The following is a 124115-nucleotide window of genomic DNA, read 5'->3' as shown; positions in this document are numbered from 1 at the left end:
CCAAGGTATTGCATGGTCCTCGGACCCAAACCTATGGTAAAACTACACACACCATTATACCTGAGTACTAGACAGAACCAAGGTATTGCATGGTCCTCGGACCCAAACCTATGGGGAAACTAGATACTTACAGGAAAATAGAAGTGGTAGACAGAGCCAAGGTATTGCATGGTCCTCGGACCCAAACCTATGGTAAAACTACACACACCATTATACCTGGGTACTAGACAGAACCAAGGTATTGCATGGTCCTCGGACCCAAACCTATGGGGAAACTAGATACTTACAGAAAAATAGAAGTGGTAGACAGAACCAAGGTATTGTATGGTCCTCGGACCCAAACCTATGGTAAAACTACACACACCATTATAACTAGATACAGAAAAATTGAAGTGGTAGACAGAACCAAGGTATTGTATGGTCCTCGGACCCAAACCTATGGTAAAACTACACACACCATTATGCCTGGGTACTAGACAGAACCAGGGTATTGCATGGTCCTCGGACCCAAGCCTATGGAAAACTAAATACTTATAGAAAAATAGAAGTACTGGGCATAACCAGGGTGTTGCATGGTCCTCGGACTCAAACCCATAGAGAAAATAATTATCTAGAGAAAAACCAAAGCGTTACTTAGAATCAAGTTATACTACGATCTTTAGATTTATATTCGAAGGATAACAGATATTTTCACGAGGCTAAACTCCAAAATAGAATACGAATATTGAGCAGAATACAATAGTAAAGTAAACAAAAGAAAAGAAAATATCATTAGTTGGAAGCAAAGTATTAAGTATTCGATTCAAAAAGAAAGTATACAATTCCCTTACAACGCCACTGAGGCGAGAAACAAAATGAGATAAAAGAGAAGATAAACAAATTCATCCTACGCCGTATACTAGTCTCCTCAATTCAATGGGCAAATTAAATCAATAGGTAAATCAAAAGGTCTGGGCCAAGGCCTAAGGGCTTGATTTCAAAAGGTCTGCCGGAGGACTTGCCATGTCTTACGGTATTCCTTGACCCTCGGTTACAACTTCCCCCAACACTCTTTGGGGCTCAACCTCCTCGGATGGTTAATCAGTTAACGGCACATCCTCGGCGGTCCTATCCTGACTTTCAACTGATGGTAATGAGGATCCCTCCTCGGGAGCTGCAGGTGCAACCTCGCGAATGGCAATAGGGTAATATACCCTGTCCTCCCTTCTAAGATCAGATGAAGCATCAACCCCTGTTTGGTTGAGGGCTTCATGCCAGGTTTGAGAGCAATAATGCCTGCACACTGCAGGAACTTGAGCCCGAATGGTGGCTTCAGTCTTAGCCACCCCTTCTGCGAAAGCATCTTCCTCTGCCTTTTCCACAGAGCGCTCAGCATCTATTTTCGCAAATTTCGCCTCGTCTTTGGCTCTCACAGCCTCGTCCCTGGCATACTCGGCAACACCTTTTTCATGGATTGCCTTGGTCAACTATGCCTTCATATAGGTAATGTTCTTATTGGCAGTTTGTAATTGACCCTCAACATCTTGCAAGCGATTAGTTTGATCCTCAGCTTGCTTCCTGGCCACGGCTAAGTCAGAGACAGCAGTATCCCTGGCGTTTGTCATCTCTGTCAGATCATCGGTCGCCTTTTTTAGGTCGGCCTCAGATCTCTTAAGAGTATTGGCAGCCTCCAAGAATTTGTCGCGTTCTTGCGCTAAGGCATGGCTATGGTCATCAACCTCCTCGCCCAACCTGAATAGGGCCTGGATAGCCTGCCAGTAAAAACAAGCAACTCTGTAAAGAGAAAGAAAGATACTAAGCGACAAAATTTTTAGTAAAATGGATAGGTGCCAAGGGACCTACCATGCCTAGATATTTCTTAAGGTCGAGGACAACCTCTGACCTACTCATTTTCTCTAACTTGGCCATATCAGTGGGAAGAAGAAGAGATTTCTCTAGGGCTTCGGCCACGAGAGCCCCCTCGTCTCCTTGAGACTCCCGCATCGACGCGTTATCCATCAGGGGCTGATCATGGAGCATGGCAGCAGGCAGCCAGGCTTGAGCCTCGGGCTGCTGGGTGGCCTTCTTGCTCTTCTGTTGATCACCGAGCTTCAATTGCTTTGGAGGCCTGCGAGTCCTACCCTCCTCGGGCGAAGAATGAGATTTGCTCCCATCATTTGGCTCTTTGCCCTTGGAAAGTCTTTTCCTTTTCGGGTCATGAGACTCAGTAGGAGGGGCTGTTACTGTAGGAACGGAGGACGACCTGGTTTGCATGGTTAGAATCTGGGGTTGAGGTGCTGGGGGCTGGGGCTGCGACTCCCCTGGTACATCCTTCTTGGAAACGCCTTCAAACAGGTCAAGAAGATTGGTTTGGGGCTGTCTTTTTAAACCCATCTCAGCCTGAGTACCAACTCTTAGAGACTGGAGAGTGGCTTCGGACAAATGAGGGTCTCCTAGATCGCCAAAGGGGTCCTCAGGTTGATCAACTAGGTCAAACACACTATATTCATCCTCTGAGGAACTCAGTTCAACCACCTCCCTTGCCTTCTTAGATGGTCCTTTCTCGGCCACCGTTACTTGCTGGGATGAAGAAGGGCCTGATAACGGAATGCCTTCAGGTATATAAGATCCCTTAGTAAAAGCAAAACCGTCCTCCACCACGGTAATCTGCGTAAGCCGAGGGTCACGAGCTCTAATTACGTGCTTCGGGACTGGGAATGATTTCTGAGCTGGATCGCATCCGAGGATTTGATGAGCAGCCCTGACCTGGTTATCAGGTTCGTTCAAGAAGAGGTCCGACCTGAGAACGGTTTCTAAATCCGCTTTGTTAACCAAGTGGAAATGATGTGCAAAAGCGTGCGGATCTGCAAAGAGAAAAGCGAAATTCCTATGGTTAATGAACCAAATCGAATATACAGGTACAAAACTTGAAAGTGCTGAAACCTAGATTGTTTTGTACTTCGGATGCCCTACCTGGCTCCCCCTCTACTGTTGGGCAATGAAAGCCGTCGTGCCACTCTCCCGACACTATGAGGAAATCTTGGGTTAACCCCTTGTTAGAGTCAGGAAGACACTGGATGAGACGAACCCTATCGTCCCTTGTCTTCATATAGTATGTCTTACCCCTCAGGTGATGAAGGTTGTAACACCAGTTCACATCATGATGAGTCAGTCTCAGCCCCATTTTCTCATTCAGGGTATCTACACACCCTAGTATCCTAAATACATTCACGGCACACTGAGTAGGAGCCAAGCGAAAATGTCTAAGGTAATTGAGGGTCACCGGCCTCATAGGGATTCTCATCCCTCCTTCTACAAAAGCGACTATTGGGATCACGACCTCACTCTCTCTCCTCTTAAGGTACCACTCCCCTTCCTCACAGTACTTCAAACTCACATTGTTGGGTATTTCATAGTCGACAATGAATTTTTTCATCATTTCGTCGGTCTCGACCAACTTCTTAAACTTACCCATTCCCCAAAGACAACTAAAAGTTCTAAAAGAAGAAAAGGAGGAGTAAAATCAAGGAAATTTGGGGTCGCTAGAAAAAGAAGACTTACAGAAGTATGACGATACTCTTCAGATAGTGTGCAAGACGAACCAGATTCAAATCATACGCATCAATAAGTGTAAGCGAGAAAATGATGAAACCAGGCGGTTCAAACAGGTATTTATACTTCCTCTTAGGTTCCCCAAATGTAACCGCTTGCTCATAAAAGCAAAAGATCATGCCGTTGAAAATGGGAAACGTGGTGCCGCCAAAATTTAATGTGAGCACCCATTAAGTCTTGAAACGCTAAAAACGCGCATCGGGCAGTCAAAAAGCCTCCAGCGTCAACACAAACCGAAGTGGGGCAACTCGTATGGAGGACCCGCAGGTATTAAAACCCTCCTCCCCGTCCGAGGGAACGTGCAGCAGGGTTTTGAGGGGCTATTGTGGGACTCGTGGGCCTGATAGCCTCGGCCCATCGATTAGCAGGCCCAAGGCCCATGCCGAGGAGCACAGACTATTCAGGGCTAAAGTGGGGAAAGCCTCTTTTCCCAATCCACGCCGAGGAACTTCTTATCCTCGGCCTGACAAAGATGATTTTCAGGAGAGACTAACTCCAAAGTAAGCTGTCACTCTCACATTTAATGCACTCAACTAACCCCCCCTGGCCGCATTAATGGGGAGGTAACCCCTTGACAGGATAATGTTGATCAGAGTGAACCACTTGAGTACTGATAAGGCCTCTAATGGGACGAACGGCCAGAAGAAAGGCAAATAGATGATCAACAGATGGAAGAAGGAGATAGGAAGATGAAATCTATATAAGAAAAGCAAGTAAAGTAAAAAGGGGGGGGGGGGAAAAAAGGAGAAAAGAAGAAGGTCTCCTCGGCCACAGGCCGAGGAGCATCCCCCCATTTGTAAAGAAACTCTTAGTATTTTTTATAAGGAAAGTTCATGCATGGTGATCGACGGCCAGCGCCTAAACCTTTAACCCACTCTCTATAAATTTATTGTTTGGGCTTGTTGGGCTGAAAACCCATTCATATTCAGGGTCAATCCAAACTGAGTCCCTACAATTCTAATATAGATAGTTAAAATTGTCCATAGATTAGGAAAATAATGTCTTTATTTTGATTTGCTGGCTTGTTTCTCATGCCAAGGATTCAAGGTGTTGATACTTGATACTGGTTTTGAGCTTTTTTTTTTTAACACAAATTGTGGAAACAATATATAATAAAATTTTAACAATAATTTTAATTTTTAACAAATTGTGAGTGAGATTTTTAATTTTTAATTTTTTATAATTTGAAGTTAGAGGAGATAGATTTAAACCGTAGAGTCGTAGACATCTCAATCCCAATTGAGTTACAAGACTTTTGTGGTAAATAAGTAGAATTTGAATCGTAGGTTCTTCTTAATTAAGGCCAATTACAACTTACAAGACTCTTAGCCTCGTAAAGAAAAACCTAATAATATTTGTTTGGCCATGACTAGATAATTCTTTAAAGCAGAGGATAGTGTGTTGTTAATTAACTATTGATTTTTAGAGACTGGTTTGCGTCATACTACAATTGCCAGAAGAATTTTGTAGTTGCATATATAATTTGCCGTATATCTGGGCAATAATGTCATAGACTCATAGGCACATGTAGTAACAGTTGGATAGACTAACTCAATCTCTGCCGCCCTTTCTGATTTATAGGAGTACTAAATCTAATTTCACACACACTGACACTCACATGCCTTGACAGTTGAGCAACCCAATTCTCTCAGAGTAGGGAAGAAGAAAATAAAAATGTGCACGTTAGTTAGTTACGAGACATATATTGAAGCATAATATATTTTGGGTAGGAAAAAAAAAAGATTGAAATACACTTTCCATTCATAAAATTCAATTCAAGTTTTAGTTTTGTTGACATACTAAAAAATATCATACTTTTTGTTTCTAATTAAAAAAATTGATAGATATATTTCTCCAATTCTATCTGTCATTAGATTATTCCTTAAGCTATCTTCTAAGCATTCTTTAACTATAAATAAACAAAGGGAAAAAATTGATTCATTTTGAACTGTCCAATGAAGGAAATTGTAACCTTTTAAATGTATGGGGGAAAAAAAAATCAAACTTCAACAAAATTTTATTAAAAAAAAAAAAAAAAAACTGCCCTCATAGTTTAATAGGGTCTATACCTATAGCGTTGATATAGAAACACCAGTATAATTTATTTATTTATTTAGTGATTACTAATTACTGATTACATATTAAAAAAAATGTTCACAATTCAAAAAAATTGTAACTTAACCGATATTTTTTGATGTTTTTATCGGGAACGTTTATTATTCAATTCATGGTTCCAAACACGTGAATTATCTAGGGAAAAAAAAATTGCATATTGAATTAGAGAGAAGAGTAACATGGAAGAATTCTTGGAACTAGAGCAACTATCATGAGCCACTAACGTCAAGTACATGTTCCATTAGAGAAGAGAGGCCGTTTTCTATGTGGAAAACTGTGGGCAAAATTAGCTATATTTACTTAGTATCATATCATGGGGGGGACCTTAAGTACCAAGTTGGGTCTGTGATTTTGATAGTATCCCAATCCTAAATTCTATCATGCAAGGACAACGTACATGTTGATAAAACCCTCACATGCATGCAATCAAGGATCTGTAACTACCATATCTCTCTCCTATAAATGCCACAATAACAATTAGTCTTTCAAAAAAAATCTAAGTTGAGTATCATATTCAAGGAAAAGAGAAAAGCTTTGCAATCTTGAATTTGTCTTTGTTATAGTGTGAGAGAAAATGGGTATTCATCTACCACAGATAGTTCTTCATGCCAAGCAAATTATTCATAGGAGGTCTTTTAATGTTCCGAAAGGCCATTTCGCGATATATGTAGGAGAGGAAGAAAAGAACAAGAAACGTTTTGTGGTTCCAATCTCTTATTTGAAGCATCCTTTGTTCCAAGAGTTGTTGAGTAAGGCAGCAGAAGAGTTTGGTTTTGATCATCAAATGGGAGGTCTTACAATTCCATGTGCTGAAGAGGATTTTATTAATCTCACTTCTCGTTTAAATAGCTCGAGGAGCTAATGTGATTTAATTTCTTCAATTGTACTAATTCTTTCATTTTCTTTTAAAGATTTGTTAGATATATAGGTATGTAATTAATGAGTGAAGGATCCACAAGTAGCAAATGCAAAAGTTCTTGTTCCAAAGTTCTGTAAATATGATAATAAGAGCAAGAATGGTCTGTCTTCACAATTATTGGTGGATACAAGCATGAGAACGTTACACGCATATAATAATCATCACGCCCTTATCACCTAAAATATGATTTTTCCCATTTCCCATATGCATACTCTCTGTACTACTACTTAGCACAACATGATTTTGTTTTTCTTATCTTTTGTTTTCAAAGAGGTTAGACACCTTTTGTTGAAGTCTTGGCAGTCGTTGTTTTGGGCTTGTACCACATTTAATTTCTTCGAAAGCAACCGTTTAGTGAGCTTGCAAATGGTCCTGCTTTGTCTGCTCGGGCTAAAAGTCACGCTTCACTGCCAGCATGAAATCTTAGATCACACTAGTTTAATAGTCTCCGTCTGACTCCAAAATCATACACTAACCGTCTTTATAACTAAGTTACAAAACTCTGTCTTTCATGAAAAGCAATATTATGCTTAAATTCAATAATAATGAGAAAAATGATGATGTGTCACCTCGCTTTGGTACAAATATGAGGTCGTGACAATATATGTCGGCATGGTAATGTGGCAATTCAATTGAAGCGTCTACTAGTTTCATTCAATTAAATCAACCCTCTCTCTGTATGAAAGTACATTCACATCTATCTATCTTTGCCAAGATATATGATACTAATCCCAATATTAGTGAATAAATACCGAAATAGGGGAGGCAAATCAAGTGGGATAACCTTTTCTAACATCTAGGAAAGATTTGCTTACGTAAACAGCACAAATAGAGGGAAATAGAGGGGAGCTATCATTAAAGAGGTAGGAGCAATTAACCCTAAAAGCTTATGTATTGACTTAAGTATCACAGGGTCCCTTATTGGCCAATCTTTGATGGATCTCTAATGTTTTTATCCCCATTTTGCATTTTTTATTGGCAAAATTGGACCATTGATTGATTAAAACCGCATCATCAAGTAAAGCTTATCTAACACCATATTATTTCAATTAATATAATATTGTACATTAGGTTTGAACTTTACATCAATAAAACTAAGTGTTTTACAAAAATTGCAATGAATACAATTCTCTCGAGTGTTATCACTTGATTCTCTATTTCTCATTTTGGTAAGAACTTGGTTTCGAATCCTTTCATCCTCATTTGCTGTAAGTAGGGGTGTTCACCAAAACCGCACAAATCGCACCAAAACCGCCCGCAAAATGGCAAAACCGCACCGTACCACAAGTAATAGTGCACCGCACCGCATGATGCAATGCAGTTTGCGGTTTTATAATATAAAAACCGCACAAACCGCACCGCACCGCACCACACCCTATATATATATATATATATTAATATATTTATTTGTCTAATATTAAATATATATATATATATAATAAGGACAAAAGATCAATACATTAATAATTTAATACCCTAGCTGCCACACTTCAACCTAGAGTCCTACTGTCCTAGACTACTCACTGCCGTACCAGTTGCTTCTACTATTGAGGTATTCATGTGTTCAATTCAAGTTTTTCTTTGTTCAATTCACTGCCATTGCACCATACTATTAGCCGTATCTATTAGCCGTATCTCATTGTTCTATTGCTAAAGTTTTTCTTTGTAAATTATATATTTTTTTTTATTTATTGATTGTTGTGTTGCCATTGGTATATGGCACTTGGAACTTCCTATTAGCCGTATCATTTAAACAATTTCTTGTTGGGTTTACAATTAATACTTGTTTTGGATTTGTAATTCATTTCATGCTTTGCTTTAGACTTGTTTACATTATGGTTTTGATAATTGAAACTTGAAATTAGTAGGCATGACTAGAATTGTTTTGAGTATGGGTAAATCCTTTTTGCTTTGTACCTGGTGTTTCACATAAACTCTTTACTTCATATTCTTGATCTAAAGCGAGGACTAAAGAGCATTAGATTTTGATAGTTAAAACATTTAAGTTGCTTGCCACTCTACCTTATTCAAAGTACTTGACTTCATTACATGTTTGTTGTATACCTGAGAATTTGAGATAGTGATATTATTGATGCATTTTGAATTGTATGGTGATATATATGTTGAATTTTTATATAGCGTGTGAATTTTTATACACCGCACCACACTGCACCGCACATGTGACCGCAAAAATGAGGTGCAGTGCGGTTATGGTTTTGGGTAAATTATAAACCGCACCGCATCGCACCACACCGCACATGTGACCGCAAAAATGAGGTGCGGTGCAATTATGATTTTGGCTAAACCGCACCGCAAAGTGCGGTGCTAAAAATGGCCTAAAACCGCACCACGAACACCCCTAGCTGTAAGACAGGAAAAATAAATAAATAAAGTGTTTTGAATTGATTGTAAATTGTTAAAGCTAAGTACACGATTGAAACACAAATTGCCTATTGGACAAGCAAGGGCTTTTGTTCCAAAGGGGGCACATATGGCATCAACTTTCCATGGAATTAACTTCCCCAGCACAACATTCTATGAAATCAACCCCCGAATGTCCAAAAATCCATTTCTCTAAATATATTTATCGACTTTAATTTTTATTAATTTATTGTTGAATCTATGTGTTGGATATATTTACCAAACTTTGATATGCTTCTAAATGTTTTGAAATGTAATTATTTTCAGAAAAAGAATTTTTTTCTCAACCTACATCACTAAATTTCTCTTCTATATATTCATCATCTTATATCTCTCTTTTAATTTATTTACTATTCATTGCTTATGGGACCAACTACTACAAGAGTCTGCCGCGAGGGTACTAATTTAAGATGCTCAAAGTTATATTTATATATATAAATATATATATATATATATAAAATCAAAAATCAAAATTCAAGATGTCATAGATAATAATATAATATACAGTAGTCTGGCGTTATAGGATTGGCTCGCATCCTCCACTGACAAAGTGGCAATACTCTCCAAGGTAGATCATATTTCTCTTAATTACTTGCCTATGTAAGAACACAATGAGTGTGGCCAATGCAGGATCTATTACAGTACACGCCTTTTTTTGAAACAAATTTTATAATTATACTATAATAATAACGGTTGGATAAAAAATAGTAAATTTATAAATGTGAATTATATCTACCACTAATAATCAACAACTTCAATAATAATAAAATTTGTTATATAAAAGAAAATTGTCCTCAACATTCCAGCTGGATCTACTAATATGAATTCTGAACTCAAACTATCCCCAAAATCTCGAGTTGATTGCTATGGTATCAAGTTGGAAAAACTTGGAATATGTGTTCCCATAACAAAAATATGCCAACAATTTTTATTTTTAAGAAAAACTTTTATTTATTCATTTACGGGATAAGATGGCATCGATTTGCTAAAAGAACACAAGGCCGTCATTGTTGATCGTATGACTGGAGCCAACACATTCTGCAGGTATATTCATTATTCAAATCTATCTTTGTCAGCACTGGTGATATAGGTCCTAAAAATCAGAAGGCAGTAAGATTATCTGTAATTAGACCATATCCTTGTTAGTTGCTGAAGGTTGACTAATTTGGAGCTAAAACAAGATATGTGTTGGATGCGTTTACTAATCTATCTTAAGCGATAATAAACACGGGTTATATTAGCTATTCATTTTCTCTCTAATCAAACAACGTACACCTATTTTCTCTTCTATTTTCTTTTTAAAGTTTTTCATCCACTTTATTTTACCTCCAAACAAACAGTCCCTTAGTAATATTAGGAATGCAATATTTTTTTTCATATATATATTTTTACAATAGTTGACATTATGTAATGTTATTTTTATTTGAGTTCACTATTTTATTATGAAGAGCCATAAAAAAGTATTACTAAGTTCTTGGACTTATTGTTGCCCATTTGGCCGTACTATACCTTCTTTCTTCTTCTATGCCGCATGAATAGCATGTGATTATGATGTGATGCTGGACAAAACAGGTAATCACATGGGTGTCTTTGCTTTTCAATGTACGGCCATCGGTTTTGAAGCATTTAAAAGCTAGGAAAAATGGTGACACCAGACTGGGTTTATGATTGGCCCATGAACACCAGCTTCCAAATGGGTCTGCTACACCATAATTTGATGGGTAAGCTGATAAATAATATGATATGAGAGAGAGAGAGAGAGAGAGAGAGAGTTGGAGCTAACTGAGCAGAGCCATGTGAGCCTTATCAAAGGTAGGCCCTCTGGGCATTCCCAACAGCCAATCTCCTGACATCACTCCCACTTGACCATGCTGGAAGGTGAAATCACTTTTATAACTCTATAAATACCAACACCAAGAAAGCCCTCAAAACTCCAAAGTTCTCAGTCACAAACTTACACAAGTGCTACAACTTCTAATACTAGCTAGTTCTCTCTATATCAATCAAATCTCATCTAGATACATACACTCACTATTTCTCTCACACCAATTGTGTATTAGTCATGGGTGTCCGTATGCTATCTATGATTGCCAATGCCAAGCAACTTCTCAAACTGCACTCCATCCACACAAGAAATCAGTCTGATGTTCCGAAAGGCCACATTGCAGTGTATGTGGGAGAAATCCAAAGAAAGCGGTTTGTGGTTCCCATATCATACTTGAACCATCCTTCATTCCAAGACCTGCTTAAACGAGCTGAGGAGGAGTTTGGATTCAATCATCCAATGGGTGGTCTAACAATTCCATGCAAAGAGGACGCCTTCATCAATCTCACTTCTGAATTGTATGCCCCATGAAAAGAACATAGAGCAATCCTCCAAAATTTTGATAATCTATTGTAGTAGACTAGAGTAGTGGTAAACCCAATATATGATACTTTTCAACATGTAAAATGAGTGGGCAAGAGAAAATTGCTCTTCCACAAAATCATTTAGAAATAAAAATTCTCTCATTTCAAATCTTATATACCTACTCTCACCATCAGTTTCTCAAGCTTTATTGGCCTTCATAGTTTTATAGGTCTATACCTAGCTATAGCGTTGATATAGAAACACCAGTATAATTTAATTATTTACTTATTTATTTAGTGATTACTAATTAATGATTACATATTAAAAAAATGTTCACAATTCAAAAATTTTGTAACTTAACCGATATTTTTTGATGTTTTTATCGGTAACGTTTGTTATTCAATTCACGTTTCCAAACACGTGAATTATCGAGGAACAAAAATGTGCATATTGAATTAGAGAGAAGAGTAAGATGGAAGAATTCTTGGATCTAGAGAAACTATCATGAGCCACTAACGACAAGTACATGTTCCATTAGAGAAGTGAGGCCGTTTTCTATGTGGAAAACGGTGGGCAAAATTAGCTATATTTAGTATCATATCATTGGGGGGGGGGGGGGGTGGGGGGGGGGAGGTGGTGGGGGACCTTAAGTACCAAGTTGGGTCTCTGATTTTGATAGCATCCCAATCCTAAATTCTATCATGCAAGGACAACGTACATGTTGATAAAACCCTCAGATGCATGTAATCAAGTATCTGTATCTACCATATCTCTCTCCTATAAATGCCACAATAACAATTAGTCTTTCAACAAAAATCTAAGTAGAGTATCATATTCAAGGAAAAGAAAAAAGCTTTGCAATCTTGAATTTGTCTTTGTTATAGTGTGAGAGAAAATGGGTATTCATCTACCACAGATAGTTCTTCATGCCAAGCAAATTATTCATAGGAGGTCTTTTAATGTTCCGAAAGGCCATTTCGCGATATATGTAGGAGAGGAAGAGAAGAAGAAGAAACGTTTTGTGGTTCCAATCTCTTATTTGAAGCATCCTTCGTTCCAAGAGTTGTTGAGTAAGGCTGCTGAAGAGCTTGGTTTCGATCATCAAATGGGAGGTCTTACAATTCCATGTGCTGAAGAGGATTTTATTAATCTCACTTCTCGTTTCAATAGCTCGAAGAGCTAATGTGATTTAATTTCTTATATTGTACTAATTCTTTCATTTTCTTTTAAAGATTTGTTAGATATATAGGTATGTAATTAATGAGTTAAGGATCCACAAGTAGCAAATGCGAAAGTCCTTGTTCCAAAGTTCTGTAAATATGATAATATGAGCAAGAATGGTCTGTCTTCACAATTATTGGTGGATACAAGCATGAGAACATTACACGCATATAATAATAATCATCCAGCCCTTATCACCTAAAATATGATTTTTTCCATTTCCCATATGCATACTCTCTGTACTACTGCTCAGCACAACATGATTTTGTTTTCCTTATCTTTTGTTTTCAAAGTATTTAAACACCTTTTGTTGAAGTCTTGGCAGTCGTTGTTTTGGGCTTGTACCGCATTTAATTTCTTCAAAAGCAACCGTTTAGTGAGCCATTGCAAATGGTCCTGCTCTGTCTGCTCGGGCTAAAAGTCATGCTTCTCTGCCTGCATGGAAATCTTAGATCACACTAGTTTAATAGTCACCGTTTGACTCCAAAATCATACACTAACCAGTTTTTATAACTAAGTTACAAAACTCCGTCTTACATAAAAAGGAATATTGTGCTTAAATTCAATAATAATGAGAAAAATGATGATGTGTCACCTCGCTTTGGTACAAATATGAGATCGTGACAAGATATATCGGTATGGTAATGTGGCAATTCAATTAAAGTGACTACTGGTTTTAATCAATTAAATCAACCTTCTCTTTATATGGAAGTGCATTCACATCCACCTATTTTTGTCAAGATATATGATACCAATCCCAACAGAGGGAAATCAAGTGGGATAACCTTTTCTAACATCTAATATACCAATTTTTTTTTTTTTTAACTTTTATTTATTCATTTATGGGATAAGAAGATAGCATCGATTTGATAAAAGAACACAAGGCCGTCATTGTTGATCATATGACTGGAGCCCACACATTCTGCAGGTATATTCATCATTCAAATCTATCTCCGTCAGGACTGGTGATATAGGTCCTAAAAATCAGAAGGCAGTAAGATTATCTGTAATTAGACCGTATCCATAATAGTTGCTGAAGGTTGAAAGTCCAATATATGCGCACAAAGCAAAGCATATGCTCATCCAATTTGGTAGTCCACAAATTACACAACGATTAGGCCACACATAATTGGTGGTACTCGGCTCCTAAGTCCTAGTCCTACTAACGAGTATTGCTAACACTTATCTTGTGAATGGTTTGGTTTATAACTAAATGGTTCAAATCCATACTACACCAAACAAACGTACAGAAGCTGTTGCAGGCGGTACCCTTTTTTTGACTTTTTTTTTTTCTTTAGAAAAACAGTGTGCGGTAGTGAACTAATTTGGAGCTAAAACAAGATATGTGTTAGATGCATTTACTAATCTATCTTAAGTTGTAATAAACACTGGTTGCATTAGCTATTCATTTTCTCTTCAACCAAACAACACACACTTATTTTTTTCTCCTATTTTCTTTTCAAAATTTTCCTTCTATCCTATTTTACCTCCAAACAAACACACTCTTAATAATGTTAAGAATGCAATATTTTTTTTCATATATATATTTTTACAGTAGTTGACATAATGTAATATTATTTTTATTTGAGTTCTCTATTTTATTGTGAAGAGCCATAAAAAAGTATTACTAAGTTCTTAGACTTACTGTTGCCCATTTGGCCGTACTATACCTTCTTTCTTCCTCTATGCCGCATGAATAGCATGTGATCATGATGTGATGCTGGACAAAAAAGGTAATCACATGGGTGTGTTTCTCTTTGCTTTCCAATGTACGGCCACGGCCATCGGTTTTGAAGCATTTAAAAGCTAGGAAAAATGGTGACACCAGACTGGGTTTATGATTGGCCCATGAACTCCAGCTTCCAAGTGGGTCTGCTACACCATAATTTGATGGATAAACTGATAAATAATATGATATGAGAGAGAGAGAGAGAGAGAGTTGGAGCTAACTGAGCAAAGCCATGTGAGCCTTATCAAAGGTAGGCCCTCTGGGCATGCCCAACAGCCAATCTCCTGACATCACTCCCACTTGTCCATGCTGGAAGGTGATATCACTTTTGCTCCTGATAACTCTATAAATACCAACACCAAGAAAGCCCTCAAACTCGAAAGTTCTCAGTCACAAACTTACACAAGTGCTACAACTTCTAATACTAGCTAGTTCTCTCTATATCAATCAAATCTCATCTAGATACATACACTCACTGTTTCTCTCGCACCAATTGTGTATTAGTCATGGGTGTCCGTATGCTATCCATGATTGCCAATGCCAAGCAACTTCTCAAACTGAACTCCATCCACACAAGAAATCAGTCTGATGTTCCAAAAGGACACATTGCAGTGTATGTGGGAGAAATCCAAAGAAAGCGGTTTGTGGTTCCCATATCATACTTGAACCATCCTTCATTCCAAGACCTGCTTAAACGAGCTGAGGAAGAGTTTGGATTCAATCATCCAATGGGTGGTCTAACGATTCCATGCAAAGAGGACGCCTTCATCAATCTCACTTCTCAATTGCATGCTTCATGAAAAGAAGAACATAGAGCAATCTTCCAAAATTTTGATAATCTTTTGTAGTAGACTAGAGTAGTGGTAAACCCAATATATGATACTTTTCAACATGTAAATGAGTGGGCAAGAGAAAATTGCTCTTCCACAAAATCATTTAGAAATAAAATTTTTCTCTCATTTCAAATCTTGTATACCTCCTCTCACCATCAGTTTCTCAAGCTTTATTGAGATGGACTTGCATTGAATTGCAGTCCAACTTCAAGGAAATGAGAAGCCAAGAGCAGCGGTTCTTAAACTAACCATGCATATCACTAAAATTTAGGGATAGACAGTTTCAATTATCACCCTTTTTTGTCCCTTTTGGTATGATTTGTGATTTATTTTTTCCCTTTTAGCTCCCTGATTAGTACGGCTCATGACTGGATCATGAAGGTAGGTGGATATTATCTATTTGAGAAATTTTGCAGCCAAGTTCCTCGGAAATGTCAACAGTACCTAATGAAAATTTGCATATTCCAATTTGTATCCCAAAACAAAGTTGAGAGAGAGAGAGAGAGAGAGCAGTGCCAAACAGCCAATAATAGTTGTAGACATATTACATTTGCTTTATAAAACTATTAACATTATAATGTAACAGCTCTTAACATTTATTAACCCTCATAACGCCTATTAAAGAGGCCAGCCATGAAGCTGCAGTCAAGTGTAATAAGGTAGCATGTAACCTTGTAATTATACATCTCAAATGGAAAAACATGCTGACAGTGCTCCATACCTGCCCCTCTTTACATGAATTGGTCTTGAAATTCAAGACCGTGACCTTATTATAACTCTTAACACATTTCAAAAATGGACAAACAAGCTCGTACAATGCTCCATCACCCTTCGCTTTGCATGAATTGACCTTGAAGTCAAAGCCTATATTCACTTTATTTTCCTCAGCTCATATCATTCTTCCTCAAAATATGTAGAAGGTGCTTACGACATCTATTAACAAGTGTCAAGCTTCAAAGAATGGAGTGGCAAGTTATGCGTAGGAAAGTAAGTGGAAAAACTGTTGATAACATCAGCTTCTGCTAGGAAAATTTCCTAAGATACTGTGAAGCTCTCCTGGCAGGAATCAATAAATATTGACACCTTAATCCAAAGATAAATTTCCAGCTCGAATATCGCGCTGCTGATGGATAATTTCTTTCCCCAGTCGTGATTGGGATGAACTCCAATCTCCTGGTTTCCCACTGAAAGGAGAATCCAGCTTTGGCTGAAACCATCTTCTCAAGGTTAGCCCATTGATTCTAATTTTTCCATACGATTCATTCCCTTGGTACTGTATCCCAAGTCTTCTCAGTAATGCTGTGATTGCCTGGCTAACCCTGTAATGGTAATAATACAAACATATTTCAATCTAGGCACATAATGGATCTAATAGCAGGTACCATAAAGACAACATTTTTTTTGGGGGCGGGATGGAGTGGAGGGGGCTGCTCCCATTTCGCTTGCCTTTAGGTGGTGCAGGGGGGTTGTTTAAAGTAATACAGTATTCTCAAAAAGTACCAATTTGAATGCAACCCACACCAAGTATGCAGAAAGTATACAAAAAGACAGCATTAAAAGCATTAGCAAGCACATAGGCCTATAGAGAGAAGAAACTATTATTTTCACCACATGTCCAAGCAAATTAAGGTTTCAATCAAAGAAGAATGGAGGGTTGGGGCTTAGGGACATATGCTAACCTAGCAATGTTGTCTAAAAAGGGATGGAGGTTATCTACCAATACTGATTTACTTGTTGCAAGAATTTTGGAAGGCAAAATACTATCCATTAACAACCTTTATGGAAGTGGCGCAAACGGGTGGACACTCACACATTTGGCAGAGCTTACTTGCTTCCAGAATGGTGCTTGAGAGTGGCTCCATATGGCAGGTAGGTTCAGGAGAAGAAATATGTATATATTCACACTTTTGCTTATATTCACACATTAGAGTTTTGAATGAAGATGCAGGAGTATTTAATAGATTCTTTCTAGAGGTGGCGTATTTAATCCTATCCGTACCATTACCTTGTTCTCATGGAATAGATAAAAGAATGAGGGCTTTTGGAAAAAAATGGCCGCTTCACAGTGCATAGTGCTTATCCTTTAGCTTTTGCATTGCATCATGAAGAAATAATGTGTGAGAGCTCAAGGGGAAGAAACAGGAAAGAAGTTTGGGTGGCAGTGTGGGGTGCAAATATACCGAGAAAAGTCAAGCACTTGCCCAGATTCCTAGCCTACTAGACAGAATTCAAATGAATATTGAGATTGGAAGAGGATAGGTGTGAAACGTGCAATGTAGAAACCATATCAATCATTCATGTCTTGGGGAATTGGCCTGTAGCCCAGAATGTATGGTCTCTTAGTTGTCCAAGATTATGAAAGGCACCAGCCATTCAACCCTGATTTAGAGACTTACTAGCTTACTGGGATGAAAAGTTGGACATTGAAAATAGGAATAAGTTCTTCATTGTTGCATGGAGCCTTACCATAAGCCAGACAGATCATTTTGCGGTCCTGATATCATGCCATTGGTCACCTCCATCTGCCGGTATGTATAAGATTAATTTTGATGGCACCGTTTTTAGCTCCCTCAAAGCAAGGGGTATAGGGGTTTTTATGCACAACTACAATGGTTGTATCATGGCGGCAATAACCAAGAAAGAAACAGGAGGCATTGGTGCAGAAATGAACAAGATATGAGCTGCAAAGAGAGTTCTTGAATTAGCCGCAGAGATGGAGGGATTGAACGAATTATATTGCAAGGTGATGCTTTAGAGGTAATCCGAGCTCTAAAAAGTAAGGAGGAGAACCTGTCACGCATAGGCCATATGATAGAAGAACTATAAGCCCAGCTTCAAGAATTTGAGTATTGGGAAGCTAGGCTTGTTCATAGGGATGGAACTAGGATAGCATACAGGTTAGAAAAAGAGAGCCATAGGTCTGCACAGGAAATGTTTGTATAGACACAGTCCCTCCCATAGTGGAGCAACTGTATTATGATGATTTATGTAATGCTCAAATATTACAATGATTGAAATAATATTTTTTTACCCTGAGGGTTTATAAAAAAGAAATAATAAATAATTCATTCATATTTAGTCTGTAATAAAGGAAGTATGACATGGACAGGCTCCCAAAAGAGCAACTAGCTTCTTTGCAGAAAAAGGACAGCTACAATTTTTGTTCCAAGGTGATGGTAAGTGTCTACTTTATGATTTAGATTCTCTGAAATGAAACTCTCCTAATATAAATGTTGTTGACAACTCACAGTCCACAACAGCAAGTGAAAGACCCTTCGGCAAAAGTGAGTATAAGAAGCAGATGTGCATGACAGTTGGGACCATCATCGTCACACCATGTGTCATGCACAATATTATGTGATTATATCCCCGATGGGGATGGAAATTTTAAGCTAGCTTAAAACTCTGTGATCTTTAATACAAACAAGTTTGACATATATCATAAACTTTTTGTTGGGTAACATGCTCTGTTTTATTTTTAACTAAAAATATTATATAAATGTTGTTTATGCAATATCCCACCAATAATAATTTGCTCCAAAAAATAAGAATAATTATCATGCATACTTCTAGTGCTCTGAGATTTTGTCTTTTCAAACATATGTAATATGTACACTTTCTCTATGAAATTTCTACAAAATGTGGACAATCTTTCATGAGTGAACAAAAAATTAAATGTGGAAATGAAACACATCGGATCTGCATATATTTGTCCACATGTTAATAATTAAACCTAATTATTTAAATATTCAAAACATAGTAGTTAATTGGTGTAGAATGCTATGATAGACATTTGTTTGGTCTTTAAAAAACAATGGCTATATCACTGTATGCAACTTTTTGGTTAAGTTCTCCATAGAGCAAGTTTGTTTATATTGCCTATAAGCTCATACTTTTCTGCAAGTACCAAATTTAAACAATCACACATCTAAATTTCTTAACATACACACAATATACTTGAGTTAAAACAAAATTCTTGTAATTGCACATTGTAATTACTAACAAGTTCTTCTCACCTTCCTGCTAGATTGATTGTCTTCTCCCCTTTGGGAGTCAGAAATTGTGTCTTCTCCACAGGCAGTAAAATATTTATGTTAGGTAACTTAGAACCTGCAAAGATTTTGAGTAGGCAAAAAATTTTATGGCTTAGCATGATAAGATATTATTTCTCTGTCCAAAATTATACTTGTTCATAGGATTAAAAATATTAAATATTTCAGCATTTTCCTCAATCAGAGAAATACCAAATTAACTAAAGAGAAACCGCCAAGATATCATCAGACTAAAGGGTCACTGTGGTGCAATAGTAAAACTCAATGGTTAGCTCATTTTAGCTGATTTGTCAACTTAACACTCAAAGTTCCAACTCAAGTTTCAAGCATATTTGACAGTAATATTGGTGTGATTTAATGGTAGAGAAACAAATTGGAGACACCAAGTTTAACACTGATATTTCAGAATTTGATATAAAATTTAATAAATTTTTATTTATTTTTGGTCAATCTTAGTTATGCTCCAGAGGGTCTGCCTTAAGGAAATGGGGAAAAAGAAAAAGAAAAAGGAAAGGCTAAGGGGAAAAAAATAAGAAAGAGAAGGGTGTAATCCAGATAAATGGAAGTACTTAAATTCTTTTCGTTACCTCTAATGTATATCATGCAAGTTTAATTGTTCTTTACTACCTCAAAGTTCAAAATATTTATATGTAGAAACAAATGTGTTCCAATAGTATTTGAGACAATGAATAAGGTAAACTACTTTTAGGGTAATTCACACTAGAGACATAAAGCAAAGCTGACTTTTTTTTTCCTTGATAACTAAGAGAATAGCTTATTAGAAAGAAGGTTCACTCAAATGTGAGTGCCCTTAAAGAATTATATACGAACACTCATTAGGTCCAAAAAATAAACAATGGAACTAGATACACCCCCGATTGGAAGTACAATATTCAAACAAAGCTCTCAAAAAGCTATTCTTAATTAAGCTCTCAAACAATTATTATTATTATTTCTGAAGATCTTCACAAATTTATTCTATTAAATTACCTTCTGGACTTGAACTAATTCATAGGTCATATGAAAAAGGAAAATAAACAAATGAAGATAATTTTACCAGCAGCAAGCCGATGCTTGAGACCTTTCAAAACAGTTAAGAGATAGACCTGGCAAGTTTTTAATAGAATTTCAGTAATTTCAATTCACAACTGTCAAAGTACATGTTTCTTGCTTAAAATTTATACATGAGAGAGAGAGAGAGAAAGATGCAGCAGCATAAATTGTTAAGACATAGTAGTCACCGATTCAAGCTGATTATCACATGTCATGTAATGCAAAAGGATGCCATATATAAATAAAACAAAGAACAAAACAGACGCACATGCATATTGATGGTAATCATGAATAAAAAGAAAAACCAGAAATCATCTAAAAAGGTGATTGCTCAAAGTGTAAGGTACCACTGCCAAAATATAACAAATCTAAGAGCTTCAATGGTTCAGCATTGAAGTACAAACAAAGTTTCCAAAGTACTCTAGGAAAGCATATTGTTTTAATGGATACATAATTCTCTAGAAAGAATCCAGAAATTGTGTAGAAGAAATTATCACTATATGTATATTTTCTACAATGCTAGAGAGAGAATCTCACCTGAGCAGTATGAGTCTGCAAGTTTCTTGCATCAACAACAATTGGACTTTCTTTGAATGATACACAGGGAACAATTCCAAGTGAAGCAGCTTCCTATAATTTGATAACAATATCAGATGGTCCCCTATGAAGTTTCCATAGTAAGTAAAAGGCTGGTTAATTTTAGCCCCAACTGACCTCAATTAATGAAAAAGCGCGAGGGTCATATTCTCCAAACCCATCTATTAATGAACACAGATTTGAGCATCCCGATATGTTAACACTCACTCCCAGATTCTCTATGAGTCTATTTTTCAAAGATACATCGTAGGGGAGTTGCAAGCATCCCAAAACTTGTGACAAAACTTCAATGGTAGGCATTACACCAGCTACAATTATGTCACGGTAAGCCATTAAGGCCTCTGAGGTCCTGAAGAAGGATTAGGTGAAGGATAATAGAAACTATTTAGAAACTCCATAAGTGTTAGAAAAGCAAAAGTTTCATGAAAAATGCAAGGGTTATAGATGACTACTACAATTACTTCTTTTTTCTTTTTTTGATAATGACTAGTGAGTAACTACTGCAATTATATGTTAGATCGAATAGAATGGAATAAACTGTAAGACATTAAAGAGGATTTTTTATTTGTTCATCCTGAGATATTCACCACAGGTGCAACCACAAATATGTTGCTTTGTGATTGCCCTGCCTTGATTCAAGCACTTTCTAACATAATATTGTAGTTGTCAAAGTAAGTACCATTTATTGTCAAGCGGTGGCCGTCTCGAGTCAAATGACAAAACAGGTTCACCACGTGCACAAGCCTCCTCAAATCTTCGTAAGCACATGCCTTCAAAGAGCTCAAATTTAAAGGACTGTCAAATTCATTATTGACAAGACAGATTACAATTCAAAAATATAATCTTTTAAGTCTTGAAGACATCAATGGGATTGAGCCATCTGTGACCACTTTCCTTAGAGATCAAAGACAGAATCAAAGCCATGGAAAAGATGTTAGAGATTGCTATGACTTGTAGGTCATAAATATTAATAGAACTTTGACATGTTTGATCTCCCACATTCTCACAGAAATAGGGTATTTAAACAGAGCACAAGGAAACTTATGCCTTTATTTTCAGCACACATATATTTCTATAATCATCAAGGAATCATTCTTCTCAATATCTTGGTGATCAATCAGGAAAATTATTTTAAGTTGTAATTTATGCTCCCTTTAGATCTAAACAAATATCCCGTGTAATACATATTACTTGGTGAAGCCAAATGACATTTTACATTATTCTATGTTACCCTAAGAAAAGATTAAATTGCTCTTCTAAAGGGCATCAACAGTTACCAGGAGTGAGCTATTGAGTGGATGTGATTTTATCACCACAGCACAAAATGTCACAACAGAACAAGATATCCAAACTTCACCACACAAAATTATCCTTTCAAGTTACGTTGAACACCATTTTAATTATTTGGGGAGTTTTCCACATCTGATAGGGATAACTATCATTTTTATTTTTGCATTGAACACAAAATATGTAACCACTTTAAGAAATGAATCACTAAGATTTTAAAAGGAGTCAAGACAAACAATTGAAATTGACAGCAAAGCTTTTGTCTTGTTCCTAAAATACATCGCAGCAGGTATCACTTTAAATTTCATTTAAAAAAAAAATTATATATATATATATATAAAAATAAAAAAAAAGAATCTACTATATCAAATGAGATGTAAAACACAATGGGTTTAATTGAGAGGAAATAATATAGGACCAAGAAATTAGAAAACCCTGTGAGCTTACCAATTATGCATCTACACATAACTATGTTAGGGCAAATCCCATCCTTTTTGGCTTGAGAAAGGAGCATGAGGCCTGCTTCTAGATCATCCTTTCTAAAAGAAAACAATTTCAGAGTGTCTTAGATTTATAATGAAAAGGAAAACATAGGATTCATGATTATCATAGACATTTAAAAGAACTCTAGAACATTTACTTGTCACTTGCCACCAGAAGTATGGAATACGTGATGCTGTTGGGAGACAATCCTAGTCCCTTCATATCAGATAGAACTTCCACAGCCTTTTGCAATTGATCCCCATCACCTGCAATGAAGTTTAACTATGTGATTTCTAGAAAATCCTCACCATACTCGCAATTTAAATATCTTGAAAAACAAAACCATAGATAAAGGCTTACACAGGGCAGTGATCAGAGCATTCAATGTTGAAACAGTTTGCTTTATTTTCATAGATTTGAGATCCTCATATAGATCCAATGCTTTTTGCCAGTTTTTGGACTGAAACAAGGATCGGGCAAATTGGTCATTATCGCTTCATAAATTCTATTGCAGAACTTACTATATGAGACATACATTGCTACAGGCTCCCATTAGAGAGCTATATGATACAATTCCAACATGTATTCCTTCGACCCTGGCCTTTTGTAAGATTTCAAATGCGGCCTCCAGCTTTCCAGCGTGGCCCGCAGCATCTATTAATGCACTGAGAAACATCTGCATGAAAGGACATAATTGAATTACCAATCTCCACATTCTGTGTGCAAAGCAGTTCTCAGAACAACAAAGAAATGTAAACTCCAAACTTAAATGACTACAGTCTCAACACAAAACCAAATTGCACAATTTACCATGTTAGATGAAAAAAGTAATGCTAATAAAAGTACCTCATCAGGGACCACGCCCTTGCTAGTCATGTCATCATACACACTGATGGCAAATTCCCAATCACCAGTCTGGCTGCAACAACTAACAGCAATTGTGTAAACCTCTGGAGTGCCCTTAATGTTATATTGATGAATCATCTTATATACTTCTCGTGCCCGATCAACCTATTTTCAAAAGAATTATTAAAGTACAACTAGAAATGGAATGGATGGTGAAAGAAACAAGTTAGAAGACACATACAGTTAATTACTGCAATGAAAATGACATAACAATTTCTGTAATAAAAAGACAAACATACCTGACCAGCATTTGCACATGCCTTCATCAGAGCACCAACAGTGATATGATCAGGGTCTATAGGCTGTGTCTCAGCTCCCATTTCTGCTAATACATCAAAAGCACGATCCACTGCTCCTGATTGACCGCATGCAGTAATAAGCGCATTGAATACAACCCGATCTGGCTTCACGTTCTACTGCATATAACATCCTTTTAGAATGAGGAATTAATTGATCTTGCAAGGCAGAGCTAAACAAGAACATGCCACCACATCCTTGCTTAAAAAATTATTAAGAAGTAAACATTTTAGGAGGCTAACATAAGTAATAAAGAAATACTTTCTACAATCTTACCTTAGACCTCATTATCCCATAAGCACCAAATGCCTTAGCCACTTGCCCAGCTCTGGCACAACCATCAATAAGGGCTCCATATGTATGAACATTTGGTTCCACTCCAGCATTAACCATCTTATGAAACACCTACGTAGAGAACTTCATTGAATTTAGTGAATGTGGCAAGCAAAAATTAAGACTTTATGATAATATTAATGCTGGACATCATATGGTAATTTATTTTTGTCACTTGTTTATATATATATAATTGTTTTATTTTTTAGGATTTCAGGTTTTATTTCCTTGATTTCAAGCGTTTTTAAGGCATTCCTAGTCAAATTAGAGGTTTATGGACCCTTTAAAATGGGTTGCAATCTATAAAATACAACTTGAAATCTATTATCAATAAAGTTTTAGTCAATTGATTTTCTCCCATCTGGTGGATTCCACATTTCTTCCTTGTGAATTCAAGGAGCAGACACCCTCTTGACAATGATCGTAGGGTGCAGGGCCTGCAGGCTCTCATAGTGACGCTAACGATGAGATTGAATATATGCTCATTGATTTTGATTTGAACAACAATTGGAATTGTGTTAACAATAGGGATAACTGTCACGGAGATAAAGCTCACACAAAACCTATTGATAAGCACGTTTTGTCTCATAATATTCTTAATGATGATGTATTTCATGGTAAATAATAATTTACTCCCTTGTGGGTTGGCAATATGAAAATTTAATACACAAACTTTCAAATGCTAAATCTGACTTCTTAAGGTTTAGACCTTAGACTAAAAAATGAATCATTTGGCCTCCTACCAAAATAGGGATTAGGGTTCATTTTAATCCAAACTTTAGTAGTGAATTATTGAAAAGTTTGCATGGCTAAATTGTGATACGGCATAACCAAAAACTGAAAAATCTGTTATTTGAACAGAAAACTAACAACTTCATTTTAGTTCAAACCTTAGGGAATCAAATGTAATACTTGAAATTTTGTGAACTAAATTGTGATGGGATCCAAACCAAAGGTTAGTGAATTAAAATTTCCCTAGATTTTATGAGAGAATTGCAAAATTCAATTGTTGTTTTTACAAAGAAGACTTTCTTGACTGGTTACTTGATCTAGAGAATTTCTTTGAACATATTGATATTTCTGAAGAGAAAAAGGTAAAATTTTCTTTGTGCAATCTTAATTGGTATGCATTAGATTGGTGAGAACAAATAAAATTTCATATAATTTGATTGGATAAAGGCAGATTCATTCATGGTTAAGGATGAAAAAGATGCTCACGTTTAATTTTTTTTCGTTTGATAATAATATAATATTATCTTACACAAAGTAAGATTATTGGCTTACATGTTCATACACAAGGAATTATTTTGATGCATTCGATGTTCAACCATCAAGAAAAGATAAATTTGGGATCAACAATATAGTGCCAAGTTTTGAAGAATATTTTGAAGTGTTGAAGAAGATCAAGTTTTTAAAAATAAAAAATAAAAAATGATGAATTGAAGGTTGACAAGTATACTTTTCAAAAAACGGATGAAGAGGTCAAAGAGGAGAAGATATAAAGCAAACAAGACAGGTAGGATTGTGAGCCTAACAGGTGATTTGCAGGATATCATGTGATAGAGATCAAGAAGGCAGTTTATTGTATCAACAGACACTTTCTAAAAATGACAGCAGGTGAGGTAGGAAATCCCAGTTAAAGACCCTAAGTATTGATGGAAATCTAAAGAAAAAGAAACCAAGGAGGAAGATACCATACTTCAAACATTGCATCAACTTTTCCACTTTTAGCACAAGTTGATACCAGGGTTGTATAAAGTTTGCAATCAACTTTCAGTCCAGCATCCCGGACAAGTTGCAGAACTTGGAAAGCTCCTAAATGAAACAAACATACATCATGAACTTGAAGCATATTGATAAAAACAACAAAAGAAAATGAGAATAAATAAACGGACGATGATACAAGAACTTACCCTCAGAATCTTGAGAACTTGCACACACTGACATAAGCATATTGAAAGTACTCAATGTTGGATTTGGAATCAGCTTGGTGTAACGAAAAGCTTCCTTAATAGCCTTTTTCCTTTTGCACGCTTCAAAAAATCTTACATGATAAACCTGAAACCAGAGAATTGGATGAATCTTAAACCTTACATTAAGTAACAATTAAAGTACTAAAAGGATAGAGTTTACCTTATTCATATCCAACAAACCCCTTCTTTCCATATCTTCAAGCAATTTTACACACTCAGTTAACCTAATACCCCATATCACAAAGGATAAGCTCTTAAAGTAAAGAAAGAAATGCTGGTAGAGATTGAAAGTTTAATAGCAGATGTGGTAAAGATTGAAAGCTACCTCCCAACTTTTAGCAATCGATTGTAAGCACTAAGTTGTTCAGAAGGATGACTATTGTCAGTAACATGCATCCCATTTGGCTGGGGGAACACAGGCGCAATTTTGTAATTTTTTTTAGGCAAATGTTTCATCTCCCTGTCTCTTGGAAACCCTTTGCCTTTTCCAGAGTCCCCTTTACTGTGGGGAAGGCCTTCTTTATAACTTGCAACCGGTACTTTTCCTTCAACATATTCTGAATCAACACACATCCTTTACATAAAGTCAGTATAATGAGGGAAGTAATATGGAAGGAAGTGAGAAGTGAGAAGTGAGACAGACGAAAAACTTAATGCTCAAAGCACAACATGAATAGAAATGAGATCAAACTTTCATATATATTATCTGATGGCATTACCTGCAGAATGAAGAGAAACCTGTGTTGATGATTCTGCTCCTTTTAGTGCAGTGTTCCTCATCAATGAAGAATATTTATTGTTAAGAGAGGCACGAGGAGAAAATGATTTCAAAATACTGGGATTTGCTGTAGACTTTGCCCCAGAATTGTTTGTCTCATAAAACATGTAAAGCTTTTCTCTACCCGATACTCCAAGAAAGGCATTATAGTTAATGGATTTGTGCTCTTCACCAAGCTCATCATTTGGCTTATTAAATTCATTCACTTCTGCAGGTGGATCATATATGTTAACAGAAGCAGCACTGTGCTTAATTTTAGACAATAGTGTAGGCAACTCTGAATCAGAAGCAATTTCCTCTTTAGATCCTTCCACTTGCAACACAGTTGTTTCTTTACCCAAAGTAAGAGGATGTAGCACACCTGATTCAAAGTCGCTGGGTGAAAAAGTTTGACCACTAACTTCAGGTTCATCTGAATGCAAAGACATATTAGCACTAGATGTGAGAACATCAGAACCAGGTGGCCGTATCGGTTTAGTGACAAAACCCTCTTCATGAATCAAAGCAGAGGTCTGAACAATCAATGGGGCCTCTTCATCCCCTGAAGCATGGCCATTCTCTCTGATTTTATCCTTTAACCCTTTGCTTTCTTCCTCCTTGTGTTGCTCTCGAAAGCCCACATTCAGACCTCCAAAGACCCAGTTCATAACATCTTGTCCTAGTTCAGATAACACAAAATCTGGAGGTCCTGACACCTATAATCAGCATATAGTGAGCACCAAAGTACATTGATTTTTTTATTCTTTGAAGATACAAATATATTCAAACGCTCAATCAACTAAAGAGAAGAACTTAATTTATATTTAACTAAAATACACAAAAAAAATAAAATAAAATAAAAATTAAAATTAAAAAAAAAAACCTCTTTTTTTTTTCTTTTTCTTTTTTGATAATTCACTTTTTTTTTTTATAGTTAATATTAGAATTATTATTGATGAAAATTTAAAAAGAAACATACAATGTGTTCATGAGAATTAACGCAGCAAAGCACAAAACAGAAAACAATCAAGAGAATAAACTAAGAGAAGAAAAAAAACTGAACAATAGAAGAACATTCTGTAAAAACCCAACACCGAGACCAATCAAAAAGACTTCTCTGGCACAAGCCTATTAACTCAACCAAAAACTTCTCAGAATCTCCAAAGGACTGATGATTACGCTCCATCCATACAATCCACATCAAACATCCTGGAATTAAATTCCAAATATTTGAATCATGTTTCCCAAACCAATGATTCCAACAAAATAATAATTCCGCCATAGAGCTAGGCAAGACCCACTGAATACCTAAAGCCTGAACCATAAAAACCCATAAAGAATTTGCCACATGACAGTGAATAAGGAGATGATCCACAGATTCCGCACTACACCGGCACATACAACACCGATTTGCCAAAGGACGACCTCTAAGCATGGGGGTTTTGTGGTTTTTTTTTTGGGGGGGGGGGGGGGAATGGATTTGAATCATAATTATTCTAATAAAGAAGACCAAGCAATGTCATTGAGCTTAGATAACACTAAATTTAGAGGCTCTAGCACCAATAATCAACATAGAAAAGAAAGATGGTTATTGCATAAAGCAAGCACAGGAGAAACCCATAAATGGAAATCACAACTATATTCCCATGCTCAATCAACTAAAGAGGTGCTTATTTTATATTTAACCCAAAACACAAAGAAACCAAGTGGATAAAGGAACCTAATGAAAAAGCAGCCAAATTTTTAAACACTACAAGTGTGATCATAAATAGCTTAATCTTTTGGGACAAATAGTAATTTAAAATTTTGTCAAGTGATCTAAATTCAAACCCATTTTACTTGAAATGGGGAGATTTTATTTTTTGGATTTGACAATGTACAAAGTGCCACATTATTTAAAATTTTAAATGTTGTGGCAATAGATACACATTTAGATTCACAATATTTAATCTTTTTTTTTTTTTCTTTTGGAGAAACTCACAATATTTAATCTAGACCTTGAAATGGATCCATTGCAAATGGAGTGGATCCTAATTTTTTTTCTTACTCTACTTAGTCCTTTTCAAAAAGCAAAAATTCCTGTGTTAAGTCCCACTTATTACGGGAAAATTTGGACCCACCTAAGGGGTAGTGTTAGAATAAAGGTAGATTGACTAAATTCAGCCTTTTTTTAAAAAAAAAAAAAGGATAAATATGATAAGATTAAACCTATGGCGTTCACTTCGTGATGATTGTTATTTATAGACAACCCAAGATACCAATTTTAAGCATTTTATTGTAGGCAGGATTTGAATCCATGTTCCTTATTCAATAAGAAGAAACTTTACCGTTATCAAAAAAAAAAAAAAAAAAAAAAGAAGAAACTTTACCAATCAAGCTAACTAAACCCACTAAATTCACCATTTTTAAATTGCATAAACTTTGTCATAGATGGTAACTTATCAACTAGCACATAATACTGTTAATAGAAATAACGCAATTAAGGTAATTTTTTTTAAAAAAAAATTCAATCTTTTTACTTTTAACAACCACTGACTTACATCTTTATTATCCAAAGAGTGTTGCAAACACAAACATTTGGGAGATTCTTCAATAATTACATACATCAATTTTGTATATGATAAACTATTTAAGGCAAAGAATTCAAAGCTATATATAATTCACAGTTGACGGACCTCGCTATCGTTGTTCTTTCTTCTATAGCGATTGAGGAAGAAGACGGAGACGGCGGAGAAAGTGACCACGGCGACGACGACGAGGACGGAGCGAGAATCGAGAGAAGCTCGGATGAGAAATTTCGGGGACTGGAATTGAAGAAGGCCTAGCTTTGTTCTTCGGTGGTTATTTCGGGAGCGAAGTGGCCTGAGAGTTTGTGTGGAACCGAGGAATTCTCTGCGGATGGAACGTAGCTTGGAGGAAGAAGAAGAGGAGAAAGGAGTACATGAGATTAGGGTTAGAGATTGAGGATTCGAAGAGAGAGTCAAGTCCATTGAATTTCAGAGAGAGAGAAGTGAGGATAGAGGAAGAAGAAGAAGAAGAAGAAGAAGAGGTTGTGGGAGTGAGTGACTGAGACTGTGGGAGAGAAATAGTCATGGTTTTTGCTCATCCAGTTGTGCTGACGTGTCATGGTGGTTGCTTTCTAACGGTCTTTGTCAATTGTTGATCTTTTTATTTTTCGTTTTAAACTTGTTATATAATTTATATATAACAATTCAAACACCAACCTAAATAAATAAAGAAATCATTAAAAAAAAAAGAGTACATTAAAAATTACCATTTTTATAATAATTCAAAAATAAAGAATAAGAGATTTGAAAAAAAAAAAAATTAAGTGAGATTAGAATTTAGAAGAAAGGAAACCAGGAAAAAAAGAAGAAGAGAGAAACATTTAATTCTTGATAAAGGGGAAAAATGAGAAGGAAAAAAAAAAGTGAAAACCCTGGGCATAGTAGTCCTATTTTATAGCAAAAAAAAAAAAAAAAACTAAACTATGTTTTTATTTTTTTAAGACAAACTGTGTTTTTATTTTTTGAAAAATGATATGTCCATAACATTTTTACAACAAATCTTAAGTGACATGTTGTTACTAGTTGTTATTATTGGGGCAAAAAGTAATCTTAGTTTTAGGTTTAAATTTGAATCAATAACAACTAACCTCCTATAATTTGTTGTGAAAATGTTGTGGACGTAGAATTGCTCTTATTTTTTATATATAATTTTTATTTTGAAAATCTAATTTATAAATGGATAAAGCAATTTGAAAATTAATAGGAGGGTTACTTTTTTTAGGTAATTTTTTAGTAGGAATTAAAGTTGTATTTTTATTAGATTGTCATTTAGTTTTGTCTCAGCTTAAACATAGGAGTATGGGGGCATTTTTGAACAAAAAAAAATGAAAATCCTAAACAGGGGAAGCCCCTTAAATAATAGTGTGTGTGTATGTATATTTTTCGTTTTAAACTTTTTGTACTTTTTTTTTTTTTAAACATGAAAAATATATCATTCACTCCAAAAATTGTTAAGTTCTATTTTAGTGTCTATTTTGAAACCAGAAAAATTTATGCTTAAATAATCCATTATTTTAGCTCTCACACTACTTTTTGTCTCAATTTTATTTCAAATAATATAAGCTTATTCTTTTTTAAAAACTAAGTTATATATATATATATATATATAGAAGAAATTCAGTTCTTATTCATTAAGGGAGGGTGTTAAAATTAGCCTAGAGTATAGGTTCATGGTACATCTTTCATCCAGATTAATAAGAGAGGGAGTGATTGCTTTTAAAAAGAAGCTAGTTTTTATCTTTTTGCCTTACATTATGCAAACAAACTATTGAAAATAAGCAATTCCCAATCAAACACTTATTTGATTATTTAGGAACAGTTTATCTAGCCTTTTGCTCAAAAATTTTAGCTTAAAGTATGCTAAAATATATTTATACTTTGAAAAAGTAAGAAAAGTTAAGGTTTTAAAAGGCTTTACATAAGCTAAAAGTGAAAATTTGAGCTTCTAAAATTGAAATTTTCTTTTTTATTTTGTTGAACATAATTGATTAGTCATTTCATAGTCATATCATAATATAGTTTTTCTTAGTTCACACATTGTATGTATAGAAAATTTAATTTTTGAATTGAAATAGTGACTTCAAATGGTCATGATTTTAGGTTAAAAATTGAAATATGTGTAAGCTATGTGTAGTAGCAAGTGTGTAATAGACCGTGCCCATCCTAATTAGTCATGTGACTAAGTGAATTTATGAAATTTGACCAGATAAGCAAGAATTGTGACAGTTTCATTATAGAATAACTGATTATGTATGTTTGTAGCTTTTTAAAAATCGTGTGACTTTGTTGAATTTTGACACAAAAGCAAAAAATACAAAGCTAAAATTATGGGAGGACTAAGTTAATACATACTTTAGAATTAAAAATGAACTTTTAAAATTGTAGTGACTAAAATAAATGGATTCAATTTCAAACAAAATAAAAGTACTTTTTTTCCTTTTTAATTTTCATTTCTACTCATCAATGTATTGTTTATTTACATGCCTTAGTACGGGACTCAAAGTGAGTTAATGCATTGTTATGTTATGCAAACTAAATTGTTAGACAATGGTGAAAAGATTATGTTCAACTAAATTTAGAGTACTTAATATCTTAAAAGAGAATATCTGTTTCATTGAAGATCAGTCCATGGTCCATATTGATCTTTTATTTATATTTTGCATCAAGCTTTACCTTATGATAAAATATGACAAGATTAATTGAAGTCCTACTCTGTACGTACAACTTTACAAGACAAATTTTAAAGCATTTTTGGACAGTGTAGTTCACAAAGTCCTCTTGCCTTTCATCTCAAGTGTTGCCTCTGCAGTCTGCACTGTGCAATTCTTTAAATGGCTGGATGGTCACCAAAGCTAATTGCATTTAGAATGTCTTTCAATTTAGTAACCTTTGTCAAGGAATGCATAAACTGACTCTGTGTTAACCATGCACACAATATCAAATTGTGAGCCTTAAGAGTTTCACCATAAATGAACAAACCTTAAGAATTAACCAGTTGACTATTGTGGGAGGCAGTCTTAAGTCTTTACTCCCTTGATTTCTACTTGTACACCTAATTAGGGAGACATCTGGGCAGAAAAAATTCTTACAAATAAATTTTGACTTATAATACATAGGCAAAACCAAGTTTTCGCATTCTGAAAGAGAGATAAAAGCAACAACATGCGCACACTATCTGAGTTACACCTAAAGGCCCTATAGGGTACCATGAGAAGTATAGCAGCAAGGAGTCCTGACAGCATTTTTGTCCCTCAATAAGATAGATGCAAATGAATATGGCAGACCCCATTAAGTTCACAAGACAATGATAGTAAACAAGACCTGTCTTGCAATGTCAATAATTTGACAATGTAAACTTAAAATTCAGAAATATTACTGGATAATATTGTTAATCTGAGATTGAAGAAAATATACCTGGATTATGCAGAAATATGAGATACTAATGGAAGCAGAAAAGGGATCTAAATTCTATACAAATACTGCCATGAGAGAAAAAATGTAGCACTCCTATTAACATTTCTACATCCTTTAAATGAAGAAGCAATGCTCGTTGAAGTACTACTACTGCAGAGCTCTCCATGTATCAAACACTGTTAAACAGTGTTTGTATGTTAAATTTTTGGAAAGAAAATTGAAGTCCCCCACAGTTATTAACTCAATGAATGCAGTAATGTCAACTATAGGTATATTTTGAGATAAGAGGCAGGGTTGGGGGTATGATATCTTTAGCTCTCATAACACTCATTAATCACTGCCACTAATAAAAGAAGATGAATTATCATTTGATACTACTCTCACTAAATAAATTTTGTGTTTCTGTCATTCATATGTAATGGCTAACAAGCCCCTAATAATTACAACAGTATCAGGGCCTCATCTTTGTCACACATGGAACTCTCTTCACAACCCAAATGTATTTTCAAACTCGTCCAGTTCACCAGTTCATCTTTATCACGGCAACCACAAGAGCTGGATAAAAAAATAATGGTTTCCAGTCAATGTGAAGCTGAAGCTAGTAATCAATCAATAGCATGTGAAGCTGAAGCAATTCCAATTGAACTACGATATTTTTCTGCAAATAGAAATGCAATTGTGTCTAAACAGAAAACCATTCAGAAGGGACCTATCTGGCAGACGCATAGCAAATGGAAGATGTTCAAGGCTACAACAAATAATTAAAAGCACATGCCCTGCATTTATCTCAACTGTAGACACAAAATTAAATTATATGATTCCAGGCATAAATATGACAGCGTATACATAGAAGAGGTTCATAGACGAATCTTTATTATCAAGGAATCCTAGATGAACAATCTCATCTAGTTGAATTATTTTTCTTTTGTGAATGCTTTAATTATTTAAATATAGAACTTATAATTCATTATTGTGATAAGAATATGAACACTTGGGTGCACTAGGCATCTTATTGTTGATAAAGTCCCCTGTTCAGTACATTATAAGCATTGAGGTAGATATTTGGTCCAAAGTGTAAAAGAATGTCAAAATAGTCACAATAATCTCTTTTTTAGTTGTATAAATACTTTAAATGTTGAATTTCAACCATTTCTCAATCTCATGTCTTCTTAAACTAGTCAAGTCTCTGCATTTGGGATTTGGAATTTCTGACTAACTTGGCAATCTAACTAGTTAGAGCCGCCTGCCTGCTGATTTGGTAGTTTTAATTAATTTAGTGGAGTGCTACAGCTACATGCCCTAATACCTAAATACAAGCAAACTAAATGATTCTGGCACCAAGACACTACATAGACTAGCATTATTTGTAGGTAAAGGTTACCCTCAAAGAAACCGAGCAAGAGTTTTTCATCTAGACAAAAAATTATTCTTTTTAATTTGTTTCATTTCTTTAATTTGTACCACTCCATGATCTTCAGATTTAGTAGTGTCAAGGTCATTAGAGAAGCTACCCATATTGGCACTTTTTTGCTCAGTGCATACCTTTACATTTTTTATTCATTAATGAACATAACCGAAGGAAACACAGCAGTCCATGCAAACTGCCTAATTTTTTGTATATGCATACAGCAGGACCAATTTTTTTATTCTTTAGCAAACAAAGAGAGAACATGATTGATAAAGCAGAAGCATAAGTGAATAAATTTGGATTTTAACAATATCATGAATTATAAGAATAATGGTTGGGTGTCTATGATGGTGCGAGTTCCCTTTTTTCTCATACTTGACATCACAGTTACAAAATTCTAATCCAAAAATGGGAAGATTGATTAATTAGAAACCTGATTTTCAACAAGGAACAAGATTAAGATTTTTTAGAGATATTTATACCAATTAATTTCTTAAAAACATCAATAATGAATCTAAGATGAAAAATTTACAAATCTCTCTTTTGTTAGAATATTTTCCCTTCCAATTTGCAGATTCTTTATAGTCAAATATTGAATACAAGTAGATTTTTGTTCCAAAATTTTCAAATTTCTCTAGTTGTCAGTTTATTTTTGATTTCTAACCAACCAATAAAGGCAACCAGGGGATAGCAAGGTTAAACCAGCGGAGTCGCAACCATCCTACCTCATCTGCTGTAGCTTTATGTTCATTGCAGATGGCTCAACAAGAGCAGCCAGCCTGATCTTGTCGCAGACCACCTAGATTTATCATCTTTAAGCTCAACCAAATACAACTGGCATTGTATGGTGATTAATTCATTGGACCTTGCAGGTTTCCAAACCCTTATTTTGTTCTTCAAAACAGAATCCATATTTGCTTGAGATTTAGTTGCTGCACCGTGGATAATCCTAAAGCTATAAGTTATGAAAAGGATCCTAGTAGGATCCCAATTATCATGTCATAAGAAAACCTTCTACCATCCCCAACATCAAACTTTATGAACCTCCTAACCTCACTTTTAAGTTTTATGACAGCTCCGAGGCACCATGTACAATCTTGTGGGACCTTTATAGTCCAAAAATACTTGCCATGAGGTAAAATCTAGCACTCCTCTCAGTACCAAGGGAGGCATAGAAAGTTCAAAAATCCTTGAGGTTGAAGTGAAACTATGCTGAGCTGTTATAAATTATAAAATGTTTGCAAAGAAATAAAACTCCCATATGGTTATCAACTCAAGGGTCGCCTAAAACATTAATAATGGGTATACTGAGAATTGAAAACATAACTAATCATTTGATACTACTTTCAATAGAAAATTTTCAAAAAAAACATATCCTACATATGCAATGGCTATGATTCCCCACTAATCACAACAGTATAAGAACATCATCTTCTAGTTTACAAGAAGCATTTTACAACTCATATTCACCTAACACTCCATTCAACTAGAACTATATAAATTATTATTATTAAGAATTACCAAATTCCTATTTAATGATTACTTTGATTTTATATGATGCTTAATTTAGTGTTCTGATTATGGCATAAAATCTAAAAGAAATAAAGCTCCATCTAACATAATTTTTCTGCATAATTGCTGATTTCACAATTGCACATAACTAGGTTTTAGTTACGATATTGATACGGAAAAAACAGCAATTTCCATCCATGCTAATTGATATTCCCAACTCAATAAGATAAGTTCTACAGCTTAATACAAGGACAGATTGAACTAGCAACACTAGTTACAAAATACATCTAAAATGCAATGAGATAAACATAATTTGAAGAAATATGAGGAATCCCACATTAAATGAAGAATTATTTTTCTCCAATGATACATTGGTTTCTTTTATTCAACAGAATACACAAACAAAGAATGCAATCATAGCAGAGCAGAAGAGCAGAACAAGAAAGCAACACAAACAAATACAATACAAAAGCAAACAAACCACCTAAGAAAATATCACAACAAAGAGTACCATCACCAAACAAACAATTCTTTACATCACTACCCATAGGCATTAGAATATGTTTAATGAGTTTGTGAAATCATATTCTTCAAATTCTACAACAGACATCAACCCGTACCAGTTGTAGACCATGGATGATTTCAACTGCAAAAAAAAACCGAAGGTGAATAATTAATCCCAGAAACATAAAAAACGAATTAAAATGAAATATATTGTAGACATGAACTCATTAAAGTAACATTTAGAACTATATTTACACCATATAACAATATGATTATGCTATAGGAATGAAAAGAAAGTAGGACCAAAAAAAAAATAGAAAGACCCCAAAAAAGGGAAGAAAAAGAAAGAAGAAAATGTTAATAAAAATGGCAAAAATTAAGAGACCACCACAAGATGAAGTGGAAAAGAATTCTCTTGTAATATAATGGATAGGTAGGTTGTGGGTTTAGAACCTAATAAATAAGTGTATAAATTGCAATTTAGTTTTTACTCCTTGTGTATGAAGTTCTTTTTTCTTTCTATATTATTTTTAAAAATAAAAAACTGAAATTCAATCTACTTTGAGTCTTATGCCTCGTGGTTTACGGAAATATGAAAAAGATAAATGAACAAACACAAACAACCATCAGGGCCATAGAGGCAACCAATAGAAGTCTAGGAACATGGAGTGCTGACAGGTTTTTTGTTGCTCAATATGATAGGTGCAGAAGAAGATAGAAGAACACAATAGTTCACACTACACAGGACATTAATAACAAGCATGACTGCTCCTACAATTTCAAGAATTTGAGAATGTATATTTCTAATGAAAAAATGTTATATTAAGAATGACTAAATAATGCAATTAATCTTAGTTTAATTTGTTTTTGGATAAATTAGTAAAGGATATTATTAATAGAGAACAAACAAGATAACGCTAGGCAAACTACAGAAACTGGTGACAGTGAAACGTAGGCTAAAGAAGAGAACAGAGGTTATTAAATCCCAAAACTCATCTCAAAAGACTAGATTCTTACAAATTAACAAAACAGAAACTCAAGTAAAAGCAAATTATAGAAATTTTTACACCGAAACAAAACAACTCCTAAACATCAGTAATACACACAAATATTTTAAAAAACAAAAGAATTTATCCCATGGCAGAGAATATTGTTCAGAAATGATATTTGGAATTTGGTTCAGGAATCTTATATACCTCTAACATCCTTCTAGGTTCTTCTCAAATTCTGCGCTTGGCCACACTAACCCATTATGTATGATGACATTTTTCCTTGACCAAACATAATACACAGTGACCCAATTGGCAAGCTTACAAATAGATGATCTTAGGCTTATCCCTTGGTAATACCCTAGCTCATTTGATCATGCCAGCTGCACTTGGCCTCTGAAACTTACTAGTGCCTAATGACAGTGTCCCAAATTCTCTTGGCAAAATAACACTCTAAGAAAAGATTATCTCTACTCTCAAAACTCACACAAGAGTATAGCTCCACTGAGATAATCTTTCTCTAGTAGTCAGTTTGTTTTTGATTCCTAATCAACCAATAAAGGCAACCAGGAGATAGCAAGGTTAAATTACCACAGTCTCTACCATCCCACCTCATCTGCCTTAGTTTTATGTTCACTGCATATGGCTGCACAAGAGCAGCCAGCCTGATCTAGTTACAGACCACATACCTTTATCATCTTTAAGCTCAACCAAACACAACTAGCATTGTATGGTGATCAATTCTTTAAACCTTGCAGGTTTCGAAACCTTTATTTTGTTCTTCAAAACAGAATCCACCTTTACCTCATATTTAGTTGTGGCACCATGCATAATCCTAAAGCTATACTTCATGAAAAGGATCCTATTATCATGTCATATGAAAACCTTCTACCATCCCCAACATCAAACTATATGAACCCCCTAACCTCACTTCTAAGTTTTAGGACAGCTCTACAACCCCATGTACAAATCTTGTGGCTTCTTTATAGTACAAAAATACCTATCATGAGGTAAAATCTTGCACACCTCTCATTGCCAATGGAGGCATAGAAAGTTCTACAATCCTTGAGGTCAGAGTGAAACTATGCTAAGCTATCCAAGTTATAAACACTAAAAATGTTTGCATAGAAATAAAACTCTCATATAATTATCAACTCAAGGCTTGCCTAAAGCATTAATTATGGGTATACTAAGAAATGGAAAACATAAATAATCATTTGATACTGCTCTCAACAGAAAATTTTCAAAAAAATATCCGACATATGCAATGGCTATGATTCCCCACTAATCACAATAGTATGAGAACCTCATCTTCTAGTTTACAAGAAGCATTTTGCAGCTGATATTCACCCAACACTCTATTCAGCTAGAATGAATTAAGTTCTTGTTAAGACAATCAAATTCCTTCTTAGTTATTACTCTGATTATGTATGATGTTGAATTTATAGAGTTCCAATTATGGAATAAAAAATCTAAAAGGAATAGATGTTCCATCTAACATAATTTGTCTGCATAATTTTTTATTTCTCAATTGCACATAACTAGTGTTTTAGTTACTATATTGATACAGAAAAAGCAGAAATTTCCATCCATGCTAATTGATATTCCCAACTCAATAAGATACAGTGCTATTGCTTAACACAATGACAGACTAAACTAGCTTCGCTATAAACAATATACATCTAAAATGTTGTGAGATAAACATAAGTTAAAGAAATATCAGGAATCCCACATTAAATGAAGAATTATTTTTCTCCTCCTATGATACATTAGTTTCCTTAATTCAACATAATACATGAACAAAGTGTGCAATCATAGCAAAGCCATAAAAGTGGAACAAGAAAGCAACACTAAAACAAATACACTACAATGCAAATAAGCCACCCAACAAATTAGTACAACATAGAGTGCCATCACCAAACAAACAAATCTTTAGAGCATTAGCATTGGGGGGTGTAAAACCCCCCCAAATTGCTATTTTACAACCAAACAAGCCCAACATGAGCTTTATCCAGGTAGATATAGCTAAAAAGTTTTAGCAATCATGAACAGTGAATGCTTATATATACGAATTACTATAGCTTAAAGGTAAAGGAAAATATATTATTTTAATGAAAAATATCTCCTCTCTCCCTGTCTCTTCACTCTCTCATCTCGTGACAAAAGCTCTCTCTCTCTCTTTCTCTCTCAATTTTGAGTGGCAGTTTGGGTAGCGGTTTGGATGGCTATAAAGTCTCTTCAAAACACTCACAAGCAACCCCTAGTATAGCCCCATGGAGCTAATATTTCTCTAGTTGTCAGTTTGTTTTTGATTCCCAACCAACCTGTAAAGGCAGCCATGGGATAGCAAGGCTAAACCACAACATTCTCCACCATTCCACCTCATCTTCCTGAGCTCTAAGTTCATTGCCGGTGGCTGCAGAAGGGTAGCAGCCTGATCTAGTAGCAGACCACCTGGCTTTATCTTCATCTTTAATCTCAAGGCTTGTCTAAAACATCAATTAGCTCTAAAATGTTTGGAAAGAAATTGAACTTCCATATGGTTATCAATTCAAGGCTTGTCTTAAACATCAATTATAGGTAACCTGAGACATGGAAAATATAAATAATCAATTGATACTACTCTCAACAGAAAAAATTCAAAAAACTGTCATACATATGCAATGGCTATGATTCCCCACTAATCATAGTAGTATAAAGACCTCGTCTTTTTAACCAACTGTTAAAATTATGGTTAAATGACTAAATTCACCATTTCCTAATAGCTTAAAATTTTGGAATAATCACAACTAGTGAAATTGAAGCAATGCTTTCAGTACATGGAAATGAGAATTCCTCTCAGCAAAAAGCCATCCATGAGTAAGCTATCCAACTGACATGTGGCAAAGGAAGACATTCCAGGTAACAACAAGTAATCAAAAGCATATGTCTTGCCTTTATCTCAACTTTAGGTGCAAAATTATATCAAGTATTTTCAGGAAAACGTTATGTAGAATAACCTGTTTTAATTAAAGTAAGTAATTAAAAGCATGTCCTATATTTTGGAAAGATAAATACAAGTTGTTTGATGTTCTAGTTGAAGTATGAATGATAACAATCAAGTATTTTAAAGAAAATTATAGATGAATCTTCAATATCAAGGAACTATAGATGAACCATGTCATTGAATTTTTTTGATTTTCCTCTGTGAATGTGTTAATTAACCAAAAGAACTTATAATCATCTTCATTGGCTGTTATAATGATACTTGCTCTCTCAGTAAATGAATGTTAAAAAAAAATGACAAGCAAACAATTCTTAAGCTGCATAAGTTCATCATAAGTTGAATGTTTGCCAATTTGAACTCTCATGTCTTCTCAATTTGATGAAGATGCAGAATTCTGTGGATTGAGGATCTAGTATGTCTGACTAGCTAGCATGGGAAATCCTATATACAGATTTCCTTGGTTGGTGATGGCTGGTAAAATTAGCTTATTGGACAACTACATGTCCTAAATCATAAAACATTGAAGCGACCTAAATGATTCTGGCAGTAAGACAGTGCATAAAGATTAAGACTAGCAATATTTCCCGGTAAAGGATACTCCTCAAATTGGCAAGTTTTTATCATCTAGATAAAAAGTTCAGTTTTTACTTTTTCTATCGTTTCTTTAATTTTAACTAGTTTGTGGTCTTAAGCTTATAATGTAAAGGTCACTAGAAAGACTACACATATAGAGCATTTTTGCTCAGTACATGGTCCACAATCAAAGCACAACATATGAGAATGAAACAGGGCTAGCTAGTACATTTTTCTTGAGCGAAGAAAGATGGAACATGATTGATGAAATATTGGGCAAGTTGAACACTATAATATTCTTATTACACATCTTGCATACGAACTAATACTAAGCACACTATTATCACCTAGATAACCCTCAACTCTGGGCTTCTTGTTTACAAGAAGAATTTCACAATTCATATTCACCTAACACTCTATTCAACTAGAACTATTTAAATTATTAACAAAAGGACAGACGGAACTAGCTTCCTTATAAACAATATGCATCTAAACTGCCGTGAGATAAACATAGCTTAATGAAATATGAGAATCCCAAATTAAATGAAGAATTATTTATCTCCTTCAATGAGACATTGGTTTCTTATATTCAACAGGATACATGAACAAAGGGTAAAATAATAGCAAAGCAATAATAAAACAAACAAACAATTCTTTGCAGCACTATACATAGGCATCAGAGAATATGTTTAATGAGTTTGTGCAATCAAATCCTTCAAATTGTATAAATAACACCAACCCGTACAAGTTGCAAAGCAGTGAAAATCTTTTGTTGATATTTCATGAGTTGAAGCAGAGTAGAAACTTTTGTACCATGGATGATTTCACCTGCCAAAAAAAACAAAAACAAAAACTAAAATGATTAAGCTCAAAAAACGAATTAAAATGAAATATGCTATAGCCATGTAAGATTTAGAACTATATTTAGAAAACCAATATAGTCATGCTGTTGAAATGAAAAGAAAAAGTAGGACCCAAAAAACAAAAGTAGTTAAGACCCCAAACTGTCACAAACTCATACAAAGTTGTAAAGCAGTGAAAATATTTTGTTGATTTTTCATTAGTTGAAGCAGAGTAGAAACTTTTGCTCCAAAACATCAAAAACGAATTAAAATGAATATGCTGTATACAAAACTCATTAAAGTAACATTTAGAACCATGTTTGTGCCGTCAACCAATATATTTAAGCTGTAGAAATTAAAAGAAAAACTGTCAAATAAAACTCATTGCTTAACTTATTGATAACAGAGGATAAAATTAAGAGTCCACCACAAGATGAAGCAGAAAAGAATTTGCTTCTAATATAATGATTAGATAGGTTGTGGGTTCAAAACCTAATAAATAAGTGAAAAAGAATAGATAAGAGCTTCATTCTAATCAAAAGAAGAAATACCCTTACATTACGGAAATATTTTGCTTAATATTATTGGGGAAATTCTGAATTAATTGGAGAGAGATATTTAGAAGAAAAGAAGCGCCCTAAAATTTATCAAATATGCAAGAATTCATTATTGTACCTGATTATCATTCTATGTCACAGTTTTCAAATACAATTGAAGGAAGGAAATCCTCCTTCAGAACAAACCATATTCTCCCCTAAGAAAGCGAAAAAAACGAGGCGGAGGATTTTTAAATTGGGCAACTTCTCTAAGGTTGGCATTGGGTCTTCTTCAAGCCAAGTTTCAATTAAGGTCAACTTGGCAAGATTTGGAGAGAATTTGAGAGTTTCTGGAAGCCTCTTTATACGGCAATGTAGATTTAGATTTTCTATAAGCGGACACCTTGATATTAGCATTTGCATTGCATCTTGGGCCCGTTTATTATATTTTCTATTCCTCACTTTAAGAACCCGAAGACGGTTGAGTTTAAACCATGTGGGAATTTGGATGGTAGTGGGCTGGACATTGACTAATGTGTGCAAATAAGAAAGATTAGCCAATTCCAACTTACCACATACCCAATAACGGCCGGGTAAATAAAGATGCTTCAACTGTTTCATATATTTGAACACATTTGGCACTCTCAGATTGAAGATGTCCAATAAAGTATCGTAATTGATCCGCAAATCTAGTGTCTCCAAGCATCTCAAATTGCCAATAGATGATGGCACCTCATTTATATTGCTTCTTTTGAGAGATAAATATCTCAAGTGGATGAGACATCCAATGTCTTTAGGTAATTTTCTTAGGTGGTTTTTAAAATATTCTAGATGTAAGACTCTAACCAACTTGAATTTCTTGAAACATGACTCTTTAAAAAGAGATTCATGATGCTCAGGCAGAAGATGGAGAAGAGACCTAAGGTAAGGATATTCATTAAATTTAATTCCCTTGATGTAACTATCATCTGATTCCGATATTATAGCAAGTCTTCGAACTTTACCAATTTGTGCTTCACGTTGTTTCATGGAAAGAGTATTGGTGAAATGGAGAAAATTTTCGTCTTGGGCTTTTGATACACAAAAGTCTCTCATAAGATCATGCATTCGGCAAGTTTTGATCCTTCCACGTGAGCCTTCTTTCCCCACCAAAACCATGCACCTTTGTACTAGCTCTCTTAAATATCTGTCTCCAACATCATCCATTGTATCCTCTCTTCCTCCTCTATGCTGAATTTGTGATATAAAACCTTCACCCATCCACATTCGAATCAATTTTTTTGTTGGTATCTCAAAATCTTCAGGGAAATTACCTAAATATAGAAAACATGGTTTCAAGTAAGAAGGTAAATCATTATAACTTAAAGCTAACACATGGTTGACTCGTGAGTCTTCCACGTGAAGATATGCATTGGCATGTTTAAGCACGTCCTGCCATTCTCCCAAAGTTTGCTTTGACGCTAAAAGACCTCCAAGTACAGTAATGGCCAAAGGTAAACCTCCACAATAACCAATCATTTCCTTTCCCAATTGGTCCATACAAGTTCTGGCCATAGAGTCTAAAAAGACAACAACAAACAAAATAATGTCAATTTTTTTCTTGAACAACGTGAACCACAACATCAACAAATATATATATATATATATATTAAGACTTGAAAGCCCAGACATGTACCATCACCCAAAGGTCAAACATTGATGGCACATCGACTTGGAGAAATTTGCTCCATAGAGCACTCACATCAACGTGGGTATGATAAAAAAAGTGTCAAATTTAGCATTTAAGCTCAAAAACTACCTGTCGAGAGTCTTGTAACTGAATTAATATTTCCTCATGCATAAAATGTGCTTAAAAGTTTAGAAAAAAAATAGTTTGAGTTATGAAATTAGCAGCAGCATATTATAATTTTCTCTTCTCTTAAAAATAAGCTTAAAAATACAAACATCAATTAATCTATAAATTTCTATGTTTACATTGTAGCTATCAGCAGCATATTGTATTTACATTGTTGTTACAATTACCATGTATATTTATACAGTTATTATTTGCATGCAAATGTATTTTTTAATTCTTCTTTATTCATATACACAAGAGAGAGAATTTGAGAGAGTAATAAAAATTTGATTAAAAAATAATATTTTATAAAAAAAATAGTGTAAAATAAAAAATTTGATGCGAGTGTTTTTAAAAAGTGATTGTGTAAAATAAAATAAGTAGGTTCTTATATTAAAATAGATACGTATTTTTACATGTGCTAATATGACTATTCTAATATATGACTTTTAAATCTTACTCTTTCTCGAATTAAATTTAGTTAAAATATTTAAAACGATATTTAATTTAAAGCAAAAGTTTTAATTCCATTTTATGTGCCGTAATATTATATTTAAATAATTTGGAAACATTCACCAATTTTTTACTAGATTAAAAGCACCAAAAACAATAAGTCGACATACAGGTTTTTTTTTTTTTTTTTTAATCTTTTTTTCATTATTTAGCCATATTTTAAATTATCCAGGTCTGTCATTCAGATTAAGTAAGACTAATTTATAGTTTCTAGAATTATCATTTACTATGCAAGGGAACTTTAAGTTTAAATGCGAACTTTAGGTCTATTTCAAAGTTAGATTATGATCTTGAAGTCCAATCAAAAGTCCCTCTATTTATAATTGTCAAAACGTATAACCAATTGATTTTTATTTTCTCGTATCGTGTATAGTAAAATACACAAACACCTAATTAAATTTATAAAAATCATAAACATACATATATAAAAAGTATATTCATCATAAATTTGGAATATGTTCATCTAATGAATAATTTAATGAACACTTATGTAATAATCGTTAACAAAACTAACTAAATAAATCAAATTAACATACATTTATAGCATACACATTTAAATTGATTAAACTCAAAAGTAAAAATACATGACATATGAGCCAAAATAATCATTTCTTTTCATCATATCCATCATCTTCTAAGTCAAAGTTATCATCATGATCATCATCTTGTAAATATATTTTATTTACCATCATCAATATTTACTATCTCTTTTTGTTATTTTATTTTAATAATTTTTCCTTCATATTTTTTCTTGGCAATGTAGCTTCTTAGACTTATAATATAATAATAATAATAATAATAATAATAATAATATTGTCATTTAATACAGTATTCATAGTATAGAAAAAAAATTGCAAATATGAAAGTGATTGGCTAAGTGTAGAGTCCAAATTTTGTAGGGGGAAAATCCTCGTGGACATGTCATTTTATAAGGCTTAATTAAGTAGCTCAATATCTTGGACTCAAATAAAAGCGCAATGTTTAACAAAAAAAAAAAAAAACTCATTTTAAACCCACATGTTTATGCATCGTACGATATATACGATTTTATAATATGATATGATCCATACAATACGTATCTCCATATCATACAATTCATTAACACTTCCAATATGTCCTTACAAAACGAATTTTTTTTTACATGGTACAATATGTACAATATTGACAACTATGCTTCTATCAATCACTTAATTCTTTGTATTTATTATATGGAACTGAAAGTAACCGCTTTATTTTGATTGAACCCAAAGGCAACGACTACCAAAAAGAGTGAAATTTATTGGATATGTTGTTATACATGATATGTTCAAGTTTTTTTTTTTTTTTTTTAATACAGAGTTTCAACCTATCACGTCCGCTCTTAATGATAGCTTTTTTATCATTAGACCAAGACACCAATGCGTTTTAACGTGTAGCATTAATTCAATTATTGTTCAAAATAGTAGTTTTTTTGGTCAAATGATTTTAAATAATTTAATAATCCTTTTTTTTTTCTTTTTCTTTTTTGCTAATTGAATGTCTAGAGCTCTACAATACGTAACTATTCCCCTAAATGTGTATAGTTTCATTGCTCCACACAAACCTAGTATTCACAAGAAGGAAAATATTGGAAGTGGTTCGAGATGTTAGCTAAAAATTTGAGCCCAAGACCATATGAATCTCATGAGATCTTGGGAAATATTAGACCAACCCCTTGCCCTTGGGCTTATAACCTAAGTACAATTGGTCATAAAATTTAGAGAAATCTTTCTCTATATTTTATTATTTATATTGGACCTTTTTTTTATTCTTATGTCTTCAAATACTAGTTAACCATAATTGTTCTTTATAAGAGAAGAGTATTCATTTCACGCTAATTTTATAATTTAATTTTGCCACACTCCTTTTGTGCCACATTACTAGAAAATTAATTTATTCCTTCTTAAATTTTTTGTTATTCCAATCCAAATCTTACCATTGCACTATAGCCAACCTTCCTCTTCATTTTTTTTAACTCTTCTCCCACATAAATTCACACCCTACCGTTACTCTTACCCTAACCCTTCATTTTCCATCTTCTATATGGTGGATTTGTGATTCTACAACTCTAATTTGAGCTCATGCATTTTGTTGTTTTTAATAAATCTGTTTGGGTTTATGCATTTTTTAGAGTTTTAATTTTGGCAAAAATGTAAAGTGCACCCTCTAAGTTTGACAAAAGTTCATTTTAGTCCTCTAACTTTGCTTTAACTCAATTGAGTTTTCTTAGTTTCAATTTTATTCAATTGAGACCTCTCCATTAACTTCCACTATTTTTCTTTTTAAATCATGGAAAAAAAATTTCACCAATTAATTGGATTTTTTTTTTAATTTAAAAAATTTGAAGAAAAATAATATAAAAATTTAGACACAACATTCATCAAAATTTGAGGGAGAGATCTTAATTAAATGAACTTGAAACTTGGAGAGATCAATTGAACAAAACTAAAATTAGAAAACTAAAATAAATTTGGTCAAACTTAGAGAGTGAAATTTACATTTTTACCTTTAATTTTTCATCATTGGTCATCTCTCCCTTATAACTTTGTTTTGCTTTCAATTTTGGATTAATATTATTTACTTGTTTTAAAATTGGGAATTTGAGTTTTACACAATAGTTGACTATGTATTAATGTGCATATCAACTATTTGGGCAATTGCAAATCACAAACTCTATCTCTTATTTATGAAAATATTCTATTTGAGGTGAAGTTGTTAGGTTCTAAAAGTTTAGAACAGTTAGCAAACTGTGAGCACAAATTTGTTTAGATATAGATTCCTAAGTTTATAGGTTTGATTAGACAATGCTCAAGGTGCTTCAAGTCAAGATTCAAGAACAGTCAAGCTATAGAAAGAAGAATTCAAAAACTGCCTTGCTCAACCAATTGAGAGAACAAGTTTGACTGATAGAATGTCGATTTCTGCAAATTTTAAGTTTGGCCCACTAGCCCAAACTTGTCCATTTGAAGCCCAAATCACGATTTGCTTGCTGCAGTATTTAAAGGACATTATAAGCTAACCCCAGCTGTAGTTTTTAAAGAGAGAAGAGTGCATCTTGTGCCTCCTATTGTAGATCTAGAGTTTTTGTACCAAAGGCTCTCTCATATCTTTTGTAAAATTGAATTTATTGAACTATGTGTTGGTTTTATTCCGTGCCAAATTTGCTTATAATTCAACATTTAGAAACTCTGTATTTAGGTGAGAATAATGTAAGGGTTGTGTATGAGAGAGTGTGAAGAATTGATCAAGTGTGTGCATCAAGAGGCAACTCACAACTGACTCGCGAGTGGTGACTCGCCAGAATGTGGCACACATATGGAGCATGTAGGAAGTTGAAGGGTCAGGACAGCTGGATCACTACAGGACAAAAAGTACAATCTGGCCATTCTGTTATTTGGCGTTGGAACTCGCGACTCATCCCAATTGCGAGTGACTCGCCAGTGCACCCGATTTTGCTGAAAAATGTCTTTTCACATTCCATCTCATACCCTACTATAAATACCATTATACCCATGAAATATAGAGAGTTTCCAAAAAGAATTTTGAGAGATAAACCCTAGAGAACAATAAGATTGATTCATCCACAATCTTATACATTTGATTCTCCAAATTCTTCTACTCTCACTCTCCATTGTCATACCTATAAGAGGATCTTAAGCCAAATCCTTACCTTACCAAATTCAAAGCAGCGAGAAGGTTCTTGGAATTTAGGAAGCAGTTCGAGAGAGAACCAATTCATATTGGTTGATGCAATGGGATAATTGCAAGATCTGGTAAGCTAGAAAGGACAAGGTTAGACATAACCTTATTGGAGCAAGAAGCTTGGAGGGCTTAGGTGCATTGAGTATATTAGGCTTGGAGGGTCGATTGCTATTCATGTATCCCAACTGATTTTTTAGTAGATCATTTTACCGCTTGGAGGGTGGCGAAGAGATTTTTCGCCGAGTTCTTCAGTTTTCTCTTCGATAACACGTGTCGGTGTTATCTTGTGTTTGTTTCTCTCTATCACTTACTCTTTACTTTTAATTACTGTTGAGTTGTGATTAAAATATGGCTTAGTAGTTTTCATATTTGGGTATTGCTTATATTTAATATTCCACACATACATTGTTTGAATATAAACTTGCTTTGGAAATTTTGAATTTGGGGGTCTAAACATTCACATGTGTTTTACACACTAAGTGAGTTTTTAATTGGTATCAGAGCGGGTATACTTTGATTGATTTTTATATCCTTAGTGTGATCCTTGACCCCTAGGATGGATAGATCTCAATCCTTCAATGCACCTCCCTTCTTTGATGGGAGTAATTACGCAATTTGGAAAGTGTGTATGCGTGCATTTTTTGCTCCATTGATGAGAGTATGTGGGATGCTGTAGAAAGTGGTTGGACAAGGCCGGAGGCTACCAAATCTACTTGGGATAAGGCAGCTCTCACAGCGACTAATGCTAATGGCAAAGCACTTAATGCTATATTTTGTAGTGTCTCACCAGATGAATTTCACAAGATTTCTTATGTGTCAATTGCCAAGGAGGCATGCAAATTTTGGAGACTACCTACAAAGGCACCAAGAAGGTGAAGGATACCAAGTTTCAAATGCTTACCACTCAATTTGAAGAATTGAAGATGAGCGAAGATGAATCATTCGACTCATTCTATGGAAAGTTGAATGAAGTGGTAATCGAGAAATTTAACTTGGGTGAGAAGATGGAAGACTCAAAAGTAGTAAGAAAGATTCTTAGATCATTGTCGGAGAGCTTCTGAGCCAAGATGACTGCCATTGAGGAGAGCAAGGATCTTGATGAGATAAAAGTTCAAGAACCTATCGGCTCTCTTCAAACTTATGAGCTCTCTTTGCCATCTTAAAGGAAGAGCAAATCCCTTGCTCTTAAGACGATCAGTAAGAGAATTGAAGCTCAAGATTCCTTGGATGTGGACGAGGTTGAAAAAGAGGTGGCATTCCTTACAAAGAACTTTTGCAAGTTCTTGAAATTCAAAAAGGATGGGAAGCCCTTTGAGAAAGGAAAATCCTCCAATTTCAAGAAAGACAAAAAGGACTTCAAAAGGAAAGATTCCAAAGACTATTCTCCTTCTCAAGCAGTCACTTGTTATGAGTGCAACAAGCATGGTCATGTGAAGAAAGAATGCCCCACTTATTTGAAGGCAAAGGGTAGAGTTCTCGCTACAACCCTTAGTGATTCGAATAACTCAAACTCTGATTCTGAAGATAGCTATGATGGGGAAGGAAATTACTCCGCTTTCATGACCATTGCAACTGTAGATTCTTCAGAAGATTTAAGCAATCTAGTGGAAGAATTTGGTGAACATACCAAAGTGGAATCTATGGATGTTGGAGATGAATCCAATGATGATGACGAAGAATGCATTTATGAAGGAACAAATAGATTGCAAGAATCCTACAACGCACTTCTTGAAAAGAGAGGAGAATATACAAGAGTAGCTAAGGCAGCCATTAGAAAGATGAAGAAAGCCGAACAACATCCTCGTACGGTACAAAGAGACCAAATGTGAAGTTGAAGGGTTAAATGAAGAACTAACCAATGTCTATTCTAGGATAAAGTTTCTTGAGCTTGAGGTTATTCAAGAAAATGCCAAAGTAGAGCATGTTGCTTCCAAGAAACTTGATGAAGTGCTTGCCTATCAAAAGCCCTCTTCGAGTAGAAGTGGCTTAAGGTATACCAGAAAAAGTAGCTCAAGCTCTAAAGTGTCTAAGGAAATGAAGTCTGTCAAGGCTAAAGAACCATCAATTCCTCTTGTTGTCAATGTAAAATCTAAAAAGATATCAAATGTGGTGAATCAAATGGTTTTGATGAAGTCTCCCGAGCCAATTGTGGGTAAGCCCAAGGCAAAAGGAAAGTCTCTTCCTAAGGCACAAAGAGGTCCTCAAACATAACACTATTGCCATCATTGTGGAATCCGAAGGCACACTAGGCCAAATTGTCACAAGCTTCGAGTATTGAAGAATGCGGATCTTCAAAAGTCAAGAAGACAAGGAAAAGGAAATTGGAAACCCAAGCAACCAAAAGGGCAACAAGAAGAACCCGTTATGAGTGATGTGATGAAGATGATTGACACCATCACCTCATGTTTGGCCAACTTCACCTCAAGGTTTGAGAATCGTGGCTCAAGTACCTAATCCTCAAAGGATATCACCCCAAATGCACATGTTGTGTGGGTGAAGAAGGGTACTCATGCATAAGCATTATAACATGTGATGAAGATGATTGACACCATCACCTCATGTTTGGCCAACTTCACCTCAAGGTTTGAAAATCGTGGCTCAAGTACCCAATCCTCAAAGGATATCACCCCAAATGCACATGCTGTGTGGGCGAAGAAGGGTACTCATGCATAAGCATTATAACATGTCCATGTATTAATTCTTTCTATATGATGTGACATTGTTGGTTGTTTGCTTATTTTACATTTTAGCATTTTTTTTTTGTTTTTTTTTGTTTTTTGTTTAAAAGCTTTAGTTGTTTGTTGTTTTTTTTATCACTCTTTATTTCCTTTGTCTCAAAAATCCAAAAACACATAAAAAATATAAAATTCAAAAAGTTTGATCGGCAGTGTTGTGTATTATCACATGCATGTTTAACCGTGTACCTCCATACTAATGGCTTTGTGCATTAATGAACTTAGCTTGTTCTCTATGCACTTGTATCTTTGTGGGAAACATCTTGACATCTATATGATTGTTATAAGTAGATCTTCAAACTTATCATAGATGATTAATCAATAGTTTTATTGATCTTAAGACATGCGTAGACTTGTACCTATATATCTTCCCACTTTTTTTTTTTCTTAGAAGCTTAACCAATGGCAAATCTCAAAAAGTGATAATGAGCTGAAAAAGCCATCGTACAAACTAGTATTTAACTAGGAAAAATGGAAAGCGACATGTATTTAAAATGTATGGTGCCAAAAGCCAAAGGCTTGTTCATTAAATTGAAATATAAAAAATTTTAGACATCGATCTTAAAAAGAGATGTAAAGATCAAAATGATCAAAAGAAAAGAAGCCAAATGAAAAGCTTCTATCTCTATGTAATCAAGTTTATGTGGGAGCTCATATGTATTCAACTATGTCTTGGCTTTATTCTGCATCAAATTTGCTTGTAATTCAGCATTTAGAAACCCTGTATTTAGGTGGGAGTAATGTAAGGGTTGTGTGTGAGAGAGTGTGAAGAATTGATCAAGTGTGTGCATCAAGAGGCAACTCGTGACTGGATCTCGTGATTGACTCGTGAGTGGTGACTCGCCAGAATGTGGCACACGTATAGAGCATGCAAGAAGTTGAAGAGTCAGGACAGCTAGATCGTTACAGGGCAAAAAGTACAGTTTGGCCATTCTGTTATCTAGCAACTGGAACTCGCGACTCATCCCAATCGCGAGTGACTCGCCAGTGCACTCTGTTTTGCTAAAAAATGTCTTATCACATTCCATCTCATACCCTACTATAAATACCCTTATACCCACGAAATGTAGAGAGATTCCAGAAAGAATTTTAAGAGATAAACCTTAGAGAACAACAAGATTGATTCATCCACAATCTTATACATTTGATTCTCTAAATTCCTCTACTCTCTCCCTCTCCATTGTCATACCCATGAGAGGATCTTAAGCCAAATCCTTACCTCACCAAATTCATAGCAATGAAAAGGTTCTTGGTATTTGGGAAGCAGTTTAAGAAAGAACCAATTCATATTAGTTGATACAATGGGCTAATTACGGGATTCGGTAAGCCAGAGAAGACAAGGTTATATGTAACCCTGTTAGAGTAAGAAGTTTGGAGGGCTTAAGTGCATCGGGTAGATTAGGCTTGGAGGGTCTATTGCTATTTATGTATCCTAACTGATTTTCTAGTAGATCATTTTACCGCTTGAAGGGTAGCGGAGAGGTTTTTCGTCGAGTTCTTCGGTTTCCTTTTTTATAATACATGCTGGTGTTATCTTGTGTTTTCTTCTCTCTATCCCTTACTCTTTGCTTTTAATTACTGCTGAGTTGTGATTAAAATATGGCTTAAAGTAATTTGCATATTTAGGTATTGCTTATATTTAATATTCCACACATACATTGTTTGAATATAAGCTTGCTTTGGAAATTTTGAATTTGAGGGTCTAAACATTCACAAGTGTTTTACACACTAAATGAGTTTTCATCTTCTACCGATGTTATTCTTTGAAGAAACTTAAGATTCGGTGTTGGAGAAGTTGTTGCATACAAGATCAACAACTGCTGATGATCTAAAACCTTTGAGGGGGATCTCAAAGTCACAAACGTGGGTGTTTGTGTTCAGCAAATTCAAACAGAAGAGTCTGTGGAGTCGAAGTTGCACGTGGTTGTGTTAGTAAGTTCTACAAGAGATAGTTTTAGGTTTAGGGTTTAAATCTATCGTAAACTTTCATTCTATCATAGTGGAGTTGTTTTCCTTTAGCTATGTTAAATCCTCCCTAAGTTTTTTCACCTTGAAACTGTTACTTTCATTGGTTTTCTTGGATAATCATATCTCTTGTCTCCTTTACTTTTCTGCACTTTGTGATTTGATTGTTTTTGTTTAACCTATATCTAAACAATTAACTTAAGTAACTACTTGGCTAATTAATTGGGTTAAACTAATATGATTTTAAGGGATCTAAACAAACAAATAGAAGTTTAATAAAATGTTTATAAGTTTCATCCAATTGCCATTTTTAAAAATTTTATTTCTTATATATATGCATGATAGGAGTGTGCATCCTACTCACCAACCAAACAAAACTGACCCTTCCAACACCTCTGGATGATTTTTTGTGGGCTTGTAAGTTAGGTTGGGACCTTTTATTTAACCTTGAGTTGGGTTAGATTTGGGTTGATAGTTTTTCAACCCAACTGACCCAAGTTAATCTAACATATATAACTTTTTTTGTTTTACTTTATATTATAATGGGCTGAAATCGCTGATGAAAGCCCAATTTTTTTAAGGCATAAAACATTAAAACCTACTCCACCAACCCTACTTGGCTCTTGACTTAGTTTGGGTTGTTTTCTACATGTGATAAGTTAGGTTAGGTTGAGAATTTTCAATCCAACCAAGTTGGGCTAGTTTGAAAATTCTCCAACCCAACCCATGCACACCCATGTTAATCAAACATATTTAACTATATAAAATGCAATATTAACCTATTAACAAATTTTTTTTTTTTTAAAGTTAACTTTTTAATCAAATGTATTTAATTATATGGTTTGAAAAAAGGTATTTAACTATATAAAATACAATTTGGAATGCTAAAGGAATTACAAATTTTATTACATGAAACTTACAAACTAATATGGTAATGATTGTGATTGGTGGCTTTCAATTACCTCATGATTGAATTTTGAATTGCCTCTTTCTAATTGATGACATATCAATTTGTAAAATCAATATAATAAAACTTGTAGCACTACCCATTCAATAATACAATCATTCAATAATACAAAAGGTACACATAACTATCCCTATGTACAACCAATGTATGAAAGTATCTTACTTTTATTTAAACTAGTATATAACCCGTGCTTATGTATAGAAATGATGAATTATATTGGTGTTATTGATATTATTAGGTTATTAACTATATAAGACATTAGTTCGATCAAGACATTTTGATATACTAAAATGATTTTTCCTTTCAATTTTAATGATATTGGTTACGCAGAATTTCTCATTATACTACTGTTATATATGTATATAATTTTGAAAATCACAATTGAACACATATAAAATATTAATTCACTATCACTGTTCATGAAATTCTACTAAATACAATACAAAATAAAAGAATAAATTGGTTCAATAGTAACTCCTAAATTGAATGGAGATAGATGCATGAGATTGTTTAGCTCAATTACAATTTGTTATGTACAATAAATGTATGATATTCTTGAAAATACCCCTATAAAGGCATTTGTTACCAAATATGTAGAGTAATTCAGCTTTGCTACAGTTGAAATTGGAGAAATTAAATCTAGGCATGTTAACAGTTCATCTGAAAATAATTCATGCATTGTATTAGTATGTTTTATGCTTGTAACATCTTCATCTACTCTTCTATTTCTTCGATTTAAATAACAAACAATTTTTTTTTTTTTTAAGTTGATTAATTAAATTAAAAAAACATATTCAAATTAATTACAAAAAAAGAAAAAAAATAATGAAGTAAAGTAGTATTAAATATTACACGTACCTTCTCTTCGAGATATTGCTATCTTCTCAAGCAATTCCAAACTCCTTGCTTCATCTAGATGCTGCAATTTATAAAGAAAACCTCCAGGATCTACATGTAGATGCACTTTTTCATTACGAGAGGTAAGCAAAATTTTACTTTTAGTATCATTCCCTGAGAAGGCTCCAAGTAGATGGTTACAAGTCTCAACGTCCCAAATATCATCTAAAATCACTAAACACTTACGCTCCTTCTGAACTTCGCAAAGTTTCTCAACAATCTCTTTATTGGTTGACTTTCGAATTTTTTCCTTTTCTTTTTCATCTGGAGAGAGAAGGCTAATCAAAATATCTTCCCAAACAAGTCTTCTTTGACATTGTTGTGAGATACATGCCCAAGCGCGGTGTTCAAAGTTCTTCTTGACTTTGGGGTCGTTATAAACCAGTTTGGCAAGAGTGGTCTTTCCCAGACCACCCATACCACATATTGAAGCAATTCTTTTGCCTTGCTCTTCTTTCAGCAAAAACTCCACCAATTCATTTAGATCCTTGTCGAACCCAACAACTTCATGTTGAAGATGAGAAAATGTTTGCCTTTGCTCTCGTTCCCTCTCATTCAAAGAACTCGGCCCGCCTGCTTGCATTGTTGATTCTCTTATTATGCCATATTCTTGAAAACTCTGTTTCAAATTAGAAATTTTCTTCTTGATAGCATCAATCTTTGACCCAATCTGATGCACCGTAATTCCTTCATCCAAGATGCAAGCACACCTCTTTAGGACTTTTTGTATGCCTCTTCCCTTTCTGGATGCTACTGTGAGGGCATAAGTCGCAATGACATCTTCTGCATCATAAGCAAGATCTTTCATTTCTGCAACGCTATTCTTTATAAACGCTGATTCATTCTGCCTCGCATCTGCATCTTTTAAAAAGAATTGCATCCGTATAAGCTCTGTTTGTAACTCATGAGCTTTGTCACTCACATCGATCAAGTATATTGCTTCTTGTAGGAGCAAGTTACTAAGCCTTGTAACCACACCGGACACAACAGACACAGCCATTCCTCTTCTCCAGAAAGAAGATGAATAGGGACTTTGGATGTTAATTCAGACTATGCAAGAAATTACACTCTCTTTGTAAGAATTCGCTCAACCCTGCCCTTTAGGCACTTCTGTTTCCATTGGGTCAGTGTTAACAGTTACATGACATGAATATGATTATATACAGCTTGCTATGTGCAAGTTATTGGTGAGAAAGAGATGGAAATGCTTCAAGCCTTACAGCATAATTATAAACAAGTTGTGTGCAAAGTAATTTATTTTATAATTATATTTTATATTGTTATAATTTCATTCCACTTAAATTCGGTCTTCTTTTATTTCGTCAACGGTCAACCGTATCCAAATTTTCCACACCGACACTGATTGGACATCTGTGACGTGTTAGCGAAAGTTTCAACAAAGGAGAAAACGTGAAAGTTGCTAGCCTCAATTATTCATCTTATCATAGTGAGATACAGCTAACTTCATTATTGTGTTTTTTTTTTTTTGGCTGGATGCTAACTTAATTATCGTGTCGAAAGAACGAGGACTCCATCTAATCTGATAAAGGCTGAACCAATTATCAAATATAATGTGCAGGTGACCGGTGAAGCTTTTAGTATTCCACGATTAATTTCGTTAACTTATTTTATTATTTAATTTATTTTTATTATTATTTATAAATTTTATTATATTTTTTTAAATTTTAGTATGTTTGTTTTTTATTTTATTTTGAGATGTTTTTAAATATTGTTCTGTTTCTAAAATTAAAAGTCATTAATTTACTAATGTTCTTATTATGCCTTTACTTTATTTCCAAAACTATTTGAAAAGAAAACTAACAAATATTTACAAAATCAATATTAATTAAAAAGATAAACTAGAATTTGTATTTGAAGTAACCAAAATTGCTTGGAGCCAATACCTAATAGTTTTTGTATTGTGGTAGTTGTAGATTTTTCAAATTTGATTAAGAGGATAAATTACAATTTGTGTTGTGTAATTTCAAAAATGCTAATACTAGTAAGGAGCAAATTTTTGTACCTGTAATTTCAAATTTAATATTCCTTTTTTTTTTTAATTTTTTTAAGGGTGGTTTTGGAAACTCATATATATTTTTAAGGTAGATAAGAAAATAAGTGATGTTTTCTTAAAAAGTTTGGTTTTAGAAATAAAACAAACAAATTAGGACGGGGGAGTATATAATTGTGTTGCATTTATTTATTTATTTACATGTTTCAATGATTAAAAAAAAAAAGTGAGTGGATGATGATTGTTGTGTGAAGAAAAATAATAAATTTTAAAAATTTCTTCTTGTTTGCACAGTATGTTCACATTGGTTTGGTTTTGGTTTTGATTTTTTTTTTTTTTTTTTTTATGGATAAAATTTTGCACAATATACGTTGGTTCTTTTCGTCTGTTTTTATCTGTTTTTTTAAATCCTTTTAGCATTTGCTTATTTTATAAATAAATAAAAAATTTAAAGTGTCCATACAAATTTTTTTTTTTAATAATAAATGTGTTACTTTTTTGTTTATATATTTAGTAAGGATATAATGGTAAATTTATATCAATTTTATTTTTCATTCTCTCAATTTTAATCTCAATCAAACAAAAACATTTTCCCTCCCTCTACTTTTCCACCTATCCAACTAAACACAAATGAGAGAAAACTAAATTTATTATATCCTCTCACTTTTCAATCCTTTCACAATTTTCTATTCTCCTACTTTTTCATCTTCCCAATCAAACAGACCCTAAAGTTTTTGAAAATGCCGTCACAAAAATACAACTATAGACCTAGGGGTGGCAATTCATGTTCGTGGGTTAGGTTCATGTCATGTCGAGCTATGAGTATTCGGCTATATGGGTTGAGCCAAACCCAACCTATTTAGTAAACATGTCAAGAATTTTCAACCTAAATACGACCTGTTTATTAAATAGGTTGACCCAACCTGACACGTTTAACTCGTTTAATTAACAAGTTATATAAAGATCAATACAAATAATCCGTTTAATAATCGATTTGATTAATAGGTCATGCCTAACCTATATACTTTTTATCAATTTCTATATATCTAAAATTAAAATACAATTACAACCATAAATACGGTAATAAACATATAAAAACAACCATAAATTAAGCAATAATATCAAAGTAACCAATAACTTAATAAGTTAAACGGGTCAGACGGGTTGGCATGTTAAGCATAAACATGACCTATTTATTAAACAGGTTAACTGTGTCAACTCGAATATGACCCGAACCTATTTAGCCTCAACCCATGATCTGTTTATAAATGGGTTAATCATGTCATATTCACTAGTCGTGTTAGATTTTGCCGCCCTTATTAATAGACCTACATTTTTAGCAGTGACGAAAAGGGTCAATACTCATATCTTGACCACATTACAGTAATACAGAGAATCAAAGGAGAACATAGAAAAAATAATTTTTTTTTTTTAATATTTTTGAAATCAAAAACATATTTGGTTAGTTGTAATTAAAAAAAAAAAATTGAAGAAAAAAAAAAGAGAAAATATTAAAATATGTTGTTGCTAGGATTTGAACTTTAGTGCTAACTTATTAAATGAGACAAATTCATTAAATCAAAAGCGTGTTTTTATTGACTTTTAAAAACTAGAAATTGAAAATAGTATTTTGTATATTTTCAGTTTCTTTTACAAATTGAGTTTTAAGAACAGTTGTTGACACTCCATTTTGTAACCTGCATTTAACCTCACATGAAAGGTAAAATGGTACTTTCACCTTGGAAATATGCATCTTAATTCTGGTCACTAGATCCTCAATCTCATTTCACCAAAATAATCTTGATGTTGTAACAATCAAATTGACTGGTCATAAGCCCTTATTTGACCATCAGATTGAAAGTTATCATCAAATTAAGTTTTAATGGCCGAGATGCATTATCACAAATTGAGTCTGACTATATGTGATTATGAACAATTGATTCCAATTGGTTATAATTATAATCAATTTGAGATTAATAATGTGTCATAATTTGATTGATTAGGACTACATTTTATGGTGAGATTGCATACACCTAATTAATTAGATAGTTAAACATTAATTATTCAATGAGTAATTTTTGCAATTATTTTTTAATTAGAGTAAATTTGGAACTAATTAAGTCTTAAATGGGAGTGATTGGAGCCATTTAATGTTAATTGGGAGCTAATTTGGGACATATTAATGCTAATTGTGCTGAAACCATTTTCTAACAAATGACCTCTGCTCACCATTTGATCAATATCTCTCAAAATATTTTGAATCTGTGAATGAGGTTAATTTTCTCAGAAACTAGACATCTGGGACTTCAATTTTAGCATGAGAATGAGACAATTCCGATCAAAATTAAGTCAGATATGATTTTTTGAAATTGGCTCTATAAACTGTTACAGCAGCTACGAGAAAACCGAATTTTGGTTTGCTCCTCACTCCCACCAATCTTTCCATTTAATGCACCAGATTTTCTTCAAGGCTAAAATGAGGTCTAGGTTCATGATTCTTTGTCAACCCTTATTTAATAGCCTCCCATTCATATTTCTTCCGCCACTTCTATATAAACTCTCATTCTCCTTCATTCCAAAACACACAAAAAAACCCCATCTCTTGAGTTCTAGGAAGTTGAGTAGTCTTGTCATATCTTGGTCTTCTTGACACTCAAGGTACTAAGTGAGACTTACTCTTCCTCTCCTAACTCTTCTTTTCCTCCACCCTTAGGACCTCCCTCAAGAGTCTCATTTTCCACCATATGGATCTTGCATGAAAGTATAATCCTTTTCCCTAATTGTTTTTTATGTTGCCATAATGAGAATTTAAGATTAAAGCATGATAATAACCATTTAAATTCCTTTGAATATGTTTGAATATTCATAATTGTTCTTATATGTTTTTCAAATGTTCATGGTTGTTCATCACATGTTCATGCATAACATTAGTTTCGATCTTAAATCCACGTCAAAAACATGAAAAATATGTTTGTTTAATAATTCTTTTAAATTCTTGAATCTAAGATATCACCATCTACACACATTCACTAGAATTTATTTTTCAATCCAAATGAAATGCTTGATAAATTGAATTTAGGTTTATCACATGCATACACTTTAAATTCAACATACAAATTGATTGATGACATATTGGATGATGTGATATGAATGTTGGCCACCATAGTCTAGAAGATCGGTTTCATTGAGTAAGGTAGATGCCTAACATCTTCCCACCTTGTAACATAGCCTCAGAGCTTAGATTAGGGTTAGTAGATCGAATGCTTATCTATGTAATTTTCAATTTTTAAATTATAACTAGGAAACAAAGCCATTTACTTTATCTTAGATTGTATCTAGAACCAAAGTCATGCAATTTCCTATGATTAATGTAAATTCAATTTCAAATTAATAAAATGAGGAATTTTTCAATTTTGGTTTTCTTATTTATCCCAATAATTAAATAAGTGGCGACTCTATTGTAAAACTCTTAATCTAAATGGGTAAATATAACTAGTTGAACCTCCATTTTGAGAGGCAATAACATGACTCCACCAATTCACGTGAGTTTGGCCCAACATCCTATAAAAATGAGTCGGGGGTGCAGTCTCTCACAACAGTTTTTGTTTTTTTGTTCATTTTGGGTTGTCAAACAAGCTTTTTAGTCTCAAAAATAGAATATCGTTTTTGAAAATAGAAAATAAAGAGAAAAAGCAATTACCAAACATACCCTCAATGTTTTTAACCCTCAAATTGAATATTTTTAATAAGAAAAAACTATTTAATTTGAATCCACAATGATGAAAATTAAATAGTTTTTGAATACATGATTATCATGGTTTTTTAATGGAGTTTGTAGTGTGCTTTCGTATAATAACTTTTTTTTTCTCCCTTATGTGCATTGATGGAGTCACTTTTAGATAATGGGGGACATACCCATCAGAAAATTAAATATTTTTCCTTTTTGTTTTGGTTTATTTATTTATTTATTTGTTTTTATAATTTGAATCTCAACGTAACGATTTGATTTTCTACTTTGCGTTTGTTGTTGTAGTAAGTCAATATGGGTGTGTGATGATTCTTATAAGTCAAATCTCAAGTTAAAAGCAAATTGAAGATAAAGCGGCATAAATATATAGTTGTAAAGAGGACGGAGAGGATAAGGAAATTGTGGAGGTTACCTTACCTCTCTTCATGTCTCTCTTTCATTTTCAACTGTGAAAATTCTTCACAAACTGGTCCCCATAAAAGGATATAAGGGTAGTTGGATAATAGAGATGCTACAGAGATTTCAAACTTTATGAAGCATCCCCTTTTTAATGGCGTTGCAGAGCTACCACTTTTTAATGCCGATTATGTGTCATCTAATGCTGTTGCAGCTACCACTTTTTAATGCCGGTAAAGTCGTTGACTGAGTGGAGCGCTGACCCAACTAGTAACAACATGAAGCACATACCCTTTCGAGTGAAGCATGAGCAGCACCCCAAATTAAGAGAGAACAGAAGAGAAGACAAAGCGTGTGTCCAAAGAAATATTAATGTCATCTAATGCATGCCATTGCAGCAGCTACCGTTTTTATTTCTCTCGCTTTCTCTCACGCCATTTTGGAGGTCCACCCCACCATTAATCTCTCTCTTCTTTTCTTTTCCTTTCACCTGTATCTTCCTTCCCTGCCATCACTTTCTCAGTTTCTCTGTAACTCTTTATTTTTACTTTTCATTATTTCTCCACCTACAGCGAACCGTCTCGGTCCTTTTTCCATATTTAATTCCTTATAAATTTCTTCACCAACCACATTGTACAATGAATGTGCATGGTACTGGTAGGCACAGAAATACGACTCACTGTCCATCAAAGTCTCGGTCCTTTGTCCATATTTAATCCCTTATAAATTTCTTCACCAATTCCACATTGTACAATGAATATGCATGGTACTGGAAGGCACAGAAATACGACTCACTAACCATCAAAGCCTCAAGCTCTATCTTTGTAAGTTTTATTGCGGGTTGTAAGTTTTCAGAGACGATAAAAACGACTTCGAATTGAGAGAAGAGATGTCTGACTAGCTGAAACAAGGTCGTATTACAAAAGCGGCAAAGTGTACCGTTTCATTTAAATGGAGCGGTGTCGTATTGGAGATGATCTTCAGATTCCCAGTGTGCTAAATTACCGGCGTGTTTAGCACGCGATTTTCTGTAAAAACATGTACGGCTTTGATTTGTTGCAGAGTTAGTTAGTTTGTTATGCAGTTTAGGAATTGCAACGGTTAATAAGTTAATTAATAAGGCTATTTTCAAAGACCCTTGAACAAATTCATTAGTGTCAACAGAATCAGATTTTCTCTCAATTCTCTTTTAAGTTCTCAATGATTTTTCTTCTTAGGATTTGTAATATGATATTGATCTTTTATCTATACTTTGCATCAAGCTTTACCTTATGATAAAATATGACAAGACTAAAATTTTTTAATAGAATTTTTGGCCAGTGTAGTTCACAAAGTCCTCTTGCCTTTCATTTTAAGTTATGAAAAGAGATTTAAATTTTATACGACTGTCATGAGAGTAACATATGTAGCACTCCTATTAACATAAGAGACATTGGAGTAAAACTACTAAAGAGCTCTCCTAGTATCAAACACTTTTAAACACAGTGTCTGTATGTTAAATTTTTGGAAAGAAAATGAAACTTCCCCATAGTTTTTAACTCAATGCTTTCAGTAATGTCAACTATAGGTATATTCAAAGATAAGAGGGGTGGGGGGTGTGATGCCTTTAGCTTTAGTAACTCTCATTAATCGTCGATGCTAATAAAAAAGGTGAATTATCATTTGATACTAATCTCACTAAATAAATTGTGTTTTTGTCATTCATATGTAATGGCTAACAAGCCCCTAATAATTTCAATAGTATGAGGGCCTCATTTTTTTTCGTCACACTTGAAATTCTCTTACTTCACAACCCAGATGTATTTTCAAACTCATCCAGTTCATCTTTGTCACAGCAACAACGTGAGCAAGATAAACAAAAAAATGATTTCCTGTCAATCCTATCAAAAAATAAAAAAAATAAATAAATATATTGACTTCCTGTTAATATGAATCTGAAGCTAGTAATCAATTAATTGCATGTGAAGTTGAAGCATTTCAATTGAACTAAGACATTTTTCAGTAAATAGAAAATGCAATCGTGTCTCAACAGAAAACATTTTAGAGGGAACCTATCTGGTGGACGCATGGCAAATAGAAGATGTTCCAGGATACAACAAATAATTAAAAGCACAAGCCCCGCATTTATCTCAACTGTAGACTCAAAATTGAATTATATGATTCCAGGCATAATTTTGACAGCATTTACACAAATGTGAATTATAGTCATATATTTTAGAAGAGGTTCATAGATGAATTTTCATTATCAAGGAATCCTAGATGAACAATCTCATCTAGTTGTATTAATTTTTCTTTTGTGAATGACTTAATTTTTTAAATATAGAACTTATATTTCATTTTTGTGACAAGAATATGGACACGTGCGTGCACTAGGTGTCTTATTGTTGATCAAGTCCCCAGTTCAGCACATTATGAGCATTGAGGTGGGTATTTAGTCCAAAGGGTAAAACAATGTTAAAATAGTCGTATAAATGCTTTAAATGTTGAATATCAACCATTTCTCTATCTCATGAGTTATGTCTTCTTAATTTAGTCAAGTCTCTGGATTTGGGATTTGGAATTTCTGACTAGCTTTTTACTAGTCAGCTGCCTGCCTGCTTATTTCATTATTTAGAAGTTTTAATTGACTTAGTGGAGAGCTGCATGCCCTAATACATACAACACTGAAGCAAACTAAACGATTCTGGCACCAAGACACAGCATAGACTTGCATTATTTGCAGGAAAAGGTTACCCTCAAAGAGACCTGGCAAAGTTTTTCATCCAGACAAAAAATTATAATTTTTTCTTTTGTTTCATTTCTTTAATTTGAACTAGTCCATGATATTCAGATTCAGTAGTGTCAAGGTCATTAGAGAAACTACCCATATTGGAGCATCTTTGCTTAGTGCATACCTTAACATTTTTTATTCATTAGTGAACATAACAGAAGGAAACACGGCAGTCCATGCACAGAGCCTAATTTTTTGTATATGCATATAGCAGCCAGCAGGGCTTTTTATTTTTATTTTTTATTCTTTAGTAAACAAAGAGAGAGAGCATGATTGATGAATCAGGAGCACAAGTGAAGAAATTTGGATTTTAACAATATCACGAATTATAAGAATAATGATTGGGTGTCTCCCTGATGGTGCGTGTTCACTTTTTTTCTCCCTGTATCTTCATCTTAATGCCAAATAGCCAAATATTTGTATATAAGGCTGTCTCACCCAAACTGTAGGAAGCAAATTGTGTTCAAGGCTCTGTCTAATCCACACAGGAGGAAGCCATGTGTTGGACCATGAGAACCCTTGAAAAAGAGCAAGTCCTGGGAACTAGTTAGCTTACCTGCAGAAGATCTCCGGTCAATAGTGAGGTAGAGGAAACTTATATATGGGGAAATTCTCTGAGCCTCGCAACCTGATATTGCGTGTATTGTCTCAACATAGAGTCAACTTACAGATTTTGGTCACCATGCAGACATTTTAAAAGATTGCACAATGCAGAAACAGTCACAGGAAGCTGTAGTGCAGAAGCAACACTTAAGATCAAAGCCAAGAGGACTTTGTGAATTACTCTAGCCTAAAAATGCATTAAAATTTTGAGTCTTGTACATACATAGAGTAGAAAGCCCTCAATTAATCATGTCATATTCTATGATAAATTAAAACTCGATGCAAAATATAAATAAAATATTAAAATGGGCTATGGACTGATGTGCAATGAAACAAATATTCTGTTTCTGTTTTACTTTAAACTTAGTTAAATATAATCTCAGCACCTTGTCTTAACAAAGAAAGTATGCCTAACACAGCAATGCCTTAACTCCACCTACTTAGGTTCAGTACTAAAATAAAAATAAAAAACCTTTTACTAAAAAAAAAATTGATGTATTAGGAACAAGTATACACAGTTTCTGCATAAATTAGCGAAAGGCCTAAGAAACTGCTACCAATGTATATGTTAATTAAACAAAATAGTTCTGTAAGTTCAAGATGTCAAATGCATGCCTTTGTTTTAGGATGCCAAAGATATATAAAGATTGAGAATCGTGAGAGCTCAGAAGAGAAATCGCGGGGACTGGAAGCGAAGAAGGTCTAGCTTTCTTCTTCTGTGGTTTGATCAGGAGGGAAGTGACCTGATGAGAGTTTGGGTGGAACAGAGGAATTCTCCGCGGCTGGTTCGGAGTTTGGAGGAAGAGGAAGAAGAAGAGAGTGGAGTGCATGAGATTAGGGTTTGGATTTGGGGATTTGAAGAGAGAGTCACGTCCATGGAATTTCAGAGAGAGAGAGGTGAGGATAGAGGAAGAAGAAGAAGAAGAGGTTGTGGAGTGAGTGAAGGACAGAGAAATGGACATGGCTTCAGGCTTTCGTTTTTGCTCATCCAATTGCTGCTGATGTGGCACGGTAGTTGCTTTCTAACGGTTTTTTTTTTTTTTTTTTTTCATTTTTTTTTTTTTTAAAAAAAAAAAATCATTTTTTTTTTCTTTTTAGCATGAAAGTATAACATTGGTCCTAAAATTGTTAAGTTCTATTTTAATTTTTAAAATTAAAAAAAAAAATTCGTTTGTATTTTAAAAAACTGTAATGTAATATTAATAATTCCATAGCCTTATCACTCTTTTTACCCAAAAAAAAAAAATTAATAAAAAAAATTAATAATAATAATAACACTGAGGCTATGGAATTACAAACATGTTACATTTACCAATTTTCTTTTGTGAATGCTTTAATTTTTTTTAAATATAGAGCTTGTAATAACTCATTAATGCGATAAGAATATGAACATCTAGGTGCACTAGGTGTCTCGTTGTTGATAAGTCCCCAGCTCAGTGCATTATGAGCATTGAGGTGGGTATTTGGTCCAAAGTGTAAAAGAATGTTAAAATAGTCACAATAATCTCTTTTTTAGTTGTAAAAATGCGTTAAACGTTGAATATCAACCACTTCTCCATCTCATGTCTTCTAAAACTAGTCAAGTCTCTGGATTTGGGATTTAGAATTTCTGACTAGCTTGGCAATGTTACTAGTCAGAGCCGCCTGCCTGCTGATTTCATTATTTGGAATTTTTAATTAACTTAGTGGAGAGCTACATGCCTTAATACATAGAACACTGAAGCATACTAAATGATTCTGGCACCAAGACAGTGCCTAGACTAGCATTATTTGCAGGTAAAGGTTACCCTCAAAGAGACCTGGCAAGAGTTTTTCATCTTGAGAATAAAAAATATATTTTTCTTCTTTTGTCCTATTTCTTTAATTTGAACTAGTCCATGATCTTCAGATTTCGTAGTGTCAAGGTCATTAGAGAAACTGCCCATATTGGAGCATCTTTGCTCAGTGCATACCTTAACATTTTTTATTCTTTAGTGAACATAACAGAAGGAAACAAGGCAGTCCATGCACACTGCCTAATTTGTTGTATATGCATACAGCAGGGCTAGTAATTTGATTCTTTAGTAAACAAAGAGAGCACAGGATTGATGAAGCAAAAGCATAAGTGAATAAATTTGGATTTTAAAAATATTATGAATTATAAAAATAATGGTTGGATGTCTCTATGATGGTGCGAGTTTACTTTTTACTCATACTTGACATTACAGTTAAAAAATTTTAATCCAAAATGGGAAGAGATTGATTAATTAGAAATCTTATTTTTCATCAAGGAACAAGATCTTGAATTTTCAGAGATACTTATACCAATCAATTTATTCAAAACTTCAATAATGATTATAAGATGCAAATTTTTTCAAATTTCTCTTTTGCTAGAGTATTAACCCTTCTAATTTACAGGTTCTTTATAGTCGAATGTTGAATACATGTCCCTGTTCCTAATTTATCAAGTATTTATTAAGGTACAAAATGTGCTATCATTGATGTGGTCCGTGTGGATCCCATGACCCGTGAGATACATGGCTCCTATGTCCATCTTAACTGTCCCCTTTATAAGAAAAACCAAAGGGCATAAAAACATTGTCATCTACCATCTTGACTCTTATTTTTTTTTTTTTTCTTTTTTTGCCAATTAAAAGGCCAAAAAAAAAATATATATATGGTAATGACAATTGACATGATTTTCTAAAAAATCAACCTTAGTTTGTTTTCATCTTTGACCTGAGACTTTAATCATTCCTCTAATATGGTAGAAAAAATTGTTGTGAATCATTCAAGGGAAAGATATGAGAATAATTTGTTTCAATCTTAAGTCAAGACAAATCATTTGGTTAAGGTAAACACCAAGTTCAATTTTAACTCCTTGTGAATGATAGTGGTGAAGCTCTTTTTCTTTTTTCTTTTTTAATAGAAAACTGAAATTCAATCCACTTTGAGTCTTTTGCCTAGTGGTTTACAGAAATACCAAAAAGAGAAATAAACAAAACACAAACAACCATCAGGGCCATAGAGGCAACCAATAGAAGTCTAGGAGCAAGGAGTACCGACAGGTTTTTTTCTTGCTCAATAGGATAGAAGAACCCAATAGTTCAAAGGACATTAATAGCAAACATGGCTGCTCCTACAACTTCATGATTTTGGGAATGTACATTTATAATGAAAAAAATGTTGTATTAAGAATGACAACATAATGCAGTTAATCTTAGTTCAGTTTTTATTATTATTTTTGGATGAATTAGTAAAGGATATTATTAATAGAGAACAAACAAGACAAAGCTAGGCAAACTTCTGACACTGGGGACAGTGAACTCTAGGCCAAAGTGAAAGGTCGAATATGTGTGAAAACACAAGAACTATTTAAACCCCCCAAATTAAAACTTATGGCTGGGTTGATTTTACTCTAACTTAAACTAAGTGTGGAATAGAGTAAATGCGAGCGAACAAACAATAAAAATACTCTAAGCCATATTCATCAAATATCAACAATAAAATGAAAGCTAAAAGAGTAGGGAAGAAAGATGCAAACACAAGATAATATTGCGATGTGTTATCAAAGAGGAAACCGAAGAACTTGGTGAAAAAACTTTTCGCCACCCTCCAAGCGGTAAATCGATCCACTAGAGAATAAGTTGGAGAACATGAATAACAAAAGACCCTCCAAGCCTAATCTACCCCATGTACTTGAGCCCTCCAATCTCCTAGTCCAACTGACTTGATGAAGTCTTGTCTTCTCTAACTCTCCGAATCACGCAATTCAGCCCGATTGCATCTACCAAACATATGGCTTGTTCTAATGCTTCCCAGCAGCACCAAAACCCCACTTTACACTCAGAATGAGTTTGGTAAGTGTTTGGGCTATCAACCTCTCAAGGATTTGGATATAGAGAGGTAAGAGTTGAGAAAAACCATAATGGATTGTGTAGAGAATTGTGGGCATAACAATCTCTAACTCTCAAGGGTTATGACTAGGGTTTTCTCTCTAAAAAACATTCCTCTCAATATGTGGGTAATAATGGTATATATAGTGTGAGTGAAGACATAGTGGAGCATATCTACTAAAATAGCAAAATAGAAGGTTTCGCAGGTATCTTGCGGGAACTAGATATCACCATCTGTCATGACTCTTCGCATTCTAGTCATGTGCTTTGCGAAAACTCCTTTGATCTTTAATGTTGTCTTGAGTCTTCACACTCTCTCTCACACACAACCCATACAAAGAAATCCCACATTAAATATATGGTACATAAGATTGAACAAAATTACAATCAAATTTGGCAATGAATTAATGCCAACACAAAATAGTTGTAAATAACAACTTTACACAAAGAATACAACAGAGGATATTAAATCCCAAAACTCACCTCAAGAGACTAGATTCTTACACACAACAGAAACTAAGGTAAGAATAGATTACAAAAACTTTTACACCAAAGCAGAACACCTCCTAACCATCAATAATATACACAAATATTTTGAATAACAGAAGAATTTACCCCAATTATAGCAAAAAATATTGTTCAGAAATTGAAAGCTCGGAAAAGTGTCAAAAACACATGAGCAGTTTAGACCTCCAAATTAAAGTTACGACTTGGTTGATTTTACACTAACTTAATACTAAGTGCGGAATAGTGTAAACACAAGCGTATAAGTAAGACAACTACTCTAATCCATATTTAAAGCAACACAGCAGTAAAAATGAAATGAACAAGAGTAGGGAAGAGAGATGCAAACATAGATAATACCGAGACGTGTTATCGAAGAGGAAACTGAAGAACTCTGCGAAAAACCTCTCTGACGCCCTCCAAGCAGAAATCGATCTACTAGACAATCAGTTGGGATACATGGGTTAGCAAGAGACCTTCCAAGCCTAATCTACCCGATGTACCTAAGCCATCCAAGCTCCTACTCCAACAAGGCTTCTCGGAGTCGTGTCTTGTCTTAGTTCTCTGGATCTCGCAACAAGCTCCATCCAATGCTTCCTAACAGCACTAAAACTTCACTTAACACTCTGAAAGGGTGTGGTAAGTGTTTGGGCTATCAACATTTCAATAGTATGGAAATGGAAAGGTAGAAGATGAGGAAATTCCCAAAACAAATGTGTAGAGGATTGTGGGTATAACAATCTCTAACTCTCAAGGTGTTTGGCTAGGGTTTTTTCGTAGAGGCTCTCCTTTTAATTGTGGGTAATGTGGGTATAAATAGTGTGGGTACAGAAAGTGTGAATCAGACTGGACAGGTTGGCAGAACAGAATGCCTCGCGGGTGTCTCGCGGGAATGCCATACTCGCGAGATACTCGCAAGACACAGCTGTCTCCATCTAGCTTAACTCTTGGCATTCCAGCATGTGCAGGGCACATGTGTCACTTCGCAGGATGCTAAGTCGCGAGATACCTGCGAAAAATCTTCAATCTTTAAATGCTTGAGTCTTCACACTCTCTCTCCCTAACACACAATCCTTACAATGAAATTTCACAACAAATACAGGGTACAACAGATTGAATATAATTACAATCAAATTTGGCATAGAATATAAGCCAACAAAACATATAGTTGTAAATAATAACTTTACAATCTCCCCCTTTGGCTATTCCGTGACAAAACCCCTAAAATAGACTCTAGACTTAAACGTGAGTTCGGAAACATTGGCAAAACTCACTCATACCTAATCTAGAAACTGTGAAGCTCTTGAACCATAATGACAAGTATCTCCTGAAACATAACAACATAATAAGTTCATTGTTATGCAGAAAACTTGTAATGAAAAAAATGGAACAAGCACAATGTGATCAAGCAAAATTGAATAAAGCAATAGATCATGGCTTGACCAAGCACGCAATCACTATACACTAGTGATCACGATGCTCATTCACACATGGAATGAACATTCGGACATGCAAGCTAATAAGCTCAATTGCAAACTTTCATTTGCATGTCCAACACTCAACCAATGCCTAAAAACATATATGCATCTAGGAACAATCCTACAAGGGCACAAGAGTGAGGTACTTAAGACATAATAGCAATATCTTAAAAGTACAAAAAAAATGCCATAAAAGCATTGAGAGAATCACATACTAACTGAAATAAAACTAAGATTAAAATAGAGTATTTAAGCTTTAAATAAAAGTAGTAGCAATAAAGACTTTAAACATAATAAAATTAAATTAAAAAAAAAAAAAAAAAACTTCTTCTTCTAGCTTCTACTCCCCCTATCGTCATACTCCAACTAGCAATGGTCACCAAACTTTCCCTATCAATGATACCATCTCCCCCTTTTTGGCATGGAATAGCTAGTCATTTTCTTCTAGCTTCCGTTGAATTTCATCCAGTTGAGTTTGGAGAGATGTGATCTTTGAATCAAAACGACTGTGGAGAGAGTACATGATAGAAGCTAGTCCGGATATCTTGGTATTGATCTCTTGAAGAGCAGTGGTAATGTTGTCAAACTGTTCATCAAAGGCATGGGGTGTAGAACTCGAGTTCCCCTGAGGTGCATGGCTTTCTTGCTTGACATTTTTCTTGGTGCGACTCATACCAGCATGAAGAGTACAAATGGTAATTAGACTTGGTCTTGGGTATGGGTGTTCATCTTCCGAAGGGTGTACACCTTTGAGTTTCAAAATCTGTGAGATGAGTCGACAAAAAGGAATACAATTCCTTGAAGCAGCCCGGTCAACCGTTTTTGCCAAGATGTGGAAAATATGAGAGCACACATCAATCTCTTCGTCTGTGATCAGATTAGTTAAGAATAATGCTCGACCAAGATTCATATATCCAGTGCTTAACAAAGGATAGAGGTTGCTACACATGATCATTGAGAGAAGTCTTAATTCGGGAGAAAGTGATGCCACATTGATTGACTTCTTATTGGAGGAGAATTCCAAATTAGCTCCTAAAGTCTTTTTAAGAAACTCTTCATCTGGGTTCAGCTCATTATATATCGGCGGTATGGGGAGTATTGGCTGGTTAATGTGTAGAATTTCTGCCAAGTACAATGGTGTTACAGAGAAACTTTTTCCTCTAACCCAACATTTTATCTCTTCTCCGACAACAATGACATTGGAATAGAATTCCTTAACCATGTTCTCGTATGCATCCTCGAGAGTTGAAAGCAGAAAGTTCCAATCTTTCGTGGCAAACCAAATGGGTATATTTGTGTCATGGAGTGATGGCTAGTCAACGGCCCTTTCAACTAGCAACAGAGCGTCTTGAAAATAATTCCTGTAGTTCTGAAAAGCAGCATAAGATCTGAACAGATCAGGGTCATGAACTTCTATTGAGAAACGAGGCCATTTTGACCTTGGTGACGATTCATCAACATCAATGATTGGCTCTTTCCCTTTGTTGCTGCCTCCTTTCACTACGGACCTTTTAAACGGAGACATCTGCACAATTTCACAAAGCCGACAGAAAACTAGTGCACAAATACAAACCAGAACACAAAACTTGATTAGATTCAAGTTAGTTCCAAAACAAAGTAAAATAGCCTAAAACAGAGCATAACCAACTCAACGGAATGCTTAAAGCATATAAAATAAGAAATTATACCCACAATGCATGAAAACAAGTAAATGTGCATGTGTGTGCATATGTGTGCATGTGCTGATGCATGTGTGTGCGTGTGTTAATGCATGAGGGTGCAGCACCAGATGCATGAGGAGTGCCTAGGTGTGTGCCTAGTGTGTGCAATATGGGCAAAGAGTGTGAGACACACAAACAGTGACCAAAACTAATTAAGCAAGGTCATATAAGTATAAACTCATAAATTGAAGTCACTTGAATCCAATTTAGCATAAAAATGTCACTCGGACATTTTGACAAACACCTAGCATGCACAAATGTACTCTAAGTATGAACAATGCATGAACATGGTGAAAACTAGCCTTAATACATGTTAAAACGCCTCATGGGGCCAACACAGATGCATAAAAGATAAATGGGACTCAGCCCAATTAGAGAATTTGAAAAATATGCACAAAAACTAGAAACCCAACCCAATTTTTCGAAAATCCCCAATTTTCAAACCCTAAGCATAAAAACTGCATAATCCGAAAATAAAAGATGAGAAAAGTGTAATGGGAACATACCTTGAAAGAATTGTGCAAAAATCTTGCTTGAAAATGATGGGGTTTGAATAAAATAGTGATTTGGGTTGAAAATTGTTCAAGAGAGGCTTAGCAAGGGAAATGAGAGATTTTGAAAAAACTGTCACATCTGCTACATTAAAAACTGAAAACATGCATTTTTCACGAGTTAGAGAGTAGCGAGACAGTCGCGAGAAGTACATCTGATGCACAAAAACTTTCGCGAGAAGCTTTAAGTCGCGAGACAGTAGTGAGACAGTCGCGATAGCTTCTGTCTGATTTTGTAAAAAATCCAATTTTGGCCAAACAGCATTTCGCAAGAAGCTGTTGGTCGCGAGATAATTGCGATACAGTCACGAGAGTTTCTGTGTGACAAGATGAAAAATTTATTTCCCTCAAGCCCTTTTCGCGGGAAGCTCTAAGTCGCGAGCTTCTCGCGAGAAAACCTCTAAACCAGTTTTTGTTTTTTAAAGAAAAACACAAAAGTGCATTTTGAAAAAAAACGAAGAACACGAAAGTATAAAAACATTTTCAAAAACAGATAAAACACTCAAAAATCTTTTTGGGTTTGATCAGCAAGTATTTGGGCATACACATCACATTTGAACATGTACAATCACACAAATGAGATCAGCATTCATTGAATCAAAGTCTTGTGTGTTGTGGGTGAGTATCAAGTATGAAATAGTCCTTAGACCAGAGTGAAGCTTCAATGATCAATTCAATCAAGTCATACACAACTGATACGAAATCAAGTGGACTATCTCAATTATAGAAATGAGTATATATGACCTCCCACAAATTGATTACATAGCTTAGAAGCTTTTTATTTGGCTTCTGCATAAATCATAAACTGATTATAGTTGATCCATTTTGGATGATACATCTCCTTTTTGAGATCGGTGCTTGATATTTTTGATATATCAACATTTAGGATTAGCCTTTGGCTTTTTTAGCACCATACATTTCAAAACACAAGTCGCTTTCCCTTTTTCCTAGTCAAATACTAGTATGTGCGACAAACTTTTGCAGCTCGATATCTCTTTTCATTTGGAGATTTACATTTAGTGAGCTCTTTTGCAAAAAAAAAAAAAAAAAAGGTGGGAAGAGATATAGACACAAGTCTATGCATGTATCAAGACCATCAAGATTATTGACCAATCATTCATGATAAGCTTGAAGATCTATTTACAACAATCACACATAATTTTCAAGATTTCTTCCACAAAGATAAATGTGCATACATAACAAGCTAAGCTCGTAAATGCACTATGCCATTAGTATGAAGATATTAGGCCAAACTCATATGAGATATGCACAAAACAAGCGATCAAACTTTTTGAAGATTTTTCAATTTTTATGGGTTTTTGATTTTTTTTTTTTTTTTTAGAACACTAAAAAACAAATTGAAACAAAGTAAGATCAACAAAACAAAAATAGGCATGAGCCAAACAGGTAAAAGAAACATGATCGAATGAAACATGTGAAACCAAACAACAAGTATGCAACAAAAAGCATAAAGGTTCACACATGAGATAGAGTTCAAGGTATGATACCGACATCGATGGTCTTACGCAAAGATTCAAACTTTGGACCATCAAGAGGTTTAGTAAATCTGTTTGCCTTCTGGTTTTTAGTGGTGATGAACTCCAAATACATAGTCTTTTCCTCCACCAAATCTCAAATGAAGTGGTAACGGATCTCGATATGCTTTGATTTTGAGTTTTGGACAGGATTTTTTTTATAAATTTATGGCACTTGTGTTATCATAGAACACACACATAGTATCTTGAGTGATTCTATAATCATGTAGAAGCTTCTTCATCCATAATAATTGTGCACAACAACTTGCCGCTGCAATGTATTCGGCTTCGGTTGTTGAAAGAGAGATTGAATTCTGCTTTTTGCTTGTCCATGATACCAAGTTATTTCCAAGATAAAAACACCCACCGGAAGTGCTTTTCCTATCATCAATACATCCGGCCCAGTCAGCATTAGAATATCCAGCTAGGCACTTATTTGAGTCTTTTGAATACCAAATTCCATAATCGGATATGCCATTTATGTAGCAGATTATTCGTTTGACCGTAGTCAAGTGTGATTCTTTGGGTGCTGCCTGGAATTTAGCACAATATAAGCTCATCCTTTTCATAGCCGAAGTCCTTCATCTAAGTCACCAATGATATTGCTTGAGGGATGATTGAGGATTACCCTTGATGATGGTCTTTTGGAAGTGGAAGGTTCCTCATCACATGAGATTGGAGATTGAACTTCCAGAGGGGTGAGTGGACTAGGAGATCCTTGAGTCGATCTAGTCACCCTTCTTGGTATTGGAGGTGTAGACTCCTCTTCCGGTGATTCTTTCTCAGCATCTTCACCTTGAGACATTTCATCGTCTTGCTCATTCTTCTTAAGGGTTTGGCCTTCACCATCATCATCAATACCTTTTTCAGAGATAGTGTCATCAATGACCACATTTATTGATTCCATCACCGTCTTAGTGCGCTTGTTATACACTCTATATGCTCGGCTATTTGTGGAATAACCTAGGAATATCCCTTCATCACTTTTAGCATAAAATTTTTCAGGATTCTCCCTATCATTGAGAATGTAGCACTTACTTCCAAATATTTGGAAATTTTTCACTTTTGGTTTCTTCTCTCTCCAAATTTCATATGATGTCTTCTTAGTTCCTGCTCGGAAGTAGATTCTATTCCCAATGTGGCATGATGTATTCACAGCTTCAGCCCAAAACTTCTATGGAATGTTTTTGTTGAGTAACATTACTCTTGCCATTTCTTGAATCACCCGATTTTTTCTTTCGACCACCCCATTCTGTTGTAGAGTTTTGGCAGTTGAAAATTCCTTCTTAATGCCATGTTCATTGCAGAATGCTTCAAACTTAGCGTTTTCAAACTCCTTCCTATGATCACTTCTGATTCTAACTATGGAAACTTCTTTTTCATTCTGCAGCCTCTTACATAGCCTTTCCATCTTGTCACATGCTTCTGAATTTTCCCTAAGAAAGTCCACCCAAGAATATCTTGAGAAATCGTCAACAACCACCATTATATAACGCTTTCCACCCATGCTTTCTATTCTAGTTGGACCCATCAAGTCCACATGTAGTAACTCCAAGGGACGAGACGTAGCAACTACATTTACTTTAGGATGGCTTGACTTTGTTTGTTTTTCCAATTGACATGGACCACAAACATTCTTCTCAACTTTTCCAAACTTTGGTAAACCAACCACAGCTTCAAGCTTAGACACTTTTGCCACCTGTTTGTAGTTGGCATGTCGAAGACGTTGATGCCACAACTCCAAAAGATTCACTCAAGCAATTCTACATGCTATGCTTGGTTTGGGAATGACTCCATAACAGTTGTCGGTGGTCCTTAATCCTTTCAAAACTTGAACACCTTCTTCATTTAAGATTAGACATCCTTTCTTTGAGAATTGGACTAAGAAGTCTTCATCACAAATCTAAGTAATACTTAACAAGTTCACTTCCAATCCCTTAATATACAACACATCAGTCAACAAAGGCAGTCCCGGAATATCCACCGTTCCCTTTCCAAGAACTTGTGAATGACTACCATCTCCAAATGTCACAAAACCATCTTCCTTCTCTTTAATAGTTTTGAACAGAGACTTATCTCCGGTCATATGCCTTGAACACCCGCTATCAAGATACCATAAACATGAGTTAAACACTTTCAATGCGGTATGAACAAAAAGACATGCATGAGAGAGACATTTTTGACCATTAAAGCAGGACTCATTTTTCTTTATTTCATTCAAAGATGAGTGTAGTTTCCTTTTTAGACGATCAAGTTTATCACACAAGTGTCTATTCATTCTCTTATATTCATGAACTAAGGAATTTGACTCACATAAGCTGTTATGCGTATCATGGTTCCTATGAACTAAGGATTTCAGCATGTGACTAAAGATTCTAGCATGTTTCTTTAATTTAAATAACTCTAAAAGTGCATTACTAGAACAGTCTTCAAATATGCTCATAGAGTCATTTTTACAAACACTTCTACTATCCTTCATGTTGGCTATTACCGAGGGATCAAGGATCACACTTAGGTATTTAAATCACAGTAAGTGTACCCGCTCTAATACCAATTGAAAGCTCGGAAAAGTATCGAAAACAAACGAGCAGTTTAGACCCCCAAATTAAAGTTACGGCTTGGTTGATTTTACACTAACTTAATACTAAGTGCGGAATAGTGTAAACACAAGCGTATAAGTAAGACAACTACTCTAATCCATATTTAAAGCAACACAGTAGTAAAAATGAAATGAACAAGAGTAGGGAAGAGAGATGCATACATAGATAACACCGAGACGTGTTATTGAAGAAGAAACCGAAGAACTCAGCGAAAAACCTCTCCGCCGCCCTCCAAGCGGAAATCAATCCACTAGACAATCAGTTGGGATACATGAGTTAGCAAGAGACCCTCCAAGCCTAATCTACCCGAAGTACCTACGCCCTCCAAGCTTCTACTCCAACAAGGCTTCTTGGAACCGTGTCCTGTCTTAGTTATCTGGATCCCACAACAAGCTCCTTATTGTATCTGCCATCATCGGCTTCTGCCAATGCTTCCTAGCAGCACCAAAACTTCACTTAACACTTTGAAAGGGTGTAGTAAGTGATTAGGCTATCAACCTCTCAATAGTATGGAAATGGAGAGGTAGGAGATGAGGAAATTCCCAAAACAAATGTGTAGAGGATTGTGGGTATAACAATCTCTAACTCTCAAGGTGTTTGGCTAGTTTTTCTCTCAGAGGCTCTTATTTCAATTGTGGGTAATGTGGGTATAAATAGTGTGGGTACAGAAAGTGTGAATCAAACTGGACAGGTTGGTAGAACATAATGCCTTGCGGGTGTCTCGCGGAAAGCCCTTACCCGTAAGATACTCGCGAGACACAACTGTCTCCATCTAGCCTGACTCTTCGCATTCCAGCATGTGTAGGGCGCATGTGTAGGGCACATGTGCCACTTCGCGAGAAATCTTCAGTCTTCAAATGCTTAAGTCTACACACACTCTCTCTCTAACACACAACCCTTACAATGAAATCCCACAACAAATACATGGTACAACAGATTGAATATAATTACAATTAAAGTTGGCACGAAATATAAGCCAACAAAACATATAGTTGTAAATAATAACTTTATAGAAATGATAATTGGAATTTGGTTCAGGACTCTTATTTGTATCTAACATCCTAAGTTCTTATAAAAATCTGCTATTCAGGCCACACTAACCCATTATGTATAACGGCATTTTTTCGAGACCAAGCATAATACAGATTGGCCCAATGGGCAAACTTAGAAATAGCTAATTAGATCACGCAAGTTACTCTTTTTCAAATGATCTTCTGCAAATAAGTTAACTAGTTCTAAGGTCTTGCTCTTTTTCAAGAGTTCTCATATTCCAACACATGGTTTTAAATGTGTGGGTGAGATAGAGCATTGTACACAATTGGCTTCCAACAATTAAGGTGAGGCAAAGCCTTGTATACAAATATTTGACTATTTGGCATTAAGATGAAGATACAAGCAGAAAAAAGCAACATCTTTATAAGAAAAAGAATGATTTGGACATTTGGGCCCGGAGGTGATAAATAATTATAGTTAGCCCTTTTGTGAGTGTCATAGATAATTCTCTCTATGGAGTCCTAGCATTTAGTGTGAATGAACAAACCTTAAGAATTCATTAGTTAACTGTTGTGGGAGGAAGTCTAAAGTCTTTCCTCCCTTGATCTCTACTTGTAGTCCAAATTAAGAAGAAGACATCTGGGGAGACAAAATTCTTACAAATAAATTCTAACATATAATACATAAGCAAAACCTAGTTTACACATTCTGAAAGAGAGACAAGAAAAACATGCACAAACTATCAGAGTAACATTTAGGCCTTAAAGGGTACCATGAGAAGCATATGAGGAAGGAGTCCTAACTTAAACCACCACAGTCCCCACCATCCCACCTGAACTTCCTTAGCTTTATGTTCATTGCAGATGGCTACACAAGAGCAGCCAGCCTGATCTAGTTGTAGACCACCTAGCTTTATCATCTTTAACCTCAACCAAACACAACTGGCATCGTATGGTGATTAATTTGCTGGAACTTGCAAGTTTCCAAACCCTTATTTTGTTCTTCAAAACATAGTCCATCTTTGCCTCAGATATAGTTGTTGCATCATGGATAATCCTAAAGCTATTCTTCATGAAAAGGAGCCTAATAGGATCCTAATTATCATGTCATAAGAAAACCTCTACCATCCCCAACATCAAACTTTATGAACGTCCTAACCTCATTTCTAAGTTTTAGGACAGCTCCACGGCCCTATGCACAATCTTGTGGGGCCTTTATAGTCCAAAAATACTTGCCATGAGGTAAAATCTAGCACTCCTCTCAGTGCCAATGGAGGCATAGAAAGTTCAACAATCCTTAAGGTTGAAGTAAAACTATACTGATCTGTCCAAGTAATAAATTCTAAAATGTTTACAAAGAAATAAAACTCCCATATGGTTATCAACTCAAGGGTCGCCTAAAACATTAATAATGGGTATATTGAGAATTGAAAACATAAATAATCATTTGATACTACTCTCAATAGAAAATTTTCAAAAAAATATAACCTATATATGCAATGGCTATGATTCCCCACTAATCACAATAGTATAAGAACATCATCTTCTAGTTCACAAGAAGCATTTGACAACTCATATTCACCTAACACTCTATTCAACTAGAATTATATTTATTATTATTATTAAGAGCAATCAATTCCTTCTTAGTTATTACATTGATTATATACAATGTTGAATTTATAGTGTTCAAAAAGCAATAAAAGTTCCATCTAACATAATTTGTCTGCATAATTGCTCATTTCACAATTGCACATAACTAGTGTTTTAGTTACCATATTGATATGGAAAAATCAGCAATTTCCATCCATGGATGATTTCACTTGTAAAAAACACTAAAGGTGAATGATTAAGCCCAAAAACATCAAAAACGAATTAAAATGAAATATGTTGTAGACACGAACTCATTAGTAACATTTAGAACTATATTTACGCCATCTACCAATGCATTTATGTGATAGGAATGAAAAGAAAATAGAAGGACCCCCCCCCCCCACCACCAAAAAAAAAAAAGAAACACACCAAAAAGGGGAGAAAAAGAAAGAAGAAACTGTTAATAAAAGTGGCAAAAATTAAGAGACCTCCACAAGATGAAGCGGAAAAGAATTTGCTTGTAATATAACGGAGAGGTAGGTTGTGGGTTTAGAACCTAATAAATAAGTGTATAAATTGCAATTCAATATTTACTCCTGGTGAATGATAATGGTGAAGTTCTTTTTTCTTCTCTATTTTTTTTTAAATAAAAAAATTGAAATTCAATCCACTTTGAGTTTATGCCGAGTGGTTTACGAAAATATGAAAAAGATAAATTAACAAAACACAAGCAACCATCAAGGCCATAGAGGCAACAAATAGAAGTCTAGGAGCAAGGAGTGCTGGTAGGTTTTTTTTGTTGCTCAATAAGATAGACGCAGAAGAAGATAGAAGAAGACAATAGTTCACAGGACATTAATAGCAAGCATGATTGCTTCTATAATTTTGAGAATTTGAGAATGTATATTTATGATGAAAAAATGTTATATTAAGAATGACTAAAAAATTCAATTAATCTTAGTTTAATTTTGTTTGGATGAATTAGTAAAGGATATTATTAATAGAGAACAAACAAGACAAAGCTAAGCAAACTACAGAAACTGGGGTTAGTGAGTCCTAGGCTTAAGAATAGAACAGAGGCTATTAAATCCCAAAACTCATCTCAAGAGACTAGATTCTTACAAATTAACAGAACAAAAACTCAGGTAAGAGCATATTATAGAAATTTTACACCAAAACAAAACACCTCCTAAATATCAGTAATACACACAAATATTTTGAATAACAAAAGAATTTATCCCATAGCAGAGAATATTGTTCAAAAATGATATTTGGAATTTGGTTCAGGAATCTTATCTGCCTCTAACATCCTTCTAATTTCTTCTCAAATTCTGCTTTTGGCCACATAGATCCATTATGTATAATGGCATTTCTCTAAGACCAAACATAATACACACTGGCCCAATGGGCAAGCTTAAAAATAGATGATCTTAGGCTTCTCCCTTGGTAATGCCCTAGCTCATTTGATCATGCCAACTGCACTTAGACTCTGAAACTAACCAGTGCCTAATGACAGTGTCCTAGATTCTCTTGGCAAAATAACATTCTAAGAAAAGATTATCTCTACTCTCAAAACACACACAAGCAGCCACCAGTATAGCCCTAATAAGATAATCTTTCTCTAGTTGTCAATTTGTTTTTGATTCCTAATCAACCAATAAAGGCAACCAGGGGATAGCAAGGTTAAACTACCACAATCTCCATCATCCCACCTCATCTACCTTAGCTTTATGTTCATTGCAGATGGCTGCACAAGAGCAGCCAGCCTGATCTAGTTGCAGACCACCTAGCTTTATCATCTTTATGCTCAACCAAACACAACTGGCATTGTATGGTGATTAATTTTTCAAACATTGCAGGTTTCCAAACCCTTATTTTGTTCTTCAAAACAGAATCCACCTTTACCTCAGATTTAGTTGTGGCACCATGCATAATCTTAAAGCTATACTTCATGCAAAGGATCCTACTATCATGCCATAAGAAAACCTTATACCATCCCCAACAGTAAACTTTATGAACCTCCTAACCTCACTTCTAAGTTTTAGGGCAGCTCTGCAACCCCATGTATAAATCTCGTGGGACCGTTATTGAAAGTTCACTTGGTGTGTAAAACACTAGTGAATGATTAGACCCCTAATTTCAAAATAACCAAAACAAGATTATACTCAAACAATATACGTGCAGAATGATAAGTACAAGCTATACCCAAACAAACAAACTACTCTAAGCCATAATTAAAACACAACACAACAATAATTAAAGGCAAAGAGTAAGTGTTAGAGAGAAGCAAACACAAGATAACACTGGCACGTGTTATCAAGAAGAAACCGAAGAACTCAGCAAAAAACTTCTCTGCCACCCTCTAAGTGGTAAAATGATCCACTAGAAAATCAATTGGGATACATGAATAACAATAGACCTTCCAAACCTAATCTACTTAATGCACCTAAGCCCTCCAAGCTTCTTGCTCTAACAAGGTTAAGCCTAACCGTGTCTTCTCTAGCTTTTCGGATCCCGCAATAAGCCCATTGCATTAACCAAATGAATTGGTCCTCTCTGAATTGATTCCCAAGCACCAAATAACCTTCTCACTGATATGGGTATGGTGAGATAAGGATTTGGCTATAAAGATTCTCTCAAGGGTATGTCAATGGAGAGGGTGAGAGTAGAGGAATTTGAGAATCAAAGGTATAAGATTGTGGATGAATCAATCTTGTTGTTCTCTAGGGTTTATCTCTTCAAGTTCTCACTGGAAGCTCTCTGCATTTCGTGGGTATAAGGTTATTTATAGTAGGGTATGTGAGGGAATGTGAAAAGTCATTTTTCTGCAAAACAGGGGGCTTTAGTGACTCACTCGCAACTGGGACAAGTTGTGAGTTCCAGTTGCCAAATAACTGACTGGCCAGACTGCACATTTTGTCCTGTAGTTCTCCAGTTGTTATGACCCTTCAACTTCCTGCATGCTTCACACGTGTGGCACCTTTGGCGAGTCATCAGTTGCGAGTCACTCGCGAGTTTCAGTCTTGAGAATGCTCTTGATTGCATACTTGAATTCTTCATACTCTCTCACATACAACCCTTACATGATTCTCACTTAAATACAAGGTATCTAATTGCTGAATTACAAGCAAATTTGGCATGAAATAAAACCAACACATAGTTGAATAAATTCAATCTTACAATCTCCCCCTTTGGCTATTTCGTGACAAAATCCTAAAACAGACTCTAGACTTAAAATGTGAGTTGGGAATAGTTGCCAAAACTCACTTACACCTAACTCTAGATCTGAGAAGCTCTTGAACCATATGGACAAGTTTTCTTGAAAACAATTTCACAAAAAGTTCATTGTAAGCAAAAATCTTGGAATGCATATGGAGTAAGCACAATGCGATCAAGTAGGAATTAGTATGACAATAAAGCATAGCTTGACCAAACAAGAATAATCACTATAAAGAGTGACCACAATGAACATTCACACGGTGAATGAACATCTGGACATGCAACCTAATAAGCTCAATGCAAAAACACTAAGGTAATTGCATCAAGGATACAAGATCCAACAAGGGAATAAGAATACTAAAGAGAATGCAAAACATGATCTAAAAGTACTACGTAGCTACAAAAGCAAAGGTACAAAATAAATATTGTCAAGTACACAACATGAGCCATGAAATATGAACATAGACTAGAAGTAGCATTAAAATGTAAAGGCTTAAGAAAATGTAAAGGCTTGTTGTAGGTTGCTTTTCTTGCTCTTCATTGCATTGCATTGCTCCCCCTTTGATCTAGCTCTTTCTCCCCCTATCATTGCTCTCCCCCTATCATGAACCATCTCCCCCTTTTTGTCATGGAATAGCTAGTCATCTTCTTCTTCTAGCTTCCTTTGGATTTGATCCAATTGAGTTTGGAGAGAGGTGAACTTTGTGTCAAATCGGGTGTGTTGAGGTACCATTTGAGGATATCCCCAAGTTCTCTCTGAAAGCGTCCTGAAGTATTTCAAGATTCGATTCTAACTCATCATACACCAATGGTTTGACAAACATTAGTCGGTTGATGTTCAGAATGATAGGAAGATAGGAAGGTGTGACAGTGAAGTCCTTTCCTCTTACCCAACATCTTAGCTCATCCCCATCGAAGATGACATTTGCATAAAATTCCTTCACCAGCTCTTCATAAGGATCTTCAAGATTAGACAGAAGGTAGTTCCAATCTTTAGAGGCAAACCATTTTGGAATGTTCATATCGAGAAGAGACGCTTGCTCAACAACCCTTTCAATCAACATGGGGGCACCCTTGAAGTGATTTAGATATGCTTGATATGTGGCATATGATCTGAAACGAGTGTCGTCATAAACTCCAGTCGAAGATCGTGTCTTCTTCAACTTAGGGGAGAAGCTACTGAGATCAATTATTGGTTCTTTTCCCTTACTGCTACCTCCTTTAACAACTGACTTTTTGAAGGGAGACATCTTCAAGCAAAGATCATGTAATAACAAAGAGCAAGATGAAAATTAAACAAATGGCAACAAACTTGATTAGCACCAAGTTAGTACCAAAACATAAACTTTGAATTAAAACCCTAAAAACTGGAATTTAAAGAGTAATTCAAAAGCAAATTGACATGTGAAGATGCTAAACATCACATCATGATAGAATCATTGGCACTATTCACTCAACATGTCAAAGGGTGTGTGTGTGTGTGCATCATATGCAAAAGTGTGCATCTAGGGCATGAAAACATGCAAGGGGCAATGTGTGAAAACACATAATCAATTGAACACGATTATCCCCACAATCTTTTACTCAATGGAGTCCAAAGATACACCAAAAAAAAAAAAAAAAAAAAAAAAGCAATGTTATTGGTTCATATTCCATAAAAAAAATAGAAGATAACAAGTTATTTGTTCATATTGATTTACCAAAAATTTTTTTGGATAAAGTAAAAAAAAAAAAAAAAAATGTAAATAATGTAATAAGCATTTGAGTTTAAAGTAAACACCTTCTCTTTCTTCTCATAAAAATAAAAAGTATTAGAACTCTTTCTATATTAAAAAAGTTACAATGGCTTTTGAGTGGAGTTGTGGTGTGCTTTTGTATTAGAACTCTTTTTCCTCTCTCTTGTGTATATGTGTTTGTTTCTAAAGGAAAAGTAAAAATAAAAACTTCTGTATCAACGTTTCCTTTTGTCCACAAAAAAAATTTTCTTTTTTCCTTTTATCCGTATAACCTTTTTTTTTTTTTTTTTTTCCATTTTTTATGGGATTTATGAGATAGCAACAAACACCTTAATTAGAAATCTTAATTCCAATAGGATTTAAATTCTATATTAAATGAAACTCTACCATATATATATATATATATATATCCTTTTTGAAGTGAAGTTTACTCCAATATGTGAATACCTAAATTCCATGACAACATAGATACGCATTCTTTCTTCATTATTATTTTTTCATTTTGTTTAAGCTATTTTTCATTAACTTCAAAAAAATTAATAAAAACTTCTCACATACATACGTAAATTCATGAATTCTGCATTAGAAATTGACAGACAAATTAACCCAATTCATAATATCAAACTTTTGTACTCATTTGTTCTCTTCTACAATAATTGGTTCAGGTTTTCTTTACATACTCACACTTTCTCTCAAAGTGATAGAGGAAACAAACATGTATATTCTTTGTTCTTTTTCTACTTTTATATCTTAATTTATGATTTGTGTTAATTTCTTAATTTTAAATTATGAATAAGTTTGATTATATTCTTAATATTAAATTTAAATTGTTGTTTATAGGTTTTTAGTTGTTTTTACTAATAATAGTTTTATCGGTAACTTTTTGTTAACGTGATTTAAAATTTGTTTTTGAATAAAGAGCTAATTTATTAAAAAAAGAAATAAAATAAAAGAGTTGATATCAATTTGGCAACAAAGCTAAATAGATAAGCCTAAGAAATGATTACTAATAGTTATATCGATAACTTTTTATTAACATGATTTAAACAAAATTTTGAATAGAGAGTTGATTTATTAACGTGATTTAATATAAACTCTACTAAAACTTTTTAAGGGATTGGTTTTAAAAGAAATTTCAAAGTAATTTGCTAATTATTAACTACTATGTGCAAACTTCTAACTACCAAAACGCATAATTGAAATACTAATCTGTATGAGATACCAGTTCCAAAGATTAATATCTTTGCTATTATATAGTATACATTGACTTTTTTTTTTCTTTCTTAAAAATAAAAGTGTTTCTCTCTCTCTCTCTCCACAAAACAAAGGGATTATAACAATAATTAGCTAGACAGGGGTAAGACTACACTCTCCCTTTTTCTGCAATAAATTTTGAATTCAGATATTTTTTTTTCCATGCATATACACACACACGTAGCGTGCTCAAAACCCATGCAATGCATGGGACTTAAACTTGAAGTTTATATATATATATATATATATATGTATATATCCTCTTTTGTTTTTAATTTTTTTGGTAGGGTGAAACTTACTTAAGTTTCAGTGTCTTCTCCCATACTTTGAAGGACAAAAATTAAATTCTCATTTGAGTCTTTTTAGTTCAAATTTTTAAATGTTTAGTAATTTAGATTGTTGTTAATTATTGAATTGAAGATTCTACTTAAAAATGATTTCATTTATTGTTTTGGATAGTTTTTTATTATTAAATTCAAGGTTTTTCCATTTAAATATACATGATTAATAGAGCCTTAAAGTTCAATGTATTATTCAAAATCCTTTTATCCTTAAAGTTTAATGTGTTATTCAAAATCTTTTTTTTTTTTTTTTGGTATCTCTACCATCTTCCATTCAATTATTTATATGTGTGTGTGTGTGTGTGCATTTTATGATACCTTCGTCTCACAAAATATGTATATATTCATTATATAACTTAAGAATAAAATATTCATTTATTTTTATTATTTAATTTTAAGTAAATTAATAAAATAAAAATTATTTACATATGAATTTTGATTAATTAAACCTTATTGTTTTTTCAAAATTAACAAAATAAACTCTAAAGTTTCCAATGGTAATAAATTAAATTATGGATTTTGTAATTGGATATTTCAAAGGCATTTGTTAGTGAATCATTTTAAGAAAGTTTTTCTAGAAAAGAAAATTGTTTTTCTTTTCACTGTTTTTCATAAAAATAATATCAAAATTTTCTTAAAATTTTTCATTAACAAATAAATTAAATCATATAGTTTCAAAAGTAACAAATTAAATTAAATCACGAGATTTCAGAAAATAACAAATTAAACCTTTAGCACATATTCAATTTCAAGCCCAATACATAGATTTAATTTGTTACACCCCATAAACTATAAGTTTCAGAACGCAATTTAGCAAAAAGAAAAAAAAAAAAAAGTAAAAAAATGCCAAAACAGAATCTATTTTAACTCTTGTAGCTTCGATTTTAAGAATGGAAAGTATTTTATACCCAGAAAAATTGGATGTATGAGGTCAAAGTGGTCAAACATATGAACTTTTTTATTTTTGCTGAAACAAACACATGACTATTCTTATTCACCACATGCACCCAAAGTTTAAGTACGAAATTTGGGGTGCGGAGGTAATGATCGGGGTTTAAGTTTTCAGAAGGAAACTTCACATATATATACATTTAGATTAAATTATGATAAAATTTTATTTTATATATTAAAAAAAAAAAGTACGAAATTTGGGGAGAATTTCTCATTCACTCATTAAACAATTTGGGCAATTGATTATATTAAGTTATTCTCCTCCCGTACGAAAACATGACCCAGCTTGGATTTGACTCAAATGTGTAGGTTTCACTTCTATATATATATATATATATATATTCCTTATTCGCAAAGATATATAGCTAACCAACTAACTTGTCAGAACCATCAAGATTTTTGTACACAACTAGCACGTTATAGCATTTCTATCTATTGCTCTGACTTTCTAACAAGTAGGGTTCATATTTCATCAAAAAAAAAAAAAAAAAGAGAGTAGGGTTCACCAAATTTCAGGTTGTGAGACTTAGAGAATTTCAATATAATTAAGTTTATGATGCCCCAGGGTCAACTGCAAATATTCTGCTAGCAAGTTGACTAGTTCCCAGGACCAAACTCTTTTCAACAGCTCTCATGTGTTGGTGAGACACAGCATTGTACACAATTGGCTTCCATCGATTTGGGTAAGACAGAGCCTTCCATACAAATATATGGCTATATGGCCTTAAGATAAAGATACAGGATATAGGGAGAAGAAAGCAACGTCTTCACTAGATAAAAGAATGACTTGGACATTTAGGCCTGGAGGTGATATTTATTGGTTTTATTTATTTATTTATTTATTTATTTTTTGGAAGGGAAAATATATTTCATTCAAAGAGAAATTGGAATACAAGAGAGAGAAAGCACAAGAAACAATCAGCAAATAAATAAGTTAGGGGGGATCTCGATAGAGAAGGCTCTGAAGCATTGGAGGGGTGACACCATTCCAGACTTGTGTGGTTTCAGAAGATCTCGCAAGAGCTGCAAGAACATGAGCTGCTCTATTGTGTTCCCTTTTCAGATATTGAAATTTCCAGTTGATGAAGGAATGAAGAGGGTTGAGAATCCCTTGAAAGATATGGCCAAGGGCACCAGCTGTGTCTTTAGCATTTACGGATTGGATGATTGAGAGGGCGTTGGACTCGACGATGACTTTGGAGACCTTCAATTCCTAAGCAATGAGGATGCCAATTGCAATGGCAATAGACTCCACAGTGTCAACGGTGAACTGTGCTGGTAAACCTTTGCTCATGGCTGCTGTAACATGGCCATTGGAATCATGAATGATCACTCCTATACTAGAGGGTCTGCCATCCTTAGAAGTTGCTCCATCTTCATTTATCGCTAGGTGGCTCTCTTGGTGATTGTCATATATAATTACTTTTCTATGGTGTCCCACTATTCAGGGTAAAGGAAGAAACATGAATAATTGATTAGTTAACTGTTGTCGGAGGCGGTCGTTAGCCAAATTTTTAACACTGCATGTGTGATCAAATATAATTTTAGCTTTTGGAACAAATAGTATTTTAATATTTTGCAAAGTGATCTAAGTTCAAACTTATTTTAATTGTGAGATTTTATTTTATGAATTTGACCATATACAAAGTGTCATGTCATTTAAAATTTTGAATAATATACACTTAGATTTGTAATCTTTAATCTAAACCTTTAAAATGATGCATTGCATATAGGGTGGATCCTAATTCATTTTTATTCTACTACTATTTTTTAGAAAGAAAAAAAATTATGTGTTAAGTCTCACTTGCTAAGGAAATCCTACTCTTTTTTTGTCTGACTAGCATAGGAAATCCTATATTCAGAGTTCCTTGCTTGGTGATGGCTGGTAAAAGTAGCTTATTGGACAACTACATGTCCTAAATCGTAAAACACTGAAGTAACCTAAATGATTCTGGCAAATTTTTAGCATCTAGAAGAAAAGTTGGGAGTTTTTTTTTTTTTTTTTTCTTTTTCAATCGTTTCTTTTTAACCTGTTCGTGGTCTTAATGCATTAGTGTAAAGGTTACTAGACATAGTACACATAGTCTAGCTCAGTACATGGTCCACAATCAAAGGGCATATGAGAATGAAACATGGCTAGCTAGTATATGGTTCTTCAGCTAAGAAAGAAGGAACATGATTGATGAAATATTTGGCGAGTTGCACACTATAATATCCTTATTACAAAGCCTGCATACGAACTTAACCAATCACAGTATTATCACCTAGATGACCCTCAACTATGGGCTTCTAGTTTAAAAGAAGCATTTCACAGCTCATATTCACCTAAACACTCGATCTATTCAACTAGAACTATTTAAATTATTATTAAGATTGGCCAAATTCCTTCTTAACGATTGTTCTGATTATGTATGATGTAGAATTTAAAGAATTCCAATTATGGCATAAAATCTAAAAGGAATAAAAGTTCCATCTAACATAATTTATCTGCATAATTGTTTATTTCTCAATTTCACATAACTAGTGTTTTACCTGTATAGATATGGAAAGAACAGTGATACCATCCATGCTATTAATTTGATATTCCCAGCTCAATAAGATAAACTGCTACTGCTTAACAAAAGGACAAACTAAACTAGCTTCACTATAAATAGTATGCATCTAAAGTACTGTGAGATAAACATAGCTTAATGAAATATGAGAATCCCAAATTAAATTAAGAATTATTTTTCTTGGTTGTTTTATTCCACAGGAACAGGATACATGAACAAAGGGTGGAATAATAGGAAAGCAATAATAATAATAAAATAAAATAAAATAAAATTCTTTCCAGCACTATACGTAGGCATCAGAGAATATGTTTAATGAGTCAAATCCTTTGAAATTGTATTATTTGCACAAACTCGTACAATGTTGAAAAGCAGTGAAATATTTTGTTGATTTTTCATGAGTTGAAGTAGAGTAGAAACTTTTGCTCCATGGATGATTTCACCTGACAAATAAATAAATAAATATATAAATGAAGAAGAAGAATAGAGGGAGACAACCAACTAAAATGATTAAGCCCAAAACATAAAAAAACGAATTAAAATGAATATGCTATATACATGAACTCATTAAAACAACAGTTAGAACTATATTTGCACCGTCAACCAATATATTTATATTGTATAAATTAAGAATGAAAAAAAAAAAATGTAGAAGGAACAAAAAATATTTAAAAGGGAGAAAAAAGAAAGAAAAAACTTTCAAATAAAACTCATTACTTAATTTATTGATAACAGCGGCAAAAATTAAGAGTCCACCACGAGATAAGTGAAAAAGAATTTGCTTGTAATATAATGGGCAACTAAGTTGTGGGTTCAAAACCTAAATAAATAAGTGTGTAAATTGAGGTGGAAAAGAATGGATAAGACCTTCATTCTAATCAAAAGAATAATTACATTAGGGAAAATTTTGCTATAAATATAATTAGGGAAAAATTGAATTAATAGATAAGAAAGCGTCATAAGATATTTCAATAATGCAAGTGCAGGAATTCATTGTTCACAGTTATGAAATAAAATGGAAGTTACATGTTGGACTTTGTCAAAATCTGGTCCTCCTTCATCAAGGCTTTCTTTGAATGACAATAGCATGTTTATGATCTTCAATTCCTGTAGGGTTGTGATGAAACTCAATCCATCTGGAATTGTCTCCAATTTCTTGCAATCTTCAATTTCCAAAGTGCAGAGACTGAGCAAGGCTCCTTCCTCCACCGTCCACTCCTCTAGCCTTTTTAAATGACAAAGTACAAGAGATTTAAGCTGAAGAAATCCTCTTTTAGAACAAACCATTTTCTTCCCTTTGAATGATTGAGAAAGAAGGCGAAGGATTTTTAAATTGGACAACCTCTCTAAAGTTGGCATTGGGTCATTCTCAAGACCAGTCTCACATAAGGTTAACTTGGCAAGATTTGGAGAGAATTGACTAGGAAGCTTCTTTATAAACACGCGTAGACTTAGCTTATTCATATCAGGACTGCATGAGACTAGTTTTTGTATTGCAACTTGGGCCCGTTTATTACTCGTCACTTGAAGAACCTGATTATTAGTCCTCACTTGAAGAACTTGAAGACAGTTGAATTTCAACTCCCTGGAAATTTGGATGTTTGTGTGCTGAACATTCACCAATGTCTGCAAATGACAAAGATTAGCTAGTTCCAACTTAGCCCATACGGGCCATACCCAATAATCATAGGGTAGATATAGATGCTTCAATTTTTTCATATTCTTAAACACATTTGGCACTCTCATGCAATTGGATCGCAAATCTAGTATCTCCAAGCCCCACAAATTGCCAATAGATGATGGCACCTTATTTATATGGCTATTCTTGAGAGATAAATATTTCAAGTGGATGAGACATCCAATGTCTTTAGGTAATTTTCCATTGGTATTTTTAAAATTTTCTAGATGTAAGACCCTAGCCGACTTTAATTTCTTGAAACGGGACCCTTTAAAGTAAGAGAGGTCACAAGGATGCAGAAGGTGGAGAACAGACCTTACCTGAGGATAATCATTAAAGTTCATAACCTCTAAGGAATTATTACCTGATTCCGAAATGATAGACAGTCTTCGAATGTTACCATTAGACACTTCATGCTGTTTCATGGAAAAAACGTCGATGGTATGGAGAAATTTTTCATCTTGGACTTTTGATTGGCAACAGTATTGCATCAAATCGTGAATTCGACAAGTTTTGATCCTCCCAAGTGAGCCCCTTTTCCCCACTTGAACCATGAACCTCTGCTCTAACTCCCTTATATATCGCTCTCCCACATCCTCCTCCATTGTATCATTTCTTGTTCCTCCATGCTGAATTTGTGATAGAAAACCTTCTCCCATCCACATTTGAATCACTTCTTTTGTCGGTATCTCAAAATTCCGTGGGAAATGACCTAAATATAGAAAACATGCTTTCAAGTTGGAAGGTAAATCATTATAACTTAAAGCTAACACCTTGTTAACTTCCAACAAGTCTTTTTCTTCATAAAGGTGTGATTTGACATGTTTAAGCACCTTCTCCCATTCTTCCTGTGTTTGCTTTGTTGCTAAAACTTTTCCAAGTATAGTGATGGCCAATGGTAAACCCCCACAATATCTTATCATCTTCTTCCCAAACTTGTCCATATAAGTTTTGGTCACAGGGTCTGGAAAACAAACAAAATAATATCATTTTTTTCCTTGAACAACAAGAACCTTATAATCAGCAACAAAAATAATAAAATGAAATTATATATGTGTGTGTCTATATATATATATATATATATCTCAAAATGATACCATATTTTAGGGGATAAAGATTTTTATATACAACCTATTATACACGCTCTATTACACACATTTTTTGAACTTAATCATGAGTTGAAAACACAATTTCAATTAAAAAAAAAAAAAAAAGGTGTGTAAGGGAGTATGTATAACAGGGATATGTAACAAACACTACCCTATTTTAAGACTTGAAAAGCTAGAGATGAACCATTGATAGTACATCCACTTGGAGAAATTTGATCCATGCCAATGGACTATACTAATATATGACTTTTAACTCTTACTCTTGCTCAATTTTAAATTTAGTACAAATATTTAAAATGGATTTTAATTTAAATCACAAGTTTTAATTTTATTTTATGCATGGTAATATTATATTTAAATAATTTGGAAACATTCACCAATTTTTACTAGATTAAAAACACAAAAACAACAAGTCGACCTACAAGTTTTTTTTAGTCTTTTTTATTTTCTTTATTTGGTATAGACTAAGTAAGATTAGTGTTAGTTTCTAGAATTATCATTTGTTGGTGCAAGGCAAGTTTAAGTGCGAACCTTAGGTCCTTCTTAAAATAAATTTTTTTTTTTTTTTAAAAAAAAGTCCAATCAAAATTCCTATTATCAATTACTTTATTTTGGGCTTGCAACAATCACTTCAAAAAAAAAAAATTAAAAAAAAAAAAAAAAAAAAAAAAAAAAAGGAAAAAGGAAGAAGATAATGGTCTTGCATTTATTATAAGGAATCGAAAGTATCACCTCTATTTTCGGCTTGCATCAATCACTTATAATACCCTCTCAAAAAAAAAAATCACTTACAATAATAATAATAATAATATAATGGTCTTGCATTTATTATAAGGAATTGAAAGTATCCTGTTTATTTTGGGCTAGGAATATATTGGTGAAAGAAGAGTTTGAACCTCTGACAATGGCTACCACAAAGAGTGTCACTAGCTATTGTGCAAAATAACCTGAATAAGTTAAATGCAAAAAATGATTGGATATATTATTAGCTCTATTAGTAAAGTTTATGATTGTTGAATAAGAAATCTGGGTTGAAACTATCTCAAAAAAAAAAATGTTAAAGTTTATACCTAGGATTTTAATGTGTAGGATTAATTCAATTATTTTTCAAAATAGTAGTTTTTTGGTCAAATGGTTTTAAATAATTTTATAACATCTTTTTTTGGGGGATGGGGGGATATGAATGTTTAGAATTCTTAGAGCACTTAACTATTTCCCTAAGTGTGAATAGTTTCATCGTTCCACACAAACCAAGTAATTACAAAAAGGAACATCTTGGAAGTGGTCTCAAGATGTTAGCTAAAAATTTGAACCCAAGATCGTATGAATCTTATGAGATATTGGGAAGTATTAGACCAGCCCCTTGGGCTTATAATCTAAGTATATTTTAGAGAAATTTTTCTCTATATTTTATTATTTGTATTGAAATTTTTTATTCTTATGTCTTTAAGTTCTAGTTAACCATAATTTTTTTATATGAGGATAGTAGTCATTTCACACTAAGGGTCTGTTTGGAAACTAATTATTTTGCTAAAATTAAAATTTTTTTTGCTGAAAGTATGTAGAAAAAAAAACTAAAAGATGACTTTTGAAGAATGAGACCCACTTAACAATGCAATGAGATCCACTTTAGGAGCAAAAATAAGCTAACTTTTTCTCAAATCTCAAACGTGACCAAAATCTAGAAAATATTTGATAATGAAGGATTTAATTTTGCTATATTCTTGCTACTACTCTTTGTGCACCTCTCTCTCTCTCTCTCTCCATGTTTTGCCTATAACAAAACCAAAATTTGATTACTTCCCCCTATTTCTTTGATTCTTTTTTTTTTCCCTTTGGTGGATTTTTAATTGTTTCTGTCATCTATATGGTATGTTTCTAATCCTATCTTGCAACTCTAATTAGAGCTAATGTATTTTGTTGTTTTTGGTAAATCTGTTTTGGCTTATGCATTTCTTGGTGATTTAATATTTCATCATGGGTCATTTCTCTCTTATCACTTTGTTTTGCTTTTACTTTTGGATTAATATTTACTAGATTTAAAAGTGGGAATTTTAGTTTCATACAATAGTTGGCTATAAATATACATACATACATACATACATACATACATACATATATATATATATATATATAATATTTACTAGATTTAAAAATGGAAATTTTGGTTTTACACAATAGGGTTCAATCTCCGCCTATACCAGTCGATTTTTGGTGTAGGCAAGGATTGAACTCTAGATATTTTATTCAACTATCAGAAGTTTTACCAATTGACTATATATTTTAACGTGCATATCAACTATTTGGAAAATTGCAAATTAAAAATTCTATCTCTTATTTATGATATAATTCTCTTTGAAGCAAAGTTTAATAAAATGTTTACAAATTTCATCTAATTACTCTCTTTTTTTTTTCATTTCTTATATATGTGTGTGTGTGCGCGCGCGCGCGCGCACAGAAGGAGTGTACATCAAACTCACCAACTTGACAAAACCGACCCAACTCAATGCCTCGAGTTGGATTGGGTTTGAGTTGATAGTTTTTTAACTCAAGCTAGCCCAAAATATATAAGTTTTTATTTTTTATTTTTTGCTTTATATTAGTATTTTGAGAATTGTTTTTAAGAAAGTAGAAATTTGAAATATAATTTAGGCATATTATGTACATTATAATGATTTATTGAATAAAATGGCTTAAATAGTTTATTGAAAACCCATTTTTTACAAGATACAAAACATTTAAGCCTAACCACCAGCTCTTCCTAGCTCTTGACTTGGGTTGGTTCATTTTCTACATGCGTGATAAATTGGGTTGGGTTGAGAATTTTCAGCCCAACAAAGTTGAGTGAGGTTGAAAAAACTCCCCAAACCGATCTATGCACACCTTTAATACACAGGTGAAAGGGAGGTACGGAGTCCAACTCAAATCATTGAAGTCCAACTCATAATATAGAAGTCTATTTTATGTCTTTAACCAATCACTAAATGTCTATGTCAATTGCGTTTATGAACTCTAGATTTGCAGCTTAGTCTATGTCATTATTTCGGCTTCTTGTGCTTTACTAAGTGTAGTTTATCAATTCTAAACTGTTATTAAAAAACTTTTAACTTATTAATCAAACGTATTTAACTATATAAAATACAATATTACAATGCAAAAATGTATCTTATTTTTATTTAAATTGTGCATTCTCGTTAATAATTAAATATTTGATATTCTTTAAAATTCATTTCTAAAAGAATCTATTAAAAAAATATGTAGAATAATTCAGCTTTTCTATAGTAGAAATTAGAGAAATTAAATCTAGACAGGTTAACATTTGATCTAAAATATTTCAAGCATTTGCAGGTTAGTGATTAATTTGTATGTTTTATGCTTATAACATCTTCATTTACTCTTCCATCTCTTCCATTTATTTACCCAAAAAAATAATCTTCAAATTAATTACCAAAAAAGAAAAATTATTAAAGTAATTTAGACTAGATAATAGTTGTACCTTCTTTCCGAGATATTGCTATCTTCTCAAGTAATTCCTGACTCCTTCCTTTATTTAGGCACTGCAATTCATGAAGGAAACCCCTGGGATCTACAGACTGAGGCACTTCTTTATTACGAGAGGTGAGCAATACTTTACTGCTAGTGTCCTTATTTGGAAAAAGATGACTTAGACTGTTCCAAGTCTCAACATTCCAAATATCATCTAAAATCACCAAACATTTTCGCTCCTTCTGAAAGTTACAGAGTTTATCAACAATCTCCTCATCTGTCAACTTTTGAATTTCATTCCTTTCCTCTTTAGTTGGAGAGAGAACCTTGATCAGAATTTCTTCCCAAATAGGTCTTCTTTGACATTGTTGTGAGATATATACCCAAGTGCGGCTGACAAAGTGCTGCTCTATTTTATGGTGATTATAAACCATTTTGGCAAGAGTGGTCTTCCCCAGACCACCCATACCACATATGGAAGCAACTCTGTTGCCTTCCTCTTCTCTCAGCAAAAACTCCACCAATTTATTTAGATCATCATCGAACCCAACAACGTCATGATCAAGACGAGGAAATGTTTGTCTTTCATTTCGCTGACTTGCATTCAAAGGACTCAGCTTGCCTACTATTATAGATTCTCTTATGAAATTGTTTCGAAAACTCGTTTCCAAATTAGAAATTTTCGTCTTGAAAGCATCAATCTTCAACCCAACCCCGCGGACTGCAATTCCTTCATCCAAGATGCAACAACACCTCTTCATAGTCTTCTGTACGCCTCCTCCCTTTCTGGTTGCAACTGTGTGGGCATACTTCTCAATGATATCTTGTGCCGCATAAGCAAGATCTTTCATTTCTGCAACGCCCTGCTTTACGGTCGCTAATTCACTCTGCCACGCACCTGCATCTGTTAAAAAGCATTGCATTCGTATAAGCTCAGTTTTTAACTCCTCAACTTTGTCCTTCACATCGGACCAGTATACTCCTTCTTCTAGGAGCAATTTAGCAAGCGTTGCTGCCGCAACGGACACGACTGCCTCAGCCATTCCTCTTCTCCAGAAAGAAGATGAATGAGTACTTTGGATGTTACTTAAGAATTTGCAAGAATTTACACTCTTTGTATGAATTCACTCAACCCTGACCTTTAGGCACTTCTATTTCCATTGGATCAGTGATAAAAGCTACATAACATGAATATGGTTATATAGAGCTTGCTCTTTGCACGTACGTTAGATGCAAGCTTGCTCTATGCAAGTTGTTGGAGTGAGAAAGATATGAAAAGCCTTCAACATATAGCATAATTATATGCAAGTTATGTACTAAGTAATTTATTTTATTATTTTATTATATATTGTTATATATCCTTCACATTTTTCTACCTCGATGACCTTCATCTCAATAAGAGATGCTTGTTTTTATTAACTTTTCTTCTTTGACGGTCATGAGTGGTCAAGGTGAAGTCTTTTTATTTATATTTTTTGATACTGTGACTGCGAGCCTTTTCTATAATTTTTATCCCACATATCTAGCATTGACTGGGGGAGGTGAGGAGAAAACCAAAGAAATAAAAGATAAAAAATTACTGATGGAGATTCTAGTTGTCTTTAATTTGTGGGAATCCCTTAAAGAATATTGCCAGAGCAATCAAGAAGGGGGAAAAAATTACCCGATTCACCTAGGCAGTTTTGAGTAATTAAGCCAAGACAACATGCTTAGCATAGTTTATTATCTCTTAAGAAATATACCAAGATGAGAGAAAATACTGAAGGAGGCCGGTCTGGTGCCTTCAATTTTGAGGGAATCATTAAGACAAGACATGTTCACAATGCATAACTAAGTGTAGTTAGAATATAGGTTAAATTCATAATTTCTTAATACCTTTAATTAACTTTTAAATAATTAGAAACTTAATGAGCTTTTAAAACAATCAGCATTTTTTTTTTTTGAGTAAAAAACAATTAGTAATTTATCATAGTATTAACGTAGAATTTAAGTTTTTGAAACAATCAATAATTTATCAAGTATATATTAATATGCTTTATTTTGACAGATTTTTGAAAATTGACTACTTGAAATAATTAAGAGAGAAAGAGAGACATTTAATTAGGGGGTGTTTGGTACATAAGTTCAAACAACAATTTTCAAATTTTAAACAAAATTCCATATATTTTTACACAATTTTTCATCCACGCGTATTTCCAAAAAAAAACTTTTAAACTTGAAAATTGTTGTTTAAATACACGTACCAAACGGGCTTTTAACCACTTTTTTCTTTTTCTTCTTTTGAATTTGGTTTTAATTTTAAAGTGTCCTTCAAGCTAGCACATAATATTTCTTTCATATCAAAGGCAAAATACTAAATTTTATCTGGTAACCAATGATGGTTTTTGGAGATTTAAAAAAAAAAAAAAAAAAAATTCGATACGTACCTTTCTATAGGGAATAGTTAATTAGCTATTTCTCATTTCAAAAAATAGCTATTCCTTATAATGAAGTGCAACCAAACAATTGAACGATGATCACCAAAGAATAGTAAATTCAGTTCCTACCAAATGTGCCCTAACAAATCAAGTAAACAACTAGTTTTAGTTGATTTTCAAAAAATAAAAAAGTTTTACAAAGCCACTAAAAGGATGGTTTTGGATATAGTAGAATAATAAATAAATATAAATAAATGTAGGCAACCCTAAAGAGTATATTGAGATCCATATCTGTGACCTTAAATTTTTAATGGGAAGACTTTTTTCTTGACTTATGATATTGGTTTCTTGGTTCAAATATAATTTCTAAAAGGTAAAAGCCTTGTAACTCAATTGTTGATAATTCCTAGTGTTTCCAGTCAATTTTATTCTACTTTCCCTTCTCTCTATCTCAATGTGCGCAAGCTTTTGAGGTTCAAGTCTCTCATTCTCCATTATAAGGTCCTTTTTGTCCTAAAAGGTAAAAAAATCTTAAATAGCAAAGGGGACAACGGCGCGCCTTTGCGAAGAGGTAGACAAGGAAGAGGTCTTCAAGAATCTTGGTTCTAACCCTTGCTGAAATTAAGGTAATTTTGCCATCTTTTGTATCAATTACTGTCAGCCTATCATGTGCGTAATGTCTCGGTAAGTTAATAATAAGTTTCATAATATGATATGATATTACTAGATACTGCTCACTTGCCAATTTATCATATTAAATCAAGTTGTTTGTTATGTTAATATAGTCATATACAGCTAGCATTTCCGTTAACGATATATTCCCCACCCCCCACCCCCCACACACAGACAAAAAAAAAAGAAAAAAAAAAGGGCTAGCATTCCAATATAATGAAGTTGCATGTTGATTTTAAGACAAAGACAAACCACAAACTCCATTAAAAAAATAGTTGCATTTTATTTATTATATAAGGAAAATGTTAATAAATGCTTTAAAAAAGCATTGGTTTAGGAACTATTTTTAGAAATAATTTATAGGAAAATGATAAAACAATTAATGTTTCTTACAGCTTTTTAAATTTCTCATAAAAAGTAGTGTTAAAACTTGTTTAATATAGATTATTAACAATTGCCCTAAAGACACCTATTAATTAAAAATAGAAAAATAATAAAAATAAAAGAAAAAAAAATTAGGAAAAAAAAAAGGAGCAAAAATGAACACTTAAAAACAGTTCAAAGCATTATGTAGAAAAGAAACTAGTAAAAATTATATACTATCACCTTTCTTTTTTTTAATTTGTTCTTATTTTTGGAGTACAAGTACGTAATACTCTTTTCTTTGTCATGGATCTAATTGATGAAGTTCACTGCTAATATGAATCAAATCAACTCATTCATGGGAGATTTAAATATAATATTTGAAAATAAAATAAATTGCAGTTCTCTTTGTTCTAAAAAGTAATCAACTCTTTCATTGCAAGGGAGGCATGTGCCTTTCCTTGGAGAAAGACAAGTCTGCAAGCTCAGTACTATGAATTTAATCAACCCTTTCGTAGGTTTCTAAATTCAAATATGATATTTGAAAATAAAATAAAATATGGCTCTCTATATTTTAGAAAGTAATCGACTCTTTCGTGATTTTTGTTCTGACTCAGATGCTTAGATTATGGTAATTTTTCCATACTTTTATCAATTTTAGTCAAGCTATCATGTGCTGAATTATTCCAATCAATCAATAACAAGTCTCTTAGGGTCTATTTAAGAACAACTTATTTAACTGAAATTGAAAATTTTTTGCTAAAAATATAGAAAAAAAAAAGTTATAAATTAGCTGAATAGTACAATAGAACCCATAAATAGTACCAAAAAAAAAAAAAAACTCATTCTAAACTTATTCTTAATATATAATATTACTATATTTTTTGGGTAATTAATATGATATTACTACTAGACAGCGGACACTGCTCACTTGCTAACTCTTCCTCTTTTTTTTTATTCTTTTTTTTTTTTTTTTTTTGAGATCGCCAATCATATACAGCTAGCATTTCTGTTTAATATAGAGCTAGCATTCCAATGTAACCATAGATATTCTAGTCATTGATTGATTTTAAAATTAGATTATATATCAAAGTAATATTCCATATAAAAAGGAGTGATGACATAGATTTAGGCCAAGGAGTAAAAAAATTAAAATAAAAAGAGCAAAAATGAACACTAAAAGAAAGTTCAAAGAATTATGTAGAAAAGAAGCTAGTAAAAATTGTTAGGTTCTAATACTTTAGGAACTAAATGTATTAGAACTTTGTTTTATATATGTTGACAAACCATGATCAAAACAATGAGTCTAGATTTACGCTTGCTCAAAGCCTGTTTAAGTGTAAGTTTGAATCAAGTGTTTTGTAGAAATTTGTAGTGTAAATCTGCAAGGCTCAATTGATTGAAAATTAGGCTCAATCAAACGAGAATTGTAGATCAGCAAATTCTGCGAAAAGTTCAAAGGCAGCCCAAGCCCATATGACTTGTAGGGTTAAGTGTTTTACTTCGAGTATAAAAAGAAAAACCTTAACCACGTTTTAGATGTCTCTGAATAGCTTTGTGTTTTCTCTAATGTGAGATTTGAGAGGTGTTTACCTTTAAACACAAGAAAATAATTAGTAATTTAATAAGCTTTTGAAACAATCAGCATTTGTTTTTTTTTTTTTTTTTTTTTTTAGTAAAAAATAATCAGTAATTTATCATAGTATTAACGTAGAATTTAAGTTTTTGAAACAATCGATAATTTATCAAGTATATATTAATATTTTGATAGATTTTTGAAAATTGACTACTTGAAATAATTAAAAGAGAAAGAGAGACATTTAACCACTTTTTTCTTTTTCTTCTTTTTAATTTGGTTTTAATTTTAAAGTGTCCTTCAAACTAGCACATAATATTTCTTTCATATCAAAGGCAAAATACTAAATTTTATCTGGTAGCTAATGATGGTTTTTGGAGATTTAAAAAAAAAAAAAAAATTGATACGTACCTTTCTATGGGGAATAGTTAATTAGCTATTTCTCATTTCAAAAAATAGCTATTCCTTATAATGAAGTGCAACCAAACAATTGAACGATGATCACAAAAGAATAGTAAATTCTGTTCCTACCAAATGTGCCCTAACAAATCAAGTAAACAACTAGTTTTAGTTGATTTTCAAAAAATAAAAAAGTCTTACAAAGTCACTAAAAGGATGATTTTGGATATAGTAGAATAATAAATAAATATAAATAAATGTAGGCAACCCTAAAGAGTATATTGAGATCCATATCTGTGACCTTAAATTTTTAATGGGAAGACTTTCTTCTTGACTTATGATATTGGTTTCTAGGTTCAAATATAATTTCTAAAAATTAAAAGCCTTGTAACTCAATTGTTGATAATTCCTAGCGTTTCCAGTCAATTTTATTCTACTTTCCCTTCTCTCTATCTCAATGCAAGCAAGCTCCTGAGGTTCAAGTCTCTCATTCTCCATTATAAGGTCCTTTTTGTCCTAAAAGGTAAAATAATCTTAAATAGCAAAGGGGACAACGGCGCCCCTTTGCGAAGAGGTAGACAAGGAAGAGGTCTTCAAGAATCTTGGTTCTAAACCTTGTTGAAATTAAGGTAATTTTGCCATCTTTTGTATCAATTACTATCAACCTATCATGCGCGTAAAGACTCGGTAGGTCAATAATAAGTTTCATATAATATGATATGATGTTACTAGATACTGCTCACTTGCCAATTAAATCAAGTTGTATGTTATGTTAATATAATCATATACAGTCTTATACCCTCATTTAAGTAATGCATTTTTGGAGTGAATAATTCAATTGTTAACGGTTTTGAGCAAGTGACCATATTATGTTATTTTCCACATAGAAAAACATGACCTAATTTGGATTTGTCTCAAGGATATGTAGGTCTCACTTCTATGTCTTCAAAAAGATAGATAACCAACCATTTTTAAAAACCACCAAGATTCTTGTAACTCAATTGGCAGCCAGTGTTCCTAATAAAGACATCTACAATTCAAATCTCCCCCTTCCTCATCTATCAAATTATCAAAAAATAACACTTTGGCAAAACCATTTACTCACAACTATTGTAGTTGTGAAATCTACTTTATCATTAACTCTAAAGTTAATTAACAATTTATTTGTTAATTAATTAATTCTTTGTTTAGAACTTTGGGATCTAAATAAGATTTTCACATTAAAATAACATATAATCTACATACGTTAAAACTTATTACGCTCGTATGCCATCAGCCAAGATTTTTATGCTGTAGAAGCTTACCACAGCCTATCTTCCTATGATGGATCTCGCAGCTCATCATCAGTAGCTATATTTATTGACTTCATCACCACTTGAATGCACTAATTAAGTAATTATACAGTTGATATGTCCTAACGTTTGAGACGTACTCTAGAAAAATTCTTCATCACTCTTAAGAGTCAAGCTTTGCTAAGTTTTCCTTATCTCTTAGGATACAAGTACAACACTTACCTCAAAAGACATTAAAACCTAATCGTGGACTTCTTTTCTTTCCACAACTCATAAGGCATCTTGTCAATTTTACACAAACTCTATTAGTAATATAACAAGTTGTATTCATAGCTTTTCCCCAAAAGTGAAAGGGTAAATCCTTATTGTGTATTATGACACAACCATTCTTGGATTACCCAATTCTGCATTCTAGAACTCCGTTTTGATTATAGGGTAATTGGAGTTTAAAATTTTTTTTGGATCCCAGACTCTATGCAAAATAGTTCAAAACTAGAATTTTTAAATTTTCTTCCATGATCACTTCTAGCACTAAAAATTGCTCTGTCTGTATCATTTTGGAGCTTTTTGCACAAAGGCTTAGCTTGTTGAAAACCATTGATTTTTTTTTCTCAGCATGACCACCTAAGTGTACCTAGTGAAATCATCTACATCAACCATGAGGTACTTCGTTCCTACCAAACTTTCTATCCAACTCCAATTGTGTATTCTCCTTTTTATCATAAACAGAACATTCCTTTTAGTTTACCAGAATTGTACAATGAGCTCTTCATAATATATTTGATTGATGCTCATTAAGTTTTACTAAAGGCCCTCAATGCATAGCACATCATTTAGGACTAGTAGACCAGAAACATCAACAATTTCTTTGCCAAGGACATGTGACTTACCAAAGGAAGCAGTGTCTCCTCTACCATCATGTGGTACAGTCATGAACAAGGATTTATCACTATTCACGTGTCTAGAGCCTCCACTACCAAGGCATCATACATAAACTTCGAAGACCTTCTGTGGACCATGTAACATAAGACAAAAGTGATCTTCCTTTGATTTTAAACTGAATTAACTTGGTTTGTCAGACCCCTTTTCATTTAATTTAGGATAAACTAAATTATACACAGGGTTTGGAAGGACATTCTTCCTTTAGTCCCTGAGGGGGATTGTAGATGGATGGGATAGAGAATCCCTCACCAATGTATCCTAACCCACTTTTATCATAGCTAGTTTTCTGAGAGCAAAACAACTAATTCAAATTTTTCACTCAAAAACTTCTTTAGCAGAGATTTAGGGTTTTCAATTTTCTCACCATATTTCTTAGTTTTCTCAAAAAGAGGCATTTCCTTCCTTGTCATTTCCAATCAACCTCTTTGCTTCATCCAATTCGATCAATAAGACCTCCTTTTCATGCAACAACTTGGGGATTTTATTCTATTGAATACAGTCCTTGAAAGGATTATTATAGGCTACCTAAAGTCCTTCCTCATCATCAACCTCCTCTTCACTAGATTCTTCACAACTCTTAGTGGAGGCAGTAAAAGGCTAAGTAGCTATTTGCTCTTTTTTATCTTTTTTCCTGGGTTTGAAAAACCTTCTGAACTTCTTAGCAAATAGGTCTAGGTCCTCATCATTCAACCACTGATCATCTGAGGTATCATTTTCTTCTTCCTTGACTGTTTTTAAGGTAATGGCCTTGTTTTTCTTAGGCTGAGGAAAGGAGAAGTCATAGGTTTAAAAGTGAGCTATAATCTCCTATCTTAACAATGTCAAGATCCTTGCTTCCTCAATGACAGTTTCTTTGGGATGGAAAATCTCAGGGAGAGATCTCATGACTTTCCTAGCTATCTTGAAATCAAGTTTCACTCTCCGAGGTTAAAGCTTGAGTTAACTATGTCACTTAGTTTGCTGCAGAACTCACAAAAGCTTCATCCTAATCTCTTCTAACCTAGATGTTAACATTTTTAATTTTGAGTTCTTTACAGTTTTAGTTCCCTCACGAGTTGTTTCAATGATATCCCAAACCTCTTAACTCTTCTCACACATAAATTTCTTTTCAAACTCTTGCAAGACAAACATGAAAATAGCATTCAATCCTTTACTGTTCCAATTGCTTTCGCATCACTCATCCTTAGACCACTCACCTACACTAGTTTAAGGTTCAGTCCAACCGTCTTCAACAAACAATCATACCTTTTTATCTATAGATTTCGGGAATGGTCTTATGTGAACCTAACAATAAGCATAAGTACTACCATCAAGTAAAATAAGACATTAAGGGGCTGCGCTTTATCCATGATAGCTGGATTCAAGGATTAGAGGAGCACACTCAGGATAGTAAAACCAACTAAGTGAACATGAACTCATTGAAAATCTTATTTAGACCCAATTATAACTTAATCAATAAATATTTTTATATTATGCATAAGTAAACAATCTATACAGGGCCAAATTGATCACAGAAATAAAGATAAAAAAACAAAGATTTAGTAACAAAGTTTAAAACCAAAGAACTTCCTCAATGGATGAAAAAAAAAAAAAAAAACCACTCTAAGACACTGAACCCCACAAGGCAATTCATTATAATGAATAAGTTTACAGACTCACAAAACCTTTATAACTAGACCCTACTAACTCAGTACACAACTTATTGACTTCACCAATGGAACTCCAAAACCTCTACAATTTTTCTACATGAATTCCAAAATATCAATGCAAGCACTAATGTTAAGCAAAGAACTTTTGGTTTCAATAAAATTAGGATCTTGAAGTTAATTAAAGTTTAAGGATATGCCGTAAGAATGCAAAGCCCAGAACAAGATCAAGATCAAACCAGGGAAGGTTAGAAGCAAGGAGACTCTGCATAATTTTCTAGAATGGCTTGCCTACCTAATGAGTAAGATGTGCCATGATATATTCAAGAAATTGTGCACGTCTTGCACACCAGATCATGTTTTATAAAAACAATATCTGACTATCTTGCTTGAATGAGACTCAAGCAAAACACAAGCAAACTTTCAGGTTGATCAATTGATTTGCTCAAGCAAGAATGAAATTCTCTTTATGCAACCTTACTGTTTTAATTGAATAAAAATGGGACTGTAGATTACATTGTGAATTGATATTGCAAATCAAAATCTTACCACAGCAATCTTTGTAACCTGGAGAACTTTGCAATAGTTGTACCTCAACCTCAATGTATCACTTCTTTGTCCAAATTTGTAACCCATGCTTCTCATGTATATGGAAGGAGTGCGAATTTTTCACTCTCATGGAAATAGTTGTACAGAATTTAATTCCCTTTTTCCAATACTTTCTCATATTTTTGCATAATCCAGGTATACATTTCTTTTAAAATCAGATTAATAGCATTATCTAGTCTTTTCTAAATATCACATTCAGCATTATTTATAACTTTACATTCTCGAATTCTTGAAATTGTAAAACAGTCATGATTACTTTTAATGTTGAAAAGAAATGAACTTTCCCGAAGAACAAAAATGAAAAGCTCTCTGACTCTGAGAGAATTGTATAACTGAATCACTGAGTGATTATGAGAGTATGTACAAAAATAATTAACTGCTTTGTTTATATACAACACTTTAGGAAAGCAAAAAAAAAAAAATGTGGGAAAACTAACTCACTAACTAATTTCCTAACAAACTCCACTATGCAATGGCTTCAAGTAGTGACCAATCATTTCTTGACACCTAGCCTAGCATGTGACCTTCTTTGCTTCACAACCTCGCACGTCTTGATTGTGCATTTTCATTAAACAAAACGTTTCTGTTTCCCTTGCTGCTTTATTTCTTTCACCAAAACAACTTAATGTCGTTTTCTTCTTACTCTTTGAACTCTCTTTGCCGTTTAGCTTCTGTTGTCGTTTAGATGATGTTGATGCAACTTCAACACTCCCCCTCAAGTCCTAAACTTTAAGTTCTGAGACTTGAACTGAGGAAGGAGCCTTTTGACTATCTTGGAGTGAAAATATCTCTTAAGCCCAATCTGCCTGAAAGCCTTGTGAAAGATGAAATTCCCAAAGCTTTAGTAAATATGTCTGCCACTTGTGAATCAATAGCTATGTGAAATTTTATAATCATCCCTTCCATAATCTTGTCCCTTACCAAATGACAATCCACTTCAATATGTTTTGTATGTCATGGAAGACAGGATATGCAGCTATATAGAGTGTTGCTTGATTGTCACAGAACAACATAGCTTGCTTAGGGTGTTCTATCTTCAAGTCCTTGAGCAGTTGAAGTACCCAAGTGATTTCACTTGCCACACTTGCCATGGCTCTGTATTCAGCCTCTGCTGATGATCTTGAGACAACACCTTGGTTCTTTGATCTCCAAGAAATTAAAGCTTCTCCTAAAAAGACTGCAAAACTTGTCAAAGACCTCCTTGTATCAGGGCAACCTGCCCAATTTGCATCACAAAAGGACTTAATGTGGAGTTCTGAGTTACTAGGAAAGAAAATTCCCTTTCCTGGTGAACCTTTGATGTATTGTAGAACTCTATTGGCTACAATTAAGTGAGGCTCTCTAAGTTGAGATAAAAATTGACTCAATCTATGCATAGCATAGGTGATGTCAGGTCTTGTCAAAGTAAGATACAAGAGTCTTCCAATCAACTTCTGTACTTACTAGGATCTGCAAGAGGCTTCCCTTCATACTTGGAAAGTCTTAAACTTTGCTCCATAGATAACTTAGTTGGTTTGGAACCAAGAAAACCTGTGTCCTTCAAAATTTCTAAGGCATATTTCCTTTCATTTAGGCTAATACCTTCATCTGTTCTAGCCAATTCAAGGCCTAGAAGATATCTCAATGAACCAAGGTCCTTCAAACCAAACTTGTCATCAAGTAACTTCTTCAAACTATCAACACAAGCAGGGTTATTACTAGTGGGCAATATGTCATCTACATAAACTAAAAGTACAGTAAAAGAAAAGCCTTGTGTATGAGTAAACAAAGAATAGTCAAATTTAGACTATATGAACCCTATCTACAGAATTGTTAAGGAAAATTTTTCAAACCATTGCCTTGATGCCTATTTAAGACCATAAAAACTCTTGTTAAGCTTGCATACCAGATGCTCCCCTTTGCAGTGAAAGTCAGGTGGTAAACACATATACACATCCTCAACCAAATCACCATGCAGAAATGCATTATTCACATCCATTTGGTGAAGAAACCACCCTTCCATAGCAGCCAAAGACAACACAATTCTAATTGAAACAGATTTGGCAATAAGAGAGAAGGTTTCAGAATAATCCAAACCATGTTTTTGAGTAAAACCCTTGGCTACCAATTTGGCTTTGTATCTCTCAACAGTGTCATCAGAGTTATATTTAATCTTGTATACCCATTTGCATCCAATGGGAGATTTACCTGGTGGCAGAGAAGTTAGAGTCTAGGTATTATTGAGCTCCAAAGCAGCTATTTCCTTGTCCATTGCAGCCCTCCATTCAAGCAATTGAACTGTTTGATGAAAGGAAGTAAGTTCTGCTAGAGAAGCAGTCACAACCATAACAAAAGAATGGAAGGTAGGTCCTAAATGAGAGTAACTCAAATTCTCTAAAATGTCATAAGGCAAACGAGAAGCAGGTTTTGTACTAACAGATTTACCAGCATAGTCTGAAAGATAGGCAGGAGGGTGATGAGGCTTGGTTGACCTCCTTAAAACAGGTAAATCAAAATTATAAGGTACAGGTGAATGTGAAGGAAGATCAATTGAATCAAAAGTGGAAAGAGGAGTGGAGGTAGGTAATGTAGAATCTACAGAATCAGAAATAAAAATAGGGTCTGCAAAGGTACGTGGAGTATAAGAGAAATAGGTACAGTTGTACTAGAAGAAGGAACTAAGGTAGAGTCAGTGGTATAACTAGGAGTAATGGATGGAATAATAGGAATAGTAGTCTCATAAGGAGTACAATGAGGAAAAAAAAAAAAAAAAAGGAATCAAGATAAGAAGTGGATGTGTTGTAAGATGTAGCATAAGGGAAAATATGCTTATAGAAAACAACATCTCTAGAGATGTAAATGGAATAATGTGGAAATAAAACACAAACATCCAAAAAATCTAAGATGGTCATAAGAAGGTGATGAATTGAAAAGAAGTTCATAAGGACTTTTGTTATGTAAATTCTCAGAAGAGGTACACTGCAGTTAAGATACAGTCATCCCAAAAACACAAAAGAATTTTAGATTGAAACATTAAGGCTCTTGCAACATTGAAAATGTGTTGATGCTTCCTTTCAACAATGGCATTTTGTTGAGGAGTATCAACACATGACAACTAATACAAAATGCCACTAGAGTGAAAAAATTCCTTTAGATAAAATTCAATTCCAATATCACTTCTGATAGTCTTGATTTTAGTTTCAAATTGAGTATGAACCATATTGGCAAATTCAAGAATCAAGAATTGAGTGTCAGATTTGTTCTTAAGCAAATAAACCCAAGTACAACGAGTGAAATCATCCACTATAGTTAGAAAATACTTGAAACCATCAATAGTATTAGTAGAAAAGGGACCCCATAGATCACAATGTACAAGCTCAAAAGGTTTATGAGATATGTGTGCTAGGAGAAAAGGAAAGTCTCTTTTGCTTAGAAAAATGACATACATCACAACAATGTGTCTTATTTGAAACATCATAAACTACAATTTTATTCAACAAAGCAAGTTTTGAAAAGGAAAGATGGCCTAGTCTACTGTGCTACAAGTCTGAAGAAGAAGAGTGGCCAGTGTTGACAGTTAAAGCAATGTGTGAAGCCAAATCTTGCAGCAAGTAGAGTCCTTTGCATTCTTTACCCTGACCAATCGTGCTCCATTAAGCGAGGTCCTGGATAAAACAACAATTACCAAGAAAAATGAGACAACAACAATGATTTTTTGTGAGTTTTCTTACAGATATCAGATTGAAACTGAAAGAGGGCACACATAAGACATTAGTGAGTGTTAAAGTGGAAGAAATTTGCACAATGCCTATGTGTGTTACTAAAGCTTGTTCCCCATTTGGCAAGTAAACGCAAGAATGGAAAATTGAAGTAATAGTGGTAAGTTGAGTGACTAAATGTACCATATGGTCTTTAGCACCAATGTCTATAAACCAATCATGTGATTTATAGGCATATCTATCAACAAGATGAGCAAAAAAAAATAAAATGTGTCATGTTAGGAGGAATCCAGAATGGATTACGTGAGAAATTGGATGGAAAGGATGAAGCAGAAGAAGCAACAAATGAAGCTGGCTGAATGGGTGAAGCAGGAGCCATCACAGAAGTAGCATGATGAGAAGGTTAAGTACCAACACCTGATGCTGATGCTGAAATATCTTTCAAAAGAGTAATGAGTTGCTCACATTGAACTTGTGAAATAAGGCATTGTGACAGAGAAGCTTGTGAAGGAGCCTGTGCTGAAGAACCAACAAATTGAGTGGCAAAAGGATTCTATGGTGCATATCCAATCTCAACTTGAGAACTAGCACCAGGAAGCATGCCATTGTTTTGGAAAGCACTAGAAAAGGCACCATTGTTTTGGAAACAATTAGGGTTAGCTGAAGTAAAACCACCCAAATTCCCAAAATTAGCAAATGGCAAAATAGCTAAAACTTGACTAGCCAAAGCTTTGTTACCTCCTTTAGGCTTGTACCCTAGGGGATAACCATGAAGTTTATAACATTTGTCTGCTATATGACTAGTAAGACCACAATATGTGCAAATTGGCTTTTCCTTTTTATAATTCCCTCCTTTTCCACCATGAAAACCCTGATTTTGACCTTGATGACCTCTTTTGTTATTAGCATACATTGCAGTAGCTTCAATAGAATAAACCATGTTAACACCATGACCTATGCTCCTCTTTTCTTCTTGTAAAATCAAAGAACAAACCTTGCTAATAGAGGGAAATGGTTCAATTAACAAGATCTGACCAATAATATTCCCTAGGGGTGTGCAAAAAACCGAAGAACCGAAAAAACCGCTTCAAACCGACCGAACTGATGCAAAAATTTCGGTTCGGTTTCGGTTTTTTATATAATAAAACCGAAAATTTCAGTTCGGTTTTCGGTTGCAAATTTTAATGCACTGAATCAACCGAACCGAACCGATATATATATATATATATTTATGTAATACTCTGTCACGTTGGAGTTTGTAGCTTAGTGGTATGATGAGGCTGTACACATTAAGTGTTTTATGGTTCGAGCCTTCGGGGAAGCCTTTTTGAGATTTTTAGGTTTTTTAAAACCATTAAAAGTTTTTAGGTTTTTCAAAAACCATTAAAAGTTAAAAACCCTAGCATCCATTTTCTTGTTCTGCCCTTTTCTTTCTAGCCGCCCCTCCTCCTTTCTTTTCTCTCTAACCATTTTTTCTCTCTCACCTGGAAATAGAGCATTTTATTCCTTTCTCTTCTCCTCAGCGCCGACCCCCTCCCCAATCTTTTACTTGATTTTGTTTCTCTCATTTCAAAACCACCCATGTTCTTCTCTCTTTCTTGTTGGTTTTTTTTCTCCTCTTCAAATGTGTTGGCCCGATAAGGAGTCCAGTCTTTGATGGTGTCGCCGGCAACATACATGAGCCACGCCGGCCAGCCTTGTTGGTTCCTAACCATGCAAGGTTCGACATTCTCCATAATTTCATCTCTCTTTTTTATATTCTAGATTTGTTTTTTTTTTTTTTTAGATCTTCAATTCTGGGTTTTTTTTTTTTTAGATCTTCAATTATGGGTTTGTTTAATACTAAATCAATGCTATTTTTTCAATTTTTATGTGCAAATAAAGTTAGGGTTGTGAAAAAACCCATGTACTTGGTTGTTTATATTCTGAGTTTGTTTATTTTCTCAACTTCCTCTCTATTCTGGGTTTTTTTTTCTTTGTTTGATTTCTTGGAAAATAAATGAAGAGGAAACTGAAAAAACAACCAAAATCGACCGAAACCGAAATCCAACCGAAACCGATGGTTTTTCAACTATTTCGGTCGGTTTCGGTTGAGAATTTCACCAACCGAAAATTTCGGTTTCGGTTGTCCAACATGTAGAAAACCGACCGAAACCGAACCGACACACCCGTATTTTAATATTCCCATAGCTATCATTCAATCCCATCAAAAAACGAAACACATGTTCTTTATGCTGAGCATCCAATTGAGAAGACTTAGATCTACAAGTACAAGCACAAGTGCACATAGTAAAAGGTTGGTAATTGATGAATTCATCCCAAAGTGTTTTGAATTTGGTGAAATAAGAACTCACCATGAGTGATCCCTGTGAAAGATGAGAGATTTCCTTTTGCAACTCGAGCAATCTTGGAGTGTTGCCTTGTGAAAGCCTATCTCTGAGGTCAATCCACAAATCTTTGGCGGTGTTGATATACATAACACTTACCTTGAGATCCATGCTGAGAGAATTGGTCAGCCATGAAAAGACTATGGTGTTGAGCAATGGTGAAGACGATTCTGGCTCTGGAATTGAACCATTCACAAAACCAAACTTGTTTCTGGCACTCAAAGCCAAAAACATTGATCTCACCCAACTCATGTAATTTTCTGGTCCAGTTAATGGCTGCGATGTAAGAACAATTCTAGGACTCTCAGTCGCTGGTAGAAAATAAGGATTGTTAGCAGACTCATCAGCCATTGTTGTACCAAATGAAGGAGCAGATTGTTTGGAATTGGAATTGGACACATCATTTGTAGAACTAGAAGCCATGAATCAGCAAGAAAGCTTTGTTACCATGTAAAGAAATGAACTTTCTAGAAGAACAACAATGAAAAGCTCTTTGAATCTAAGAGAATTGTATAATTGAATATCACTGAGTAATTATGAGAGTATGTACAAAAATAATTAACTGCTTTGTTTATATACAACACTTTAGGAAAGCAAAAAAAAAAAAATGCGGGAAAACTAACTCACTAACTAATTTCCTAACAAACTCCATTGTGCAACGGCTTCAAGCAGTGACCAATCATTTCTTGATACCTGGCCTTGCATGTGACCTTCTTTGCTTCACAACCTCGCACGTGTTGACAGTGCGTTTTCATTAAACAGAACTCTGCTGTTTCCCTTGCTGCTTTATTTCTTTCACCAAAACAACTTAATGTCGTTTTCTTCTTACTCGTTGAACTCTCTTTGCCATTTAGCTCTGTTGTCGTTTAGCTGATGTTGATGCAACTTCAAAAAATATCCATGAACTTATTGGGGTCAGCTATATTCATTTGCATCTAACTTATGTAGTGACAAAAATCCCCTAGGAGTTAGGACTCCTTGCTCCAAAAACTTCACTTGGTAACCTTTATATATTACTCTACTTTGTACATGTTTTTCTTTTCTGTCTGTTTCATAATTCAGTAAACTTGATTCTAAAGGCCTGTAAAAAATGACTTCCATAAAGTTGCAAGCATTTCTTCTCTACAAAGATTCAATCTTCAAAGAGAGATCAAGGCAGTAAAGACTAACGATCGCCTCTCATAAAGGTTAACTAATCAATTCTTCATGTTTCTTCCTTTACACTGAACAGTGGGACTCAAGGAAAAGGAATTATATATGACAGCCACCACGGAATCCACCTAGAAAAAATTATCAGTTTATCACCTCCAGGCCTAAATGTCCAAGTCATTCTTTAACTCGTGAAAAAGTGTGTTTTCTCTCGATGTCTTCATCTTAATGCCAAATAGCCAAATATTTTGTATATAAGGCTGTCTCACCCAAACTGTAGGAAGCCAATTCTGTTCAAGGTTCTGTTCTGTCTCACCCACACAGGAGGAAGACATGTGTTGGAACATGACTTGAATTAGAGTAAATCCTGGGAACTAGTAAGCTTACCTGTATAAGATCCCTGGTTTGATAGTGGGACAGCAGAAACTTATATATGGAAATTCTCTAAGCCTCACAAGTCACAACCTGACATTGTGTGTATGGTCAACTTACAGATTCCCTGACAAAGGTTGCACACTTTTACTATATTAAAATCCATTTTAAATGCAATTAACTTTAATCACCATTCAGCCATTTTAAGAGATTGAACATTGCACAAGCATTTGCAGGAAGCTGTAGTGCAGAAGCAACACATAAGATCAAAGCCAAGAGGAATTTGTGAATTACTCTGGCCAAAAATTGCTTTATAAAATTTGAGTCTTGTACATGCATAGAGTAGAAGGCCTTCAATTCATTGAATCATGTTATATTCTATGATACTGTAAAACTTGATGCAAAATATAAATAAAATATCAAAATGGGCTATGGACTGATATGCAATGTTATTACTCTAAATTTAGTTCAATACAATCTCAGCACCTTGTCTTAACAAATAAAGTTTGCCGAACACAGCAATGCCTTAACTCCAACTACTTAGGTTCAGTACTAAAGCATATAAAAGGGCCAAAAAAAAAAAAAAAATTTGTGTGTATGGATCAAGTATACACAGTTTCTGCATAATAAGCTTAAGGCCAAAGAATAAGTAATCAACATTCTTATCCTAATTTTAACAATTAACAACAGAAGAATGCAGTGTAGAATGCACTAAACAAACGCCTTCTGATCCCTAGAGCAGATATTACTTTTCCTTTTCAATGGATACCTTATCAGATTCAAACTGTGATGCTAACTGAGAAGAAACATACTGCAGAATCTCAAAAAACCTTGTTTGGCCAAAATTCACAACCTTTTTGCCAATGCAAAATTGCTATATCCCCGGCCTTAACTCTCAACTCCAATAAGGTGTGATCAATTTCCACTTCATGTTTGGCCACATAAGGCTGGAAGAAAGAGTTATAAACATATGATGTTCCCTGGAAACAATTAAAAATTATTATGTCAAAGAAACTATTACGAATGTATAAGTTAATTAAACAAAATAGTTCCGCAAGTTCAAGATGTCAAATGCATGCCTTTGTTTTAGGATGCAAAGATATATAAAGATTGCCAACTTTGCTTCACTGTACAGTGGTAGCCTTGTTTGAAAAAAAAAAAAAAAAAAAAAAGAGAAGTCAGGAATCCAAAAATAAATGCAAAAGAGTACCAGGAATATATGAAAAATCAACTTATTTGTGCTGTGTTAAAAAATTGCATACCATGAAATGAAAGTATCCCCAACTCTCTCAAAGACTGTAAGCATAGCAACTATAATCCTACAAAATTAGAAGATGACACAATTTAGCACTAAAATAAGTTGTATCCTAAGATACTGTCATACTAGCACAACATGAAAATACATACCAGTATTGGCACCAAAAAAAAAGTTGCTCCATCTCTGGCTTATTCCTCTCCACAGTTTTAGAACACTCATAAGCCGGATAAGCATAGCCAAAAACAAGCCTGCAAATACAAAATTAGAATTGTTAACTTTCCTGTATAACTGATGAAAATGGTGAATTCCCACATCACTTTTTGTTACATACAAAAGTACTCTCGAAAGAAATGACCCCATCATTTTGAATCCGATAACAATTGATGCATTTATTTCTCAAACTTTCTGAAATCAATTATACCTGAAATGAGAGAAAACAGAAGTCCCTAATAAGATTGAGGAAGTCACAACAGATGTTTCCTAATTATGGGCCAATATCAAAGGTTGATAACTCAGTCGACTACCAAATATACAAGCAAAATTCAACATTTGAACATAAATGAAGTTATTATAATATGACCCACTTGTCATTCTTCTTTTCTTTATATATATTTTTAATCAACGTCTTTTAAAAACAAATTTTACAATTGCTAAGTTGATCAATTGTGAATGATGGACATGACTAACATTCATGGACCCGTTTTTTTCTCTATCCCTCACAATTATCTAACACAGTAATTGTGAAATTGGCTGTAAAAAAAAGGTTGTTTTCCTAACATTAATGTATGCCTAGAGTCTAGAGACGCGTTAGTAAAACTTGAAATAAATGCATTAACATATAGAGATGACAGAGGAAAAGAACATACAGGTTTGGAGAGAGTCTGGGAACGTGAAAGAGTTGTATTCAATTACGAAGTGGAAAAACCGAATTGACTTCTTTTTTTTCTTTTTTTTCTTTTTTTTTTTTTATGGGAACTGACATTTGATGAAGCAGAATGTGGCACGAAACGCCGCGAATAGAGAGTGCCTTTGGTTTTGAATTTCCTTTTGACAGTTTTTGTAATTAACCGCGGGACTCCCTCTCGGTTGCCGTGGTTTAATGCCACATCATTCATATATATTATTCAATCACACGGCTGAGAATTTTTGGGTAAAACCACGGGTTTAGTTATTGCTTCTCACACTGAAACCGCTGTTCATAAGGCGGACTTCTATCAGATGTTCACCATGCCTTTGGCTAGTGTTTTTTTTTTTTTTTTAATCTTTTTTTGATCGGCAAGCCTTTGGCTAGCTTATTTGTTTAAAGGTGAGACAAAATAGGTTTTAACCCAAAAAAAAAAAAAAGAGACAAAATATGATTTTATGTAAATAAATTGATTTACTTAAGTTGATTTTAAGTAAATAAGATAGTATTTTTTTTTCGATAAAAAAAATATCTTATTTACTTAAAATCACTTTAATCTCACTTTTTTTCATTAAAAGAAAAGTTATTCACACACTTAAAGCACATTTGGTACATCATATATTATTAGAGAAATGCTATGTCTACAATATTTTTACAACAATTTTACAACAAATCCTAAGTGGCAGGTTGTTACTGGTTATTATTGTTGGGGCAAAAAAGTAATCTTAGTATTAGTTTCAAATTTGAACCAATAATAACTAACCACCTATAATTTGTTGTAAAAATATTGTAAAATTGTTGTAGGCGTAGCATCTCTCATATTATTATATACATGGTGAGGCAACTTAACTCACTCTTTTATGAGAAATAAATGATAGTTGATGCAATTTCCTGTGCTTTTTGGTAGCAAATATTTTATCTTTTTTTTTTTTTTTTTTTTGTCTATTTTCACTTTTTTGTCTCATCTTTTAGTAAATAAATATATAAACTAACTCTTTTATCCCTAGTGCAAGCATGTGAAATTTGAATGTTTGTAGCTTACTTGAATAACATAATAATGGAGTATAATAAGTCTAAAAACAAAATAAATATCACACCATTTTTTATAATTTTTGAGATGGTAGTTTGTGCTTTATTTTTCACAATGATTTTAAGTAATGATATCACTTTACCAAAACATGACTTAAAAAAAATAAAAAAAGAACTCCATATCCCAAAAAACTTGAAAACAGTATCAATTTAATTATTTAATTCTAAAAATATATTATTTTGTAAAATTTTCCAATTTTTTTACACTCTTCAAAATATCATTTGATGGTGCAAGAAAAACACAAGTCAATCACTCGTCCATATGGCCGTCCATAGCAATGTTCAGAGCGGAGAGCGAATGGTTGGTACATTCGTCCCTCCTTTATCATTCTTCTTCTTCTTCTATACACTCGTCCAATGAAGGACAAGTGGGCAGTGAACCTCGTCCTTCTTTAATGATGGACGAGGTAAATTCATCAAGAGTTATACTAAGCACACTTCCAACCAAAAGTCATATTGCTTGAATCTCAACACAAGTCCCGAAGAGGTGACCCTTATGACAGTTAAGGAAGTTACCCTCTGAATCCTCCAAACTCTACGATGATTAGGAGAAATAACTGATTTCTAACGCTATATAAAGGCCCTTCTGCGCAGAGGTAAGGGGACTTTTTTCTCTTTTGTAAAATTTTAGATTAGAAGTTAAGGAAGTCTTGAGGGCTCTTTTTTCCTTCAATCTACTAACTTTACCATCGGAGAATTAAAGGCCGGCTTCCACCGGTCTTCTCTGATTTTCTTTGGTTTTCCAGGACTCATTCTTCAAGATCAAGAGCATCCGAAGATTTTTCAGCTCACTAATTCCTTAGAACTTATCAGTTGGCGCCGTCTGTGGGAAGAAGTGAACCGTAAAAAATCTGTTGTCATTGGGACTTAATTTATTAAGTTCTACAGTTTCTTTTTCCAATCAAGGGTTGAAATGGTTCGGACAAGATCTAGGGCAACGAGTCCAGGCCCTCAACATAGCAGGGACGCATCTAATACCCCTCACCGCAACCGTCAGTCAGCACCCACCATGCAACCACCCTCATTCCAACATATGCAATCCATGGCTGCTGCTATGGCAGAATTAACTCGTCAAAACCAAGAGTTGGTTAGACAACTTGAGTCAAGGAAGCAGCCTCATGAACGGAATGCTGGAGAACGGGCCCAGAGTCAAGAGGAGGAAAGGAATGTTGAAACTGAAAATTAGTCAAGAGGTACCGTTTCACGGAGGGTACCTCACTTAGAAAGAGAAATGGATCAAATGAGAAGGGTCATGGACGAGATGAGGGAAAACATGAGGAAAACAAACCCTGTGGAAGACTTAGTTCACAGGACTGATTCCCCCTTTGTGGCGTCCATCAATGCTCATCCTTTGCCACCTAAGTTCAAGATGCCTCCTTTAGATTCGTATGACGGGACGCGAGATCCTTTTGACCATATTGCCACCTTTAAAACTACTATGCATCTTCAAGGAGTTCCAGATGAAATAATGTGCAGAACTTTTCCTACTACCTTGAAAGGACCTGCACGAGTGTGGTTCAGCAAAATACCTCCTAATACAGTGGCGTCCTTTGAAGAGCTAAGCAAGTTGTTCGTCAACAATTTCATTGGAGGGCAGAGGCACAAACGTTCTTCGTCCAGTTTGCTAACCATAGAGCAAGGGGAGAATGAAAGTTTGCAGTCCTTCATCACGCGTTTCAACAGGGATGCTTTGGCGGTGGACGAGGTGGATGATAAACTCCTCTTGGCAGCATTTTATAATGGCATTCATTTTGATTTATTTATCCATAAGTTATATGAACAGGCGCCTCAAACTATGGCTGAGCTAGTTCATTCAGCCCAGAACTTCATGAATGCAGAGGATGCTATCATAGCCAAGAAGAGGAAGAGAGTTGAGAAGGTTGAAGCCAACACAACGCGTCAATCGGAACAAGGTCCTCGTCCTAAGAAGGGACGGACGAAAGATAAGAGGGATCGAGAAAAGAAAGCAGGCCCTTCAGCACGAAATCAACAGTATACCCCTTTGAACGTGCCACTTGAGCAAGTTCTTATGCAGATTAAAGACGAGCCTTCTTTAAAGTGGCTAGAGAAGATGAAGGGGGATCCCAACAAGCGCAATCGGAACAAGTATTGTCACTTCCATAGGGATCATGGGCATGATACGGATGAATGCTTTGATTTGAAGCAGCAGATTGAGAATCTCATCAGGTAAGGAAAGTTAAGGAATTTCCTTGGACGAGACCACAAGGATGAGAAATTGAAAGCAAAGGTAGAGGAGACATCACGACCACCGCTTGGAGAAATAAGAATCATCCTAGGGGGAAGTCCTACAAGACAGTCGTCCAAGTCGAAGAAGGCATACTTGAAAGCAGTACAGAACGTTCAACTCTCTGGACGATTACCAAGTGAAAGGACTACGGACGAGCAGATGATTACCTTCACGGACAAGGACGCAGAGAAAATCCACCACCCCCATGACGATGCTATTGTCATCACTCTCCTTATTGCTGATTACAAGACCAGAAGGGTGTTGATAGACAACGGAAGCTCGGCTGATATTTTGTATTATCCAGCCTTTCAGCAAATGAGGTTAGGACGAGATCGGCTGCGACAAGCGAACTCCCCTCTAGTGGGTTTTGGTGGAATGAAGATACAACCTGTGGGCAGCATTTTATTACCAGTGACAGTGGGGGCATATCCGCAGCAAGTTACCAAGGAGGTGAACTTCCTTGTGGTCCATTGTTCATCCTCTTACAATGCCATAATTGGGAGGCCAACTCTAAATAGGTGGAAGGCCATAACATCTACCTACCACTTGTCAGTCAAGTTCCTGACGGAGCATGGGATAGGCCAAGTACAGGGAGACCAACTAACGGCAAGAGAGTGTTACCTAGCCATGTTGGCTGCGGACGAGCAAGTTCAAACAATGACTATTGAAGAAAAGAAGGTTATGGCAGAACCTATTGAAGTGTTGGAAGATGTTCCTTTAGATGATAATAACCCGGGGAGGTGTACCAGGATTGGGGTAGATTTGGAAGCAAAGATCAAGAGAGATCTCATTTGTTTTTTGAAAAGAAATAGGGATGTGTTTGCATGGAGTCACGAAGATATGTCAGGCATAGATCCTAGTGTCATTACCCACCATCTGAATGTATGCCCTTCCTACAAATCAGTACAGCAAAAGAAGAGGGTGTTCGCCCTAGAGAGAGATAATGCAGTCAAGGAGGAAGTTCAGAAGCTGATTATGGTGAAGTTCATTCGAGAGGTATACTATCCTGAGTGGTTGGCCAACGTAGTCATGGTCAAGAAGGCGAATGGCAAGTGGAGAATGTGCGTTGATTTCACTGACCTAAACAAGGCTTGTCCCAAGGATAGTTACCCGTTACCACGCATTGATCAGCTGGTAGATTCTACTACAAGTCAAAAATTACTCAGTTTCTTGGACGCTTTCTCTGGGTACAATCAAATTCGAATGGACGAAGCAAACCAAGAGAAGACGTCCTTTGTCACCAGTCAGGGATTATTTTGTTATAAAGTGATGCCTTTCGGTTTGAAAAATACTGGAGCAACATACCAACTGTTGGTCAATCATATGTTTCGTCCACAGATTGGGCGGAATATGGAAGTCTATATAAACGATATGTTGGTAAAAACTCAGGACGAAGACAAGCATCTGGACGACTTGCAGGAAACATTCAATACACTGAGGCAGTATCACATGAAGTTGAACCCTAGCAAATGTGCTTTTGGAGTATCATCAGGAAAATTCCTGGGGTTTATGGTCTCCTATAGAGGAATCGAAGCAAACCCTGATAAAATCCAAGCAATATTGAATATGAAGCCTCTGAGCAGTGTTAAAGAAGTCCAGTCCCTCACCAGACGAGTCGCTGCCCTCAACAGGTTTGTTTCTAAAGCTAATAACAAGTGCCTGCCGTTTTTTAAGGTTCTTAAAAGAGCATTTGAATGGACTGACGAGTGTCAGAAAGCTTTCGAAGATTTGAAGACATACCTCACCAAGGCCCCTTTGTTAAGCCCGTCCGTGCAAGGGGAAGAGTTGTATTTATATCTGGCAATCACCCCGCATGCTGTGAGTTCAGCATTAGTAAGGGAAGAAGACAAGGTACAAAGACCTGTGTACTATACCAGCAAAGCACTGAGGGGAGCAGAAGGACGATATCCATTGATGGAGAAATTGGCTTTTGCACTGATAACAGCCTCCAGAAAGCTAAGGCATTACTTTCAGGCTCACATTATTAATGTCATGACAGATCACCCACTTAAGAAGGCAATGAACAAATTAGAGGCTGCAGGACGTTTGATCCAATGGGCCGTTGAGCTTAGTGAGTTTGACATAAGGTATCAACCGAAGCATGCCATAAAAGCTCAAGCTCTGGCAGATTTCATTGCAGAGTTTACTTTGAATTGTGACGAGGTGGGTGAGAAGGAAAACATTAAGTGGGTAGTTTATGTGGATGGTTCGTCTACCCAGTACGCAGGAGGAGTAGGTGTGGTGTGACAATCTCCAGATGGAGACAAATTAAAGCACAAAGTTCGTTTGCAGTACCAGACAACTAATAATGAAGCTGAGTATAAAGCTCTTCTCAAAGGGATGGAATTGGCCAAGTCTGTTGAAGCGGAGTCACTCCTCGTCCTGGGGGATTCTCAGCTAATCATAGGCCAAGTGAATGGCGTGTTTGAAGCCAAGGAAGAGCGGATGAGGAAGTACCTAAACAGAGTGATACGCCTTGTTAAAAAGTTCAAGGAAGTTAACTTCGTTCAAATCCCAAGGGAGGAAAACATGGAAGCTGATGCTTTGGCGAAAGAAGCCTCAGCGAGTGAAGCCGTAGATGAAGTTGATGAAATTCAATATATGCCAAGTATAGACATCCCGGAAATACAACAGGTGGAAGGTAGAACAAGTTGGATGACTCCAATTGTGTCGTATCTAAAAGACGGATGACTCCTAGAAGAGAAGGACGAAGCAAGAAAGCTGAGGGTAAGGGCGGCCAGGTACGTTCTTATGGACGAGATTTTTTATAAAAGAGGTTTTTCCCAGCCTTATCTAAGGTGTTTGGCACCGGACAAAGCAAACTACATACTAAGGGAAATCCATGAAGGAGTGTGTGGCAATCACTCAGGAGCCAGATCACTTGTCCACAAAATCGTCCGTGCAGGGTATTATTGGCCAAGCATGCAAGCTGACACTAAGGCCTATGTCAAGGTCTGCGATCAATGCCAAAGGTTCAGCAACGTCCCCAGGCAACCATCAGAGTATTTGACTCCAATGACGGCCCCCTAGCCTTTTGCACAATAGGGACTAGACATTCTGGGGCCATTCCCACTAGGCGTGAGACAAATGAAATTCCTAGTGGTTGGTATTGATTATTTTACCAAATGGGTAGAAGCAGAATCCTTGGCTAACATTGCGCAACAGAATGTCAAAAACTTCGTGTGGAAGAACATTGTGTGTAGATTTGGAGTACCCAGGGTGCTGGTATCGGACAACGGACGGCAGTTTGATAATGCACTTTTTAGAGATTTTTGCCTACATTTCGGAATTCAAAATCATTACTCCTCACCAGCCCACCCATAAGCTAACGGCCAAGCCAAAGTTGCAAACCGAACCTTGCTAAAGTTAATCAAGACTCGGCTTGAGGGGGCTAAGGGAGTGTGGCCAGATGAGCTACCAGGTGTTTTGTGGGCATATAGAACGACAGCAAGAACTCCTAAAGGGGAAACTCCTTTCAAGCTAGCCTATGGAACGGAAGCGGTCATACCTGCCGAAGTGCATATGGCTAATCATAAAGTGACGGCGTATCAAGACAAAGATAATGAGGAGCAACTCCGTTTGAACCTTGATCTCATAGACGAGGTAAGGATGGACACTGAACAAAGGATGGCAAGATACAAAAACCTTATGGCTAGGTAGTATGATGCAATGGTAAAGCCAAGGCGTTTCAGCATAGGAGACCTCGTCTTAAAAAGGGTCTCCTTAGCAACAAAGAACCCAGCTCATGGGAAGTTGGGACCAAATTGGGAAGGCCCCTACAGAGTCGTCAACTGCAAAAGACAAGGATCATACTACCTGGAAGCACTTGATGGGAGGAAGTTAGAGCATCCTTGGAATGTGGAGCACTTGAGGAAGTACTATCAATAAAATGCAAGCTTAGATGAACATGACTTCGGACGAGTCTGGAGACTAAACTATTCTACATAAAAGACTTTGTTTATTTAATTTGTCTTATTATTGTGTTAAGGACAAGATTATGGTTTGGTTTGTGTTTGGTTTTCTTTTAAGGCAAGCATTAGTTTCTTAAAACATGCCTCGTCTATGAACAATGTATTGTGAACAATATTTATGGAATGTACATAATGTTGTGTAAATCCATAATTCAAGCGCTGCTTTTTGTTCATATTGACTTGAAAACAGCTGAAAAGCTTAAAACGAGAAAATTCTCTGGACGCAGAGATGTAATCTCAAGTTTTCCTAAGCAAAGGATGAAATAAAGCATTCTCGTCCAAAGCTAAGGACGAGATAGAGCTGGCACATCGAATTACAAGCAAAACCAAGGCTTGCTCGTCCATAAAATGGGGCAGGGTAGAAGATGATACCTAGCCATACCATGGACGAGGAACAACATGGGCGTTTTGAACTTGTTTAAATCACCTACTTTAAAGAAGAGGGTATCTCATGGACGAGACAAAAGCACAAGCAAGTCTAAGGACGAGTAGTGCTTATTTACTTAAACCATTTCAAGTGAAGTTTTTGTTACCATTTTACATGGACAAATTACACTCAAGTGAGAATTCCAATAAAATGGTTTGAGTTTGTGTATAAAATATAGACGAGTAAAACAGGAAATCAAGTATAGAAAATAAACACTCGTCCATGCACATAAAACAAACAGTATACATTTAATTGTTTTTCAAGGGCGGACAAGAAACGTCCTAAACACCCTTAACTGTTTTATCAAAATTCGTCCTTAAACATGGACGAATTAAATGTACTTAAGTTACATATATTTTCTTAAAAAAAAAAAAAACTAAACTAAAAAATAATAAATAATTCATCGAAGTATTTTCTAAATTGAGGCGTCTGGATTGGGGTCGTCCTGAGGCTGAGTTGTGGCATCGTCCTCTATGTTGGCGTCCTCAGAGTCAAGACCAAGGAGAGAGCTAGTGGTGGCAGGGTTCAAATTAAGCACGATGGAGCTAAAGTCCACATCAGGGAACTTCTCAGTACCGTCCATCCTGAAGTCTTCAAACCCTACTGCGTAGTTGGTGTCCATAGCATCTGTATATTGCTTAGACGCTTTGAACTCAGCCACTGCATCTTCCTTGGCTTTGGAAAGGAGAATGCTTTGCTCATCGATCTTCCTTTGCAAGTCTTCAAGACGAGCATCTTTCTCTGCAGCATTAACCTTTAACTCCTCAACCAAAGTTTTAAGATCCTTCGCTTCCTCCGTCGTCTTGGCAGCCACCTCAGCCCACTGCCTAGCCTCTTCCTTTAGCTCCTATATCCTTGTCTCCAGTAAGATCCTCGTCTTGTTTAACCTAGTGGCCTGTCTGGACGCGGCTATAAACTTAGACATGCCCTGAAAAAGTCAACAACAAACAGGTTTAAAAAAAAAAAATGTACATTTAGTCAAGACAAACATTTAGTCAAGACGAAGGAAGAAATTTTACCTTGAAAAGGTCATGAACACCAGAGTGTTCGAAGTCGTTCAGGGACATGTCATAGCAGACGTTTATATCCTCGTCCGTCACAGCACTTTTAAAACACTCCT

At 34.5% G+C, this 124115-nt stretch overlaps 9 protein-coding genes across 15 annotated transcripts; 4 read left to right on the top strand and 5 right to left on the bottom strand.

The window, feature by feature from the left end:
* Positions 1–6210: 6210 nt before the first annotated feature.
* LOC112003572 (auxin-responsive protein SAUR15) lies at positions 6211–6724 on the top strand. The gene has a single exon (XM_024035780.2). The coding sequence runs from the start codon at positions 6281–6283 to the stop codon at positions 6566–6568; it is 288 nt and encodes a 95-aa protein (XP_023891548.2). The 5' UTR covers positions 6211–6280; the 3' UTR covers positions 6569–6724.
* Positions 6725–10821: 4097 nt separating this feature from the next.
* LOC112003583 (auxin-responsive protein SAUR21) lies at positions 10822–11569 on the top strand. Its single transcript, XM_024035795.2, has one exon. The coding sequence runs from the start codon at positions 11109–11111 to the stop codon at positions 11400–11402; it is 294 nt and encodes a 97-aa protein (XP_023891563.1). The 5' UTR covers positions 10822–11108; the 3' UTR covers positions 11403–11569.
* Positions 11570–12026: 457 nt separating this feature from the next.
* LOC112003584 (auxin-responsive protein SAUR15) lies at positions 12027–12750 on the top strand. The gene has a single exon (XM_024035796.2). It carries the CDS (start codon positions 12292–12294, stop codon positions 12577–12579), a length of 288 nt encoding a protein of 95 aa, XP_023891564.1. The 5' UTR covers positions 12027–12291; the 3' UTR covers positions 12580–12750.
* Positions 12751–14700: 1950 nt separating this feature from the next.
* Positions 14701–15312, top strand: LOC112003582 (auxin-responsive protein SAUR23). The gene has a single exon (XM_024035793.2). The coding sequence runs from the start codon at positions 14853–14855 to the stop codon at positions 15144–15146; it is 294 nt and encodes a 97-aa protein (XP_023891561.1). The 5' UTR covers positions 14701–14852; the 3' UTR covers positions 15147–15312.
* Positions 15313–15701: 389 nt separating this feature from the next.
* Positions 15702–30023, bottom strand: LOC112003578 (pentatricopeptide repeat-containing protein MRL1, chloroplastic). Of its 3 annotated transcripts, none has more exons than XM_065772046.1 (19): positions 29593–30016; positions 26880–27633; positions 26486–26717; positions 26321–26384; positions 26101–26245; positions 25887–26002; positions 24131–24259; positions 23797–23970; positions 23498–23662; positions 23187–23327; positions 23012–23111; positions 22809–22917; positions 22616–22707; positions 21561–21651; positions 20999–21230; positions 20822–20914; positions 20289–20337; positions 19196–19289; positions 15702–16498 (listed from the first exon to the last, which is right to left on the bottom strand). In XM_065772046.1, exons 1-19 carry the CDS (start codon positions 29905–29907, stop codon positions 16264–16266), a joined length of 3330 nt encoding a protein of 1109 aa, XP_065628118.1. In that variant the 5' UTR covers positions 29908–30016; the 3' UTR covers positions 15702–16263. The 3 variants fall into 3 exon arrangements, 2 of the variants coding, with proteins under 2 accessions (XP_065628118.1, XP_065628119.1); XM_065772047.1 differs by lacking the exon at positions 29593–30016 and adding an exon at positions 28226–28360; XR_010628481.1 differs by lacking the exon at positions 20289–20337 and having other exon boundaries at positions 16385–16498; positions 29593–30023.
* A 3219-nt stretch (positions 30024–33242) lies between these two features.
* LOC112003579 (putative disease resistance protein At1g50180) lies at positions 33243–56109 on the bottom strand. Of its 4 annotated transcripts, none has more exons than XM_024035789.2 (5): positions 54841–56106; positions 43253–43807; positions 41610–41698; positions 36439–36464; positions 33243–33453 (listed from the first exon to the last, which is right to left on the bottom strand). In XM_024035789.2, the coding sequence occupies exons 1-5, from the start codon at positions 55877–55879 to the stop codon at positions 33339–33341; spliced, it is 1824 nt and encodes a 607-aa protein (XP_023891557.1). In that variant the 5' UTR covers positions 55880–56106; the 3' UTR covers positions 33243–33338. The 4 variants fall into 4 exon arrangements, 2 of the variants coding, with proteins under 2 accessions (XP_023891557.1, XP_023891558.1); XM_024035790.2 differs by having other exon boundaries at positions 41616–41698; XR_002881995.2 differs by lacking the exon at positions 33243–33453 and adding an exon at positions 39636–39896 and having other exon boundaries at positions 36131–36464; positions 54841–56109.
* Positions 56110–89511: 33402 nt separating this feature from the next.
* Positions 89512–96889, bottom strand: LOC112003585 (putative disease resistance protein At1g50180). 2 transcript variants are annotated; one of them, XM_024035797.2, is made up of 3 exons: positions 95587–96889; positions 90330–91945; positions 89512–89746 (listed from the first exon to the last, which is right to left on the bottom strand). In XM_024035797.2, the coding sequence occupies exons 1-3, from the start codon at positions 96617–96619 to the stop codon at positions 89699–89701; spliced, it is 2697 nt and encodes an 898-aa protein (XP_023891565.2). In that variant the 5' UTR covers positions 96620–96889; the 3' UTR covers positions 89512–89698. The 2 variants fall into 2 exon arrangements, with proteins under 2 accessions (XP_023891565.2, XP_023891566.1); XM_024035798.2 differs by lacking the exon at positions 89512–89746 and having other exon boundaries at positions 90752–90929; positions 91346–91945.
* A 12854-nt stretch (positions 96890–109743) lies between these two features.
* On the bottom strand, positions 109744–112000 carry LOC112003573 (uncharacterized). Its single transcript, XM_065772098.1, has 2 exons — positions 111545–112000; positions 109744–110184 (listed from the first exon to the last, which is right to left on the bottom strand). The coding sequence occupies exons 1-2, from the start codon at positions 111998–112000 to the stop codon at positions 109744–109746; spliced, it is 897 nt and encodes a 298-aa protein (XP_065628170.1).
* Positions 112001–113985: 1985 nt separating this feature from the next.
* Positions 113986–115292, bottom strand: LOC112003575 (putative HVA22-like protein g). Its single transcript, XM_065772045.1, has 5 exons — positions 115223–115292; positions 114688–114777; positions 114506–114604; positions 114361–114417; positions 113986–114240 (listed from the first exon to the last, which is right to left on the bottom strand). Exons 2-5 carry the CDS (start codon positions 114717–114719, stop codon positions 114135–114137), a joined length of 294 nt encoding a protein of 97 aa, XP_065628117.1. The 5' UTR covers positions 114720–114777; positions 115223–115292; the 3' UTR covers positions 113986–114134.
* Positions 115293–124115: the final 8823 nt, after the last annotated feature.

This window comes from Quercus suber, unplaced genomic scaffold (assembly GCF_002906115.3).
Source record: "Quercus suber isolate HL8 unplaced genomic scaffold, Cork oak 2.0 scaffold_53, whole genome shotgun sequence".
NCBI classification, from domain to species: domain Eukaryota; kingdom Viridiplantae; phylum Streptophyta; class Magnoliopsida; order Fagales; family Fagaceae; genus Quercus; species Quercus suber.
Note: the sequence above shows the minus strand (reverse complement) of the source record. Positions and strands in the feature narration are given on the sequence as shown.

Bases quoted from the DNA above. Each gene is read 5' to 3' on its own strand.
- LOC112003572 (XM_024035780.2), top strand. From the start codon at position 6,281: ATGGGTATTCATCTACCACAGATAGTTCTTCATGCCAAGCAAATTATT.
- LOC112003583 (XM_024035795.2), top strand. From the start codon at position 11,109: ATGGGTGTCCGTATGCTATCTATGATTGCCAATGCCAAGCAACTTCTC.
- LOC112003584 (XM_024035796.2), top strand. From the start codon at position 12,292: ATGGGTATTCATCTACCACAGATAGTTCTTCATGCCAAGCAAATTATT.
- LOC112003582 (XM_024035793.2), top strand. From the start codon at position 14,853: ATGGGTGTCCGTATGCTATCCATGATTGCCAATGCCAAGCAACTTCTC.
- LOC112003578 (XM_065772046.1), bottom strand. From the start codon at position 29,907: ATGGACTTGACTCTCTCTTCGAATCCTCAATCTCTAACCCTAATCTCA. The intron at 27,634-29,592 runs GTCCGTCAACTG...TGCTGATTATAG, and splicing joins GAAAGAACAACGATAGCGAG to GTGTCAGGACCTCCAGATTT. The intron at 24,260-25,886 runs GTATGGTATCTT...TTCTCTACGTAG, and splicing joins AAGTTGATGCAATGTTTGAA to GTGTTTCATAAGATGGTTAA.
- LOC112003579 (XM_024035789.2), bottom strand. From the start codon at position 55,879: ATGGCTGTGTCTGTTGTGTCCGGTGTGGTTACAAGGCTTAGTAACTTG. The intron at 36,465-41,609 runs GTTGGTGTTATT...TTTTTTTTGCAG, and splicing joins CTGCTTTGCAACTTGTACGG to TTGAAATCATCCATGGTCTA. The intron at 33,454-36,438 runs GTACGGGTTGAT...TTTTTTATCCAG, and splicing joins TCATCCATGGTCTACAACTG to CTCTTGTGGTTGCCGTGATA.
- LOC112003585 (XM_024035797.2), bottom strand. From the start codon at position 96,619: ATGGCTGAGGCAGTCGTGTCCGTTGCGGCAGCAACGCTTGCTAAATTG. The intron at 91,946-95,586 runs GTACAACTATTA...TTTGTTTTCCAG, and splicing joins AGCAATATCTCGGAAAGAAG to ACCCTGTGACCAAAACTTAT. The intron at 89,747-90,329 runs GTAACTTCCATT...TTTATTTGTCAG, and splicing joins ATTTTGACAAAGTCCAACAT to GTGAAATCATCCATGGAGCA.
- LOC112003573 (XM_065772098.1), bottom strand. From the start codon at position 112,000: ATGGCTTCTAGTTCTACAAATGATGTGTCCAATTCCAATTCCAAACAA. The intron at 110,185-111,544 runs GTGAGTTCTTAT...TCTATTAGCAAG, and splicing joins TTTCACAGGGATCACTCATG to GTTTGTTCTTTGATTTTACA.
- LOC112003575 (XM_065772045.1), bottom strand. From the start codon at position 114,719: ATGATGGGGTCATTTCTTTCGAGAGTACTTTT. The intron at 114,605-114,687 runs GTATGTAACAAA...TTGTATTTGCAG, and splicing joins TTTCTTTCGAGAGTACTTTT to GCTTGTTTTTGGCTATGCTT. The intron at 114,418-114,505 runs GTATGTATTTTC...CTAATTTTGTAG, and splicing joins TTTTTTTGGTGCCAATACTG to GATTATAGTTGCTATGCTTA.